The 144,179-nt window shown below is 46.6% G+C and overlaps 1 pseudogene; it reads left to right on the top strand.

The window, feature by feature from the left end:
• Positions 1 to 53,523: 53,523 nt before the first annotated feature.
• LOC148162280 (sodium channel protein type 10 subunit alpha-like) lies at positions 53,524 to 85,743 on the top strand (annotated as a pseudogene).
• Positions 85,744 to 144,179: the final 58,436 nt, after the last annotated feature.

Below are 144,179 nucleotides of genomic sequence, written 5' to 3' on the forward strand. Positions count from 1 at the left end.
GTATTTCTTTCCATGTATCTTGAGCTTTTGCCTCATTTTTATTTAACTTACTTTCTCCTCTTTAGCTTTTTTTTTTATTTTTTTATTGTTATGTTAATCACCATATATTACATCATTAGTTTTTGGTGCAGTGTTCCATGATTCATTGTTTGTTCATAACACCCAGTGCTCCATGCAGAACGTGCCCTCCTCAATACCCATCACCAGGCTAACCCATCCCCCTACCCCCTGCCCTCTAGAACCCTCAGTTTGTTTTTCAGAGTCCATCCTCTCTCATGGTTCGTCTCCCCCTCTGACATACTCCCCTTTTCTTCCTCTCCTGTTATCTTCTTCTTTTTCTTTTTTCTTAAAATATGTTGCGTTATTTGTTTCAGAAGTACAGATCTCTGATTCAACAGTCTTGCACAATTCACAGCGCTCACCGTAGCCCATACCCTCCCCAATGTCTATCACCCAGCCACCCCATCCCTCCCACCCCCAACCACTCCAGTAACACTCAGTTTGTTTCCTGAGATTAAGAATTCCTCATATCAGTGAGGTCATGTGATACATGTCTTTCTCTGATTGACTTATTTCACTCAGCATAACACCCTCCAGTTCCATCCACATCGTTGCAAATGGCAAGATCTCATTCCTTTTGATGGCTGCGTAATATTCCATTGTGTATATATACCACTTCTTCTTTATCCATTCATCTGTCGAAGGGCATCTTGGCTCTCTCCACAGTTTGGCTATTGTGGACATTGCTGCTGTAAACATTGGGGTACACGTAACCCTTCGGGTCCCTACATTTGTATCTTTGTGGTAAATACCCAGTAGTGCAATTGCTGGATCGAACAGTAGCTCTAATTTCAACTGTTTGAGGAACCTCCATACTGTTTTCCAGAGTGGTTGCACCAGCTTGCATTCCCACCAACAGTGTAGGAGGGTTCCCCTTTCTCCACATCCCCGCCAGCATCTGTCGTTCCCTGACTTGTTAATTTTAGCCATTCTGACGGGTGTGAGGTGGTATCTCATGGAGGTTTTCATTTGGATTTCCCTGATGCCGAGCGATGTTGAGCACTTTTTCATGTGCCTGTTGGCCATTTGGATGTCTTCTTTGGGGAAATGTCTGTTCATGTCTTCTGCCCATTTCTTGATTGGATTATTTGTTCTTTGGGTGTTGAGTTTGATAAGTTCTTTATAGATTTTGGATACTAGCCCTTTATCTGATATGTCATTTGCAAATATTTTCTCCCATTCTTTCGGTTGTCTTTTGGTTTTGTGGACTGTTTCCTTTGCTGTGCAAAAGCTTTTTATCATGATGAAACCCCAATAGTTCATTTTTGCCCTGGCTTCCCGTGCCTTTGGCGATGTTTCTAGGAAGAAGTTGTTGCGGCTAAGGTCGAAAAGGTTGCTACCTGTGTTCTCCTTTAGGATTTGGATGGACTCCTGTCTCACGTTTAGGTCTTTCAACCATTTGGAGTCTATTTTTGTGTGTGGTGTAAGGAAATGGTCCAGTTTCATTCTTCTGCATGTGGCTGTCCAATGTTCCCAACACCATTTGTTGAAGAGACTGTCTTTTTGCCATTGGACATTCTTTCCTGCTTTGTCAAAAATAAGTTGACCATAGAGTTGAGGGTCCATTTCTGGGCTCTCGATTCTGTTCCATTGATCTATGTGTCTGTTTTTGTGCCAGTACCATACTGTCTTGATGATGACAGCTTTGTAATAGAGCTGGAAGTCCGGAATTGTGATGCCGCCAGCTTTGCTTTTCTTTTTCAGTATTCCTCTGGCTATTCGGGGTCTCTTCTGGTTCCATACAAATTTTAGGATTCTTTGTTCCATTTCTTTGAAAAAAGTTGGTGGTATTTTGATGGGGATTGCATTGAATGTGTAGATTGCTCTAGGTAGCATTGACATCTTCACAATGTTGGTTCTCCCAATCCATGAGCGTGGAACGTTTTTCCTTTTCTTTGTGTCTTCTTCAATTTCTTTCATGAGTATTTTATAGTTTTCTGAGTACAGATCCTTTGCCTCTTTGGTTAGATTTATTCCTAGGGATCTTATGGTTTTGGGTGCAATTGTAAATGGGATAGACTCCTTGATTTGTCTCTCTTCTGTCTTGTTGTTGGTGTATAGGAATGCCACTGATTTCTGTGCATTGATTTTATATCCTGCTACTTGACTGAATTCCTGTATGAGTTCTAGCAGTTTTGGGGTGGAGTCTTTTGAGTTTTCCACATACAGTATCATATCATCTGCAAAGAGTGAGAGTTTGACTTCCTCTTTGCCGATTTGGATGCCTTTGATTTCTTTTTGTTGTCTGATTGCTGTGGCTAGGACTTCTAATACTATGTTGAATAGCAGTGGTGAGAGTGGACATCCCTGCCGCGTTCCTGACCTTAGGGGAAAAGCTCTCAGCCTTTCCCCATTGAGAATGATATTCGCTGTAGGTTTTTCATAGATGGCTTTTATGTTATTGAGGTATGTCCCCTCTATCCCTATACTCTGAGGAGTTTTGATCAAGAAAGGATGTTGTACTTTGTCAAATGCTTTTTCTGCATCTATTGAGAGGATCATATGATTCTTGCTCTTTCTTTTGTTAATGTATTGTATCCCGTTGATTGATTTGCGGATGTTGAACCAGCCTTGCAGCCCAGGAATAAATCCCACTTGGTCATGGTGAATAATCCTTTTAATGTACTGTTGGATCGTATTGGTTAGTATTTTGGTGAGAATTTTTGCATCCATGTTCATCAAGGATATTGGTCTGTAATTCTCTTTTTGGATGGGGTCTTTGTCTGGTTTTGGGATCAAGGTAATGCTGGCCTCATAAAATGAGTTTGGAAGTTTCCCTTCCATTTCTATTTTTTGGAACAGTTTCAGGAGAATAGGTGTTAATTCTTCTTGAAATGTCTGATAGAATTCCCCTGGGAAGCCATCTGGCCCTGGGCTTTTGTTTGTTGGAGATTTTTGATGACTGTTTCAATTTCCTTAGTGGTTATAGGTCTGTTCAGGTTTTCTATTTCTTCCTGGTTCAATTTTGGTAGTTGATACATCTCTAGGGATGCACCCATTTCTTCCAGGTTATCTAATTTGCTGGCATAGAGTTGCTCATAATATGTTCTTATAATTGTTTGTATTTCTTTGGTGTTGGTTGTGATCTCTCCTCTTTCATTCATGATTTTGTGGATTTGGGTCATTTCTCTTTTCTTTTTGATCAGTCTGGCCAGGGGTTTATCAATCTTGTTAATTCTTTCAAAGAACCAGCTCCTAGTTTCGTTGATCTGTTCTACTGTTCTTTTGGTTTCTAGTTCATTGATTTCTGCTCTGATCTTTATGATTTCTCTTCTCCTGCCGGGTTTAGGCTTTATTTGCTGTTCTTTCTCCAGCTCCTTTAGGTGTAGGGTTAGGTTGTGTATTTGAGACCTTTCTTGTTTCTTGAGAAAGGCTTGTATTGCTATATACTTTCCTCTCAGGACTGCCTTTGCTGTATCCCAAAGATTTTGAACAGTTGTGTTTTCATTTTCATTGGTTTCCATGAATTTTTTTTTAATTCTTCCTTAATTTCCGGGTTGACCCATTCATTCTTTAGTAGGATGCTCTTTAGCCTCCATGTATTTGAGTTCTTTCCGACGTTCCTCTTGGGGTTGAGTTCTAGTTTCAAAGCATTGTGGTCTGAAGATATGCAGGGAATGATCCCAATCTTTTGGTACCGATTGAGACCTGATTTGTGACCTAGGATGTGATCAATTCTGGAGAATGTTCCATGGGCACTAGAGAAGAATGTGTATTCCGTTGCTTTGGGATGGAATGTTCTGAATATGTCTGTGAAGTCCATTTGGTCCAGTGTGTCATTTAAAGTCTTTATTTCCTTGTTGATCTTTTGCTTAGATGATCTGTCCATTTCAGTCAGGGGGGTGTTAAAGTCCCCCACTATTATTGTATTGTTGTCAATGTGTTTCTTTGCTTTTGTTATTAATTGCCTTATATAATTGGCTGCTCCCATGTTCGGGGCATAGATATTTACAATTGTTAGATCTTCTTGTTGGATAGACCCTTTAAGTAGGATATAGTGTCCTTCCTCATCTCTTATTACAGTCTTTGTTTTAAAATCTAGTTTGTCTGATATAAGGATTGCCACCCCAGCTTTCTTTTGGTGTCCATTAGCATGGTAAATGGTTTTCCACCCCTCACTTTCAATCTGGGGGTGTCTTTGGGTCTAAAATGAGTCTCTTGCAGACAGCATATGGATGGGTCTTGTTTTTTAATCCAATCTGATAGCCTGTGTCTTTTGATTGGGGCATTGAGCCCATTTACATTCAGGGTAACTATTGAAAGGTATGAATTTAGTGCCATTGTATTACCTGTAAGGTGACTGTTAACTGTCTGTTGTCTGTGTTCGTTTCTGCTCTTTGCTGCTTTTAGGTTCTCTCTTTGCTTAGAGGACCCCTCTCAATATTTCTTGGAGGGCTGGTTTCGTGTTTGCAAATTCCTTTAGTTTTTGTTTGTTCTGGAAGCTTTTTATCTCTCCTTCTATTTTCAGTGATAGCCTAGCTGGATATAGTATTCTTGGCCGCATATTTTTCTCGTTTAGTGCTCTGAAGATATCTTGCCAGTCCTTTCTGGCCTGCCAGGTCTCTGTGGATAGGTCTGTTGCCAATCTAATGTTTCTACCATTGTAGGTTACATATCTCTTCTCCCGAGCTGCTTTCAGGATTTTCTCTTTGTCTCTGAGACTCGTAAGTTTTACTATTAGATGTCGGGGTGTTGACCTATTATTATTGATTTTGAGAGGGGTTCGCTGTGCCTCCTGGATTTTGATGCCTGTTTCCTCCCTCACATTAGGGAAGTTCTCTGCTATAATTTGCTCCAATATACCTTCTGCCCCTCTCTCTCTCTCTTCTTCTTCTGGGATCCCAATTATTCTAATGTTGTTTCGTCTTATCGTATCACTTATCTCTCGAATTCTGCCCTCGTGATCCTGTAGTTGTTTCTCTCTCTTTTTCTCAGCCTCTTTATTTTCCATCATTTGGTCTTCTATATCGCTGATTCTCTCTTCTGCCTCATTTATCCTAGCATTTAGTGCCCCCATTTTTGATTGCACCTCATCAATAGCCTTTTTGATTTCGATTTGGTTAGATTTTAGTTCTTTTATTTCTCCAGAAAGGGTTTCTCTAATAACTTCCACGCTTTTTTCAAGCCCAGCTAGTATCTTTAAAGTCATGATTCTGAACTCTAGGTCCGACATCGTACTAATGTCCGTATTGAGTAGGTCCCTGGCTGACGGTACTACCTCTTGTTCTTTTTGCCGAGGTGATTTCTTTCGTCTTGTCATTTTGTCCAGAGGAGAATAGATGAATGAGAGAACAAAATGCTAACAGGTTTACAACGTCCCCAGGAAATATACTGTATACAAATCAGAAAAGATCTGAAACCAGGGGAAAAGAAAGGGCAAGAAAGAAAAAAGAAAGAGAAAAAGAAAAAAAAAGGAAAAAAAGATAAAAAAAAACAAAACAATACAAAAAAAAGCAGAATATGATCAAATATGATCAGGCTAGTGCACAGATCAATGCCACACACTAGATTTTGGGCGTATTTTGGTCTGTTAGAAAAAAGTGCCTCCTAAAATTTTAAAGGAAGAAAGACATATATGTACAAAATAAGGGTTGATACAATGAAGGGATGGAAGATGACTGTAAAGATGAAAATTATAAAAGATTTTATAAAAGGACTTGGTAAGATAAGTTGTTTGAAAAAAGAAAGAAGATTTAAGAAAAAAAAGAAAAAAAAAGGAAAAAGGGAGAGAATGTGATCAGGCAGGAGACTAGAACAAAGCCATACAGTAGTGATTTAGGGTATATTTTGATCTGTTAGAAGAAACTGTACCTCAAAATTTTAAAGAGAGAACAACTTATATATATATATGCCAAAAATAAAGTAACTACTATGAAGGGATAAAATATGACTCTAAAAATGAAAAATAAAAAATGTTTTTTTTTTTTTTAAAAAAGGGATTGATAAGATGTTGGTTGAAAAAGGGAAAAAGAAAAATAAAAAAAAGAGTCAACAAAAATTAATTTGATGAAATAATGAATCATGGTAAAAAAAAAAAAAAAAAGCCATGAATCTATGTGCAGTATTCCCCTAGCGCTGGAGTTCTCCCATTCTCCTTGATCGATCAACTTGGTCTTGGTTTGCTGGCTGTTTGTGCTGATCTTCTGGGGGAGGGGCCTTTTGCTGTGGTTTCCAAATGTCTTTGCCGGAGGCGGAATTGCCCCGCCCTTGTCGGTCCCGGCTAAGGAAGCTGCTCCGGTTTGCTCTCAGGAGCTTTTGTTCCCTGCAAGCTCTCGGTACAGCTTTGGAGGACCAGGGCAGAAATGGTGGCCTCCCAATCTCCGCCCGGAGGAGCTGAGAACTCGGGGCCCCGCTCCTCAGTGTGCCCCCAGAGAAAAGCAGTCACTTCCGTGTCCCCGGTCTCCGGCCACACTCCGTGCTCACCCGGCCTGTGATCGAGCGTTGCTATCTCTGGCACCCGACCCCGCACGGAGTCTCCAAACCCAGCAGATCCCTGCAGTGCGTTCCCGCACCGCTCCTCCCTGGGAAGGAAGGGGAGTCTCCCCGGATCTGCCGCTTGTTGGGTCCCTGCTGGAGGAGCAGTGGCCCGACTGTTTCATAGATCACAGTTTATGGCAACCCCGAGCTGAGAGCCCGCATCTGCTCTGTCTCTGCAGCCGGCTTCCCCGCTCTGATATCTGGGAGCTCTGGCGCACTCACGCACCCCCGGTCTCTCTGTGACCCCAAGGGTCCTGAGACCACACTGTCCCGGGAGGATTCCACCCCCCGCTTAGCCACTGCAGCGACGTCCCTCCGCCGAGCCAACTTCTAAAAGGTCCGATTTTGTGCTCCGCGGCTCTATCACTTGCCAGAAGCGGCCGGCGGAGGCCCCTCCCCTGCCGTCTATCCTCCCGAATATCGCCTCGGATTCACTTCTCCGCACGCCCTACCTTCCAGTAAGTGGTCGCTTCCCTGTTCAGAGAGTTGTTGCTACTCTCCTGTTCGATCTCCTGTTGAGTTCGTAGGTGTTCAGAATGGTTTGATCCCTATTCAGCTGAATTCCTGAGACCAGACGAAATCTAGGTCTCCTACTCCTCCACCATCTTGCTCCGCCTCCTCTTTAGCTTTTGGATCACTTGAGAGACCCATATAAGTTTACAACATTAATAGCATATAATGCTTTGATATTTTGCAACTTGAAGCCAAGTTAAACATATGGCCATTTTAATGTTATTTCATTGAAGACCTTTTTCTTGGAATGCCTTTTATTCACTCTTAGGCAGAGCTAATTATAGATGGATTTTTTAGCTTGCACGTTAAGCACATTATCTGGTAAAACCAGAAAGAAGGGGTCAAATCTCTCCTACGGGAACAGACAATTCCTTTTTTTAAATTAACTATTGCTCCAGTGATATTAGTCAATTTGGGGGGCTTCCAAATGTCTTACTTATAACACATTTCTATTATCATAGGACTTAATCTGCATAATTAAATGTGTAAAATTAAACTGACAATCTCAATTTTTATGTTTATCATCAATTTAAGTTTTAAGAGAGAGAGTTTGCCTGTAGGATGCCCAACTATGTATAACATGCCCTGCAATCTGCCTTCTGTCCACCTGGATCACCAGCAACCTCTGCAACAAGTCATGGGCAATCCTTCATTGGGCACCTGCTGTATGTTTATTCCAGTGCCAAGTCCTCTGGAGGCTATGAAATTCAAAAAAATTGTGGTTATTGAGTTTAGCTAGATGGAAAAGATCATATGGGATAGTATGGAGGTGGTGAAGCCCAGTGTTTACAGGGTACTTTATGTAGGTAAGTAGCCTTCCTGAACTTCATCCAAACAGTGTCTATACCCTAGAGTTGTTTAGGGAGTTAAATAAGATAAAATATGATAATAAACTTAGTTCATTGTCTGAATCATGGAAGCCTTCTAGCTAGCTAGCTGCCGATATCTGATTCAGAAGTTAGTTTATTATTTTATTTTCTTATTGATAAGCACTTTTGATTAAATATTAGTTTCATTATCTTTCTTTTCCACTGAAGGTTTCCAGCCTTGTTTTTTCAACATTATCGACAAACAATTGTACAATTCATTGTATTACTTTAAGCTGTGCAACATACTGATGTATGTATGTATGGTGCAATGATCACCACAGTACGTTTACTTAAGATCCATCACTTCACATATTTATGACTTTTTTTCTGGTAGTGAAAACTTCTCAAGTCTACTTTCTTAACAGCTTTCAAATATATAATACAGTGTTATTGACTATAGTCACTATGCTGTACATTACATGCCCAGGACCCATTTATCTTATACCTGGAAGTTTGTGTCTTTTGACGACTTCACCCATTTTGGCCATCATCCCCCCCTTGCCCCTGGAAACCACCAATGTGTGCCCTGTGTCTATAAGTTTGGTGTTTTTTTTGGATTCCACCTAGAAGTAAGATCATATGGTATTTATCTCCATCTGAGTCATTTCACTTCGCATAGTGCCCTTAAGGTCCATCAATGTTGTTGCAAATGGCAGGGTTGACTTCCTTTTTTGTGGCTGAATAATATTCCTCTGTATACCTATACCACATCTTTATGCATTCATCTGCTGATGGACACTGGGTGTTCCCATGTCTTGGCTGCTGTTAATAATGCTGCAGTGGGTCACAGATGGTGTCATATGCACTGTCTTTGTCACCACAGGAGTGGTGGGGAGAGTAGCAGCAGGTGAGAAGGCAGCATGAGACCACTGGGGTGAGAAGCAGAGAAGCAACACCAACAGGGGGGATGTGAGGGGGAAGGAGAGCATCCAGGAGGACCGTGGGGCCGTGGGGGCCATGGGGCCCATGGGAAGCTCTCTGTGTCAGGTGATATAAGGGTTTTTTTTACCTGTGATACAGTAGCAGCGTGTCTTTCTGGAACACAAACCTATCATCTTTCTCAGGTCCTTTTCCTTTCTCATTTCTTGCCCTCGTGACTGCCATAACCATCTCTCTCACCACACTCCGGTACAACACTGGCTGGGCCTTGAGGAAGGAGGGATGAACAAAGCAGGTACACCCTGTGCTCATGGGGAAACTGCTCAGTGAGGAGACATTTTGAGCTGTGTTCTCAGTGCAGGGTGAGAGTAACTGGGGAGGGGATTTGGGGGGCAGAGTACAGGCTGACTCCTCATTGGGTCCCCAAAGGGGTGGAGATGCCACTGGATGGGAAAGATGGGGTGAGTCAGCACAGAGAGGGAAGAAGATCCAAGCAGAACCAACAGTATATGCAGAGAGCCAGTTATTATTCAGACTGGGGAAGAATATAATTCCTTATAGTTATGTTCCGGGATGAATGTAGGCAGATTCACAAAGGTTGAGAATATTTTGGGGAGGGAGGCCCTAAGAAAGTTTTATCCCCAGGTATTTTTAAAAAGCTGGCCAGAATTATCTTATGGGAGCACTTTCTATATCTTCTGTAGCTAAACATGTCAGATATGATCATTTAACAGCAAACTGATTTGTATAACTTTCAATGTTCTTAGACCAATGACGAGATTCTTGACCTTAAAGTATTGCAAATACATCACTACTTTTTTAAAGTCCCACATCCGTATCCCCAACACACACACACACACACACACACACACGCACGCACATATTTTTCCCAGTAGCCTCAAAATTTTATGAAAATTTCCTTCTCTTTTTCTTAAGATTTTATTTACTTGACAGAGAGAGACACAGTGAGAGAGGGAACACAAGCAGGGGGAGTGGGAGAGGGAGAAGCAGGCTCCCCGCCGAGCAGGGAGCCTGATGCAGGGTTTGATCCCAGGACCCTGGGATCATGACCTGAGCCGAAGGCAGACGCTCAACGACTGAGCCACCCAGGCATCCCTGAAAATTTGCTTCTCTTAAGCAATGTTTAATTTACAAATTGATTTGTACACATTTCTGCATTTTTTTTGCAGTGTGTAAGTTATTGTCTGAGGCTTTGAGACTCTCCAGATTCTGAAAAAGCAGGAGCAGCAAGGCTTTCAGGTCCATACGTCCAATTCTAAATAGCTGAGCCGTGTGTGGTTTCACTTAATCATGCTAAAGATTTTCTTTTAAGATTTTATTTAATTATTTGACAGAGAGAGAGAGAGCACAAGTAGGCAGAGCAGCAGGCAGAGGGAGAAGGAGAAGCAGACTCCCCACTGAGCGGGGAGCCCGATGTGGGGCTCGATCCCAGGACCCTGGGATCATGACCCGAGCCAAAGGCAGCTGCTTAACTGACTGAGCCACCCAGGTGCCCCCATGCTAAAGATTTAGAAAAATTAGACAAGAGCTAAAACTATCAGAAACCAAATGTGTATGACAGATTGAATTTTCTTTTTTTTTTCAGATTTTATTTATTTATTTGAGAGAGAGAGAGAGAAACAGCATGAGAGGGGAGAAGGTCAGAGGGAGAAGCAGGCTCCCCGCTGAGCCAGGAGCCTGATGTGGGACTCAATCCCAGGACTCTGGGATCATGACCTGAGCCGAAGGCAGTTGCTTAACCAACTGAGCCACCCAGGCACCCGACAGATTGAATTTTCTAAGTGAGGAATTTTTTCCCTTTCTTTGTGGTGCTAAGAAATTAAGCATCTTCTGTTTGATGTGTGCCTGGGCTGCCCGCCTCCATCCTCCAGGGGTCGATGCATGTGTCTGAGTAAAAGCAGAGGCACAGGGCTTTGGCTGGAGGCCCACAGCAGGCAGAGAGTGGCTGCACAAAGGAGGCCAGCTCCACCTCATCCTCACACATCCGGACAAGCCCAGCCCGCATCCTGAAGACAGCAATTATGTGCAGAAGATGCTAAATTGCTGCATATTTCCAAGCATTTGGAATCTTAATCCCTTCAGGAAGGAAGCTTTTTCTTAGTAGCCAAACCTAAATGGCAGAAATAATTCACATGTTCAGAGCACGTTGTGTTGTAAAGGGAAAGGAATTCTGAAAAAGTGATCTGAGTTTAGGTCTGAAAATGTAAGGGGTGTTGGGCAAGATTCCTTGGTGCCTTGGTCTCAGTCTCCTCAACCAAAGTGGGAGGGATGAGCCAGACAAGGCCATTCCAGGGGAAGGAAGTCTCAGAAGAGAGTTAGGTCTCTACAAATTCTGTGGTGGCCAGTATCTGCGGCCACTTGGCAAATGTTTCTAAGTAAAAAGCAAATGGGAATGCTTCCAAATTGCCAATCAGTGGTCCCCTGCCCCAATAAATAGGATTGCTGAAGTATGAAAAATCCAATGAATACTAGAAGTCTCTGGAAATAGCTGCCATCATAGGGCAGGGTGACACCACACCTGTTCACATTTATCCCTTCTCCCCACCTCACCTAGATGAGAACAGCTCCTACCACAAAACCTGGTGTTGCATAGGGACAGGAGAGCTGTTCAGTGGTGTCTCCTCCCACTCAGAGGGCAATGGGCTCACCCTAGGGGCATGACGCTAAGCAAGAGAGGGCATAAGTCCCACAAGGGGGTGTAGGATTGTGTGCCCTATGTCTGTACCAACCAACTAACAAAAGACCCACAGAACCAGATACTGTAGCACATTTAGAGACCTTGACAACAAACCACATGTTCCCATCTCAGTCTGTTAGAGCCAGACAAATGCTTCTCAACTATCAGAACTGACAAGCGATGGTCAGTTTGTACATGAAAATAATCGTAAAGTAGTTCTCAGGAAGGCAAAGATGCAGACGGTACACCACTACACCTCATTTCTGAGAGTTATGCCAAACCTACAGTAGGCTACCAGAAGATAAATCAAGATTAAGAACCTCCAGATGGAGAGTCCCGATACAGGATGAGGGGTAGGTAGTGATCATTAAGAATTAGAGATGAACAAAAGGAAAAGAAGTAACTATGACTACAAAATTGAATAACATTCAAGAATCAATTAATGTAATCCATCACATCAGTGGCCTACAGAAGAAAAATCACATGATCATTATCAATAGATGCAGATAAACTTTTGACAAAATTCAACACCCACTCATGATAAAACTCTCAGTAAACTAGGAATAGAAGGGAATTTCCTCAATTTGATAAAGAATATCTACAAAAACGACAGCTAATGCCATACTTAATAGTGAGAAAAAAATTTTTCCCACTAAAATTGGGAGCAAGGCAAGGATCTCCCCTCTAACAACTCCATTTCAACACTGTTCTGGAAGTCTGAGCTAATGCAATAAGGCAAAAAAAGAAAAAAAAAGAATAAAAGGTACATAGACTTCCTTTTATGGAGAGGAAATAAAATTGTCTTTGTTCATAGATGATACGATCGTTCACGTGGAAAATGCAAAAGAATTGACAAAAATCTCTTGGAAATAAGTGATTATAGCAAGGTTGCAGGGTGCAAGTTAATATACAAAAGTTAACTGCTTTCTTATGTACCAGCAATGAGCAAGTGGAATATGAAATTAAAAATGCAATATCATTTACATTAGTCCCCCCACCCGCCAGATGAAATACGTAGGTCTAAATCTAACAAAATATGTATGAAATCTATATGAGGAAAACAAATCTGATGAATGAATTCAAAGAACTGAAGAGATGGAGGGAGGTTCCATGTTAATTTATATGAAAGACTTGATATTATCAAGATATTGGTTCTCTCCAAATTGGCCTATAGGTTCAATGCAATCCCAATCAAAATCCCAGGAAGTAATTCTGTGCATATTGATAAACTGTTTTTAAGGTTTACATGGAAAGGCAAGAGACCCACAATAGTTAAGACAATATTGTTGGAGAAGATCAAGGTTGGAGGACAGGCACTACCTGACTTCAAGACTGGCTATAAACTACAGTAATGAAGACAGTGTGGTATTGGCAAAAGAATGGACAAATAGACCAATGGAACATAATAAAGAGGCCAGAAATAGACCCCCATAAATATAGTCAACTGATCTTTGCCAGAGGAACAAAAGCATTGCAATAGGGCGGAGAGTCTTTTCAACAAATGGCACTGGAACACCTGGATAGCCACATGCAAAAAAACAAAAACAAAAACAAACCCAAAGAGATGAACCATGAGAGACTATGGACTCTGAAAAACCAACTGAGGGTTCTAGAGGGGAGGGGGGTGAGGTGATGGGTTAGCCCAGTGATGGGTATTAAAGAGGGCACGTTCTGCATGGAGCACTGGGTGTTATATGCAAACAATGAATCATGGAACACTACATCAAAAACTAATGATGTAATGTATGGTGATTAACATAACATTAAAAAAAAACCCAAAAAACAAAACCCCAAAACAATTAGAAACAGACCTTACACCCCTCACAAAAATTAACGGAAAATAGACTACAAACCTTGCATTTAAATGTGAAATACAAAACTATAAAACTCCTAAAAGATAAGGTAGGAGGAAACCTACATGACCTTGGGTATGGAGATGACTGTTTCAACACAACAACAAAGACATGATCCATGAAAGAAATCATTGACAAGTTGGATTTTATTAAAACTAAAAACTTCTGCTTTCCAAAAAAACAAACAAACAAACAAAAAACAATGTCAAGAGAATGAGAAGACAAAGCACAGAATGGCAGAAAATATTTGCAAAGGATACTCTGATAAAGGACTACTATCCAAAACATACACAGACCTCTTAAAACTCAACAACAAAATAAACAACCCAATTAAAAACTGGGCCACAGACCTTAGCAGACACCTCACCAAAGAAGACATACATATGAAGTAATGTTCCACACCATATGCCATCAGGAAATGCAAATTAAAACAATGAGATACTACTATGCACCTATTAGAATGGCCCAAATCCAGAACATTGATACCATCAAATATGGCTGAGGATGTGGAACAACAGAAACCCTCACTCATTGCTGGTGGGAACACAAAATAGAGCAGCCGCTTTGGAAGACAGTTTAGTGTTTTCTTACAAAATTAAACATAGTCTTACCCTATGATCCAGAAATTGCACTCCTTGGTATTTACCCAAAGGAGCTGACAATTTATGTTCACACAAAAACCTGCACATGGATGTTATAGCAGCTTTATTCATAATTGCCCCAAATTGGAAGCAACCAAGATGTCCTTCAGGAGGTGAATGGATAAATAAATTGGTACATCCAAATAATGGAATATTATCCAACACTAAAAGCAAGTGAGCTAACAAGCCATGAAAAGACACAGAGGAATCTAAAATGCATATTTCTAAGTGAAAGAAGGTAATCTGAAAAAAAAAAACATACTGTATGATTCCAACTATGTGACATTCTGGAAAAGGCAAAACGATGCCGACAATAAGAAGATGAGTGGTTGTCAGACGTAGAGGGAAGGAAGGAATGAACAGGTGGAGCACAGAGGATTGTTAGGGAGGTGATAAAACTCTGTATGAATGCATAATGATGGACACATATCCTTATATATTTATTTTTCCTGATCAGGATTTGTTGTTGTTGTTTTGATCTATGGATTTATAATTTATAAATTGTTTATAATTTGTAGTAAATTTGGAAAAATCTCAACCATTATTTCTTTTTTTAAATTTATTTATTTGAGAGCGAGAATGAGATAGAGAGAGAGAGAGAGTATGAGAGAGGGGAGGGTCAGAAGGAGAAGCAGACTCCCTGCTGAGCAGGGAGCCCAATGAGGGACTCGATCCCAAGGACTCCAGGATCGTGACCTGAGCCGAAGGCAGTCACTTAACCAACTGAGCCACGCAGGTGCCCCTCAACCATTATTTCTTCGGATATTATTTTTTCTCCCCTCAGCTTTCCTTCTGATACTCATATGCTAGATGTATTGATATTGGACTCAAGTTTCTGAGGCTCTGTTCATTTGCTTTGGGTCTTTTTATCCTCGAGGCTTTAACTGGAGAATTTCTATGACTATGTCTTCAGGTTTATTAATCAAATTTCTGAAGTGCTGACTGATAATCCCATTAAGTAAAAATTTCCTCTTGGATGTTGTATTTTTTGTAGCAATAAATTCTATGTGTTTTTTTTTTTTTTAATTTCTTTGATCTCTCTTCTCATATTTTCTTTTAAATCCCTGAGCAGTGTGGGCATACTTGTGATAGTTACTTGAAAAGCTTTTCTCTTCTAATTCCATAATCTCTTTCATTTCCCTAATTCTATTGACTTATTTTTCTCCTGGCTTCCGACCATATATCTCTGCTTCTTAACATGTTTAGTAATTTTCGGTCAGTTGCTGGACATTGTGTATATGTTGTTGAGTGCTGGATTGTGTTCTCTTCTTTAAACAATGAAGATTGTTTTGTCAAGTATTCAAGTTGCTTGTGAATCCACCCAATCATTTTGAGGCTTGTTTATAATCTTTGTTAGGGTAGATCTCAGTGAGCCTTAACTCCCCTGATGTTCTATCCACTTTGGCTGGTCAGAACTCAAATATCCCCAACCCTGTGTGAATTCTGAGGATTGTTCTGCTTATAATTCTCCAGGATTTCTGCCTACCTCATGGAGCTTCACTGCACACACAAGCAGCTTAGTGTGGAGCAAAAAGCCTAAGGGGACATCTTTGAGATTTGTGGCTCTTTCTCTGTGTTGCTCCTTTCTCTCTGGCTCTCTGATCACTCATCCTTCTGGAACTCTGGTCTCTCACTCCTCAATGCACAAGACTGCCGGACCTTGCATGACAGTCCAGAAAGTGCCTCAAGTACAAATTTCAATAATCATAAGGTGCACTGTTCACTCTTATTCCCCTTTCTCAGAGATTACAGCTCTGAGCCCAATGTCTTTTTAGGAAAGTGTTTTTGTTTTTACATATCTGTCCAATTTTCTACCTGGAGGGGAAGTTTTTTTCTGGTTACTACCTCATGGCTGGGAGGAGAAATCCCTCACAGTCTTAAAGTTTGTGTTGATATTTTACCTTTTCCTAAAACCATTTTGGAAAAAAAAATTATGGGCTAGAACGTTTTATAAATGGTTTCTAGAAGAAAATATCCCTTATTTACTCCCAGCCCTCCTTTAGAGTTTGGCCTAACATTAGTCATCCTTTTCTGTATAAAACAATTCTTTATAAAATAATTCTTACCTGGTTCCATCTTCCTGGTGCCTTGGTTCTGAATACACAACAGGAGAAACAAAGTTACCTACATTTAGATATCCGGGATAATCATGGAAGTGGGCACATGTTACATACAATAAATATTAAGGGTGTTTTTGTTGTTGTTGTTGTTGTTTTTTGGCAGAGTAAGTACTCAGCTTTCAAAAGAAGCAAAAACTATGGTGCTAATAAAGGGAAATATTTTAAAAGGGGAAGAAATGTTTAAGAGTTAATAAGACTTAGTCCCCAAGTCAATATTGGATATTAGGGATGAGAGAAAGCCAAGCCTAGGCCATCTGGCACATTTTTGGCTCCTGAAAGTGTGTTCTCGGAGGTGCACACAAGAGGAATAGCAGGTTTCAGAGGAAGATAAACCATTGTTTCTCAGCCACACTAAATTGGGGGGCTCTTCTGACATGCAGGTGGAGATTCTCAGTCTACCGCTGGCTCTGTGGAAGCACCTGGGAGAACGGGGTGGAAGACAAGGGGTGGAAATAGAGGAATTTGTGACATAAAGGTAACAGCCGGCATGTGGGGGAGGGCGTCTGGGGAGAGGGAAGGGAGGAGGCCAGAGCAGAATGAAGATCTAGGGCAGACGTAGAAGTGTGTTTTTTAGTGGTTTATTGTCTTTTTAAGATAAGTATATGAAGCATGCTTATGTGCTGTGGCTACACACCATATACCCAGCAGGGTGGGTGGGATGAAGATTCAGAAGAGGGAAGGGACCATTGATGAAATGGGGTTTCCAATGAGAGGTGTGGTAAAATCCAGAGAGATAAGAATGAGCTCATGTTTAGACAAGAGGACAGACCCTTGTTCTTAGAGAAGGGGAAGGACTGCACCATAGGGCCCTCGCACGTCCCATGCAGACCATGGAGGCAGGGTTCATCGTCATCTGATCTGAGTCTTGGCAGAACGCCCGTGATCCTTCCAGGAATATGGCAAGTGAGGGGGCCTTGGAAGGGCTACTCCTGAGGCCATTCTTACCCACCTCCCTGCCTGGCACGAAGGAGGCTCCCTGTCTCGTGAGAGGCTGCCCTGGACAGTGTGTCATGTGCTTCCCTCTTCTGGTGGGACTAGGACATCCCCAGGCCGCTCTTGGGCACAGGCTGCAGCTATAAAGCCACTAAGGTATATTTTACAGTCGGCTCTCCTGTGATAGAGTGACCTTGGCTCATGACTGTTCCCTCGTTCCTCCAGTTTGGTGTCATCCCATGAGACTAGGAATGTGGGAGGCTAACACCAAGACAGTCTTGCTTCTGCTGTTCGTGTAAGTAATAAACCACTCAGAACCATTTCCTTGCTGGTCAAATCCATGCAAGTGTGGCTTCAGCCAACCTGTGGTCCAGTGGTCACTGCTGCTTGGGGACAGCTGTACGGCTTGACAGAAAGTAATGTGTGGAGACAGACATGTTTGGTGGAGAAAGGGGGGCAGGAAGCACTTGTACGGTTCACTCTGTCCCTGAGAAATAGGCAAGGGTTTCCGGGGGTTTTAGCAGAGCAAGCACTTAGGAGAGGAGGAAGTTTTGTGGAAACCGTGAGTGACAGAACTGATGGACGCTGGGTGGCACTGGGTGATGTGGGTGTCTGTGTCCTGCGGGAGGGTTCGCTGCCCGGGGAGCATGGGCCCGGCCACCTGGTGGGTGCTCTGAAAGCCTCTCATGGGAGGTAGAGCTGTCCCTTGCCAAATGACAGATGTCCTGGGAGAGGCAACATGGTGACTGTCCCACAAGGGGATGTCCCGTGTCCCTCACAGCCCCAAACTGGGCCTCACGCTCACTGACAGGTAGAGTGGAGGAGGGACTCTAGGGGCCTCTCAGCCCAGAGGGATAAAGCTTCTTTTAGAAATGAGGTCCTTTGTTCAAGCACTGTCTTTCTCAGAAGCTGTCCTACAGAAAAGACAAAAGTAGAGTGACTCCGGTAACATGAAGCGTGGGGTCCTGGAGATTAGGACTCCAGGGGTCTTGGCGGGAAACCCATCTACAGGTTTTGTGGAGACAGTTCAAAAGCCATAGGCTTGATGCAACCCCATCTTGGTGCAAATGAGGAAATGCAGGCCCTGAGCAGAGAGGGACACCCCACAAACCACATGAGTGACTAGCGACAAGATCAATACCGACCCAGGTTTTTGATCCTTTGACCAGTGCCTCTTTATCCTCACCGTGTTTGTTGGAAAATTATCCCATGCAGGTGGCAGGAAACATAGGACTGAGTGAGGTGTGCACGGAGAAGGATGGGGCAAGGGTCCCTCAAGGGGGGCACTGGGGTAGCTCTTCCTTTGCTTAGGCAACCATACTTGTCCTTCACTTAACAAACACTCACCAAGCACCTCTGTGTCTGCATGATAGTAGGCACAGGATATGGCAGTGAAGACCGTTTTGCCCGTGCAGAGCATACATCCTAGCAGGGGAGAGAGACCCCCAATAAGTCATGACAATTTTGAATGTAATAATACTTAGATTCATCTGTGGGGTGTGTGTATACAGTTGATATTTAGTTCTAGGGAGAAGAGCATGCCATTTGATTCTTATGACAACTTTGGGCTTACAGGTGAGGAATCAGGTGGTCACACAGTTTAAGTGACTTGCCAATATGTCACAGCTGGGTCACACAAGAACCCAGTTTTGTGGGGCTCCGAAACCCAGGCCCCGGGCCCCACCTGGCACGGCTCTGCCTCATTTCTGAACCTGTCCCACTTTTAGCTTCCATCTCCCACTCTGTGCAAACCCGCCATCCTCACCCTCCCCTTCCTCATGGGGGTTGAGGCCACAGAGGGAAAGCTGCCCCCGAGGGTGGCCCAGATCCCCCCAGAGTGACACAGAGCTCGGCACAGGGAGGGCACCTGAAGGCATGTGGGGAGCAAGGGCTGTCTTCCAATGGAGGTCGCGGCCTGGGGAGACTCTGTCAGGAGAGATGCTCATTTATTTCTCCTGTCTCTTCTTCGGCAAATTTTACTACCAAGGGTCTAGTTGGAAATTTTATGTTGGATTTGCTCACAGGTATTTCTGGAACATTGAGTATACGTGGAGAGTGAAATCCCTCCCTGGAGGGTGCCCAGGAGGACTTCTGCATTTATTGAAATCTCAACATCAGGGAGATCATTTCACTTCACGGGAGCAAACACCATGAACCAGGGAGATCTCTGCAACTGAGAGGTCACTTCAAGATCCTTGCCTCCTTCCTCTCATTTAGGAAAAAGGAGTGCTTGCTTATAGCTAGGACTATTTTGACCTGCTTATAAGTGGGTCATGGATTTTGAATTATGGTCCCTGAACCTGGAAGAGCGTGTGTGTCTGTCCCTTAGGTTCGCTGCATTTCTGTCCCATGAAATCTCTCCCTGCCATTCCACAGTGTGAGCAATAGTGTGTCACCGAAAGCTGGACACTCCAGCATCCCACAGATGTCAGTCCTCAGATAGGTTACCGGATCCAAGGTTAGTCAGAAATGCTTCACTCAAACCCAGTCCAATCATTCTGAATCTTCTCCAAAGATCATTTATCTTACGATCATCAGTATGTCAATGAAAGGGGGAAAGCGAACTCACTCTGTTTTACTTACTATGATTCATGTGTCCATTGTTCTAGAACCTGAGTCCTGTTTCATTTTGGCTTTCCCCTTGGCAAGAGCTTCCTCCCACATACTAGTTCTGTGTGGTCACTAGCACCCATTTCTCCTGAGCTGTCATAATGTTCAAGCCAGTCTTCATGTCCTTCCACGGGAGGGCTGGCCACTGGAACTTCCCAGGGCAGGCGAGAACTGTCTGACCTTAATGGGAAGCATGCCTTAGTGCTGAAGTCACGCCTTCCACAGCGGGGTTTACGTGGAGGGCTGTGGCCTGCAGCACCCAGCACTCAGTGAGCGAGAGTTGGGACGGATAGACTGACTGGGACCTGGCGAGGCCATGGGGCCAGGCAGATGTGGGAGCTGCCGCCCCGGGTACTGAGGAAACCTGTGGGACAGGAGGTGTTGTCTGGCTTCAGCACAGCCAATCAGACAGGACAGAGCGTGGAGTTCAAGTTCCAAATCCACTGCTAAGCAGACTGGAAATCCTGGGCCAGTGGCCTCCCTGCTGTGTCTCGGTTTCTTCATCCCTCCTGCGAGTCTTCCTCACAGATGTGGGGAAGGTCAAAGGGCATGACTCAGGTGAAATGCTGAGTGCAGGGCCTGGATATGCTCCATTTCCCTTTGATGAGCACCTACTGTGTGCCAGGCCTGGGAGATGCAGAGAAAGAGGGGACGGCCCCTCCCACCCGGAGCTCCCAGTCTAACCCAGTGGTTCCCGCTGGAGCTGGTCTCCCAGAGACACTGCGTAACACCCACGACAGTTTTGGCTGCCCTGGCTTGAAGCAAAGGGTGCTAAAGGCATCCAGCGGGAGAGGCCAGTGGTGTTGCCAAACATCCTACAACATGAAGCACAGGCCCCAACAACCACCAATCAGCTGGCCCCCAATGTCAGTGCTGCTGAGGTTGAGAAACTCTGTACTAACTGCAGAGGCACAGGTAAATGGACTGTTGAAATTCAGTGTGAGGAGGATTTTAGGAACGGTGTGGGCCAGGTGCAGAGGGAACTTCCCCTTGTTCACCGTGAGGCCGAGTATTGGGTGAATGTAGTGTGATGCCCACAAGGCCCCCAGGCCCCGCCCATTTGTCAGGGATGCCTGGAAGGGTCTGATCCCTGCTTAGCTTGACCAGAACTCCTGCCCTCCCCACCCCCAATATCAGCATCCAGGGGAAGTCCACTTAAAATGTGGTGGCTCAAACAATGAATCATGGAACACTACATCAAAAACTAATGATGTAATGTATGGTGATTAACATAACAATAAAAAATTTTAAAAAAATGTGGTGGCTGCCATGGGCCAGACACCATGCTCCGCACTTTGTCTGCATTGACTCGTGTAAACCTATGCAAGGCCTATGAGAAACATCCTAATTTCAATCTCCTTTTGAGAGCTTTAGTGGCCTGAAGCTTGTGGGCTTAACCACGATACCATGAGTGTGTCTGTAAGGGAACCCCAGGACCTCACCGACCAGGAGGTCTGCCAGCACCATGGATCAGGGAAAGGGTGCCCAAAGCCAGTGGAAAATTCTGGAAGCTCTGAGTCCTGGGAAGAATTCCTTCCTTTCACAGTAAAGACAGAAGACCTCATGGAGGGTCTTGAGGGTGGAGACCGAGCACAGCCCGGTCCTCTCTGCAGACCTGTGTCCCACCCAGCTCACAGCGTTTGGCTGAATGCAGGAGGGCTGCTGGGAGCTGGCTCAATGTCGCTCCTCTCAGTTCATCAGTAAATTCAACTCAAACTCAGTGAAGTCTCAGCTGTCCCTATGAGAAACACAGAATTGTTTTTAAAGACAAGCCATGTGGCAATCATGATCAGACTCCTTATCTGAAAAACATAAATCAAGAAGTTCATTATGTTTCTCTGAGAGAAAGCAGTGTGGAATCAGTGTAGGTAGCAGCCTGGAAACATTTAACATGAACTGCAATGAGGCAAGACCCTGGAAACGGTGACACTCGACTGGAAACACAGCAGAAGTGTGCCTACAACTCAGAACAATAGGGATCAGGAAAATGCATTCCATCTCCTGCTGGCAAGTCACACACACACACACACACACACACACACACACACACACACACACACACACACGGCTGGCAGTGCTGCCTATCTTGAGCCTGGTGGCAGCTATAGGAGTTTCTTCATTTGTAAAAAATGCATCAAGATGAATGAATGAATGCACTTGAAATTTATGCATTTTAGTGAATAAAAATTATGCCTCTGTATTTCTGTGAACACTGACAAAAATGTTTGCATACTTTGCAGTAAGTATGTTATGCTTTAAGTTTTACAAGGTTACAAAAAACAGCTGATAAGTGAGTCTTTGATAAAACAGCAAGGAGACAACAGACTTGCAGGAGGCCCCACAGGCACAATGTGCACCAGAAGATTGGTGGGCCAACCATGACCTTGAGAAGCACTGCAGGAAGACGTCATAACCAATAATTCACTTTGAAGTGTGTATGCAAGGTAGGAGCAAGGTAGGGGTTTGGGAGGTCCACTGACAATGATGACAGAGCCCTAAGTTTGAGAAAGGCCAAGAAAGATTACCATCAGGATTTTTTTGGGTGGATACAGGTGGCAAAACCCCAGATGGAGCTCACTGTATGGGGAGAAAGAGAGAAGGAACTGGACTTTTCTTACATTTGGAGCATTAGAGCAGTGGCTGGTTGTGGAAAGTTTGTGGTGTAAATCCAAAGTTACCTGGGGACTGAATAAGATCAGCGAAAATGTCCATTCCAAGCTCTGGAACAACCCTCTGCCTTCTAGAAATTCCATAACCTTCTGAAAAGGTTTGTCTTCCTGCCCCCCCATTTCTAAACTTAACAAAAAACCCAATAGGCATCATTTTTAGAACAGTTTAGATATACAGAAAAATTGAACTCACAGTACATAGAACTCCATATACCTCCCGGCAGTTTTCCTGCATACTATCTTACATTTTAATGCTCTATTTATTTCAATTGGTGAACCGATATTGATACATCATTATTAACTAAAGTCCAAAGACTCTATTCAGATTTTCTTAGTTTTTTTTTAAAGATTTTATTTATTTATTTGAGAGCGAGCGAGCGAGAGAGAGAGAGCATGAGCAGGGGGGAGAAGCAGAGGGAGAGGGAGAAGCAGATTCCCCGATGAGCAGGTAGCCTGATGCGGAGCTCAATCCCAGGACCCTGAGATCAGGATCTGAGCTGAAGGCAGACACTTCACTGACTGAGCCACCCAGGCGCCCCCAGATTTTCTTAGTTTTTACCAAATCTCCTTTTTCTGTTCTAGGACCTCCCCCAGGGTACCACATTGCATGTAGTCATCATGTCCCTAGGCTCAGTTGCTTGGCTAGGGCAATTTCTGACTTCCCTTGTCTTTGATGACCCTGACAATTTTGAGGAATAGTGGTCAGGTGTATTACAGGCTGCTTCTCCAGAGAAAATTGTCTTATGTTTTCCTCTGAATAGACTGGGATTACGGAAACAAGGCCACAGAGAAAAGTGTCATTTTCATCAAGAGTGAAAAAAATGCTCCACATTACTGGGCATCAGGGAAATACAAATCAAAACCACAGTGAGATACCACCTCACACCAGTTGGAATGGCTAAAATTAACAAGTCAGGAAACCACAGGTATTGGCGAGTATGGGGAGAAAGGCGAACCCTCGTGTACTGTTGGTGGGAATCAGCTGGTGCAGCCACTCTGGAAAACAGTATGGACATTCCTCAAAAACTTGAAAATAGAGCTACCCTATGACCCAGCAATTGCACTACTGGGTATTTACCCCAAAGATACAAAGGTAGTGAAACGAAGGGGCACCTGCACCCCAGTGTTTATAGCAGCAATGTCCACAATAGCCAAACTATAGAATGGATAAAGATGAATGGATAAAGAAGATATGGTGTATTTATACAATGGAATATTACACAGCCATCAAAAAGAATGAAATCTTGCCATTTGCAATGACGTGGATAGAACTAGAGGGTGTTATGCTAAGCGAAATAAGTCAATCAGAGAAAGACAATTATCATAGGATCTCACTGAAATGTGGAATTTAAGAAACAAAACAGAGGATCATAAGGGAAGAGAGGAAAAAGTAAAACAAGATGAAACCAGAGAGGAAGGTAAACCATAAGAGACTCTTAATCATAGGAAACAAACTGGGGGTTACTGGAGGTGAGGGAGGTGGGGGGAGGGGGTAACTAGGTGATGGACATTAAGGAGGGCATGTGATGTAAATGAGCACTGGGTGTTATATAAGACTAAAGAATCACAGGCCTGTATCTCTGAAACCAATAACACATTATATGTTAATTAATTGATTTTAAATAAAAAATGTTAAAAAAAAAAAAAACAAAGAGTGCAGGCTACCAACATGATTTGTGGGCAGTGATGATGACCTTGCTCTCCTGGCTAAAGTAGTGTTTGTCAGTTTCTCCACTGTGGAGTTTCTCTCTTTCCCCCCTTCCACACTGTCCTTTCTGGAAGGAATCTCCATGCACAGTGCACGCTTTAGGAGCAGGGAGTTATGCTCTCCCGCCCTTTCAGAGTGGGATATCTACAAATGTTATTTGGACTTCTGCACTGGTGATTTGTCTCTTCTTACACATTTATTATTTTTTTGAGGTATAATTGACATACAACATTATATTAGTTTTGATGTACAACACAATGATTTGATATTTGTATATATTGCTAAATGAGCATAGTAAGTCTCATTAATATTTGTCATTGTACATAGTTTCTGAATTTTTTCTTGTGCTGAGAACGTTCAAGATTTACTCTTTTAGCAACCTTCAAATATACACTATTATTATTATTATTATTATTATTATTATTATTATTATTTTAAGTAGGCTCCAATGTGGGGCTTGAACACATGACTCTTGAGATCAGGAACTGAGCTGAGATCAAGAGTTGGATGCTTAACCCACTGAGCCACCCAGGTGCCCCCAAATATATACTAAGTATTATTAACTATAGTCTCCATGATGTACATTTGACTCTTCTTACTCATTTATTAATTTCATCAGTCATTTATATCATTATGGACTCATGGATATTTATTTTATAGTTTGGGTTATAATCCATTCCTACATTATTTTGTTGCGCACGTTGCTCCTGCTTTGGCCACTGGGGGCTCTTTCAGGCTCCTGTGTCCCTTTGACATGCCCTCATCAATGTCTTCTTTCCTTCTTTCCTCCCTCCCTCCCTTCCCTCCTTCCTTCCCTCCCTCCCTCCCTCCCTCCCTCCCTCCCTCCCTTCATTCCTCCCTTCCTACCTTCTTCCCTCCCTTCCTCCCTTCCTTCCCTCCCTCCTTCCTCCCCCTTCCTCTCCTCTTTCTATAAACATTTCTATATGTAGCCATCTGTATGTATGTAAGGTTAAACACGAGCTCTTACTAACGTCTCTAACTGCAATTCAGTACCTCATGGGTCATTCTAGCCTCCTCCCCTTGCTGATCTGAAATTTCAACTCTACCAGTGAGAACCTGGCTCCCACCACCCACCGTCTCTTTACTCAGCCATTCAATTCCAGCACACACCTATGGCAGCAGCAAAATGGTTAGCCATATCCCCACGGGACTAAGTTTCATTGAGTAGGGTACAGTACCTACCTGCAGTGCCTCATGCCTTTAGTCTTACAGACTCCATTCATGCCCAAAGTTACTTAGGTCAGCACTTGTTCACCCATGCCTTCAATGAGGTTTTTCACCTATTCGTAGTAAGTTCTCTTCTCTTAGCTGTGAAAATTAATAAAAGGAAACCTCATTTGGAATGGCACTGGGAGGCTGCCAAGGGAAGCTCTCAGCCCTGCCACTCAGTTTCAACTGCAGACCCAACGGAAGAGACCCGTCTTGGAAGTGGATACTACTTTACTACCCTCCTCCCCTCTCCACAACAGCCCAGCCAATGAGAGACAGTGACAACCCAGCCAATGAGAAGCCACTAAACTTAGGACTCCCAGATTACTTCCAGGGACTTTTAGTTTATAATAGCCTTGTCAACCGCTGCCTTTTCTCTGTAAAAGAGCCTCCTCTTTGTTCTTGGGAGTTGCCTGTGGTTTTGCCGTGGCTTGCTTGTCCTGTATTATAATTCTCTTCTGTTCCCAAATAAGCCATTTTTTGCTGGTAAAATAACTGACAGTTCTGTTTTTAAGGTTCACAGTACCAAGGCTGCATTTTGGGTGAGGGGATTCTCCCAAGCTCCTAAACTAAAAAAAAATAAAAAATAAAAAAATAAAATAAAATAAAAAAATTGCATACATTAACATTCACTCTGTGTTGTAAAGTTTTATAGATTTTTACAAATGCATAATGTCATGTATCCACATTACAGCATTATGCAAAACACTTTCTCTGCCCTGAAAATCCCTTGAATTCCATTTACCCATCTGTTCCTGCCTCCTTCCTAACTCTTGTCAATCACTAAACTTTTTATTGTCACATACTTTTGTCTTTTCCAGAATGTCATAGAGTTGAACTTATACAGTGTGTAGCCTTTCCAGACTGGCTTTTTAAAATTTAGCAGTATCTATATAAAACTCCCCCCTGTCTTCTCATGGCTTGATAGCTCATTTCTTTGTATTGCTGAATAGTATCCCATTATATGGATGTACCAGTTTGTTTATCCATTCACCCACTGAAGAACATCTTGGTTGCTTCCAGTTTTTTGCAATTATAAATAAAGTTGATATAAACATCCATCTAGAGGTTTTTGTGTGTACATAAGTTTTCAGTTCACTTGGGTAAATACCAAGGAGTGCAATTGCTGGATCATATGGTAAGACTATGTTTAGCTTTGTAAGAAAGTGCCAAACTGCCTTCCAAGGTGCCTCTACCATTTTGCATTTCTGCCAATAACAAATGTGAGCTCCAGTTGCTCTGCATCTTCATCAGCATTTGGAATTGTTAGCTTTTTGGATTTTAGCCATTCTAACAAGTGTGTTGTGGTCTCTCATTATTGTTTTAATTTATAATGCCCTAATGACAAATGATGTGAGCATCTTTTTATATACTAATTTGCCGTCTGTATATTTTATTTCATGAGGTGTCTGCTCAGATCTTTTGTCTTCCTTTAAAGTGAGTTTTCTTATTTTTGAGTTTTAAGAGTTCTTGGATACAAGTCGTTTATCAGATATGTGTTTTGCAAATATTTTTCTCCCAATCTGTCTTCAGCAAAGCAGGAGTTTTTAAATTTTAATAAAGCCCAACATAAATTCTCTATCATGGATTGTGCTTTTGGTGTTATATCTAAAAACTCATCACCAAACCCAAGGTCACCCAGATTTTTCTCCTATGTCATAATCAAAAAATTATATAGTTTTGCATTTTACATAGAGCCTTATGATTCATCTTGAGCTAATTTTTGTGAAATGTGGTAGGTCTCTCTCTCTTTTTCTATTTCTCTCTCTCTCTCATCTATATCTAATGTATTTGCAGATAGGCATCCAACTGTTCCAGAACTCTTTGTTGAAAGGAATATGCTTCTTCCATTGAATTGCCTTTGCATCTTTGTCAGGGATCGGTTGACTATATTTGTGCAGGTCTATTTCTGGGCTCTCTGTTCCAGTGATCTATTTGTATGTTCTTTCACCCATATCACACTGTCTTGAATTACTGTAGCTTCATAGTAAATCTTGAGCATGGGTAATGTCAGCTCTCCAACTTTGTTCCTCTTCTTAGAGGAGTACTGTGTTGGTTATTCTGAGTCTTTCCATATAAACTTTAGAATCAGCCTGTTAACATCTACGAAATAACTTGTTGGGGATTTACTGGGATTGCACGGAATGTATAGATCAAATTGATAAGGACTGACATCTTAACAATATTAAGTCTTCCAATCAATGAATATGGAATATCTCTCCCTTGATTTCCTCTAAGTTTTGTAGTTTCTTCCATATAGGTCTTACACATGTTTTGTTAGGTCTCTATTTAAATATTTCATTTTTGTGCAAATGTAAATGGTAATTTACATCAATTTCAAATTCCACATGTTCACTGCTGGTATATAAAAAAAAGCAATTGATTTTTGTATATTAGCCTTTCCTGGGACCGTACCATAATCACTTCCCAGGAGGCTTTTGTTGCTGTTGGTGGTGGGGGTTTGTTCTTTGGGATACTTTGCATAGGTAATCATGTCATCTGTGGATTAAATTATGTCTTCCTTCCTACTCGGTATACCATTTATTTCTATTTCTAAGACCTAGGACTTCCAATACGATTGGAAAGGACATCCTCGTCTTATTCCTAGTCTTTGGGGTAAAGCATCCAGTTTCTCACCATCAAATATGTCATTATATATATATTATAGCTGTTGGATTTTTACAGATATTCTTTCTCATTCTTTATCAAGTTGAGGAAATTAACTTATATTTCTAGTTTGCTAAGAGCTTTTATCATGAATGGATGTTGGTTTTGTCTAACTTTTTTTCTGAAACAATATGATCTTATGATCATTCATCTTTAGCCTGTTGAGGTGGTGAATTATTTGAACTGATTTTTGAATGTTGAACCAGTTTGCCTATGTGGAGTAAATTCCACTTCACTGTGATGTGTAAGTCCTTTTATACATTGTTGGATTTGATTTACTAATATTTTGTTAAGGATTTTTGCATCTATGCATAAGAAATACTCTGGTTTTTCTTTCTTTTAGTTCTTCCTCTGCTTTTGGTATGAAGGTAATCATGGCCTCATAGAATGAATTGGAGTTGTTCCCTCTGCTTCTGTTTTCTGAGAGAGTTTTAAGAGAACTGGCAATATTTCTTCCTTAAATATTTGGTAGAATTCACCAGTAAAACCATCTGTGTCTGGTGTAGTCTTTTGTAAGATGATTATTTATTGATTCATTTTCTTTAATAGTTACAGGTCTATTCACACTATCTATTTCTTCTTGTGTGAGTTTTGGTAGTTTTCAAGGAAGTGATCCATTTCACCCTGGGTATCAAGTTTGTCGGTAGGGTTGCTTATAAGAATTCTTTATCCTTTTAATGTGTATGAGATCAGTAGAGAAGACCCCCTTTTCAAGTCTGATGTTGGTAATCTGTGTCTTCTTTCTTTGTTCTTGGTTAGCCTGGCTAAGGGCTTGTCAAATTTATTGGTCTTTTCAAAGAATCAGATTTGGGTTTTGTTGACTTTTCTCTATTGATGTCCTGTTTTCAATTTCATTGATTTCTGCTCTAATTGTTTTAAGTTCTTTTCTTCTGATTGCTTTGGACATAAAGACAAGACTTTCAGTTCTTGTATTTCTCTGAACTCAAGGCATTCTTTCTTACTGCATATTTTTTCATGATTTTTGTAAAGAACATGACCTGAACAACGTGGAATAAGAGGAAGCAGCAGATGTGTGGGCAGCTCCCTGGAGTTGCCATGAAACAACAACCAGATGCAACAGTGTGTTGGCATTTTGAAGAGTGGGGCTCCTTCCTGATCTCTGCTGCTTAGCCTTGCTAACATTGGAATTGGACAGTCGGAAGCACGGCTGAACACTGTGTGTGCCTCTAAAATACTCCTTCTTGTCAAGCAGTGTTTTCACAGGACCCCTCGGTCAGAGTGAGACCTCTCAGGATGTGGATCCTGCTGGAATAAGCCTCCCATAGCACGTCTCCATCCAGAGAAGGAGGGGAGTCCCAGTCTGTGAGCAGCAGAACCCACTCTTGGCCCCATCCCCTGCAGATCAGACCTGCTCAAGTATCCCTTGGCAGTCAGGGGTAACTGAAAATTGGACCCCTAGTTTTACAATCCCTGTTGTTTTGTTGGAGATGAACTGAGGTGTCAGTTTCTTCGTGATAGCAGGGTTGATTTGGAGGATAGCTTGAGAACCATGAAAGGAACCATTTTCCAAAATCTGAGTAAGGAACAACTGCCATTTTCCTCCTCAGCAGACCTTTTAAATATACAGGGTTGCCTGAATTCCTAAGGGGACTTCAAGGACAGATCAGGCCATGTTGGGCAGTGTGCATTGGGGTGGGGGTGGGGTTTACATTTACAGTCTCATCAGCGGATCCCAGTTAAGTGTTAAGAGTGTTAAGAGTTGTTCTGGAAACAAAGCCCTCTGGAGACTGCTGAGTCCCCATCAGAGAGCACAGGACCCAGCCTCCAAGTACAGGCTCCTTTGTTTGAAAGGTGCTCTCTGAGCAGCTCTGTAAGGACCACAGAACAGGCCCACAGCATCCCCTTCTGGTCTCAAGGCAAACACCTCCTCATGGGCCAAAGCCCTGAGAGCCCAGCTGGTTTCTGTCTGCTCAGTGTGGGGGCAGCCTTGATCCCCATGCGCTCAGCCCCTCCTAAATCAAATCCCCACTGCCTCAGACTCCTCCTCTGCAAACTCTGGGCTCAGGGCATTGTCCTCCATGAGTCCTAATGATTTCCCAGAGCTGTGCATGCTCTGACTGGGCTTCTTACTAACAAAATGGGGAAGGATTTTCACCTGGGCTCCTTTCCTCAGAAACTGAAGGGTCACAACATCCTTACCTCTTATTGAAGCTGCTCTCCCTCCACAAGCCTCCATGTGGTCAGGTGCCCCCCATGCTGACATGGATTAGAAGCCATTCTTGGAATAATGCTGGTCAGGGAGGCAGAATGGGAGACTAAGGGGCAGAGTGAGCATGGGCTCTGACCCCTTGTCCACAAGTAGCACGTGCTTCCTCTGAGGAGATTTTGTGATCAAAGCAAGACCACAGGTGATCCACAAGAGTTTGTAATCTGTCAGAGAAAGCAACGCCCTAGTGAGAAACAGCTATGCAGTCTGCACTCACTGCTGACACAGTGGACCCTGTCCACACCCACACAGGACAAGCATGTTCAACACAGCAATGGGTGTATTTATTAACAATAACTCAATGAACAATAGCCCCGTGATTGATCACAGGCCTAATTTTCAGAGTCAGGTTTATGGGTAAATTCAGGGCATCCCTACAAGCCTACCTGCCTGTTGAGGTCAGTATTCCACCTTTTGGGAGGCTCTCTGGAGCAGGATTTAAAGCATCTCCAGGAGGCTCTACCCCATGGGCCCTAGAGGCCCAGAGCCAACACCACTGTCTCCCCCACATTTGGGGGCCGAGGAGTGTGACCTCTCAAAGTCACCAGTTCTCCTCTCCCGCTGACCAGCTCAAGCTCATGGACCATCTGATTTAGGTTTTCCAGGTGTCTAACCATTGTGCTCTTGACATGCTCGACTTCTGTAGGTGTCCACAGAGCTCACTGTGTGACTTTCAGAGTAAGAGGTGACAGCCCCATAGGGAATGGGGGACAATCAGAGCACCCGGTAAGTGTCCTAAAAGGTATTTTATCTCTCAGCGACTTTGGCCTTGACCTTTTGTCCTGAGTGAGGTCCCTGGTTAGGACCCAATCTGAGTGCTCCCCGGTCGTGCTGAGGAGGCCTTGGCCTCTCCCGGGGAGACAGAAGATTTGCCACGTGTGTCCATAGCACCGCTGAGGACTCAGCTGACAGGAGACAGAGAGGGCCTGTGTCATGACAGGAACTGGCCAGGCCATGGAGATGTTGCCACCACTGTCCCCAGCATGGTTCTTGGCTTCAGGATCTTCACATTCATATCAGGTGCAGAAGGAGGTGTGGAAAGGAGCCCATGGAGGCTGAGTGCTGGTGGATCAGGGGCCTGATGTGTATCTGCTTCAGATCTATCCCATAAGGAGGGAGATACCTGAGCATAGGAGGAGAGAGAAGAAGAGTCCCCTGCTGCACCATGCCTGTCACCAGTGCAGAACCTGGGGAGAATGGGGAGGAGACGGGTCCAGGCCAAGGTGCAGCCAACTCTGAGCTCTTCACCCGGAGATCTACAGATCTGCTCGGACCCCCTCAGTGTCCCTCTCTGCCACCCACATCCCTGAGGCAGGGGCTCCTCATGCACATCCACCCCCCCACCACTGGAGAAGTCTGACAGCTCCAAGACCATCAGGAGGGGGCTCACAGGTGGACCTGTCTGAGGGTCACTCTCCTCCTACCCTCCACAGTGTAGGGGGGGATGCATAGGGAGGAGGATGCAGGGGAAGAAGCGCATGAATATCCTGACCTAGAACCTAATCTGAGCCCAGATCTGAGTCTGCAAAGGCCCTTGGGTGTCCCTGAGGGAGGTCTCACTCCCAGGGGGACTCAACTGCTGGGAACCTTCTTCTCAGGGAGGGCAGGGCAGGGGTGGTCACAGCTGTGTCCAGGCAGCCCTGAGCTCCCTGTCCCTCCACAGCTGGACCCAGACATCCTGTCTTACTTCCCAGTGCAAACTAAAGACATGGGTCCATTCTGACTCTCTAGTAAGACATGTCGAGATGGATGTCAACTGCACAAAAGTGCACATCGTGTGGTTCCCACTTATGACCACAAGTACTGTCTGTACAAAGTCAATCCATTAATTGTACTAGGATTTAAAACTTTTTTTAAAGATTTTATTTATTTATTTATTTGGCAGAGACAGAGATAGCGAGAGAGGGAACACAAGCAGCAGGAGTGGGAGAGGGAGAAGCAGGCTTCCCGCTGAGCAGGGAGCCCGAGGCGGGGCTCAATCCCCGGACCCTGGGATCATGACCTGAGCCGAAGGCAGATGCTGAATGACTGAGCCACCCAGGCGCCCCTAGAATTTAAAACTTTTATCTACAGGTATTATAAAGTAGAAGAAGTGTGAATTATGCCATAAATGGAATAATACTTCAAAACCTCTAAATATTATCATTTCTACAACAATAAACCCAGATGTCTTCCCACCATGAAACCCACTGCATGGAGTAACTCGCTGAAGAGAAGCTCAGTTGCAAAGTAATGTGGGTGCTGCCGTTTGCTTCCATGGCAGAGATGGTATGTAAGTGTGAGCTTTAAACCATCTTCATGCGCACAGACGTCAGTCCCCTGTAAGATGGGAGCCGGGGCTGCAGCCACATGTCACTCTCAGCCCTCAAGTGGCTGCATGGGGTACCTGGAGCCTGGGAAAGAGCGTCCAGTTCACAGCACCTTCACGTGTCCTCAGACGTGTGCAGACGGCACGGACAGACCCCATAGCTGACAGATCTGGCGACTGGATGGCAGAGCCACCTCTTGTTATGTGTGAAGCACACAACTCAGTGCCATTCACAAGGGGCTCAGGGCACTGACTGGGAAGGAAAAGAATTATTCTGGAACTTGACAGCTGCAGGTGCCAGGCAACAGGTGTCAGTGTCACACCTGGTCCCCTGCTGACCTTCACCGTGGGAGGAGCCTGCTGGTCAACCCCAGGACAATTAGAAATGCATAGCAGACAGGTGGAGAAAAATCAAATATTTGAGTTACTATTTCTGTGATGAGAAGGGTTATGTACACTTAAGTATCTTCTGAAATATTTGCTGTAATACAGTATAGAGAGACATGTTTGAAAATCCAATTTTAAATTGCATAACTGACTATTTTAGATATGTTGTCAATTAAAATCTTACTTAGTTGATGTGCATTATTTGGTTCCACACATATAAGTTTAATGTATTTCATTTTAATTACTATTTCAGGAATAAGGATGACTAATTCTGTAAAATAATTTACTCAGTTAAGAAAAACTAATATACAGAGTTTAAACTTTTGAAGCACTGAATTAGCTGACTATACAACTGGACCAATTACATGAAAGACCCTAAGTCTTTGATGTCATTGTTCAATTGTATGGGCTTGTAGATGTGATAAAATAACTACAGGTTGAACTTTAAAGATACAGAAAGAGTGTGTTGCCTCTATAATGGCCTTCAGTTCCTATGAGGACCTCTCTTGTGAGCACCACCACCACCACTAAGTATAAAAATAAAATATGTCTACGAACGCACAGAACTTTGGCTTTATACTAAAATTCAGCTGCTACAGAGGAGGCTTGCAATATCATTCTTATCCTCTCCCTTCTTTGTTAGTGACACAGGCCAAGTGGGACAGCAGACACACAGACTCTCACGTGCGCAGAGTGACATGTGACAGTGACCCCAGGGGAGGGGTGGGTGCAGTGGGCTGTGGGGCCGACACCCGAGCAAATCACTCTCCGTGGGCAGTGGAGACCTGGCAGGGAAGATGTCACACACACTAGACTGCGTGCATGACCAGACATCTTATGGCTACACGAGACTCACATCAGACAAGAGGAGCGTGCACGCGTGTGAGGAATCCATGGCAGGGAAGTAAATGGGAAAACAAGGAAGGAACATGTCAGACACGCTGAGGAGAGGGTCCCATAGGACCCATGTCTTCCTGTATCTGTGAGGGGAAGGACAGAGGGAATAAAACAGGAGTCTTGGCTGTCAGGTTTGGAGACTGCAAAGAAGAAGGGGCTCCCCTGAGTGAGGACAGGACAACAGAACCAGCAGGGAGAGGTGACAATCAATGTGTGTGGAGGACACAGGGCAGGTGCCATCATGGCAGTGAATCCCTGTGGTCACAGCTGAGAGTCCAGCTCCTCCCAGGCGGAAGGTGGTCGTAAATGCTCATCCCCTTCAGGGCCCTTAGGAGGGATTAGCTGGCACCCAGAAATATCTCAGCAGAGCCTGGTGTGTGCCTGAGAGCCCTGTGGCTGGATCCTGTGGAGAAAGGGAGGGAGACAAGGAGAGGTCCCCCAGGCCGCTCTGGGACCCATGCAGAGAAGCACTCTTTTAACAAGTGTGGATTCATTCATTCTCCCCAGTCCTGTGGATCCGGGAGCTGATGCCCAAAGACCTCACCCCTCAGCTCCATCCCTCCCGTTCCTCTCCCCAGGTCTGGGGGTCTGTCCGTGGCAGCAAAGGCCAGCCCAGGGGTCCTGGGGCACAGAAGCAGGGACTGCATGGTGGTCTTGGGAAAGGAGGACATGGGGTCTCTGGAGAGGGGGCTCCAGAGACTCCAGACCTCAAGGAACAGGATCTGGAAGGATAGATGATATTGTGTGAGTCATTGATTAGGGCTCTCTTCCTCCTTCTCCTTTGTGATGCAAAGTGAGGCCAAGTGTAGTAAAATAGATACATATGCTCTGCCTTTATTTTACAGGAAATACATTCCCACCCATTGGAGAGGCCCTGGGGGTTCCCTGGCTCCACTGGATGGTTTGTTTGATTTTAAAATGAGAGGAAAAACCAAACAGAAAGAAACAACAACAATCACACAAGGTGTGAGCACCTTTGAGCCGAGCTGCCAGGGCTTTTTACATACCTGACCCAGAGACCGCATTTTATGTTAAAAGCAGGGCATTCAGACAATGTGGGTTCTGAACTCCAGACTCACTGCCAGTTCCAGGCAAACAAACACTGCTTTGGCGTGAAATCTCTGTTATGGAGGGGAGGCTCCTCAGAAAAGTTCATCTCTTTAATTGGCTTTCTCATTTGGAGGCAAAAAGCACAGCCTGGGGGCTGGGATAAGCAAACATATGCATCTAGAGGGGGCCTGGCTGGCTCAGTCCCTGGAGCATTTGACTCTTCATCTCAGGGTTGACAACCCACGCTGGGTGTTGACATTACTTAAAAATAAAATCTTAAAAGAGAATATACATACATGTGTAATGATTCCTAAAACATAGTATGATGTTGTGTGCTGCCATCTGGATGGATTTCATCTTCTGTTCCACACGTCTTACAAGGGAAAATATCTTAGTGATGTGAATATGTATTAGTATTAATAGACATTCTGTTTTACATTTTAGAGGCTCCTCGGGCACCGTGTGTAAGGAAAGGACAGAGTTCCATCGGGGCCCCATCTCATGCCCGAATCCCCGGGAATGTGTTCTACTGCTGTCACCAGTGAAGGGATTAAGCACCTCTGGACACGTGTCACCGCTTGGACCCTTGGGCCCCAGGACTTTGTCACCCCCCTCATGTGTCTCTGTCACTGTGCTTAGCGCCACTGACATACACCTGACAGGAAGCCCCACAGAAGCTTCTCGATGAAAAGGACCAGAGAGAAGGGCCCAAGGGTTTCCGTCTCACTTCCTCGTTGTCTGAGACGCTGTGAGGAGCGGTAGCTGCGCCCACTGCCGAGAACTACAGCTCAGTGATAGTCCGCCTCGGCCTCAGCCTGCAGCCCCGAGACGCGCAGAAGCCCCGCCTTGGCCGAGGCGTCTTTGGAGCCCGAGAAGCGGCCGGGGACCCCGGAGCCCTGGTGTTTCTCGGAGTCTGAGGAGAACCTCAGCAGATCCCGGGGAGGGCTCCCTGGCCGCTGCTGGATCCAGTAGCTGTCAGAGCCGCCCACACCGATGTCCCTGCTCAGGGTGCAGGTGAGTCCCTCAGTTGCTTCCAGAGCTGCAGAGAGGGAGGGCGGCCGGGTCAGCACGGGCCGAGAGAGGTGAGCGCAGACACAGGTCTCATGGGCAGGGACAAGTGTAAAGTTTCTCAGACTCTGTGACTGAGGAGCTGACACCAGCTGTAGGGCTGTCTTGTGTCCCTGAGGCCTGTCCCTACGGTGCCATGAGAAAGCAAAACAAGAAGGACAGGAATCCAGGCCATGGTGACACAGACCCAGGTCCCCACAGTGGGCTGGGCTGCCCCAGGCCTCCTTTTCTCCTCCACCCTCTGCCCCAGGAGGGGCTGTCCATGCAAACGGAGTCCACCCAGTGACTGCCCAGCCCCTCCCTGAGCCCTGGTGCTGGAGCTCAGCTCACAGACACACAGAGGAGGATGGGGGTTGGCCTCACCCCTGGGGAGAGCCCTGGGAGGACGCACCTGCTGACAGGACCACACAGGTCCCTGCTCTGGGGAGTCTGCCAGACAGGAGAAGACACAGCAGCTGAGCCGCCTCAGGGAACACAAGACCCAGGCTCCTGTCCCAGGCTTCATTGAGTGAAACTCCCTCCTGAGCCTCCGCGGAGGGTCAGCCACCGTCTGGGCCCACAGCACCCCCTGCTGGTCACAGGGCGCACACCTCACAAGGCCCAAAGCCCCGAGAGCCCAGCTGGTTTCTGCAGGTCACCACGTCCCTGTCTCTATTTATACATCCACGTTCTGATTTCTAGTACAGGTTTCTTCTGCAATCTGACAGTTGAACATTCTTATTTTAACATGGCATAATGTGAAGGAGTATTTGCAATCAATTTACATGATTTTTTTTTTAATCCCACACCTAAAAAATAACCTCTCTTTGGCTTTTCTGACACGTTAGGAAACATATTTCTAGCCGATGCAGAAAGTAAATGGAGCTAAAGCACAGACGCTCACAGAGAGTTCAAACATCTGGCAGCTCGATGCTACGATGGTAAGTGAAGTTCTTTTTTTTTTTTCCATTATGATCAGATAGCCACCCTAGAGTACATCATAAGTTTTTGTTGTAGTGTTAGACAATTCATTAGTTGTGTATAACACCCAGCGCTCATCCCAACACGTGCCCTCCTTAATACCTATCACCCAGTCACCCCCTACCCCCCACCCCTCTCCCCTCTCTCCTCTATAAGTGAACATTTTCAGGGGAAAATTAACCATACTAACATCAAATTAGGAGATTTATCCAAAGATCACACACACACAAAATGAAGAAAAAAACAAAAGCACGTGCTTCATACTCTGAAGTAAGAATGACACTTTCCCCTGAAGACATTTGTGTGAACATTTGTGTGAACGTTATAAAAAACCCTTTCCCTGTGCAGTTGCTAGGGAACAGAAAGAATGAGAAGGGTGGTTGTGGATGTGATGATGGATTTAGGAACAGCATACAATTCCCAGAGTAATAGATGAACGAGAAGCCACAAATTTGGAGTTCGTCCCATTATTCAATTAAAAAGGTGATTGCTCATTTCTGAATTGTTAGTAAATTGTTTAATGAAATTTTCATGATCATTTTTTTCCCTTTATAATCATCTGTGTTCAGAGACTTAAGCAACATCAGACATATATTCATATTAAATTCAGTGATATTTATTAAACAAAGTTATTCCTGAAAAAGTAGTTAATGTGTAACTATATGTATGAAATTTTGAGATGAAGAGGACCTGAAAATTAAGGGGAAACAGAACAATTAGAAAGGATAATTGAAACATCTGAAGATGTATGTATCTGTTCTCATCCATCACTACAAAATGATGAAGCAAATGAGGAGAAACAGAACAGTCATAAATACCATCTATGGGTATTGTTCATAAGGAAGCTGCATGTATTGCGTAGTTCATCGAGGATGAGCAGGGACACCATGGTTTCCACAAGGATTCCTGACCACTAGAAGGAGCCCTGAGACAACCCTGCTGATTGTCCCGGTCATTCTCATGGGTCCGCATTACTGAATTACCGTCCCTGAGGACTGTCTAGGGGCAAGTAGGAGCCAGCGCTGAATGGGAGAAGTGGGAAGCTGGATGAGGGAGAACCAGGGCACCAGGAGCCCCTCACAGTGAGAAGGACAGACAGCAGCTGTCCAGATGTTCCATGGTGATGCTGCTTGATGCAGCCAAGTGCTGCCCTTGGGCTGTGCTTTCAATCCCTGAAGGACATGCCCATGCACCCCTCCTGCCCTGGGCTAAGGTAGCAGCGAGTCCCAAGGCAATGTGTGCAGTGACCCCCCCTTCCCCCCACCCCACTTTCTGAGGGCTCAGGGGCTCTCTCGCTAACCGGGGCAGCTGACATACTGTGCATATTACTTACCTCACATCTGCTGTCCCTGCAGGTTCATGCCCTCAAAATCTTTCCACTAGTGTCCTCATGGAATGCCTTTCTATGGATTGAGATTTGTGAAGGGCAGAGGAATCCTGGCCATGCTGAAGCCCCCAGACTCTGCTTGCAGAGGACAAGTATTTGGAAATCTGACACTCCCACCCATAGGTGTCACTGATCCTATGACCATTTGCCCTCATAGGCCAGGTATCTTCATACGAATCTGTCCCTGTGTTTGACTGTCCATCTATGCCTGCCTGGACGTAGGCCAGGATGACAACTCATGGTGATGGAGGATGAAATTTGATGCAGGGGTGTGAGTCAGTGCTGAGTACTCATGTGGTTTCTGGGGACCCAACATGCAGAAAGTCTCACTTCACTGAGGACACTGCTTGGTCAGTTATGCAACACTCAGTAGAGTATTTTCCTCGTTGGCTTAGCCAGAGCCCTGTCCCTTCTGGACAAGCTCAGCCGTGCCCCCTGCTGAACTCAGAGTCCCCCTGACACCACCCAGCTCTCCTGGACCATCCTGATGTCAGATGGATTTTTCTGATGGTACTACCCAGGTGCATAGAATGGGTAGGTCTCCTACACCATGATTGGGACTGTGACATTAATTTTTTTTTTCCAGGTCACTAATGAACTCCAGAAAGCCAAGCACAGAATGTATTGCACAGTGATTATGTTACCAGATATTCAGAATTACCTGGCATTTGGATTTCTTCAGCCCTGTACTGGAGCCATCACCAATCCATGACCAGCTTGAACTGGTCCTTAAGATTAAGGTTTTATCTTCCCCAGAGTTCCCCCATGTTCATAACTGGAATTGATTGTCCATGTGTTCCTCTTATAGGGTGTCTCATTGTGCTGTTGTTCTTGTTGGTGTAAGGGTGTCCTGTTAGGTTGCCCCAGCCCACATTGTACAGGACTTGACATTTGATGTCTGTATTCGTCATGAGACTATAACATTGTTGGGAAAAGCGTCTTCTGCTCATTCATACCTCTCTTGGTTTCCATTTGCCCTGTAAACCTGGAAATTCCTCATTTTCTTCTGCTTCTCTGATATAGTGAACGTATTTTTAGTGGAGTTGTGTAATTGTGCTTAGTAAGACAATTGGTATAAGAAAGTCATTGCTATAGTGGAACCTCCTCTGAATTAGAGGTCCTCCTTCCACTTCTGAACTGCAGGACCCTCGTGAGCTGTTACTCACCAGCACAGGGTCTGATCAAGTTTGTTGAGAGCTCCATGGACCATCACTTAGAAAAACAAGACTATCTAGAAATTTTCCTATAATAAAAGTTTATCTGATAATGGGATTTGGGTTCATAGGATCTAGACCTGCAATAAGAGATTTATTTAACATCATCCCAACCAAAGAACCTGAGAGCGAAAGTATGTGAATTCTCGATTAAACAGGGAGAAGTGAGCATGTCTGAGGGCCCTGTCCTCAAAGGGGAGGGGTCATCTCCTGCCCCAGGGCATTCCCATGATCCCCAGGGCACCATTGGACGAGACAGAGAAACACAGACCAGCCAGTTTCAGAGTCAGGAAATGATCAGCTAATCCTGGGACAGGACCATGGGACATGTAGGGAGCTTGGCAGAGGGGACTTGGGTCTCTCAGGCCACAGTCCCATATTATTGCTTTCCTTACCATCCCCACCCAACAATTGTGGGGGATACTTTTGCTTCTTGAGACAAAGTGAGTTTGCTTGGACTGGGACACAGTAAGAAAGGTTATTTTCTTTTTTTAAAAAAGATTTTCTTTATTTAAGAGACAGAAAGAGAGAGAGCATGATGGGGGGTGCAGAGGGAGAGGGAGAGGCAGACTCGCCACTGAGCAGAGAGCCTGATGCTGGGCTCGATCCCAGGGCTCCGGGATCATGACCTAAGCCCAAGGCAGATGCTTAACTGGCTGAGCCATCCAGGCGCCCTGAAAGCAAGTTATTTTCATGGAGCCCATAAGACAGACAAGAGTCGAGTATGTGGAGTTCTCTGGTTTCTGAAGCATAAGCTACACCAGAGAAGTAGAGCTGCTGTTGGTCACAGGCAAAGATGGGGGAAGATGGGTCAGAGCATTTAATTGGGGGGGGGGGTAGATGTTTTTCTTACTTCCCTGTGGAAGGGTAGCTCTTGGTGGCACAGGGGCTGTGCTCAGCTCTGTGATGCTGGGAGTCAGTCTCATCCTCAGGCTGCAGGCCAGGGGTGAACAAGGAGGTCATGATGATAAGCCAGGAGCAGGAATGTTGGCCTGGGATTCCTGAAGACCCATCACTGGTGTCCTAGGTCACAGACTCAGGGGCTTTGCCTGGGACACCTTGCTCCCAGCCATCATGATAACCTCCAAAGTGTCTGCTGCACTCCGTGTGACCAAGGTGACTCATCATTGGGACGCTACTGAGAGCTTCAGAGGGAGTGTTGTTGCACATATCAGGGGGTTTTTGATACTTCACAACCCTGTCTGACACCCTGCGTGCATAAAAGCTCCTACAGGGCAGAAAAGGAGAGGAGGACACACATCACTTCCCATGGGCTCTGGAAACCCACCCATGGGAGCTCATGAGGGGTGAGCGGTATCACCTGTGGGGAGGTCACATATGGGACTCAGCGGTTTCCTAGGAATGCTGGATTCTCTCCCCTTCACCCTCCCCAGCCCCTGAAATAGGTTTGCTGGCTTCCGGTAGCAAAAGTCCCCCATGCCTAACCCCCGTGTCCTTGACATGACAGTGGAAGACACAGGCAGCACAGCAGTGAGCCAGGCCAGCTCTGAGCCCTGACCTCCCCCAGGCCTGCATTTGCCATCTTCCTGCCTCATTTCAGGAGCACAGTCTACCTCCGCCAGCCTCTCAGATGGGACTGGGACGGAGGGTCTCTCCGGGGGCTTCGGGAGCAGAAGCCATGTCTACAGGACTGTCCACCTGCTGGGATGGTGCCTCGCTCTGACCAAGAAAGCTAGTAGCCATTGCTCGTTTCTTTCACTGGGTATAAGTTCAGTTTTTGCTGTGATTTTGTTTGTTTCTTATTTGATTTGTTTCCTTCATTCTTGTCTAAGACTAAAGTTTCATTGACGGGAACTTGACAGAGAAGGATTCTAGCTCCTGGCAGAGGCTCCTGGACAAGGTCCTGTGGGTGTCCCCACAGCTGCTCCATCCACCCAATCCTGGGTCCCACTCACAGCAGCCATAACTCAGAGCAGGTCAGGGATTTTTTCTACTTCCCCTTCGGCCTGTGTCACTGTGAGAAGCACCACCGTCTCCAACAAGACAGTGATAGTCCGCCTCGGCCTCAGCCTGCAGCCCCGAGATGCTCAGAAGCCCTGCATTGGCCGAGGCGTCTTTGGAGCCCGAGAAGCAGCTGGAGACCCCGGAGCCCTGGTGCTTATCGGAGTCTGAGGAGAACCTCAGCAGACACCAGGGAGGGCTCCCTGGCCGCTGCTGGATCCAGTACGTGCAGTAGCCGCCAACACTGATGTCCCTGCTCAGGGTGCAGGTGAGTCTGGCCGCCGTTCCCGGAGATGCCGAGAGGGAGGGCGGCCGTGTCAGCACGGGCTGGGACAGGGAGGCTGCAGACACACACACTCATGGGTGATGGGGCATTTCCACTGGGAGCTTCTCAGTCTTAGGGGCTGATAATATCTGGGAAGATCCCAAGAAGTCAGATGATGTCCCTACCTGAGCAGAGAGAGAGGAACAGGAAGAGGAGAGGAGTCCAAGCCATGATGACACAGCCCTTGGTCCCCACAGTGGAACTGGGCTGTCCCAGGCTTGCCTTATCCTCCCTACTGTCCCCATGCAAATGAGGGTGCTCTTTATGCAAATTTGCACCCCCTTTCAGACTCGCTCAGACTCCACCTGATCAGTGAATCAGGATCCTGAGAGGGGACTGAGGGCAAGGCCTGCTCTGAGTGGGACCCAGGAGGGGGTGGAGGGAGCAGCTGTGGGAAGCCCCATGCTGGGTCTGGTTTAAAGAACATGGATACATGTCTGTGATTTGAGACGCTTATAACATAGAGAGGAAAGTCGTGAAGAAATAAACACTCCTGTGGAAATGAGAATGCCTACAAAACATAACTCAGAGAGAAGAGTGAGATTATCCCCCCCCTTGGGACATTCTGGGAGCTCCTCTTCTGAGGGGACTTTCAAGCATGTCTCAGGAGAGGGGTGACCGTGTTCTCCATATGAGCTCATAGAAGAGAAAATCAAAACAGGGTGTGAAGATGCTCAAACCGTGAAGGGACACCGCAATTTCACAGAGTGACGAAACGATCTGGTGACAGTGTGCACAGGGGAATAGAGGACGGACACAGCAGGGCAGGACTGAAGAGCCTACGTGGTCAAGGAAGAGCAACTGAGGCAGGGAAAGAGGAGACGCGGACGCAGGCGGCTGTGCTCCCAGGAGACACGCAGGCTGTGGAGCAGAAGGAACGCGGGGAGAGAAGGAGGAAGAGTAGAGTGGGAACTGGGGGTTTCTGCTCCGACTGCCCCGTCCGACGGCACTGCTGTTCACTGCAGCGGAGCATGAGGTAAGGAGATGCTTCTCTGTTCATAAAAGCGTTGAAGATCTGAGAAATAAGTAGAAACCCTGAAGTTCAAACTCAGAAATGGTGGACCCTGACCTTGAGTGGCAGCAAGCAGGGACCGCGGCCTGCGTCTGGTGTCCAGGTGTGGTGAGCAGTCCCTGGTGCGGGTGTGGACATGAGGGAGGGACAGGAGGCTGGGACAGAAACCTGGACACCACCCACGTGTCCAGAACGGGTGAGAGGAGTCCTGCAAGCAAAGTCGCTCAGTCCAGGCTGGCTCCCATAGCAGACCCTTCAGCATTCCTGCAGCGTGTGTGTTAGCGACGTCCTACCTGCTGCTCAGGATACCGAGTGGTGAGCTGGGTGAGCTGTCTTTCTCATACACATGTTCAGGGAGGACTGAGGACAGTGAAGATGTGGTTGGTGGTGATGATTGTAGACCTTTAAACTCAAGGGTGAGCTCAGGACAGGTCCTGAGGATGCATGAGTGTGGAGCATCCAAGGTCAGGCTGAAATGCCTTGGACAGTGAGCATCATGAAGAAGTGGGGATGGAGAAGAACCCAAACTTCTCACCCTACCTGCACATCCCCAGGACCTCTAGCCACAAGGAGGCAGAGTTGCAGGCTCTCTCTCATCCCCTCAGCCTTTGGGAGGAAGAGCACTGCCTTCTGGTCACTGCCCCCTACCTCCACTTCCTCTTCCTGGTGTCTGTCATGAGGAGTGGACTGGGAGGACCCACGTGAGCTCTGAGCTTCCCGGGGTCAAGGCAGCTGGGCCCTGGGCCCAGACTCAAGCAGACACTGCATTCCCAGCTGCCCTCACCCCATGGACCCCAGGAACAGGTTCCACAGTGCCGCTGCTAACCCCAGCTCTCGTCCCCCCTGACTGAGATGAGGGGACAGGAGACCAGAGCAGAGATCCCCCTGCTTCCAGCACTGTGGGTCCCTTGCCCACTCTCCATGGAGGATGGGCCACATTTGGACCATCCTTAGACTGGAGCCCCATGGCCACACTCAGAATTTCCTGCTGTGGCTCCTCACGGAGGACTGTCTCTAACTGTCCCCACTTCTCCAGTGCTTCTCCACTAACAGGGTGCAGTGAGGTGTCAGAACCCATCTCCAGTGCAAGGAGCAAAAGGACAAAGGCCCCAGTGCCTCTGCCCCCATGACTCTCAAATTGGTACCCAAGAAAGCTGGTCTGTCTCTGTCTTTCTGTGTGTCTCTGTCTCTGTCTCCCACCCCCAGCTCCTTCCTCTGTCAGCTGAGGCTCTATCCACATTCCTGGTGGGGAGGGCATGGGCTCACTCTTTCTCAACCCATGACCTTGATCTGTGGCCCCAGGTGTGCTGTGTAATTTCCAGGTCTTGTAAGTAACAAACCTGTATTTTTCAAAGATTCCTGTGGTTCTAGCTGAAGGATAACTTGTAGTCATAATAAGAACCACAAAGGTGGGTCCACCACTGCATCGGTTACGGAGTGGATGAGACCTGCACAAAACAGGAACTTCTGATCCTGGAGGAAGAATGCTGGCTCCCACCGTCTGTGACCACTGACTTCATTGTTCAATTCAGGCATGGCTCAGAAACATCACAATTATTGATCACCCACGCCATCAGACACAAGTCCATCAAATGGAGAAAGGGTCTCATGTACAGTTTCCCATACAGGCTCCCCTTCTTTTCAAAATCCTCAGGTCATCAGCCCTTTGCCCCACCCTTTCAGTGAGGTGGCTTCCTACCTTTTTAGAGCAGCGAATGGGATGATGTCACATTGTGCACTCCGTCATGGACCCCAGACTTCCTAGATGACTTTATGTGCACGCACTAAGGTGTTGTCACTGTGCTATAGAGTTTACTGAGCTGTGACAACACAGCAGTGTGGTGCGGCTGCTTCACAGTGTCCTGTGTAAGAGCGACACCACCATAAATCCTGTTCTTGCATATCCATCCTCCTGCTGCTTCCTCCACCTGCTCTCCACCACTGACTAGATTTGTGCCTCTTCTAAAATGTAGTTCAATTATAGTTATATTAAATGTGGCACTTTACATGTCCTTCTTTCTGAGCGCCTGGGTGGCTCAGTTGGTTAGGCGACTGCCTTCCACTCAGGTCATGGAGTCCCAGGATCGATTCTCGCAGGGGGCTCCCTGCTCAGCGGGGAGTCTGCTTCTCCCTCTGACCCTCCCCCCACCTCATGCTCTCTCTCTCTATCTCGTTCTCTCTCTCAAGTAAATAAATAAAATCTTTTTAAAAATGTTCTCCTTTCTGAAGAAATATGTATTTAAACTTCATGTATACTACTGTGACTTCATAGGTCATTTATTTTTGTCTGCTTTTGTTTTGTGGTTTTTTTTCCTTCCAAGTTTTTATTTAAAGTCTAGTTAACATATCTGGTAAAATTGGTTTCAGGTATAGAATTTAGTGATTCGTCATTTACATAGTGCTGATCACAACAAGTGCCCTCCTTAACACCCATCACCCCTTTAGCCCAACCCCACCCACCTCCCTCCATCAACCCTCGGCTTATTCTCTATAGTTAAGAGACTCTTATGGTTTGCTTCCCTCTCTCTCTCTTTTTTTTTTCCTCCTTCCCATATGATCACTTGTTTTGTTTCTTAAGTTCCACTTAGGAGTGAAATCATACAGAATTTGTCTTTCTCTGACTGACTTATTTTGCTTAGTATAATACATGTTATCTCCTTCCACATTGTTGCAAATGGAAAGATTTCATTCTTTTTGATGGCTGAGCAATAATCTACTATATATATATATATATGTATATATATATATATATATATGCCACATCTTCTTTATCCATTCATCAGTCATTGGACATTTGGGCTCTTTCCATAGTTAGGCTATTGTGGATAATGCTGCTATAAACATTGGGTGCATGTACCCCTTTGAACCAGTATTTGCATATCCTTTGTGTAAATACCTAGCAGTGCAATTGCTGGATCATGGGGTAGAAAGCTGACTAATATCCCAGTGTACAAATGTATAACCTCTTGGAGGACATGTTTGTCACATCAAGTCTTAGGGATTATTAAAAACCTGGTATAAACATCCATGTGCAGTTCTGATTGCTTTCGCATACGGTGATTATGAACAAATCTTCTATAACTATCACATGCAGGATCTTCTCTACAGAAATATTGTTTCGGTTTCACCTTTTCTAATTTGTAGTTTGGCACATTTCCCATATTCCCCACAAGTATCTGTGTCCGTCAGAAAAACATATATATACTTCATTTTGCCTGAGTGTCACTGCGATTGCCATGTCTGTGTGGATTCCCATATGTACAATATGAAATTTGATTGATTTTCTCCTATTAATCTGTCTCATGTCAATTTGATTCTTAGTCCAGATAGAAGGATCTTGAAATGGACAGGACATTCCTGCTTCCTGACAGTAGTACAGGAGACACAACAGGAAGGAAGGACTGATGTTTTTCATGTACACGTGTTTAGTATTGTTGGTGTTCTCCAGACCCTGGGGGATGAGCATTCGGGCTCCATTCCCTCACCCAGGTGAGCTCCCGGGACCCCCGTGCTGGCTCAAGAAACAGCCTAATCTGTGTGTCACTCCTCCCTCCTCAAGGACACGTCTCCCCACAGAGGAGTCTCCCCTACAGGAGCCTCCGCAGAAGCTTCTCAGTAGAAGAGACTCAGAGACAAGGCCTGTGCGCCGAGGAGTTTTTGTCTCACGTCCTCTTTGTCTGAGACACTGTGAATAATGAGAGCTATGTTCTGTAGCACAGTAACGGGCAGCGTCGTCCTCAGCCTGCAGCCCAGAGATGAGCTCCTGCATTGGCCGAGGCATCTCTGGATCCAGAGAAGCGGTTGGGGACCCCAGGGCCTTGGTACTTAAATGAATTGTAGTACAAGAGATGCTGGGAAGGGCTCCCTGGCTTCTGCTGGTGCCAGTTTGTGTGGTAGCTGCCAACACTGAAGCCGCTGCTCAGGGTGCAGGTGACTGTCTGTTGTTCCAGGAGCTGCAGAGAGGGAGGGTGGCTGGGTCAGCACGGGCTGGGACAGGGAGCCTGAAAACACACACACTCATGGGTGATGGGGCAGGGACCAGGGTAAGGGTTCTCAGTGTCGGAGCCAGAGGGTCTGATGGAGCCTGGGAACTGGGACCTGAATCCCAGCTTCAACTCACTTCACCTCTACACAGGGTGGCAACATTTTCAACTGTGCTTGTGTGCCAACCTGGGGAATGGGTCCCAGCAGAATTCCAAGGGAGATATAAGCAACGGGCCAAAGGCACCTCTCGACTCGCTCTTGTTTCGTGAAGCTAGATCGTCTGCCCCGTATGTGCGTGTAGTCCTAAGTGCCCTCCACCTAACATCACGGAACAAAACTGTAGAGACCCCGTGCCTCAGCAAAGAGCGCCCTTCCTGAGCGCGAACTACATCTGTTGTGTGTTTGTGAAAGCGTGAAAAAAGACATAAATGTAACTCTGACTGAGAAACAGACCTGTAAGGAAGGTTGTCCTCGTCTCACCTCATGTTATAGGGTGTTAGCACTGCTGTACCCTGTGTGCCTGGGTGCCTAGGTACCAGGCCACTAACATGAAGAATCAAGGCTGTAGAGTTACTGGCTTTAGCTAACATTGTGGTTCCTGAAGCGGGAGGAAATGCACAGTGTACGTCTGTGAGACACGGGGGAAAGGTTTCCACACGTGAAATCGAGGGAGAAAGAGGGTCGCACAGGAAGCAGCTGTCTATTCACCTCTTGTTTCATGAGGCTAATAGCGTATCCCCGTGTGTGCGTGCAGGCCTAAAACCAGCCACTTAACTCAAAGAAACAAAGGGTAGAGAATTCGTGCTTCACCTTAAAAAGTCTTTGCGGAGATTGGAAGCCTTTTGTTGTGTGCGTGCGTGAGACCACTGCAAGTGAGTCCCAAACTTAAATCCTAGGGGATTCAGGCTGCGGCAGAAGGCAGAACACGCCTCCCCACTTATTTCATGAAGCTAGCACTGCGACCCCACTTTTGCATGCAAGTCTAATTGCTACCGTACTAACGCTGAGAAACAGCACTGTAGAGGGACCGTGTTTTAGATAGCATCGCTGTTCCAGAGGGGGGAAACACTTAACAGCGTGTGTGCGTGAGAGCCAGGGAAAAGATCACTGGGCGAGAGAAAGGGCTCTGTGCAGAGACACCTCTCGAATCAGCTCTAGTTTCAGGAAGCTAGCACGCCTACTGCATGTGTGCGTGGAGGCCTAAGTTCCAGGCGCCTCCTTTGAAGGAACAACACTGTAGAGAACCCGCGCTTTAGCTACCGCCGAAGTCTCAGTGGGAGGAAGCAGTATACTGTGTACTGTGGGTGAGAGCCTGGGGGAAGGATTCCCTACGAAAGCCCGAGGAAGAAAAAGGCGGTGCCGAAGACACCTCTCGACTCAGCTCTTGTTTCTGAGGCTAGTACCGTTGTCCTGTGTGTGCGTGCAGGCTGAATCTCAACGACCTATCTCGAAGGAACCATACAGTAGAGACTCCAAGCTTCAGCTAAAATAGTTGTTCCCCGAGGGTGGACGCATTTTATTGTGGGAATGCGTGAGAGCACTGAGAGTGAGTCCAAAACCATATTCTGCGTGAGAGTCAGGCCACGGCAGAAGGCAGAGCAAGACTCGCCAATTGTTTCCTGAACCTGCCACCGCGGCCCCACATTGGCATGGAATGGGTCCCAGCAGAATTGCAAGGGAGAAATAAGCATGGGCCCAAGGCACCTCTCGACTGAACTCTTGTTTCCTGAAGCTAGGTCGTCTGCACCTTGTGTGTGCGTAGTCCTAAGTGCCATCCACCTAACGCAAAGGAACAAAACTGTAGAGATCCCCTTCCTCAGCAAAGAGCGCCCCCCTGAGTGCGAATTTAATCTGTTCTGGTTTTTGAAAGCATGAGAAATGGGACGTAAACGTAACCCTCACTGAGAAAAAGACCTGTAAAGAAGGTTGCTCTCGACTCACTTCATGTTATACTGGGTTAGCACAGCTCTATCCTGTGTGCCTGGATGCCTAATACCAGGCCAATAGGCCGAAGTATCAATGCTGTAGAGTTACTAAATTTAGCTAACATTGTGGTTCCTGAAGCGGGAGGAAATTCACAGTGTACGTCTGGGAGACCCGGGGAAAGGGTCCCATACGTGAAGTCGAAGGAAAAACAGGGTCACGCCGGAAGCAGCTGTCAACTCAGCTCCTGTATCAGGAGGCTAATAGCGTTGCCCCTATGTGTGTGTAGGCCTAACACAAGGCAACTAAACTGAAGAAAAAACTGTAGAGGAACCGTGCTTCCACTTAAAGCCTTTGATGAGATTAGAAGCCCTTGGTTGTGTAAGTGCGTGAGACCCCTGCAAGTGAGTCCCAAACCGAAATCAAAGAGGATTCAGGACACGGCAGAAGGCAGAACACAGCTCCCCGCTTGTTTCAGGAAGCCAAGCCTGTGGCCCCACATTGCCCAGGAAGCCTAACTGCTGGCCTACTAAATAAAGAAAGAGCAGTGGAGAGGGACCGGGTTTTGGCGAGAGCATCGCTATACCGGGCGGTGAAAGCACTTGCGGTGCGTGTCCTTGACAGACTGGGAAAAGATCCCTTCAATCGCTGGGCGAGAGAAACGGCTTCGTGCAGAGGCACCTCTCGAATCAGCTCTAGTTTCAACGAAGCCAGCGCTCCTCCCGCCTGGGTCCTTGGAGGCCCGTGCCCGAAGCGCCTCCTTGGAAGCAACAACGCTGAGGGGAAACCGTGCTTTTGCTCCCGCCGATCACTGGGTGGGAGTAAGTCATGAACCGTGCACTGTGGCTGGGTGCCCGGGGAACGGCCTCCCTACGTAAAGCCGAGGGAGACAAAGACCGGAGGCTGAGACGCCTCTCGACTCAGCTCTCGTTTCTGGGGCTAGTACCGTTGCCCTGTGTGTGCGGGTAGCCCGAAAGCCAACCACATACCTCGGAGGAACCACACAGTAGGAAGTCCGTGCTTCTGCGAAAATCTCCGTTCCTTAGGGTGGAATCTCTCTTCTGTGTGCGTGCGAGAGAGCCCTCCCGGGGAGTCCAACACCGTCCCCTAGGTGAGACTCGGGCCAAGGCAGAAGGCAGAACATGACTTCCCCTGGTTTCAGCAAGCCAGCCCTACGGCCCAACTTCTGCAGACAAGTCTAGTGGCTGGCGTGCAGCTCGAAGCAGCACCGGGAAGAGAAACCGTGCTTCAGCTACCGCCGACCTACCCGGGAAACAAAGCCGCGAACGGTGTACCGTCGGTGAGAGCCTGGGGAACGGGTCCCATTTCGTACAAGCGAGGGAGAGAAGCAGGCCGGTGCAGAAGGCACCTCTCGGCTCGGCTCTTGCTACCTGAGGCTAACGCCACCGCTCCAGAGTGGTTTGGAAGGCTCAGAGCGCAGCACTGCATCGGCAGGAACGAACCTGTAAGGAAGCCCAGCTTCCACTCCCGTCGCCTCTGCCCAGTGTGGCCCCCTATTCAACTGTGCTTGTGTGCCAACCTGGGGAGTGGGTCGCAGCCGAATTCCAAGGGAGAAAGACCCGCTGCGTCCAAGGCAACTCTCGACTCAACTCCTCTTTCGCGGAGCAGAGCCGTCCGCCCGCTGGGTGCGTTTCATCCTAAGTGCCATCCACCAAGCGCAGAGGAAGAAAACGGTTCCGCTTGGCGACGAAGCGCCTTGCCCAAGAACGCCCTTCCCGAGCGCAAACCTCATCTGCTGTGTGTGTGTTTGTGGAAGCAGGAGAAATGGGACCTAGACGTTATCCTGACTGAGAAAGAGGCCTGCAAGCAAGGCTGCTCTCGACTCCCTTCTTGGGTGAGGAGGTGAGCCCTGCTGTACCCTGTGTGCCTGGATGCCTAGGTACCCGGCAACTACCGCAAAGAATCCAAGCTGTGGAGTTACCGCACGGCAGCTAGCATTGCTGTTCATGGAGCTGGAGGAATAGGACAGTGTTCGTGTAGGAGAAAACGGGGAACCGATCCCATCCGTGAAACCGAGTGAGAAAGAGAAGCGTGCAGAAGGCAGCTCTCACTCACCTCGTGCTTGTTACATGAGGTTGGGCGTGTGGCCCCGTGTGTGCTTGGCCGGGCAGGCATAAACACAGGCACCTCACTCGAGAATGCAACGCTGTAGAGAACCCGTCCTTCCTCTCCCATCGCCCTTCTTCCGACTGGAGGCCTCTGGCCGTGAGTGTGCGTGCGAGTCCTGCAAGGGCCTATGAAACCATATTCTGAGTGAGATTCAGGACGGGGCAGAAGAAGGCAGAAGACGGCTCCCCTCTTCTTTCAGGAAGCCAGGCCTCGGTCCCACATTTCCCAGGAAGCCTAAGTGCTGGCGTACTAACTTAGAAAGAGCAGTGGAGAGGGACCAGCTTTTGGAGAGAGCATCGCTATACCGGGCGGTGAAAGCACTTGCGGTGCGTCTCCTTGAGAGACTGGGAAAAGATCCCTTCAATCGTTGGGCAAGAGAAACGGCTTCGTGCAGGGGTACCTCTCGAATCAGCTCTAGTTTCAATGAAAGCAGCGTTAGTCCCGCCAGGGTGCGAGGAGGCCCGAGCCGCAGGGGGCTCCCTGGAAGGCACAACGCTGTGGGGAAACCGTGCTTTAGCTCCCGCCGTTCACTGGGTGAGAGGATGCCGTGTACCGTGCACTGTGGCTGGGAGCCCGGGGAACGGCCTCCCTATGTAATGCCGAGGGAGACAAAGGCCAGAGCCGGGGACGCCTCTCGACTCAGCTCTCGTTTCTGGGGCTAATACCGTTGCCCCGTGTGTGCGGGCAGGCCGAAAGCCAAACACCTACCTCCGAGGAACCACACTGTAGGGAGTCATGCTTCAGCCAAAATCGCCGTTGCTGAGGGTGGAAGCTTTCTGCTGTGTGCGTACGAGAGAGCCCTGCCGCGGAGTCCAACAGCGTCCTCTGGGTGAGACTCGGGCCGAGGCAGAAGGCAGACACGACTCTGCACTGGTTTCAGCAAGCTAGCCCTGCGGCCCCACTTCTGCAGACAAGTCCAATGGCTAACGTGCAGCTCGAAGCAGGGAAGAGAAACCGTGCTTCAGCTACAGCCGACATCCCCGGGGGAGAAAGCGGCGTACGGTGTACCCTGGGTGAGAGCCTGGGGAACGGGTCCCATTTCGTACAAGCGAGGGAGAGAAGCAGGCCGGTGCGAAGGCACCTCTCAGCTCGGCTCTTGATACCTGAGGCTAATGCCACCGCTCCAGAGTGGTTTGGAAGGCTCAGAGCGCAGCACTGCCTCGGCAGGAACGAGCCTGTAAGGAAGCCCAGCTTCCACTCCCGTCGCCTCTGCCCAGGGTGGCCCCCTATTCAACTGTGCTTGTGTGCCAACCTGGGGAGTGGGTCGCAGCCGAATTCCAAGGGAGAAAGACCCGCTGGGTCCAAGGCAACTCTCGACTCAACTCCTCTTTCGCGGAGCAGAGCCGTCCGCCCGCTGGGTGCGTTTGGTCCTAAGTGCCATCCACCAAGCGCAGAGGAAGAAAACGGTTCCGCTTGCGGACCCACCGCCTCGCCCAAGAACGCCCTTCCCAAGGGCAAACCTCAACTGCTGTGTGTTTGTTTGTGGAAGCAGGAGAAATGGGAACTAGACGTTACGCTCACTGAGAAAGTGGCCTGCAAGCAAGGCTCCTCCTGACTCCCTTCTTGCGTGAGGAGGTGAGCCCTGCTGTACGCTGTGTGTCTGGATGCCTAGGTACCCGGCAACTACTGCAAAGAATCCAAGCTGTGCAGTTACCGCACGGCAGCTAGCATTGTTGTTCTTGGAGCTGGAGGAATCGGGCAGTGTTCGTGTAGGAGAGACCGGGGAACCGATCCCATCCGTGAAACCGAGTGAGAAAGAGAAGCGTTCAGAAGGCAGCTCTCACAAACCTTTTGTTTGTTTCAGGAGGTTGGGCCTGTGTTCCCGTGTGTGCTTGGCCTGGCAGGCATACAGGCAGGCACCTCACTCGAGAAGACAACGCTGTAGAGAACCTGTCCTTCCTCTCCCGTCGCCCTCCTTCAGACTGGACGCCTCTGGCCGTGAGTGTGCGTGCGAGTCCTGCAAGGGCCTATGAAAGCATATTCTGAGTGCGACTCAGGACTTGGCAGAGGAAGGCAGAAGACGGCTCCCCTCTTGTTTCAGGAAGCCAGGCCTCGGCCCCACATTGCCCAGGAAGCCTAACTGCTGGCGTACTAACTCAAGAAAGAGCAGTGGAGAGGGACAGGGTTTTGGAGAGAGCATCGCTATACCGGGCTTGAAAGCACTTGCAGTGAGTGTCCTTGAGAGACTGGGAAAAGATCGCTTCAATCGATGGGCGAGAGAAACGGCTTCATGCAGGGGCAACTCTCCAATGAGCTCTAGTTTCAATGATAGCAGCGTTAGTCCCGCCTGGGTGCGTGGAGGCCCGAGCCGCAGGGGGCTCCCTGGAAGGAACAACGCTGTGGGGAAACCGTGTTTTAGGTCCCGCCGATCACTGGGTAAAAGGATGCCGTGTACCGTGCACTCTGGCTGGGAACCCGGGGAACGGCCTCCCTACGTAAAGCCGAGCGAGACAAAGGCCGGAGCCGGAGACGCCTCTCAACTCAGCTCTCGTTTCTGGGGCTAGTACCGTTGCCCCGTGTGTGCGGGCAGGCCGAAAGTCAAATACCTACCTCGTAGGAACCACAGTGTAGGAAGGCCGTGCTTCGGCGAAGAACGCCTTGCTGAGGGTGGAAGCTTTCTGCTGTGTGCATGCGAGAGAGCCCTGCCGGGGAGTCCAACACCGTCCACTGGGTGAGACTCGGGCCGAGGCAGAAGCAGAACACGACTCCCCACTGGTTTCAGCAAGCCAGCCCTGTGACCCCACTTCTGAAGGCAAGTCCAAATGCTAGCGTGCAGCTCGAAGCAGCACCGGGAAGAGAAACCGTGCTTTAGCTACCGCCGACCTCCCCGGGGGAAAATGAAGTGTCCGGTGTACCGTCGGTGAGAGCCTGGGGAACGTGTCCCATTTCGTACAAGCGAGGGAGAGAAGCAGGCCAGTGCGGAAGGCACTTCGCGGCTCGGCTCTTGCTACCTGAGGCTAACGCCACCGCTCCAGAGGGGTTTGGAAGGCTCAGAGCGCAGCACTGCCTCGGCAGGAACGAGGCTGTAAGGAAGACCAGCTTCCTCTCCCGTCGCCTCTGCCCAGGGTGGCCCCCTTTCCAACTGTGCTTGTGTGCCAACCTGGGGAGTGGGTCGCAGCCGAATTCCAAGGGAGAAAGACCCGCTGCGTCCAAGGCAACTCTCGACTCAACTCCTCTTTCGCGGAGCAGAGCCGTCCGCCCGCTGGGTGCGTTTCATCCTAAGTGCCATCCACCAAGCGCAGAGGAAGAAAACGGTTCCGCTTCGGGACCAAGCGCCTCGGCCAAAAACGCCCTTCCCGAGCGCAAACCTCATCTGCTGTGTGTGTGTTTGTGGAAGCAGGAGAAATGGGACCTAGACGTTACCCTGACTGAGAAAGAGGCCTGCAAGCAAGGCTGCTGTCGACTCCCCTCCTGGGTGAGGAGGTGAGCCCTGCTGTGCCATGTGTGCCTGGATGCCTAGGTACCGGGCACTACCGGAAAGAATCCACGCTTAGAGTTACCGCAGGTTAGCCTGCATTGCTGCTCTTGAAGCTGAAGGAATCGGACAGTGTTCGTGTAGGAGAGACCGGGGAACGGGTCCCACCCGTGAAACCGAGTGAGAAACAGCAGCGTGCGGAAGGCATCTCTCACTCACCTCTTGTTTGTTTCATGAGTTTGGGCGTGTGACCCCGTCTGTGCTTAGCCTGGCAGGCGTAAAGGCAGGGACCTCACTCGAGAAGACAACGCTGTTGAGAACCCCTCCTTCCTCTCCCGTCGCCTTTCTTCAGACTGGAGGCCTCTGGCAGGGAGTGAGCGTGCGAGTCCTGCAAGGGCCTCTGAAACAACATTCTGAGTGAGACTCAGGACGGGGCAGAAGAAGGCAGAAGATGGTTCCCCTCTTGTTTCAGGAAGCCAGGCCTCGGCCCCACGTTGCCCAGGAAGCCTAACTGCTGGCGTACTAACTCAAGAAAGAGCAGTGGAGAGGGACCGGGTTTTGGAGAGAGCATCCCTATACCGGGCGGTCAAAGCACTTGCCGTGCGTGTCCTTGAGAGACTGGGAAAAGATCCCTTCAATAGTTGCGCGAGAGAAACGGCTTCGTGCTTGGGCAACCCTCGAATCAGCTCTAGTTTCAACGAAAGCAGCGTTAGTCCCGCCTGGGTGCATGGAGGCCCGAGCCGCAGGGGGCTCCCTGGAAGGAACAATGCTGTCGGGAAACCATGCTTTAGCTCCTGCCATTCACTGGGTGGGAGGATGCCGTGTACCGTGCACTGTGGCTGGGAGCCCGGGGAACGGCCTCCCTATGTAAAGCCGAGCGAGACAAAGGCCGGAGCCCGGGACGCCTCTCGACTCAGCTCTCGTTTCTGGGGCTAATACCGTTGCCCTGTGTGTGCGGGCAGGCCGAAAGCGAAACACCTACCTCGGAGGAACCACACTGTAGGTAGTCCGTGCTTCAGCGAAAATCGCCGTTGCTGAGGGTGGAAGCTTTCTGCTGTGTGCTTGCGAGAGAGCCCTGCCGCGGAGTCCAACACCGTCCTCTGGGTGAGACTCGGGCCGCGGCAGAAGGCAGAACACGACTCCGCACTGGTTTCAGCAAGCTAGCCCTGCTGCCCCACTTCTGCAGACAAGTCCAATGGCTAGCGTGCAGCTCGAAGCAGCACAGGGAAGAGAAACCGTGCTTCAGGTACCAACGACCTCCCCGGGGGAGAAAGCGGCGTACAGTGTACCATCGGTGAGAGCCTGGGGAACGGGTCCCATTTCGTACAAGCGAGGGAGAGAAGCAGGCCGGTGCGGAAGGCACCTCTCGGCTCGGCTCTTCCTACCTGAAGCTAACGCCACCGCTCCAGAGTGGTTTGGAAGGCTCAGAGCGCAGCACTGCCTCGGCAGGAACGAGCATGAAAGGAAGCCCAGCTTCCACTCCCGTCGCCTCTGCCCAGGGTGGACCCCTATTCAACTGTGCTTGTGTGCCAAACTTCGGAGTGGGTCGCAGCCGAATTCCAAGGGAGAAAGACCCTTGCGTCCAAGGGTACTCTCGACTCAACTCCTCTTTCGCGGAGCAGAGCCGTCCGCCCGCTGGGTGCGGTTCATCCTAAGTGCCATCCACCAAGCACAGAGGAAGAAAACGGTTCCGCTTGGGGACCAAGCGCCTCGGCCAAAAACGCCTTTCCCGAGCGCAAACCTCATCTGCTGTGTGTGTGTTTGTGGAAGCAGGAGAAATGGGACCTAGACGTTACCCTGACTGGGAAAGAGGCCTGCAAGCAAGGCTGCTGTCGACTCCCCTCCTGGGTGAGGAGGTGAGCCCTGCTGTACCCTGTGTGCCTGGATGCCTAGGTACCGAGCACTACCGGAAAGAATCCGCGCTGTAGTGTTACCACAGGGTAGCCTGCATTGCTTCTCTTGAAGCTGAAGGAATCGGACAGTGTTCGTGTAGGAGTCCCACGGTCTCCTTCATCCTCTCCACTGCTCTTTCTTGAGTTAGTACGCCAGCAGTTAGGCTTCCTGGGCAATGTGGGGCCACATGCCTGGCTTCCTGAAACAAGAGGGGAGCCGTCTTCTGCCTTCTTCTGACCCCTCCTGAGTCTCACTCAGAATGTGGTTTCAGAGGCCCTTGCAGGACTCGCACGCTCACTCCCTGCCAGAGGCCTTCATTCTGAAGAAAGGCGACGGGAGAGGAAGGACGGGTTCTCTACAGCGTTGTCTTCTTGAGTGAGGTGCCTGCATTTACGCCTGCCAGCCTAAGCACAGACGGGGTCACACGCCCAGACTCATGAAACAAACAAGAGGTGAGTGAGAACTGCCTTCCACACGCTCCTGTTTTCAGACGGTTTCACGGGTGGGACCGTGAACGTCGAGCGTGCAGCTCGAATCCGCACCGGGAAGAGAAACCGTGCTTCAGCTACCGCCGACCTACCCGGGGGAGAAAGCCGCGTACGGTGTACCGTCGGTGAGAGCCTGGGGAACGGGTCCCATTTCGTACAAGCGGGGGAGAGAAGCAGGACGGTGCGGAAGGCTCCTCTAGGCTCGGCTCTTGCTACCTGAGTCTAACGCCACTGTTCCAGAGTGGTTTGGAAGGCTCATTGCGCAGCACTGGCTCGGCAGGAACGAGCCTGTAAGGAAGCCCAGCTTCCACTTCCGTCGCCTCTGCCCAGGGTGGCCCCCTATTCAACTGTGCTTGTGTGCCATCCTGGGGAGTGTGTCGCAGCCGAATTCCAAGGGAGAAAGGCCCGCTGCGTCCAAGGCAACTCTCGACTCAACTCCTCTTTCGCGGAGCAGAGCCGTCTGCCCGCTGGGTGCTTTTCATCCTAAGTGCCATCCACCAAGCGCAGAGGAAAACGGTTCCGCTTGGGGACCCAGCGCCTCGGCCAAGAAAGCCCTTCCCGAGCGCAAACCTCATCTGCTGTGTGTTTGTTTGTGGAAGCAGGAGAAATGGGACCTAGACGTTACCCTGACTGAGAAAGAGGCCTGCAAGCAAGGCTGCTCTCGACTCCCTTCTTGGGTGAGGAGGTGAGCCCTGCTGTACCCTGTTTGCCTGGATGCCTAGGTACCCGGCAACTACCGCAAAGAATCCAGGCTGTGGAGTTCCCGCACGGCATCTAGCATTGCTGTACTTGGAGCTGGAGGAATAAGACGGTGTTCGTGTAGGAGAGACCGGGGTACCGATCCCATCCGTGAAACCGAGTGAGAAAGAGAACCGTGAAGAAGGCAGCTCTCACAAACCTTTTGTTTGTTTCATGAGGCGGGGCCTGTGTTCCCGTGTGTGCTTGGCTTGCAGGCGTAAAGGCAGGCACCTCACTCGAGAAGACAACGCTGTAGAGAACCCGTCCTTCCTCTCCCGTCGCCTTTCTTCAGACTGGAGGCCTCTGGCCGTGAGTGTGCGTGCGAGTCCTGCAAGGGCCTATGAAACCATATTCTGACTGCGACTGAGGACGGGGCAGAAGAAGGCAGAAGACGGCTCCCCTCTTGTTTCAGGAAGCCAGGCCTCGGCCCACGTTGCCCAGGAAGCCTAACTGCTGGCGTACTAACTCAAGAGAGCAGTGGAGAGGGACAGGGTTTTGGAGAGAGCATCGCTATACCGGGCGGTGAAAGCACTTGCGGTGCGTGTCCTTGAGAGACTGGGAGAAGATCCCTTCAATAGATGCACGAGAGAAACGGCTTCGTGCTTGGGCAACTCTCGAATCAGCTCTAGTTTCAACGATAGCAGCGTTAGTCCCGCCAGGGTGCGTGGAGGCCCGTGCCGTAGGGGGCTCCCTGGAAGGAACAACGCTGTGGAGAAACCGTGCTTTAGCTCCCGCCGATCACTGGGTGGGAGAAAGTCATGAACCGTGCACTGTGGCAAGGCCCCGGGGAACGGCCTCCCTACGTAAAGCCGAGGGAGACAAAGGCCGGAGACGGAGACGCCCCTCGACTCAGCTCTCGTTTCTGGGGCTAGTGCCGTGGCGTGTGTGTGCGGCTAGGCCGAAAGCCCACCACCTACCTCCGAGGAACCACACTGTAGGAAGTCCGTGCTTCTGCGAAAATCTCCGTTCCTGAGGGTGGAATCTTTCTGCTGTGTGCGTGCGAGAGAGCCCTCCCAGGGAGTCCAACACCGTCCTCTGGGTGAGACTCGGGCCGAGGCAGAAGGCAGAACATGACTCCCCACTGGTTTCACTAAGCCAGCCCTGTGGCCCAACTTCTGCAGGCAAGTCTAGTGGCTAGCATGCAGCTCGAAGCAGCACTGGGAAGAGAAACCGTGCTTCAGCTACCGCCAACTTACCCGGGGGAGAAAGCCGCGTACGGTGTACCTTCGGAGAGAGCCTGGGGAACGGGTCCCATTTAGTACAAGCGAGGGAGAGAAGCAGGACGGTGCGGAAGGCTCCTCTAGGCTCGGCTCTTGCTACCTGAGGCTAACGCCACCGCTCCAGAGTGGTTTGGAAGGCTCAGAGCGCAGCACTGGCTCGGCAGGAATGAGCCTGTAAGGAAGCCCAGCTTCCACTCCCGTCGCCTCTGCCCAGGGTGGCCCCCTATTCAACTGTGCTTGTGTGCCAACCTGGGGAGTGCGTCGCAGCCGAATTCCAAGGGAGAAAGACCCTTGCGTCCAAGGCAACTCTCGACTCAACTCCTCTTTCACGGAGCAGAGCCGTCCTCCCGCTGGGTGCGTTTCATCCTAAGTGCCATCCACCAAGCGCAGAGGAAGAAAACGGTTCCGCTTGGCGACCCAGCGCCTCGCCCAAGAACGCCCTTTCCGAGCGCAAACCTCAACTGCTGTGTGTTTGTTTGTGGAAGCAGGAGAAATGGGAACTAGACGTTACCCTGACTGAGAAAGAGGCCTGCAAGCAAGGCAGCTCCTAACTCCCTTCTTGGGTGAGGAGGTGAGCCCTGCTGTACCCTGTGTGCCTGGATGCTTAGGTACCCGGCAACTACCGCAAAGAATCCAAACTGTGGAGTTACCGCCCGGCAGCTAGCATTGTTCTTCTTGGAGCTGGAGGAATCGGGCAGTGTTCGTGTAGGAGAGACCGGGGAACCGATCCCATCCGTGAAACCGAGTGAGAAAGAGAAGCTTTCAGAAGGCAGCTCTCACAAACCTTTTGTTTGTTTCAGGAGGTTGGGCGTGTGTTCCCGTGTGTGCTTGGCCTGGCAGGCGTAAAGGCAGGCACTTCACTCGAGAAGACAACGCTGTAGAGAACCTGTCCTTCCTCTCCCGTCGCCCTTCTTCAGACTGGAGGCCTCTGGCCGTGAGTGTGCGTGCGAGTCCTGCAAGGTCCTATGAAAGCATATTCTGAGTGCGACTCAGGACTTGGCAGAGGAAGGCAGAAGACGGCTCCCCTCTTGTTTCAGGAAGCCAGGCCTTGGCCCCACATTGCCCAGGAAGCCTAACTGCTGGCGTACTAACTCAAGAAAGAGCAGTGGAGAGGGACAGGGTTTTGGAGAGAGCATCGCTATACTGGGCTTGAAAGCACTTGCGGTGAGTGTCCTTGAGAGACTGGGAAAAGATCGCTTCAATCCTTGGGCGAGAGAAATGGCTTCGTGCAGGGGCAACTCTCCAATGAGCTCTAGTTTCAATGATAGCAGCGTTAGTCACGCCTGGGTGCGTGGAGGCCCGAGCCGCAGGGGGCTCCCTGGAAGGAACAACGCTGTGGGGAAACCGTGTTTTAGGTCCCGCCGATCACTGGGTAAAAGGATGCCGTGTACCGTGCACTGTGGCTGGGAGCCCGGGGAACGGCCTCCCTACGTAAAGCCGAGCGAGACAAAGGCCGGAGCCGGAGACGCCTCTCGACTCAGCTCTCGTTTCTGGGGCTAGTACCGTTGCCCCGTGTGTGCGGGCAGGCCGAAAGCCAAACACCTACCTCGGAGGAACCACAGTGTAAGAAGTCCGTGCTTCGGCGAAAATCACCTTGCTGAGGGTGGAAGCTTTCTGCTGTGTGCATGCGAGAGAGCCCTGCCGGGGAGTCCAACACCGTCCTCTGGGTGAGCCTCGGGCCGAGGCAGAAGCAGAACACGACTCCCCACTGGTTTCAGCAAGCCAGCCCTGCGGCCCCACTTCTGAAGGCAAGTCCAAATGCTAGCGTGCAGCTCGAAGCAGCCCCGGGAAGAGAAACCGTGCTTTAGCTACCGCCGACCTCCCCGGGGGAGAAAGAGGTGTCCGGTGTACCGTCGGTGAGAGCCTGGGGAACGTGTCCCATTTCGTACAAGCGAGGGAGAGAAGCAGGCCAGTGCGGAAGGCACCTCGCGGCTCGGCTCTTGCTACCTGAGGCTAACGCCAGCGCTCCAGAGGGGTTTGGAAGGCTCAGAGCGCAGCACTGCCTCGGGAGGAACGAGCCTGTAAGGAAGCCCAGCTTCCACACCCGTCGCCTCTGCCCAGGGTGGCCCCCTTTCCAACTGTGCTTGTGTGCCAACCTGGGGAGTGCGTCGCCGCCGAATTCCAAGGGAGAAAGACCCGCTGCGTCCAAGGCAACTCTCGACTCAACTCCTCTTTCGCGGAGCAGAGCCGTCCGCCCGCTGGGTGCGTTTCATCCTAAGTGCCATCCACCAAGCGCAGAGGAAGAAAACGGTTCCGCTTGGGGACGTAGCGCCTCGGCCAAAAACGCCCTTCCCGAGCGCAAACCTCATCTGCTGTGTGTGTGTTTGTGGAAGCAGGAGAAATGGGACCTAGACGTTACCCTGACTGAGAAAGAGGCCTGCAAGTAAGGCTGCTGTCGACTCCCCTCCTGGGTGAGGGGGTGAGCCCTGCTGTACCATGTGTGCCTGGATGCCTAGGTACCGGGCACTACCGGAAAGAATCCACGCTGTAGAGTTACCGTAGGGTAGCCTGTATTGCTGCTCTTGAAGCTGAAGGAATCAGACAGTGTTCATGTAGGAGAGACCCGGGAACGGATCCCACCCGTGAAACCGACTGAGAAACCGGAGCGTGCGGAAGGCATCTCTCACGCACCTCTTGTTTGTTTCCTGAGTCTGGGCGTGTGGCCCCGTCTGTGCTTAGCCTGGCAGGTGTAAAGGCAGGCACCTCACTCGAGAAGACAACGCTGTAGAGAACCCGTCCTTCCTCTCCCGTCGCCTTTCTTCAGACTGGAGGCCTCCGGCAGGGAGGGAGCGTGCGAGTCCTGCAAGGGCCTCTGAAACCACATTCTGAGTGAGACTCAGGAGGGGTCAGAAGAAGGCAGAAGACGGCTCCCCTCTTGTTTTAGGAAGCCAGGCCTGTGGCCCCACATTGCCCAGGAAGCCTAACTGCTGGCGTACTAAGTCAAGAAAGAGCAGTGGAGAGGAACCGGCTTTTGGCGAGAGCATTGCTATCCCGGGCGGTGAAAGCACTTGCGGTGCGTGTCCTTGAGAGACTGGGAAAAGATCCCTTCAATCGCTGGGCGAGAGAAACGGCTTCGTGCAGAGGCACCTCTCGAATCAGCTCTAGTTTCAACGAAGCCAGCGCTCCTTCCGCCTGGGTCCTTGGAGGCCCGTGGCCGAAGCGCCTGCTTGGAAGGAACAACGCTGTGGGGAAACCATGCTTTAGCTCCTGCCGATCACTGGGTGGGAGTTAGTCATGAACCGTGCACTGTGGCTGGGAGACCGGGGAACGGCCTCCCTACATAAAGCCGAGGAAGACAAAGGCCGGAGGCTGAGACGCCTCTCGACTCCGCTCTCGTTTCTGGGGCTAGTACCGTTGCCCCGTGTGTGCGGGTAGGCCGAAAGCCAAGCACCTACCTCGGAGGAACCACACTGTAGGAAGTCCGTGCTTCTGCGAAAATCTCCGTTCCTGAGGGTGGAATCTTTCTGCTGTGTGCGTGCGAGAGAGCCCTCCCCGGGAGTCCAACACCGTCCTCTGGGTGAGACTCGGGCTGAGGCAGAAGGTAGAACATGACTCCCCACTGGTTTCAGCAAGCCAGCCCTGCGGCCCAACTTCTGCAGACAAGTCTAGTGGCTAGCATGCAGCTCGAAGCAGCACCCGGAAGAGAAACCGTGCTTCAGCTACCGCCGACCTACCCGCGGGAGAAAGCCGCGTACGGTGTACCGTCAGTGAGAGCCTGGGGAATGGGTCCCATTTCGTACAAGCGAGGGAGAGAAGCAGGACGGTGCGGAAGGCTCCTCTAGGATCGGCTCTTGCTACCTGAGGCTAACGCCACCGCTCCAGAGTGGTTTGGAAGGCTCAGAGCGCAGCACTGCCTCGGCAGGAACGAGCCTGTAAGGAAGCCCAGCTTCCACTCCCGTCGCCTCTGTCCAGGGTGGCCCCCTATTCAACTGTGCTTGTGTGCCATCCTGGGGAGTGTGTCGCAGCCGAATTCCAAGGGAGAAAGACCCGCTGCGTCCAAGACAACTCTCGACTCAACTCCTCTTTCGCGGAGCAGAGCCGTCCGCCCGCTGGGTGCTTTTCATCCTAAGTGCCATCCACCAAGCGCAGAGGAAGAAAACGGTTCCGCTTGGGGACCCAGCGCCTCGGCCAAGAAAGCCCTTCCCGAGCGCAAACCTCATCTGCTGTGTGTTTGTTTGTGGAAGCAGGAGAAATGGGACCTAGACGTTACCCTGACTGAGAAAGAGGCCTGCAAGCAAGGCTGCTCTCGACTCCCTTCTTGGGTGAGGAGTTGAGCCCTGCTGTACCCTGTGTGCCTGGATGCCTAGGTATACACCCTGCAACTACTGCAAAGAATCCAAACTGTGGAGTTACCGCACAGTAGCTAGCATTGCTGTTCCTGGAGCTGGAGGAATAGGACAGTGTTCGTGTAGGAGAGAACGGGGAACCGATCCCATCCGTGAAACCGAGTGAGAAAGAGAAGCGTGCAGACGGCAGCTCTCACTCACCTCGTGTTTGTTACATGAGGTTGGGAGTGTGGCCCCGTGTGTGCTTGGCCTGGCAGGCATAAAGACAGGCACCTCACTCGAGAAAACCACGCTGTAGAGAACCCGTCCTTCCTCTCCCGTCGCCCTTCTTCAGCCTGGAGGCCTCTGGCCGTGAGTGTGCGTGCGAGTCCTGCCACGGCCTTTGAAACCATATTCTGACTGCGACTGAGGATGGGGCAGAAGAAGGCAGAAGACGGCTCCCCTCTTGTTTCAGGAAGCCAGGCCTCGGCCTCACATTTCCCAGGAAGCCTAACTGCTGGCGTACTAATTCAAGAAAGAGCAGTGGAGAGGGACAGGGTTTTGGAGAGAGCATCGCTATACCGGGTGGTGAAAGCACTTGCGGTGCGTGTCCTTGAGAGACTGGGAAAAGATCCCTTCAATCGTTGGGCGAGAGAAACGGCTTTGTGCAGGGGCAACTCTCGAATCAGCTCTAGTTTCAACGAACGCAGCGTTTGTCCCGCCTGGGTGCGTGGAGGCCCGAGCCGCAGGGGGCTCCCTGGAACGAACAACGCTGTGGGGAAACCGTGCTTTAGCTCCCGCCGTTCACTGGGTGGGAGGATGCCGTGTACCGTGCACTGTGGCTGGGAGCCCGGGGAACGGCCTCCCTACGTACAGCCGAGGGAGACAAAGGCCAGAGCTGGGGACGCCTCTCGACTCAGCTCTCGTTTCTGGGGCTAGTACCGTTGCCCCCTGTGTGCGGGCAGGCCGAAAGTCAACCACCTACCTCGGAGGAAACACACTGTAGGGAGTCCGTGCTTCGGCGAAAATCGCCGTTGCTGAGGGTGGAAGCTTTCTGCTGTGTGCGTGCGAGAGAGCCCTGTCGGGGAGTCCAACACCGTCCTCTGGGTGAGACTCGGGCCGAGGCAGGAGGCAGAACACGACTCCCCACTGTTTTCAGCAAGCCAGCCGTTCGGCCCCACTTCTGCCAACTCAGCTTTCATTTCTGCCCTTAGAGACTCTATGTTGCCATTAATTGATTTCTCCATTTAGCCATTGTCTTCACAATGGCTAGCCTGAATTCCATCTCCAACATCTTGGTTATATCTGCACCCATTTGTAAATCTGCAGCATAAGTCATAATCTCTGAGTCTTTTCTATTTGGGGGGTTTCTCCTCCTAGTCATTCTGTTGATGGGTGGTTGAGGGAATGTATAGAGTCCAATTTATTGACCAGAACCCAAGCAAGATGCACCTGTTTTCTAGGGACCTTAGGGTTGCTGGCCTCTTGTTTTCCCAGCCTTCTTCTGTGGGAGTGGCCTGCTGTGCAGTTACTCAGGCAACCCTGTTTGAGGGGAGTTGCCCTGCCCCCCTGTGGTGGGAGATGGGATCAGTGGAACCAGTTTTGCGGGCTTTTGTTCCCTGAGGGATTTCCCTGGTGGCTTTGCAGGTCTCTTCTGTGAGTCAGTGCAGAAAAGACCATTTCCAACCCCCTGCCTCAGAGCAGAGAGATCGCAGTCTGTTCTTCAGTGAGCTCTCCAGGCCACACTGTCTCCGTTTCTGTCCATGCTGCTATAAACTGCAGCGGCCTGGGTTGTCACCCCTTTGCAGCGCTCCCGGTCCTGCCTCCAGGTCAGTGCCCGTCTGTGCCCTTTGTGCTTCTAAAACCGCCAGCCACTCCCAGTTCGCACTCGTGACCCCACCACTCTGGGTTTCCACCCTGGGGCCTGCCCTAAAGTCCTTTCCCCGCCGCTACCGGTCTGTGAGTCTGTGCCCTGTCCCCAGCAAGTGAGGCTGTTGCTCACCAGCGGTGTAGGATCCCCCCGGCCCGGCACCCTCTTGCTGCCATTTATGCTCTGATATCTGCCTGCAGAATCACAGCTCCCCGCTTCGTACCTTGAAACCAACGGCCTGCAATATTCTGTTTGTAGGGATCCAGATCCTCTTACATCTCAGGCTGATTTCGTGGATACTCAGAGTGGTCTGGTAGATATCCAGCTCAATTCTGGGGACCAGTTGAAATAGGGTCCCCTACTTCTCCGTCATCTTTCCTCCAACCGGCTTTTTGTATCTTTGCCTTTTCTTTGTAACTAAGCCATTAGTTCCATGAGTGGAACTTACTTTGGGATTCTTGGGGGACTTCAGATAGCCAAGGTTGCTACCGCTCTGACCTCTGGACAAGTAATAATGGTCATGGCTAACATCTATTGAGCCAAGCACTTCATGCCAAGTGTTATACAAGCATTCACCTATTTAGTCATCAAAAGCACTGAATAAAGTAGATTTTGCCTTCTCAATTTTGCAGGTGGGAAAAATGGAGACCAGGTTAAATTTATTTGCATAAAGCCACATAGCTTGTAAGGAATGGAGTCGAGAGTTAAACAGACATGGTTAGAGAAACTCTGGGCTCATGTCTTACAAGCATGTGTGTATGGATGCATGTACGTATGCTGCAGAGATTAGGTCCTTAGCTCTGGCAGACTATGAGGGTGCAAGATGTCTTCAAACTGAGAAGCAGTCAGCTGAGGATGGGCACAGGTGTCCAGATGGGACCCTCGCTCACTAGCAGGAGCAGCTGCAGCAAGTCGGGAGGTGTGAGGGCCACCTGGCTGCCACCTGGCAGCCAGGAGCCCAGGCTCTGGAATGTCCTCTGAGGACCTGGCTTCCCACGTGGGTGAGAAGTGGAAAGATGAGACTGCTGCCCAGGCCCCTGCAGAGGTAGGTATGTGAGCTTTCAGGAGAGGCTGAACAGCCTGCCAGACGCTGACTGGTGGGATGGTAGGGGCTGGCAGATGGGGTGGCTCGGGAAGTGGTATTTCAGACTGCAGTTGCCCACATAACCTCATGTCTCATCGTGAGCTTCAAGTCCATCCTAACCTCTGGGCTGGTCAGCACGATTTCAGTGGAAGGAAGGGGCGTTCAGCAGGATGGGGGGTAGGGGTTGATGAGGATGAGATCCTCCACCTCTCTGAGTCTCCTTGTCTTCATCTCTGAAACTGAATGGTAATGCCTACCTGGTAGGATTCTTTTGAAGCTTAAACGAGATGCTGCTTGTCAAGAGTTTTGTTCCTGCCTAAGATGGAATAAGTGCCCAGAAAGTGACGGCCAAGAAACAAGAGAACAAAAGACAATGCGCAGAGAAAGTGTGTTTCTGAGCCAGCAGGTGAAAGTCAGAGTCGCTCGGGGGTGAGGAGGTCTTCCCTGTGACTCCCCCCACCCCCACTCTCTTTTGTCCACACCCTTTTTTCCAGCCCAAAACATTCTGGTGCTCTGGAGAGGCAGTCTGTGTGAGTACTGTCCTGACAGCCTTACACAGACTGGGCAGGAAGCAAAACTGGGGTTTAGGAGTGTCTCACAAGAGCTAAAAGGAAACTTCGTGGTTTTATGACAAATCTTGAAGAAAACACACTACAGGGAAGAGGCATCTAGAAAGATTTAGCATTGTTAATACCATGGCATTAAATTCAGGAATTGAACTTGACACCTGGCCTCTGAGTGCTGACGCTGTGACAGGCACCGGGCTGGGCAAAGATAAGGAAGACATCATTCATGCCCCAAGTTATCACGTCCTTCAGCTTGAGGAATGTCAGCCACTGGCTGTGTGCCCCTGGGCAGGGTCGACCACAGCAGTTGAGAGGAGAGGGTGGGCTGAGATGGGGTTGGGGGACCCTGGGGTGAACAGAAACCCCTTGGTTCCTGCTGGACGAGGATTGCCACCCTCTACACGTTTCCTTCTCATGTTTCCTTCAGAGCATTCTCAGGATTCCCCTGGCTAGTTGTCTCTACTCAGTTTTCAGTACACATCTGCTGGGTACTGGTTTGGTTTTGGTTTGGTTTGGTTTGGTTATTTTTTGTCCATGACCCTGGCCAGGCAGAGAAGGGCCTGACAGTGACAGATAGGGACCCATCCCACCATTTGGGTCCATTAGCTGAGCTATCAGGTTTACTAATATGAGAGCAGCTTCAACTCCTAATTGAATTCATCTGGAGACATTACAGGGCTGGAGCTGCCAGGAGGGCAACAGGGCCCCTGCCCCATTGCTTCGCGATTAAACACTCAAGTCCAGTAAATGCTGCGAGTCTTTATCTGTGTAATTATGCTGTCTTGGGCCCTTGCCAGCACTCCATCGGGGGCCTGGAGGTTTAAAGCCTCCCACTGTTAAAACTCTGGGGCTCCATAGAGAGCATCACTGTCTGGGCCTCAGGTGGTGAGGCACCAAACACACAACGATCCCTGTGGGGGGGGATCCAGCCCGACGGGCTCTCCCTGCATCTCGGAGCCCAGGGCGAGAGTAAGGAAACAAGCCTATAAAGAATCCAAGCTTCAACTCATGTAGCATCTCACATGCCACAGGGTGGCAACATTTTCAACTGTGTTTGTGTGCCAACCTGGGGAATTGGTCCCAGCAGAATTCCAAGGGAGAAATAGCATGGGCCCAAGGCATCTCTCAACTCAACTCTTGTTTCGTGAAGCTAGGTCGTCTGCCCCATGTGTGCGTGTCGTCCTAAGTGCCATCCACTTACCCAAAGGAAAAAATCTGTAGAGACCCCGTGCCTCAGCAAAGAGCGCCCTTCCTGAGCACGAAATTCATCTGCTGTGTATTTCTGTGAAAGCATGAGAAATGGGACGTAAATGTAACTCTGACTGAAAAACAGACCTGTAATGAAGGCTGCTTTCGAATCACCTCATATTTTAGAGGGTTAGCACTGCTGTGCCCTGCATGCCTAGATGCCTAGGTACCAGGCCACTAACACAAAGAATCAATGCTGCAGAGTTACTGGCTTTAGCTAACATTGCGGCTCTTGAAGCAGGAGGAAATGTACAGTGTACATCTGTGAGAGATAGGGGAAAGGGTCCCATACGGGAAATCGAGGGAGAAACTGGGTCATGCAGGAGGCAGGTGTCAACTCACCTCTTGTTTCATGAGGCTAATACCGTTGCCCCGTGTATGCGTGCAGGCCTAAAACCACCCACCTAACTCGAAGAGAAAAACTGTAGAGAATCCGTGCTTCACCTTAAAAAGCCTTTCCTGGGATCGGAAGCATTTTGTTGTGTGCAGGCATGAGAGCACTGCAAGTGAGTCCCAAACCTAAATCCGACTGAGGCTCATGCCACGGCAGAAGGCAGAACACGACTCCCCACTTGTTTCATGAAGCTAGCACTGCGGCCCCGCTTTTGCAGGGAACTCTAATTGCTAGCATACTAACTCAAAGCAACAACAATGCAGAGAAACCGTGCTTTAACTACTGTCGACCTCTCTGAGGGAGGATGCAGTTTACGGGGTACCGTGTGTGAGAGCCTGGGGAACGGGTTCCATACCAAAGGCGAATGAGAAAAGGTCAGTGCAGAAGGCACATCTGGACTCAGCTCTTGCTACCTAAAGCTAACACTACTGCTCCATGTGTGCTTGGAACGCTCAGTGCTCAACAGTGACTTGGAAGAAACAAGCCTGTAAAGAATCCAAGCTTCAACTCACGTCACCTCTCCACAGGGTGGCAACATTTTCAACTGTGCTTGTGTGCCAACCTGGGGAATGGGTCCCAGCAGAACTCTGAGGGAGAAATAACCATACGCCCAAGGCACCTCTCGACTCAACTCTTGTTTCCTGAAGCTAGGTCGTCTGCCCCATGTGTATGTGTAGTCCTAAGTGCCATCCACCTAACACATAGGAACAAAACATTAGAGACCCCGAGCCTCAGCAAAGAGCATCCTTCCTGAGAGCGAACTACAGCTGCTGTGTGTTTTTGTGAAAGCATGAGAAATGGGACGTAAATGTAACTCTGACTGAGAAACAGACCAGTGAGGAAGGCTGCTCTTGACTCACCTCATGTTTTAGGGGGTTAGCACTGCTGTACCCTGTGTGCCTAGATGCCTAGGTACCAGGCCACTAACACAAAGAGTCAATGCTGTAGAGTTACTGGCTTTAGCTCACATTTGGTTCCTGAAGCGGGAGGAAATGTACACTGTACGTCTGTGAGACACCGGGGAAAGGGTCCCATACGTGAAATCGAGGGAGAAACAGGGTCGCGCAGGAGGCAGCTGTCAACTCACCTCTTGCTTCATGAGGCTAATACCGTTGCCCCGTGTGTGCGTGCAGGCCTAAAGCCAGCCACCTAACTCGGAGAAACAAACTGAAGAGAATCCGTGCTTCACCTTAAAAAGCCTTTGCTGAGATTGAAAGTATTTTGTTGTGTGCATGCGTGAGACCAAGGCAAGTGAGTCCCAAACCTAAATCCAAGGGGGCTCAGGCCGCAGCAGAAGACAGAACACAACTCCCCTCTTGTTTCAGGAAGCTAGCACTGCGGCCCCACTCTTGCGTGCAAGTCTAATTGCTAGCGTACCTACTCTGCGAAACAGCACTGTAGAGGGACCATGTTTTAGATTCCATCACTGTTCCAGAGGGTGGAAACGCGTTCAGTGTGTGTGCGTGAGAGCCTGGGACACGATCCCATAAATCACTGGGCGAGAGAAACACCTTCATGCAGAGGCACCTCTCAAATCAGCTCTAGTTTCACGAGGCTAGCACTCCTCCTGCATGTGCGTGCGGACCTAAGTTCCAGGCACCTCCCTCAAAGGAACAACACTGTAGAGAAACGGTGCTTTAGCTACCACTGATGTCTCGATGGGAGGAAGCAGTATACTGTGTACTGTGGGTGAGAGCCTGGGGGACGGCTTCCCTACGAAAACCCGAGGGAGAAAAAGGCCGGTGCCGAAGACACCTCTCGACTCAGCTCTTTTGTCTGAGGCTAGTACCGTTGTCCCGTGTGTGCGTGCAGGCCCAAAGCCAACCACCTAACTCGAAGGAACCACACAGTAGAGAATCCGAGCTTCAGCTAAAATAGCTGTTCTTGAGGGTGGAAGCATTTTGCTGTGGGCATGCATGAGAGCACTGCAAGTGAGTCCAAAACCATTTTCTGAGTGAGACTCAGGCCACAGCAGAAGGCAGAACAAGACTCCCCAGTTGTTTCATGAAGCTACCACTGCGGCCGCACTTTGGCATGGATGTCTAATTGCTAGCGTTCTAACTCGAAGCAACAACAGTGTAGAGAAACCGTTCTTTAGCTACCTTCGACCTCCCTGAGGGAGGAAGCCATTTCCAGGGTACCGTGGTTGAGAGCCCTGGGAACGGGTTCCATACGTAAAAGTGAGGGAGAAATACGCCAGTGCTGAAGGCACCTCTCGACTGAGCTCTTGCTACCTGAAGCTAACACTACTGCTCCATGTGTGTTTGGAACACTCAGTGCTCTTCACTGACTTGGAAGAATCCCACCTTCAACTCACGTCGCCTCTCCACAGGGTGGCAACATTTTCAACTGTGCTTGTGTGCTAACCTGGGGAATGGGTCCCAGCAGAATTCCAAGGGAGAAATAAGCATGGGCCCAAGGCACCTCTCGACTGAACTCTTGTTTCCTGAAGCTAGGTCGTCTGCACCCTGTGTGTGCGTAGTCCTAACTGCCATCCACTTAACACAAAGGAACAAAACTGTAGAGACCCCCTGCCTCAGCAAAGAGCGCCCACCTGAGCGCGAACTTCATCTGTTGTGTGTTTTTGTGAAAGCATGAGAAATGCGACCTCAACGTTACTCTGAGCGTGAAACAGGCCTCTAAGGAGGCTGCCCTCGACCAACCTGCTGTTTTAGGATGTTAGCACTGCTGTACCCTCTGTGTCTGGATGCCTAGGTGCCAGGATACTAAGTCAAAGAATCAAATCTGTAGAGTTACTGAACTTTAGCAGCTAACATTGCTGTTCTTGAAACTGGAAGAATTTCGTGTTCGTGTACGAGAGACCGGGGAAAGGGTCCCATACGTGAAATCGAGTGAGAAACTGGATCGTGCAGAAGGCAGCTCTCACTCACCTCTTGTTTCATGAGGCTAGTCGCGTGGCCTGGTGTGTGCATGCAGGCGTAAAGCCAGCCACCTCACTCGAAAAGACAACACTGTAGAGAACCCGTTCTTCAGCTTAAATAGTCTTTCCTGAGAGTGGAAGCACTTTGTCCTGAGCGTGCATGAGAGCACTGCAAGGGAGTCCGGAGCCATATTCTGAGTGAGACTCAAGGCGTCACCTCCACCTTGGCTTCACTGTCTTCCTCACGATAGAATGTTCCCAAGCCAGGTCCTTGAATTACTGGGGGGACAAGGGGCTGCTAATTTGTCCCCCTCTCCTACTGAAAATTAGGTTTTGCTTTCCTCCATCACAGACTCAAAGAAGACATCCTATCTTCAAAAACAAAAATGGACTTTAAAAATTCACTTGTACCTTCACAAACACTAGGAACTTATGATTGAAATCATTTGAAATTTGTTTTATTTTATCTCTAGGTTGCTGCTTTACAAATAAGCAAGTTTGTGAATATGGATTTCGATTTTCACTGATTCTTGACCGAGGCATACTTTGAACTATATTTTTAAAAAGCCCTTTTAAAATAGCATTAAAGGAGAATAATTAAGGTTCTAGAAGTCTGTATGTCCCAGCACAACACACACACTCAACACCCCTAAGAGAGCGTGTGTGTACTGTAAGTTCATCCATCCCCTCAATCCCGGGAAAAGATCCTAAAACCTGCCCAGAATGTTTAGGGAGAAGATCTAAACCCATCTTCAGCTGTCCAGTGCCTCTCAGTCTTCTGAGTTATTGTCTTAATTAACCGACTTCTCTTGCTACCTCCAAAGGCCACTGGCTCATGAAGCAGACTAAGTGAGTGTAGACAGAAGTGGGATCCAGCATGAAGGTTTCCAGATCCTTTTGCATTTCCCCCCAGGTGGTGGTAGATGCCCTGGTGGGTGCCATCCCATCCATCATGAATGTCCTCCTCGTCTACCTCATCTTCAGCATCATTGGTGTGATCTTCTTTGAGGGGAAGTTTGGGCAGTGTATCTAGAAAACCAATGGATACTTTTCTCTTGTGCCTCTGTCTATTGTGAATATAATATCTGACTATAAAGATCAGAAGCACGGTGGCAGCTTCTTCTAGGTCAATGTGAAAGTCAACTTTGATAATGTTGCGATCGGTTACCTAACACTTCTGCAGGTGGTAAGTCTGGAGATTAACCATGTCTCTTCCTTTGGCTACTTGATAATGTGGATGGTCTGGTGTCTTCCAGAAGTTGCTTTGTAGAGACTTTGCAAGGGCTAGCAATCAGTGTGAGCTGAAGTCACTACTTATTCCTACAGACTAGCATGAGGCTAAAAGCAATGTCACAGTGGTACAGTTAGACAAGTGTGGGCTGGCAGCACAGAATAAAGGGATGACCCTGCAGTGCAATTGTATCAGGTGATGATTTAGAATTCACTATTTGTACAAAATAGACACGATATAGCCCCCTGTTCAGTCCTCTACTGCAGATCCTCTCCTAGACAGTAACAATTGTATTCCAGGTCTATTATAATGATAGAAAGTGTTGGTGGTGATGACAGGCAAACACATTCACACACCCATTCTTTCATCCATACCTTGCCCTCATCCAATCAGGTGTTGATGCAATTGCTGATACATTTGTCACGCACTTACCCACACCTTCCTACATCCCACTGTTTGTTCATGATTGGTTCAACAAATACTCCCTGAGTAGCTGTGGTGGGCCAGGTGCTGTGCTTCGCCCTTGCAGGTATAGAGGACTGCCTCCAGGGGGCCCGTGATATGAGAAAAACAGACAAGTGAATCAAAACGGAGTTCGGTGTAGATAATGCGCAGACACTGAGTGGCCTCTGCTCCTTGTTTCCAGGCAACCTCTAAAGGCTGGATGGACACCGTGTATGCAGCTTTGGATGCCCGAGATGTGAGTCCAGCCTGCCGTGCCTTCTGCCTTCCCCTCGGTGCATTCCACTCACATCAGTCTATTTGAAATGGGCTGAAGGTGGCTTTGGTACCAGATAAGGCAGTCCCCCAACAGCCTGGTCTTATCCCTCCCTGGAGCAGTGTCCAGCTGGCCCTCTATTGAATGTTGAAGCCAACCTCACCTTTTCCCTTACAGGCACACTCCCTGGGCTTTTCAAGTTCTCCCGCTCACCATTGAGGAAAATGTCAGATAACCTCTCCAGGATTGTGTGTAAGGACACTCCCTGGGCAGAGGCAGGAGCAGGGTGGTGGCTACAACAAGGGTATTATCATGGTAGCCGGGGGGAGGAGATGGACGCTGCTGAGGACAGACCCTTTGCTGCTGTGGCAGAGCTGATGCCCTGCCCCAATTCCCTTGGCCCACCTCTTGAGGTCACTCTGGTGCTGTGCTTCTGATTCTCTGAGACTTGACTTTCTTCAGGGTCAGAGTTTGCTCAGCAGCCCCTCCCCTAAGGGCAGGGGATTGAATGTTCATAGGGACAACCCTCACAGGTGAGTCTCGGGAGTCTGCAGATAAATGCTCCAGCTTCCCAATCCCTTAGAGGTACAATTCTGAGGTGCATTCTACACAGTTCATTGGAGAACCCCAACAGGATGGAACACCAGTTGCCCCCCAGTGATGGGCTGCTTATCAACACCCCCTTTGGCTTTTCTCCTGCTTACCTTCCCCCTCCCTCAGTCCTGCTTCCTGACTCCCGAACAAACCACCCTCCCACACCCAGGTTCTTGTCTCAGGGATGAACACAAACATACACCCACCTGCTCCCCATGCCTCACCTTGTCTGTTCACAGGTGAACTTGCAGCCCAAGTGGGGAGACAAGGTGTACATGTACTTATACTTCATTATCTTCATCATTTTTGGTGGCTTCTTCACATTCAGTCTCTTTGTTGGGGTCATAATTGACAACTACAATCAACAGAAAAAAAAAAAAGATAAGTGGGGCTCAGGTGTTCCCGTGAATCTTCCACTCCCTGTCCCCTGACTTCATGACTAAAGAAAACACTATTCCTAGCCCTCGTGTCTCACCAGGAGCCCAGTTTTGGCCTTTAACACCAATACCCACCTTTGCACCCTGATTGCAGCCCTTACCCCTGCCTGGTGTCGTGGGGCTGCTGCTGGAAGAGCTGCATTTCTCTGTGTCAACAATATCCCTGCTTCTGTCTGGGTCCCCTTCCACTCTCCCAGAGTGCCCAGGTCTTCCCAGCTGGAACCAGGTGTGCGGGGTGTGTCTCAGGGGACCCTTGGGAAACATCAACAGGGAAAGAAAGGGCTCCAGCACTTGCTGCCTCTGTCTGGAGCTCTGACCCCCAGAAGCACCAAGTCAGGAGGCCTCAGCAAGGGCCAGAGCTCCAGTATTGGCAGAATCCCAACCCTCCTTGGGATGGGGAGAAAGACCTATGCCTCCATGGATGCTGACTCTGATGAATAGGAACCGAATCCTAGATAACCTCTCACGTTTACATTAAAATGTTAGGGCATTAAAGGTGTAAAATGCTTTCTTGTTACCCTCTATTAATCCTTTCATTTAACACCCTCCATTCCTCTGAGGTAGATGAAGCACCCCTTTAGACTAATGTAGGCTGAAATCCAGAGGAAAAAACAGGGTCCTATGGATAAGTCACATGGATAAGGGCCCAGCATTGGTTTTGGCATCATACAAACCTGGGCTTGCATTCCCAACTCAACCACTTGCTAGGTGGCTGACCCTGGCAATTTCTAAAAACTCTCTGCACCTCAGCTTTCTCATCCATTCAGTGGAGTTAATAATACCTACTCATAGGATTCTGGTGAGAGGAAAGTAAAAGCCTGTTCAAGAAGGACCTAGTTTAGAGGTGCCTGGGGGGCTCAGCTGGTTAAGTGTCTGACTTCAGCTCAGGTCATGATCCTGGGGTCCTGGGATCAAGCTGCCACCTTGGGCTCCCCACTCGGTGGAGAGTCTGCTTCTCCCTCTCCCTCTGCCCCTCCCCCCTGCTTGTGTGCTCTCTCTCTCTCTCTCTTTCTCTCACTCGTTTTCCCTCTCTCAAATAAATAAAATATTTTAAAAAATAAAAGAAGCAACTAGTTTAAGACTGAGCTATTATACTAATATAATTCAAAATAAATGTCAAATGGCATGGGTCTTCCCACCTATAGGAAGTCCTTGGCCAGAGTTCTGGGCATAAGAAGTGGGCAGCCCTTTTCTGCCCCAGAGGGACTCAGCAAGACAGCTGTGAAGTGCTGGTCAATGTCATCAGCACCCTAGAGGGCTTTGAGACCATTCAAGCAATCCCTTCTCCCATTTTATAGATGAGGCAACTGAGTACGACCTTGCCAGGGAGTTGGCCATGTTAGGTGATAGAATGAGATAAACCAGGGTTGAAGTTGGGTGGGGGTATTATATTTGCTGACTCCTTGCTCAGGATTTTCAGTGTTGCCCTACCCAGTGCTCCCAAACCTCTGCCCCTGCCCCACTGAGATGTCTCTCCCTGGAAGCTCTCTGTATCCACAGATTTTCTTAAAATCTCCTCTCAAATCCCAGAGATCTCAGCCCATTTCCCGAGCATTTGCAGTGATCTCAGTTATACAAACATGCTATGGAAATGCGAAGAATTCACATTATGCCAGGGAGTGAAAGGTGGGGGGTTGAATGAAGGAGGTCTAGAGGGTCCTCAAAAAAAACCCAAAGCTAAAGGAGGAAGGCATTTTTGATGTTGGAAGTTCTGGCATTGTAATAGCAGAGGGCAATGCAAATCGGATCAAGAGTTCTCCAAAGACCCTTGGATAAGGCAGTAACTGTCCTTAGCTCCTCCTCTCCAGGAAGAGGTTAACGGTTTGGATCTCAAGGTCTTTGCTGCAGAAGGAGGCCCTGAGGGAAGCTCTTGTCCCTGGCAGGAACTATGATTCCAGAAGCCCAGTGGTTTTGACTAAAATGATCAGGCTGGTTGCAAGGCTCCGATTTAAAATGATATTTACCTTCTCCTTAGGTTCCACTCCCAAGTTCTTCCCACCCTCTGCCCATGCAGTACCTCTGGGTTCCTGCAGGAGAGAAATAAACAGGCTTTGTGCCAGAGACTCAGGCAGGGAGTCAGAGCTGGGGCTCATTCCCACCCACTCTGTCACTGGTTGTGGCACCTGGGCTGGACACTGCTTGATTCTGTCCTTGACATGTCTTTCTTCAGAGAAGGGAGAAGGTAGAGATGTTCTTCTTCTCCAGCATGCTCTGATTTTGGTACTCCAGGGGGTTCTTGTTGCTTTAAAAACAGTGGTGTGTTTTATCCTCTCCTGTACTTAGGGGGCCAGGACATCTTCATGACAGAGGGGCAAAAGAAGTACTACAATGCCATGAAGAAGCTGGGCTCCAAGAAGCCCCAGAAGCCCATCCCATGACCTCTGGTGAGCCCCAGAGCTTCCCTGAAGCAGAATGTGTCTGGAAATCCAACCGATAGCTTATTCCAATGGTGGGTAAGGGTTGGCCAGCACTCTGTGAAGGGGGAAATCTAGATTGAATTTGGGGATGATGTAATGAGAGTTCCCAGTCCCAAGGAATGAGAAGTCTAAAAGAAGGAACTTTGGTCTTCCAAATATCTCCCACAGGTACTCCAAATAGACCTGTTTAGGGAAGTACTGAGTTCTGCAAACAGTTTAGGGTTCAATCACAGGATTGGGAGCAGGTTAGGCTAAATGATACTAAATGTGGTAAGAGCCCTGAAATGAAGCATTTGTGTGGTTATGCATCATGATCTAGGTTGCAGGCTCACCCTAAATTCCACCCCATGCCTACAGTAGACAGATGGGAAATGGCCAAAACCCAGGCCCCTGGGATCCTGGTCCCCATCACGGTCATGGTAAATAGGAGCCAAAAGTTATCCCATTGTTGTGTTTAAAGATTGACCAAAACTTTAAGAAAAAAGAAAAAGAAGAAGATAACAGGAGAGGAAGAAAAGGGGAGTATGTCAGAGGGGGAGACGAACCATGAGAGATGATGAACTCTGAAAAACAAACTGAGGGTTCTAGAGGGGAGGGGGGTAGGGGGATGGGTTAGCCTGGTGATGGGTATTGAGGAGGGCACGTTCTGCATGGAGCACTGGGTGTTATGAACAGACAATGAATCATGGAACACTGCACCAAAAACTAATGATGTAATATATGGTGATTAACATAACAATAAAAAAAAAAGATTGACCAAAACTTAGAGCTATACTCCACTTCAATTCCTTTATTCACAAAAACCCTAAGAGACATGGCCTTTTATTCCCCGATGAAATGCAACACTCAAACCATACATATTATCACCTCAGTTCTTCTCAGTCCTCCACCAGAAGATAGAAAATGTCAAACCTCTAGTTGGCTTCCGTTGAGAGTGGATGAACAGGTTTGAGAGTGGGAGTATTGTTATGTAGGAAATGTACAATGAAACTTCTTCCAAGAATTTCTGAGCCATCAGAATGGAACTGGCATCTTGTCCGTTTACATAACCTTTCTGTGGTTAAGATGCAGTATCTGTGAAGAAAACTACAGGTGCTTATGCCATTAGACTCCCCCCCACCACCACCACCACCACCATCAGGGCAAAGCCTAAGGACCTGCAACAAAGGAGAGGAACTTTCCCTAGAATTAAGGAGACATATATTCTATTGGCCAAGGCATTAGGATTTCTAAATCAAGGCATGGGGTTTGTATAAGTTACTAAAAACATCATAAGCACATAGTCTTGAAAACATTTATGGGAGAAAAAAAATGCTATGACCTTTGGATATACTTTCCTTGGAAACAGTGGTCATAAATGTATCCCTATGGTCAATTCTGATAAGAAGTGTTATAATGAGGGGTGATAGGATGTTCAGACCTCTGTAGGGGCAGAGATTTCCTTCCAAATCCCCCATCAAATCAAGATATCTGGGGTTGAGTGAGCCTTAAGCCTCAGGGAGTACCCCTCTGTCAGCCAGTCCAATGGGCAGGAACAAGCTCAGAATTAAAAGATGTAGGTAAATGGGCTAAGCCCAACCAATCAGCATCAAGTCAGAGGAGGAGGAGCCTGAGACTTACAGAGAAACAAGCAGCTGAGTCCCTGCTGGCCTTCACTTGGTGGCTGGACTGATGCTCAATCTACACTTGAACCAGATGGTAAGGAGTCTGTGCTAGGGACATCCCTTGGCAAAATCATGACAATTGTTAGTACCTTGTCCTACACACTGCTCAGTCTCTCTATAACATCTCAGATTCTCCCCTTTTATCAACTAATCCCACAGGCCACCATAGCTTCCTCCTCTCAAGGAGGACAATTTCACTGGGATAGGATGAGCTGCATTTCAAAAAGGGACCCTGGAGAGGACACTATCTTAATACAAAGGTAGGAACCTAATGTTGAAATTCCAGGCACTACAGTCAGAGTGGAAGCCAATGGTTGGGCAGGAAGACCTATGACAAAATCACCATTTCTCCTAATCAAGCCATAACCAAGACCTTCCAAGGTTGGCAATGGGGGAGGCTCGCCACATGGATAAGGGAAGTGAGACCTCACAGCCCAACTGTGTTTCTGAGATTCATCATCCCTTTGGATGGGAAGGGGGTGAATTACTAATTAACTATCGATACTGTCCTAGCTTTAGTGGAGGAATGTGGCTCTCTCCTTAATACTCTGTTCCAAGCATAGCCCTTTGTTCCCCTTATCATAGCCGAGGCAAGTCTGGAACATTTAACCAAGACTTTGAAGTCTTAGGGGTTCCAAAGGGGAAATCAGCAGAGCGGGGGCCCAAGCAGTAACGGCATTTGGCTGATCTCCAGGGTCCACAAGTCTTGGCCCATCCTTGCTCCTGGCCAGCATCCATATGGCAGACAACATCTTGGCACCCACCACCCAGTGGGACAAGCCTGATCATCTGGCTTCCTCAAAGTCCAGAGCCAAGAAAGAAACACAAGCAAAAAGAGAAATCCCCACTCCTACCTAAGATTCACCTTCCCAGATCCAGCTCTCTTTTCATTAGATTATTGGCCCTGGAATGCTCATCTTCTTCCCTTAGCAGTCCCAACAGGTTAAGCTGGTCACATAAGCTGAGCATTGATACAGGAGTTCTGATCCCAGGTGCATGGGTGCCATTTCACAGCAGGGTCAACCTGGGATACACACACACACACACACACACACACACACACACACACACACACACTCACACTCCTCCTCACCACTGGCAAAGCTGAAGTTCTAAATTGTATGCTTCTTCCATAGGAAAGACTACAGCTTCCACAAGACTGGGAAATTTTATTCTATAACATTCCCTGCTATAGAAATTACTAAAAGCAGGTTTCACATACTTCACTTTATAGGAAAATAGGCTCTAGGATATCACATCATCACTTCATCATCTCTGAGAGCACTGAGAGTTGCAAAGAAGTGAACCCTGCCCACAGGTTAAGCCAAGAGCAGCCAGCAACCTGCTCCATTCCCCAGCATCCAAATATCCAGGGCAAACTCAATGCCTACAACTTAGTGATGTTGTCACCTGCTCTGTTTAATTAGAAGTTGTGTGGTCATAAATGGCCCTTTATTTTTTCACCATGTTCAGTGATGAAATGGAAGTTATTAGTGGCTCTTCAATCCCTCTCCCACTCCAGAAAAGACACGGGCCAGCAGTTATGCCCAGAGCCAGACCCACTTGGGTCTGATTCTTTGCTCTAACCCACAGGGTAGCAACCTCTACCCAACAGAAACAGAAAGCAAGACCCAGCCTCTGTCACAGCCCTTCTCCCCCATGTCTGCTTTGCAGGTCCTGTGAGCTCCCTGATGAGACTCATGACAGGGTCCTCTCTGCCTCCACTCATGCAGAGTCCGGCACATAGTATACATTCAGTAAGTGCCTGTTGTATAGAGTGGCCTTCTAATTTTATTTGAGGTGTGAGTAATTCAGAGCTGTCCATTCTGTCATCCATTCATTAATCTATTTATTGAGCATCTACTGCATGCCATTGGGGATACTCGGCAGACACTGGGGATAGAGCAGTGAGCAACACATACAAAGTTCCTGCCCTTGAAGAGACTATAATCCTGTGACATAGGAAAAAAAATGGGTGTTATACGCAAACAATGAATCATGGAACACTACATCAAAAAGTAATGATGTACTTAATGGTGACTAACATAACATAATTAAAAAATATATTTAAAAAATTAGTGAAAATCGCACATGTACCAATTCACAGGGTGCAGAGATTCCTAAGAGAGAAGGAATGGGGTGAAGAGCAAAGGGTGCCTAGGACTGAGCCTTGAGGTACTCTAACATCTAAGGGTTGCATAAAGAAGACTCAAAACAGAATATCCAGAAAGGCAAGAAAAGAACCAGGGAAGTAAGGCATGACGGAGACTAAGAAAGGAGAGTTTCAAGGTGGCAGGTGTGGCAAGCAATGCCAAACAAGTGTCCTTGGATTTACATTCTGGATGTCATTGGTGATCTTAACGAGAACCATCTCAGTGGCAGGATGGGGACAAAAGCCATTTGGAGGTGAAGTGGGGAGTGAGGGGGAACAGTGATTGCACAACATGCCTTCAAGAATTTGGCTGTGAAAGTGGGGGGAAAAGTAGTGTGGTAGCTGGAGGGAGATGTAAGGTTCAGGAAGATTTTTTTTTTCTTTAAGCTAGGAACAGCTAGGTCATGAGAGATTTAGCTAAGGAACCAAGAGGTAGTAGCCAAGAGTGGAAGTCAGGCCAAAAGCCTCACTCCTCAGTAATGAAGCCGAAGGACCAGGAGGTTGGTAAGTGGCAGCAATGAAGAAGAGATGAAGGTAAACTACCTAGATGACACAAGCTTCAAAGGAGGAAGGGTTTTGCAAGATTCAGGAGGAGCAAAGGTCTGGAAGTTACAGTGGGAAACAAGAAGGACTCCAGGCCTACCCTCTTGCCCTGGAGTACTTGGGGTGGGGGAGAATGAGCAGCCACTGAATTTGCAGTTCTTGAACTCATCCTCTGCAGGCACTATGGGAACACAATGTTAAATAAGACATGGCCAGGGCGCCTGGGTGGCTCAGTCGGTTAAGCGACTGCCTTCCACTCAGGTCATGATCCTGGGGTCCTGGGATCGAGCCCCACGTCTGGCTTCCTGCTTGGTGGAGAACCTACTTCTCCCTCTCCCTCTGCCTACTTGTGCTCTCTGTCTCTCTGTCAAATAAATAAATAAAATCTTTAAATAAATAAATAAGACATGGCCCCATCCTCAAGGAGCTCGCTATCTAGTAGAGAAGAAGCGAAGCACACAGGAAATGCTAGAACTCAAGGCGGACTACGAAGCCTGTGAGAGGAGAGAGGAAATAGGCAATGTGGTGTGATGTGATAGGTGATTAGGGAGATCTCCCTGGAAGGGGCTTAAGAAAAATGGATCACTCAGGACTATTGGGATTTAGATAGCCAGGAGATGGGATGGGAACAGCTCGAAAATGGTGCACCAGTGAGACAAAAGTGCCTGGTGACTTCAAGGGGGTGGGAAAGGCAACAAGGACTTGAATTGAGGCATTGAAGAAGAATCAACTAAGAATAAGATTTTGGAAGGAGTAAGGACAGGACTTGGCTTCTGTTTGGATGTGGTGTGAGGAAGACAACAGACAGATTTTAGAAAGCCATCTATGGAGAATGCAGCCTCTCCAGATGCCTCTTGTATGTTGGCCAGAAAGGCCCTGATGGACCATCTCTTGTTTTCTCAGAACAAGTACCAGGGCTTTGTCTTTGACATTGTGCCAGACAAGCTTTCGACATTGTCATAATGGTCCTCATCTGCCTCAACATGATCACCATGATGGTGGAGACTGATGAACAGAGCGAAGAAAAGACAAAAATCCTTAACAAAATCAATCAGTTCTTCATGGGTAAGTGTGTCATGAAGATGTTTGCCTTGCAGCATCACTACTTCACCAAAGGCTGGAATGTGTTTAACTTGATTGTCATGGTCCTCTCGATTGGGAGTAAGTGGGCTTACAGGTGGTGGGGAAGCCCAGACTCTGCTTGGGGTTGTTTGGGCTGTTTTTTTGTTTTGTTTTGTTTTGTTTTGTTTTGTTTTGTTTTGTTTCCAAAACCAAGAGGACAACAAACGTTTTTAATATACATTACATGTTAGAGGAGCCCAGTATTTGCTGCTTTCCAAAAGCGGCAGATTTAAAATGCCCCTGTCCTCTCTGTGAAATGGAGAGTTTCCATTGGCATTTTCCATGCTGTCACAAAGTGTTTTTAGGCACCTACTGTGTGCATAGCCCATTGCCTGAACTTTGGGGCTGATGGGGACAGTCAGGCACTTCTCCAGAGAATATAAGATGATGGAACTTCCAGAGGGCCTTCTCTTGATGGTCTTCAAAGAGGAGAATGGGTGGTACGATGTGAGGTGAGTCATTAAATACTTTCTGGAAAAGGAGATGGTTGCCAGAAGAGTGAGCAAAGACTATGAGTGTTCAGAGGAGATTCTTAAGTCAAAGATCTGCAGTTAAATCATTATATAACTGTCCACTTAGGGAATGTGAGTGATAGACAAGTCAAAGATCAATGCCAAGAGATCAATGCTCTTAGGGCCTAGTCTGGGTGTTTGAATGATAGGCCCAGTATTTGGGGGCCAACGAGTGTTCAGAGAAAACGCATAAGGTCAGAAACGCAAGTGGGGAATGGAGCCACCACAGTTGAGTGCTTGCTGACTTCTGAGGACTGGGCTGGGCTCCTTGGGAGCCTTCACAATGGCTCCCTGAAGGAGTGTTATTATCTTCATTTTATACATTTAAAATTGAGCCTTACAGATTAAGAAAGTTATGCAAAGTCATACAGTCTGTAAAGGGTAGAGCTGAATTTAGACCAGGCTAATGTCCTTCTAATGAACTAGCTGCCTCCTACCAACAACCAAGAGAATGTCCTTAGCCTTCTTGTGGTTGAGGCACAGTTTAGCCTTACAAAGGCCAAATGACAGTGCACCAGGTTTACTTTGCATTACAAATATATCCTGACCTGTTATATCATGACCTGCTTAATTTTCATGTCAGAACATTGCTGTAGATTTAATTTTCCATTGATTTACCATCAAGAGCTAACAGCATCTAAATACAACTTGGCAGCACTTCATCCATCTCCCCACCCTGGTGCTGAAACACAGCCTTGGGTTGTGTTTATTTGTTTGGGAGCTTTACGTTTATTTTTGTTTTCTGTTTTGTTTTGTTTTCCTGTTGCTGCTGGTTTTTTGTGGGAGGTTTGTTTTGTTCGTTTGCTTTCCAAGTGAGAAACTCTAAAGGTCACTTTCAGTTTACAGTAGAGAAGAGAGCTTGCTTATGTGACTTCCCTTAACAACACTATAGAAATAAAATATACTCAAAGTACTCCATTCTATGATGGGGACACCTTAACTACCAGTGCCTATGACCTGCACAGCAACACCATCCACTGGTTAGAAATCAGTCATAGAGACAGCTGGAAAACAAGTGAAAGAACCCACCTCTTCCTCCTTCTGCCCTCCCCCTCTCATTTTCTTCCTTCCCACTTGCAAGACATGGATTGAGTATCTAATTGCTACAAGTATGAAGACTCATACTACCTTGAAGTATTATGTAGACTGGCTGGCTGGCTGGCAGAATCTTAGTAGGTTATATAGACACATACCCCACGCTGTGGAAAAATATCCCAGTTAAACTTGCTTTAGGAGAGGGGCTTTCATAAAGATTTTATAATACAATATTATAACTACTTCCCAAATCTCTTCCTGTTTCCTTCCTCCTTCCAGCACAATACTGTGACCACCCATATTCATATGACAAAAGGCAGGTAGGGGAAGAGCGTCAAGGGAACCCTGGCAAGGAGAGAGAGCTTGCCACTACACTCACCATTTGTCCTGAGAGATTTTGAATCCTGTCTGACCTAAAGGCTTCATCTAATCTTTTGCGGTCCCAATAGACATCCACGGCCCCAAGATCAAGCTTCACAAATTTTCAAGTTAGATATCATATAGGGAGACTTTTACATTCTTCATCTTTCCAACTCTGTTCATAGTTGGGGGGTGGGAGGGCCATAACTGACACTAAACAAACCCATCTCCAGGCCCTAACATAGAGTTCAAACACAGCCGGAGATGAAAGAAACAAATAAAAGCCATTATGCAGACAGCTGGCCATTCAAAACCTGTCTACTTTAGCTGTCAGCAAGTTGCCCGACTCTTCAGACCACCTTATAATTAACACCAGGCTCTGTACAATGATCCACAGGACCATGTACAGGAACTGAGTCAATCTTCACAATGGGAGATGGGGAGATGAATCACAGGGGATCCTGGCCTTCACAGAGCACAGGACCAGGAAAAGGTGGACGAAAAGGCCTGTCCCAAGGCTGAATTCTCAGGGAAGAGTAGGGCCTGTGTCATAGAGAGAACCACACAAAGGCTGTGTATGTGTGGAAAAATGTGTAGTCGCTTCCAGTTAACCTAGGCTGCGGAAGATAGGGCTTTGACCATGGAGGCTGACTAAGAAGAAGACATTCCGGGTAGAGAGAAAGAAAGATAAGAACAGGGTGGGAAGCGTGGGTCTTACTTGAGAGAGAAAAACTTATGCAATGAGCACGTGCTGAGCCCCTACTTTATGCCAGCCACTGTGCAAGGTTCAGAAGGCCCAGAGTCCTTGAATACAAATACTCACATGGAGATCCATACAGAGCAGAGATGGGACAGGGATTGCAGCCAGCTTTGTCAGGGCTCATGCTTGCAAGTACTGATTAGATCATTCCCCCCTCTTCTAAAGGCCTGTATTTTCTGCGATTCTTACCTCACTTGAAAATTACTTCTCCCAGTGCTCTTCCGAGTCATCCACCTGGCCCAGATTGGTCACATCCTCAGGCTGATACAAGCAGCCAAGGGAATCCGCACACTGCTCTTTGCCCTCATGATGCCCCTGCCTGCTCTCTTCAACATAGGACTGCTGCTCTTCCTTGTCATGTTCATCTACTCCATCTTCGGCATAGTCAGCTTCCCCCATGTAAGCGGGGAGGCTGGCATCAACAACACGTTCAACTTCCCAGACCTTCGCCAACAGCATGCTGTGCCTCTTCCAGACCACCACACCAGCTGGCTGGGATGGGCTCCTCAGCCCTATCTTCAACACAGGATCCCCTTTCTGTGACTCCAATCTGCCCAACAGCAATGGCTCCTGGGGGAACTGTGGGAACCCAGCCATGGGCATCCTTTTCTTCACCACGTACATCATCATCTCCTTCCTCATCGTGGACAACATGTACACTGCCATGATTCTGGAGAACTTCAATGTGGCCACGCAGGGGGGTAGCGAACCTTTGAGTGAGGATGACTTTGACATGTTCTATGAGACCTGGGAAAAGTTTGACCCAGAGGCCACTCAGTTTATTACATTTTCTCCCCTCTCAGACTTTGCAGACACCCTTTCAGGGCCCTGCAAATCCCAAAACCCAGTCGGAATATATTAATCCAGATGGACCTACCCTTGGTCCCTGGAGATAAGATTCACTGGACATTCTTTTTGCCTTCACTAGAAATGTTCTCAGAGAATCTGGGGAGTTGGATTCTCTGAAGGCAAATATGGAAGAGAAGTTTATGGCAACTAATGTTTCAAAAACATCCTATGAACCAATAGCAACCACCCTGCAGTGGAAGCAGGAAGATATTTCAGCTACTGTCATTCAAAAGGCCTATCAGAGCTATGTGTTACACCACTCCATGACAATCTCCAACCCCCCCAGGTGTGCCCAGGGCTGAGGAGGAGGCTGTGTCACCCCTAGGTGAAGGCTTTATTGTATTCATGGCAAATGAAAATTGCACACTCCCAGACAAATCTGAAACTGCATCTACCACATCTTTCCCACCATCCTACGACAGTGTCACTAGAGGCCTTAGTGATCGAGTCAACATGAGCACATCTAGTTCAGTGCAGAATGAATTATGAAGCTGTCAGTAAGAAAGCAACTGCCCTTGGGCCCTAGGGAAGACACTCCAGCATGGACCTAACCAGTCCTGATGTGACCTTCAGCTCTGTGATAACTCTTTCCCACTAAAGGTGGCACCCAGTTACCACCTCATCAATGCATGCCACCAGTCACAGTGTCAGAACTGGGCAGAGAATGCATTTGGTGCCCACCTTTGGAGAAGCCCTCAAAACCAATAGGAGTCAGAAGCCAAGAGCATCTACACTGTGACAACCATTTGAATTTCATTATCAGGTGATGTATTCTCTTACTTGCCAGAAAATGTCCTTGGTCCTTTTATTTTAATTGTGACCAGAGCTTCCATTTACTCTGATAAACTTCTCAGGACCAGAACTTCCAAAGATATATTGGCAAGGATGTTGTTGAAGGTCCAAGTTAGTCCTCTGTGAAACACCACACTGAAGTTGACAATGTTATTTAGGATTCTGCATGACTGCATGTTGAGAGCTGCCAGACAATTGCTCTTGCCCAAGGTAACACCTGTGGTCTATGTCATGAAAGGCCTTTGAGATAGCCATTAAAATTAATATTTGTAAAGGTATATCAAGACCAATGTAACATCTTAAAGAATCATTTTTAAAAGTTATGTGATACTGACATGTGTCATAGATCACTTCTTCATTTTCAGGGTTCCTGATATTATTTTGCAGTTTGAGCTTGAATCTAGATGAAGCAGGAAGGAGCACTGTCCTGAGAGTTTGTTTTAATCCTAAGTATTCCACCAACTGCCATGCTGCCTGCACCACACTCTTTCCCTTCTGAACCTCAGTTTCCCCACTTGTAAGAGTGGTGGGAGGTGGGAGACAAAATGGACACTCTCTATAGTCCTTCCATTTCTTGCTTTAGAACAACTCGTTGGTGCTCTGCACCAATTTAGATAAGGAAAACACTCCTGAAGTTACAATGGCCAGACTTTTCTGCTGTGTAGCTAAAGAGGTAGCTTTTGGATACATTCCAGAACGTGTTCCACATCTCATAGTCAGGCTTTAAGAAGGACGGTTTTCACATTCTCCTTGGGCCAAGATTCCAAAATTAGTATCATCAAAAGAAAAGGGACATTATGAAAAAGATTATCTGAAAGATAAAATGTATCTCAATATTTTCTTAAATACATCCTGCAAATGGTATTAAGTACCCATCATATGGCAGGCACACTCTAAGCACAAGAGATAATGGAAACTAAGCCCCAAATGATTAATTGGATTTATGCAGTGAGTGGAGAAAGAGTTGTCAGAAAAGAATATTCAGGCCAAAGAATGTGGTGGGTCTTAAGATGAAGGAGAACAAGGAGTTTGTGTGACAACATAGGACGTAAAGAATCATAATGACAGCCATGATCTTCTGTCAGCCCTTGGGACATTTCCTGCCACAATAACAAGGATCAGGTCAATTTGTTGACATATATTTGATCACTTCATAAGATTCCCCATTTGTATAATTACAAACCCTAGTGACTAGTCCACCATACATGCCTCATGGGTACAGATTTTCTGAGGTCTTGATCTCCTTTCTCTGTCATTGTTGGCCCATCAGAGGCTGAAAGGCTGTCAAGGTGTTTGTTGGGGTTTGTCAGCACCCAAAGATGTAGGTTAATAAGACAATGATGGAACAGCTGAGGGCTGGGCTGTCCCAGTACAAGTCAGATGTTCTACAGGTGTGTGGTTTGTATCTTAAGGATGAGTTCAACAAAATGGCTCTTCTCATGGGTTCCACTGAACAAAGGAACACAGATATCAATGGTGTTGCTTCTTCAACATCAAAATCCCATGCAGTCAATGAAAATGCCATCTAAGACAGCTGGATGGACAGAGAGGTTGGGGACTGGCTTATTTTTACGCTATGTGTAAATGTACCCAATCATCACACTAGTTTTATTAAGTAGATGATATTATTCTCAAAGAGATTCTTGATACATTTTTTTGTCCCAGGATGTAAGTTGAATTGTGCACCACCCCCCGCCCCCACCAAGATAAAGTTCTATTGAAGTTCTAACCCATGGTAATAATAGTCACATGCAAATGGGACCTTATTTGGAAATAGAGTGCAGATGAATCAATCAAATTAAAACACAGTCATACGGGATTTAAGTGGATTAAATGGGCCCTAATCCAATGATAAACGTCTTTAAAACATGAGGCAAATTTGGACATAAACACACAGGGAGAAGAATGCCATGTGCAAACACACACAGAGTGAGAAGGCAGCTTTGTGAAGACAGAGGCAGAAATTGGAATGATGCGGTTGCAAGCCGAGGAATGCCAAGTATTGCTGGCAAGTAAGAACGACTAGAAAAGGGCAAAGAAGGATTCTTCTCTGGAACCTTTGGAGACAGCATAGCCCTATCAATACACTGATTTCAGACTCTGGCCTCCAGAACCAGGATAGAATACATTCCTATTATTTTAAGCCACCTACTTTGTAGTACTTTGTTACAGCAGCTAGCAAGCTAACACACTCCACATTTATTTCCATACAGATGCATTTCCCAAATTATGATGGCAACCACTGGAAAAGTAATGCAATATGCACAGCTTGCATTGCCCAGAGTTTTCAGAAATTTATTTAGTGCAAATGCAGGCTTAGCCCTTGAAAATTTCACTAGATCTAGTTTCAAAGTTCAGCTGGTGGTCCAATTACAAGAGAGGAGCAAATCTGAGATGTCCAGGGCAGATGGAGAGTCAGAGCTAGCTTCTCAGCCTCACCCATAGGAAATGGCACTGGAATCTCTCTGACCCAGATTATGAGTATACCTAAATGCTGAAGGGAAACAAGAGGCAGAACAGTGGTCTGACTGTATAAATATTTGGAACCTGCAGGATCCTTAAAATGTCTCTACCATAAACACTACCCTGACTCTTTTTTGTTAAGATTTTATTTGTTTATTTGACAGAGAGCACAAGCAGGGGGAGTGGCATGAAATACCTTATCCTTCTAATGGGTTTGGGGCATGAAAATTTCCCAAGGACACCCCACTCCAGCTCAGGAAGCTGAGGAGGCCACGTCCTGTAAGGGTTACTGCCACGGCCCGGACTGTGGTTCTCAGGTGCCTCACTGAAGGCCCTGGTCAGATGAAGGGATTCTGCAACTGTGGGGGGACACATAACAACAGTGTCTCAGGGTGACGCTTGTCTCCCATAACAGCGCTCGTCTCCCCTTTGGTTTTAGGGGAAGGTTGTCAGATTGTGGTGACCCAGGAGCCATCACTGGCAGTGTCTCTAAGAGGGATGGTCATACTCACTTGTGGTCCTAGGCTTGGGTAAGTCTCTACCAGTAACTGCCCTGGCTGGTACTAGCAGACCCCAGGCTGGTTTCCCCACCCCCTTGTCTACCGGATAAAGAACCATCCCTCTGAGGTCCCTGATCACTTCCCTGGATCCATCTCTGGGAACAAAACCACCCTTATCATCACTGGGGCTCAGCCTGAGGATGAGGCCAACTATCACTGTGCTACGTGGGTAGTGGTGTGCATGGAGTGATTCAAATCTATGGGAGAGTGCAGCCAGAACTTCTCATGGGCTCAGAATGGCTCAGCCCTTAGAGGCAGGAGAGAATGTGACAGGGGGGATAGTCAATACCACCATGGGAAGTGAGACTCCCTGGCCCCATTTTCCTGTCCAGTGGTCCATGACCATGTGCCCCATTCCATCTCTCCCAGGGTGTGTCCATCTCTCTAGTGTGATCCTCCAAGACTGGGATTCCTCTCTCATTGCTTAGATTGATGGGGAGGGGGCTCAGATCCAAAATATATCCCCAAACAGTGAGACTCAGTTACCTCACTGCTCCTTGTGAGATGCTCCTTATTCAAGTGCATCAACAAACATGCCTTCAGAAGTATATTGCAATATGGGCCTCAAGAAGCAAGAAACGTCTCATATACACAAGCAGGGGGGAGGGGCAGAGGGAGAGGGAGAAGCAGACTCTCCACCGAGTGGGGAGCCCAAGGTGGCAGCTTGATCCCAGGACCCCAGGATCATGACCTGAGCTGAAGTCAGACACTTAACCAACTGAGCCCCCCAGGCACCTCTAAACTAGGTCCTTCTTGAACAGGCTTTTACTTTCCTCTCACCAGAATCCTATGATCCTCTCAATAGATGCAGAAAAAGCATTTGACAAAGTACAGCATCCTTTCTTGATCAAAACTCTTCAGAGTATAGGGATAGAGGGGACATACCTCAATATCATAAAAGCCATCTATGAAAAACCTACAGTGCATATCATTCTCAATGGGGAAAAGCCGAGAGCTTTTCCCCTAAGGTCAGGAACGCGGCAGGGATGTCCACTCTCACCACTGCTATTCAACATAGTATTAGAAGTCCTAGCCACAGCAATCAGACAACAAAAAGAAATCAAAGGCATCCAAATTGGCAAAGAGGAAGTCAAACTCTCACTCTTTGCAGATGATATGATACTGTATGTGGAAAACCCAAAAGACTCCACCCCAAAACTGCTAGAACTCATACAGGAATTCAGTCAAGTAGCAGGCTATGAAATCAATGCACAGAAATCAGTGGCATTCCTATACACCAACAAGACAGAAGAGAGAGAAATGAAGGAGTCGATCCCATTTACAATTGCACCCAAAACCATAAGATCCCTAGGAATCAATTTAACCAAAGAGGCAAAGGATCTGTACTCAGAAAACTATAAAATACTCATGAAAGAAAAGAAGACACAAAGAAATGGGAAAACGTTCCATCCTCATGGATTGGAAGAACAAACATTGTGAAGATGTCAATGGTGCTTGGAGCAATCTACACATTCAATGCAATCCCCATCAAAATGCCATCCACTTTTTTCAAAGAAAGGGAACAAAGAATCCTAAAATTTGTATGGAACCAGAAGAGACCCCGAATAGCCAGAGGAATATTGAAAAAGTAAAGCAAAGCTGGCAGCATCACAATTCCGGACTTCCAGCTCTATTACAAAGCTGTCATCATCAAGACAGTATGGCACAAAAACAGACACGTAGATCAATGGAACAGAATCGAGAGCCCACAAATGGACCCTCAACTCTATGGTCAACTCATCTTCGACAAAGCAGGAAAGAATGTCCAATGGCAAAAAGACAGTCTCTTCAACAAATGGTGTTGGGAACATTGGACAGCCACATGCAGAAGAATGAAACTGGACCATTTCCTTACACCACACACAAAAATAGACTCCAAATGTTTGAAAGACCTAAACGTGAGACAGGAGTCCATCAGAATCCTAAAGGAGAACACAGGTAGCAACCTCTTCGACCTCAGCCGCAGCAACTTCTTCCTAGAAACATCGCCAAAGGCAAGGGAAGCAAGGGCAAAAATGAACTATTGGGATTTCATCAAGATAAAAAGCTTTTGCACAGCAAAAGAAACAGTCCACAAAACCAAAAGACAACCGACAGAATGGGAGAAAATATTTGCAAATGACATATCAGATAAAGGGCTAGTATCCAAAATCTATAAAGAACTTATCAACCTCAACACCCAAAGAACAAATAATCCAATCAAGAAATGGGCAGAAGACACGAACAGACATTTTTCCAAAGAAGACATCCAAATGGCCAACAGACACATGAAAAAGTGTTCAACATTGCTCGGCATCAGGGAAATCCAAATGAAAACCTCCATGAGATACCACCTCACACCCGTCAGAATGGCTAAAATTAACAAGTCAGGAAACGACAGATGCTGGCGGGGATGTGGAGAAAGGGGAACCCTCCTACACTGTTGGTGGGAATGCAAGCTGGTGCAGCCACTCTGGAACACAGTATGGAGGTTCCTCAAACAGTTGAAAATAGAGCTATCATACGGTCCAACAATTGCACTACTGGGTATTTACCCCAAAGATACAAATGGAGGGATCCGAAGGGGTACGTGCACCCCAATGTGTACAGCAGCAATGTCCACAATAGCCAAACTGTGGAAAGAGCCAAGATGTCCATCGACAGATGAATGGATAAGGAAGAGGTGGTATATATACACAATGGAATATTATGCAGCCATCAAAAGGAATGAGATCTTGCCATTTGCAACGACATGGATGGAACTGGAGGGTGTTATGCTGAGTGAAATAAGTGAATCAGAGAAAGACATGTATCATATGACCTCACTGATATGAGGAATTCTTAATCTCAGGAAACAAACTGAGGGTTGCTGGAGTGGTGGGGGGTGGGAGGGATGGGGTGGCTGGGTGATAGACATTGGGTAGGGTATTTGCTATGGTGAGCGCTGTGAATTCTGCAAGAGTGTTGAATCACAGATCTGTACTTCTGAAACAAATAATGCAACATATGTTAAGAAAAAAGAAAAAGAACAAGATAGCAGGAGGGGAAGAATGAAGGGGAGTAAGTTGGAGGGGGGAGACGATGGACCCTGAAAAACAAACTGAGGGTTCTAGAGGGGAGGGGGGTTGGGGGATGGGTTAGCCTGGTGATGGGTATTAAAGAGGTCACATTTTGCATGGAGCACTGGGTGTTATGCACAAACAATGAATCATGGAACACTACATCAAGAACTAATGATGTAATGTATGGTGATTAACATAACAATAAAAAATTTTTTAAAAAGATGTATTCAGGTGCTAGATGTTACTGAGAATAAAAATAAAGCGTTCATCAGTGTCTGCCCGCAACAGCTCTTGACACCCTGGGTTCTGAATATTAACTTTTCCTAGCGTTTCAGTTCTTGTTAAAATAGCATTTCCTGCTTCATCTCCACCTTGAACCTGAGGTTTGTGCAGAGATTCATCTTAGCCGACATTCAGAACTCCTTTTAGAGGCAAGAGATCTTGAAACTATTTGAATTCAACTGTTGGAAACCTTCAAAGAAACAAAAAAGAAAGTTCAGTGCATTCTACTTTGCAGGAGAGAGAGGAAAAGCATGAGGAACAGAATTTACCCCAAGGATTCATTAAAAGACGGCAATGCCTTCAGCAGGATGTTCCCTCCTTAGGCAGCTACCTGCACAGTGCTGGGATGCCCGTCCCCCTAATTCCTTTGGGCTCACTCCAGAAACATGGTTGTTTTATAAAGCTTCAGTGACCTTTTCCTTATACAAATTAAGGCAAAGAAGTGAACTAAAATATTTAAATGAGAAAGTTGAAAAGGAGAGTTTTCTGGGTAGCTCCACTTTTCCAGAAGATTCTATCCATCCAGATTGTGCTGTCACCTGTGTGTCCCCACACACCATGGTTTCAAGGTAAAGTCTGGCCTCACAGTTTCATGGTCAGCTCAGCGCCATGAGTCTAAGGAAGTGGAACAGAATGCTTTTGGGTTCCTTATTGAACTGGTTATCTTTGGTGCTGTGACTGATGGTTCCTTACTGGAACAGGTACAGAGGAAAGCTGACTCCCAGGAACTAGCCCCCTTAGATTGCCCTTCAGATGACACCATCCCGACAAAACGCCATAAAGACGGGTATTTCCCGAGAGCCGGGAAGCATGGTTTGCTCTTTGTGATCAAGCTGGTTCTGGTGGGTCACCTCATGCTAAGTATCAGATATTAAAGTACCCGGTTTTGTCAATACCTGTACCATTTAAAGAAATTCTCAGAAAAGAAGGACACATGGAACATCTCAGGAAATTCATTAATTCACCTCAAATCTTCCTCCTTCCATTCCTATGTAATGGTGAGAGCCAATTGCTAAAAATCAAACAAATGGACATGTTGAAGATATCAACCAGTAGGAGACAACTTCGGGGGGAACTTTTAAATAAAATGTATTCAGATGTGTTTGAATTATGCATTGGTGAAGACATTCAGAATTTCCATGACTGTAGCAACAATGATTACTCTTTGTTCTTAAGGGCAACACAGATTTCCAAGATTTTGTTTTGTTTTGTTTGTTTTTCCTACAAAGCTAGGCTTTGCAAGACAAACATGCTTATCCTTTAGAGACATGGGATTTAAAAATCTCTAAATAAAATGCCAACTTCATGAAGAACTTGTGAGTGTATTTTTATTTTTCCTGATTTTGTGATCTTTCCCATTGCTGTGGAAAGAATGCCTGAGGTTGCTGCATTTCTGGGGATGAAAAATCCTAAGCGACTCTCCTACTCAGGAAACTTGGGGTGTGGGCAACCTCTCTTACTTGAATGAAAAGAAGTTCCAGTTTTGAATCCTGGGTCTGCAGTTAACTAGCTGTAGGCTTTAGGGAAGTCATTGTCTTCGCCTGTAAAATGCTAGAAAGGAACACCTGTCTCATGGGGTTCTGGCACTGTGAAATCCAACGATGCAAATTCTTTCTTTCAACTGTGGCCACACCGCATGTAGGATCCTACAGAACCCTAAAATCTCTTTGAATCAGAAAGTAAAGAAGAAGAGGAAAATAAAAGATCACCCTTCTCCTGCCCGCCATATGGCCAATGACCAATAAGTGATATGCTTGATGCTGAAAGATGTGAACCAGGCTTCAGGGTTCGGATGGGCCCTTTGGACAATAATCCTTCATCAATGGATGTGTATTCATCCATCAGAGGTGCATCCTGCCTGGTTGTCTCTCTGTGATGCTAGCAGGCATCGATGATCATTGCTACAGCTGTTATTTCATGAGGGAGTGATGCGGTCATAGTCTTTTTCTATAATTTCTTTACTTAGTTAGCTGGAGTATCTCCATAAAAAGAAACTTCCCCTCGGTTACTATGAAAAAGCAGGGTAGATGCTTGATTTTTTTCCCTTCTTTCGTAGTTTGCAAAGTAATGCATTGATCTGCTAGCCTCCTCAGAAGCTGACTGATGAGCTTTTAAAGGTGTCATCATAAACTCGTAGATGCAAATATTCCTGGTGGGTTCCAATCCATTGCAGCTTTCCCTTGATCGATGATCCAGTTGTCTCATCTTTGGGCAGTGGGAGCCTCTCCTGGCCCCTTTTGACCCCACACAAGTGGTCTTGAGATCTTCCTTGCTTCTGGCTGCCAGAAGACATTCCAGGCTCATCCTGTACATTTCCCTCTCCACACCTGGACTCGGCCATTTCCCCAAGTAATCCTGGTTTCTTTCAGTGGGAAATGGTGTTGGGAGATCAATGTGCCCTTGGAGCACCCAGTGCTGCTGGATGGTCTTTGTGTCTAGGATTTTCAGCAGTGCCCCTAATTTTCTATGTTGTTGTTGTTTTTAAAGATGAAATGCATCATGAATCCATTCTGTTATTTCCAATTTAAGTTCAGGACCAATCCAGGTTTATTTAAGCAGACTGATCTTAGGTTCCTGTTTGCTAGTATTATATTTAGGGCATTTGCATCGATACTCACAAGTGAGGTTGGTCTCTGGTTTGCTCTTTGGAGTATTCTTTTTTTTTTAAGATTTTATTTATTTTCTGACAGAGAGAGAGAGAGACAGCGAGAGAGGGAACACAAGCAGGGGGAGTGGGAGAGGGAGAAGCAGGCTTCCTGTGGAGCAAGGAGCCTGACGCAGGGCTCGATCCCAGGACCCTGGGATCATGACCTGCCCCAGCCGAAGGCAGATGCTTAACGACTGAGCCACCCAGGAGCCCCTGGAGTATTCTTTATCAGGTTTGGAAATTAATGTTATGCTTGCTTAATGGAAAGACTTCAGAAGTTTTCTTTATTGCTTAGGACCTAGGCTAATTTATGTGGCAGTGGGATTATCTAATCTCCAAAGCTTTGGTAGAATTCTCCCTTGAAACCATGTTTTGGCAATGCTTCTTGAGGGGGACACCTTAATTGCCCTGCTTCTTCCATACAGATGACCCCCTGCCATCTGCCCTGGTTCCGTGTGGGTCTGTCCCAGCCAGCGTCTTCTCAGGCACACGGCGCCTGGAGGGGGTCGTTGGGCATCCTGCTCGGGTGGAGAGCCACCATAAGGCAGGCAGGGAAAGAGGGCCAGGAGACCCTGCGATCCGTCTGCTTTTCAGGTTGCTTTCCAGAAGCAGGGTTTTTATGCCAAGAAGAAGAAAGGGCAACAGTGGGATTTAGGGGGAAACTTTCAGAAGTTGACTTCTCAGAATGTTGACTTGCTCATCGAGGCTTTTCAGTATATTTGACAGCTATGGAGAGCCATCCATGAAGACAAATGGGGACAGTCCATTTCAGAGAGCTTGGCACATTGAGCTTCTGATTTCTCTGAGGAGGACTCCCTTCTTTGTGAGGTTTCTAACAATGTCTGCTTAGCAGCCTTCGCCCTCACCAGGCAGGAGAATAGGTTGCTTCCGACATTATTGGCCCTGCCCCTCAGCAACCATCCCACTGACCTCTCATTTGTGCTTTAGGCTCCACTGTTTGAGATCTATTTGTTTTATTCATTCTGTTGTCCAGTGCCAGAGAGAAGTGACCCTGAGAGAGGGACTCAGTCACTCACCTGGATGGGACTGACCCGATCAGCTGCCCCTTCATGACAGGGGACTATGAATGGTCTCACTTGGGTTGGGGGGACATACCACAATGCACCAAGAAGCTGCAGAGAGGGGCCTGAATAGTTGGAAACACTCCTGCAAGGAGAGATGGGCCCAGGGAGTGTCTTTCTCCAAGGCTAACAGCACTGACCCATGCCGCATGCACATGTGAAGGGTGCCATGGGCCCAGGAACACTGTGGCGGGGGGAGGGAACACCAGCCACCAAGTCTGCGGAGAGCTGCTCCTTCAACTGCAAGTTGCTCTGACCAAACTCATAGTCTCAGCTCTTGCAAACATGCAAATTTCTGTCAAGGGAAACAAGGTTTACTTCTTACTAAAATATCTGTAGAAGAACCAAGTTCAAATAATTATTCCAGACCCCACTTCCCTTTCACTCTGCTTCACACACACACACACACACACACACACACACACACACACGTGCCCGTGCATCGTGTGTTAAGCTTTCTGAAAGTCGAACTGAAAATAAAGCCTCAGAGGAGATGGAAAACTGGTATTTTTTTATTATGTTATGTTAATCTCCATACATTACATCATTAGTTTTTGATGTAGTGTTCCATGATTCATTGTTTGCGTATAACACCCAGCGCTCCATTCAGTACGTGCCCTCTTTAATACCCATCACCAGGCTAACCCATCCCCCCTACCCCCTCCCCTCTAAAAACCTCAGGAAAACTGGTATTTTTTAAGTCAAATCCATGAAGACAAAGGAAGGAAGAGAAAAACTTAAAGATTTAAAAGAGCAAATCTCAATGGCAGGCTATTGAAAGATCTTTCCACTTCTCCACTCCCACCCAGGGACGCACAGCTTTAGAGTAAGGGAGAGAGGTATCCGTGAGCTTATGCATGGTATTGCACACAACCAAACACGAGAAATTGGGAAAAAAAGTGGAGAGTTGCAAAAGCACTTTAAAAAGTATATATACAAATACAAAAAAGATTAAAGAGCCATACATCAAAATGTAAGATGTCATTTGTAAGTAGTGAAATGATGGATATTTTCTTTATTATATATATTTTTTTTCTTTTTTAATTTTTTTATTAACATATAATGTATTATTTGTTTCAGGGGTACAGGTCTGTGATTCATCAGTCTTACACATTGCACAGCGCTCACCATAGTACATACCCTCTCCAATGTTCATCACCCAGCCACCCCATCCCTCCCACTCCCCACCACTCCAGCAACCTTCAGTTTGTTTCCTGAGATTAAGAATCTCTTATGGTCTGTCTCCATCTCTGGTTTAGTCTTGTTTCATTTTTCCCTCCCTTCCCCTTTGATCCTCTGTCTTGTTCTCAAAATCCTCGTATCAGTGAGATCATATGATACTTATCTTTCTCTGATTGACTTATTTCGCTTAGCATAATACCCTCTAGTTCCATCCACATCCTTGCGAATGGCAAGATTTCACTTTTTTTTTTTTTTTGATGGCTGCTCTTTACTATACATATATATTTCATCATATTACCCGAAACCCAAATGAATGGGTTTTTAAAAGAAGAACCATTCTCTGGCCTCGCTAGACCAAGCAGCACCGGCAGGCACCCTGCCCCAGCTGGCCCTCCAACCCCTCCAGGGCAGAGCGGGGAGGGGGACTGTTCCCACCTTTGCTAGCTGGAACACACACCACACAGTCCCACCCCTCACCCAAAGTTGACAAAGCCTTGCAAGCCAGAGGGGAGAGCACTTTGAAATGATTTAAAAAATACTTTATGCAGGTGAGATTCACATAACATAAAATTAAACCATTTTTAAAGCGAGCCATTTAGTGGCATTAAATCCATTCACACTGTTGTGAAACCACCACCTCTGTCTCCTTCCAGAATGTTTCCATCTCTCCAAAGTAAAGCCCATTAACCATTAAGCAGTTTCTCCTCCTTCTCCCCCCCCCCCGCCCCCTGCAGCCCCTGGCAACCACCAATCTACCTTGGGTTGCTAAGATTTCTTTTTAAGGGAACATTTTTACTTTCCTTTTGTAAAGCAATTTTGGAAACTAACCATAACTCTGTTTTGACCTCTGTAGAGGCAAATATTCTGCTGTCGTCCAAGGGTAATGGCATGTCTGGGCAACCTTTCCCAGGTGCAGCCCCCCTGGCGGTGGCTGGATTTCTGGCTGTCAGAACCTAGAGTCCAGAAGCCGGCCCCAGCCTCAGCATTCCTTGGAAGAGAAGCACAGCGCTATCTCGCTATCTTGGGTAGGCCCAGGGCAGGGGCATTGCTGTTTTCTCTTGCAGAAAACCTTCTCTTTCTTGGCTTTGCAGTGTTAAGTGGTGAGTTCAGCATAAAAATGACTCCTGAGAAAGCAGGCCTGTTTCAGACCCAGGGTGTGATTGACCTACTTCAAGCCCAGGAAGCTGACAGCCCTGAGGGCTCTGTCCTACCTCCCCAGAAGGGCCCCAACAGGGACCCCTTCACTTCAGACAGGTTCCAATGGGCCTAAAAACCCCATCTAGGAAGCAGTACATGTGAAGGATTGTTCTGAACCAACTCATGACTTTGAAGGTGAAATTCCCAACAAGCTTAAACTTCCACTTCAGGCAGGAGCACTTCTGATAATTTAAAGTAAGTTTGCTGGAGTGGGAGGGATGGGGTGGCTGGGTGATAGACATTGGGGACGGTATGTGCGACGGTGAGCACTGTGAATTGTGTAAGACTGTTGAATAACAGACCTGCACCTCTGAAACAAATAATACATTGTATTTTTTTTTAAAAAAAAAGATAGTAGGAAGGGAAACATGAAGGGGGGGAATCAGAGGGGGAGAGGAGCCATGAGAGACTATGGACTCAGAAAAAAACTGAGGGTTCTAGAGGGGAAGGGGGTGGGGGGATGGGTTAGCCTGGTGATGGGTATTAAAGAGGGCACGTACTGAATGGAGCGCTGGGTGTTATACGCAAACAATGAATCATGGAACATCAAAAACTAATGATGTAATGTATGGTGATTAACATAACATAATAAAATAAAATTTAAAAAAATAAAAAAATAAAGTAATGGCTCTTTAACATTTGCAGGGGCCTTTGGAAGGAGGAAAGCTTAACTACCTCATCGGGGCAATTGAGGGAAGGAAGGTGATGGGGAAGGAAGAGGCAGGTGGAGGGAGGCATGACTGGCAGCCCACTTGCAAAGCATTAGCCTGACCATCTCCTGGGCTGGGCACACAGAGGGGTACCCGGGCTCCCGCCCGCATGTCCCTGACATCACTGCAGCCCCACTACATCCTAGAGGCAGGCAAGCACTCTATTACCCCCGTTTCAGGAATAAGACACCAAGTCTTGGTGTGTTTCCAAGATGCCCTCTCCCCAAGCTCCAGAATAACCTGCCTAGTGAGTGGTGAATCCTGGCTGGAATCCACCCATGCTCAGCATCTCAGTTCAGCTCACCGGTCCTTCTACTGCACCTTGGTTGACAGTTTCAAAATGCTTTCTGATACCAAGCACCCTATGTCGTCTCCCATGTCCGCCTCTCCCCTATTTCTCTCTCCCAACTCGGGCTGTCCCCGGGCCACCATCTTGGCCGGACTTAGCTGTTGCTGAGGACAAAATGCACCTGTTGGATTTTCCTTTCAGGTTTCTAGGGGAGAATAAGAGAGTGTCAGAAGAGAAGGGGAGGACTTCAGATGGCTCAGAACTCGGCTGGACGCTCACCTCTCTGGGGTCATCAGGAGGCTCAGTCGCCCAGACTCCTGCTTTGAGTTTGCCTCACAGAGGTAAGGCATAATCAGCACAGACATGGCAAATGCAGAAAGATCACAAAGCAGAAAATCAAAGTGATTTATGAATGGTGGGTAACCCTTTGGGGAATGCTCTCCTGGTCCTGTTCCTGGGCATACATATGTACCCGCCTTTACATTTTCTGAAAACGGGAGAATATATTTTGCATCTTGTCCTGGTGACTCCTGTTTTCACTGTGGGCTAGATTCTGAGCGGTAACAACTAGTTTATCATCCGGATTGATCTGATCCTTTGTGTTCGGACATTCTGGTTGTTTTCATTTGTGCCCCTGAAAGGAGCACAAACGCCCATTTAGGGTTTTTCCAACCCTATTTGTACCAAGCTCCTCTACTTACGTGTGTCAAAAATTCTTTGTGCACTCATCCTTCCTTTTCATCTGCAGTGCTATGTTCTGGGGCTTGATCCAAAATGTTATTATTGAGTTCCAGAACATAAGCAACTTCTGCAAGAACAACTGCAATATTTTCATTATTTTTAAATGAATATTCCAATGGTACTCATTGAAACTCATGTTTTTTGAAAACTGCTTTTATTGATCTCCATAAGTTTTGAAAATACATATTTTCCATGCCTTTGAACTCTCAGTTTTGATGACATTTATTCATTCAACTATGAATATATTTAAGTAATGTTTAAGGGAATATGCATGTGTGTGTTTGTGTAGAACAATACTTGAGAACCCATATTTAAAAACGTCTCCTAATTTCTTTCCTACAGGTACAATGGCTTGGTAGAAGAGTCTCTGCTCACAATCTTTTCCCTCAAGGGTTTAAAAATTTGATAGTTTTTAAATTTCAGGCATTTTGTCATATAATGAAAAAGTCTCAGGGGGGCCTGATTTTTTTTTCCTTTTAAAAAAACCAACACTTTCTAATCAAAGCAAAGGAAATACTTGGTTTTAGAGGTCAAACAAGACTTTTCCTGTCCTTTGCCATCTCTCTTGAAGTACCCAGAAGAAGGCCTTTGTAATTCTTGGAGCTGTTTCTAAATACATGCTTACAGTCTTGATCTCTTGCTGTGGAAAGAACACACTCCCTCCCAGGCCCTGCAGCACCTCACACCGAGTCTTTGCACAATTTTTGGTCAAATCAGTATTTGATGTTTGTTCTTATGCTAATGAAAATATTTTTCACAGTGAAGGCACTTATACCCAAAGCATACGTTCTTTTTTTTTTCCCCTGGAACAACCTTTTTCCTTTCCTTGATGCCCCCTCACCCCCGTTAAAATCTGTTGTTCTATGCACCTATTTTAAATTCAACCTTAAACCTTGCTACAGACTCTAAAACCCCTTTGATTTGGTCACTCACATTCTGTAATTTCTTTTGTCTTGGTGGTGTTCCCGTGCCCTCTCACCCCCTGCCCAGTCTGGTCCTCCTGCGGCCTCAACACAGCGCTCACTGAGGGACATCTCTTCACCATCCCCTGCCGTGTTCCCTTAGCCTTGCTACACTGTGGGCTTCCCTGCTTTGCCGATTTGATATCTTCCTCCTTTTGGTTTAATCCCTTCATTCCATGGAAGATATTCTTCAATAAGACCCCGAGGAAGGGTACATGGGAAGTCACGTTCTGATTACCTTGAAATGTTGGCGCATTTCTTTATTCTGTTCTCACGTGTGATCAAAAGTGAGGTTGGGAGTCCTCACACTTTCTCGTGCTCCTGGCGTTGCTGTCAAGAAGTCTAGGCCACTCTGGGTTTCAACCTCATCCAGCAATCAGTTCCTTCTCTCTGAAAACATTCTGGGCTTTTCTTTACCCCCAGTGAAACATCTCAAGGATTCTCAGGGTATGAGGCTTCCTTCAGTCACTGCGCCAGGCACTGGGCCCCTTCCACTGGGAAATTCATATTCTTTAGCTGTAGGAAAGGTTTTGAAGGATTTATTTGATAATCACGTCCTCCCTCTCTCCTTTGCTCTCTCCTGCAATTCCAGTTAGATGGTCTTGGGCTGCTTTTCTAACACTCTTGGCTTTTCCCCCTCTTATTTTTCAACCTATATTTCCACTTTCTGGTGGATTTCCCCAACGTCAAATATCCCCTTTGGAAAGTTATGCTAGCACGTTTCCATTCCCTGTTTTCGGCATCACCTCCCGTTTCATGGGTGCCAAATCTCTTACCTCTCCGAGGGCCTCCGTTTTCTTTATCTGCCTGTTGCTTTATGTGTTTCTTCTGAGTTCTTTTAAAAAAACTTTTTATTGATTTTGGTTTCTGTCTCTCATATTCAATGCTTCACTCAAATGAAGGGCCCATCTTGGCTGTCCATTCACTTGAAAGGCCGTATGGGTGGTGGGCTTGCTGGCCAGCAGGCCCCACCATGGGCTGACTGGGGATGGGGTCTGACTCTCCTCCTACATGAGTGCATGTGGGTCTTTCCTTTTGTGCCATCCGGTTTCTAATGAGGGGAATCCTCTGATGTCGTATCAGTGTCCTTGGAACTCCATGACAAAGGCAAGTAGGGGATCTTACCATGCAGTGTGTGGAATGACACCCTGCCCCAACTTCATTCAAAACCATCACTGAAAATGAGCTGACATTGATTGTGTGTGGCTCCAGAAACACAGAGATAACTGAAGATTGGCTCCTCTGGGATGGTGTTTCTCTAATTTCATGATGGGTAGGAATCAACAAGGGAACTTGTTCAGTAAGAGTTCCCAGGGGCCACCAGCAGAAACTCTGATGGAGAAGGACTGAGAGAGTCTCCCAGCCTGCAGCTTTAGTGGGCACTGAGGGGCTTGATGTGTGGTCTACACCCATGCCTTGACCCTGACCTAGTCACGGAGACATAAGTGATCACATGACAGGGGGGATGGCACAGGTATGGAGAGGCCACGCCTGAAGGACGAGCCTCTGCCCATGGAAGGTCAGAGTGGGCTCTGGAGAGGAGGTGGGTACAGACGGTGTGAAGAGCAGGGGGGCTCAGTCAGGGAGACAGAGCCGGAAATGCTTCTTGCTCCAGGGAGAACAGAGCGCACACGTGGGCCTGTGTGTATCACATCAGCTGGCTGGGGGTTCCAAGGAGATGACAGGGGGCCATGATTTGGGTGGGCTTATCAAGGTCCTTATGAGTTAGTGTGAGTCAGGGGCAGAAAGCAGGACTCAAGCCAGTAAAGACTAGGGTGGAGAGGGCAGAGTAAGGGAGCCTGAGGGGACGTCCCGGTGCCCAAGAAACCCCTGGATTCCTGGGTGCTGCTGCACCCCCGGGGCTGACTGGAGCCTGGTAGGAGCTGGGCGGTGGAGGAGGGGCTCCTGGCCTTAGCTGTGGAGGAAGACACAGCCTCGAAGTGGGGAAGGTGCAAGGGAAGAAACACCCTGACTAATTTGCCCCTCCCAACTCTTGCCTTTGGATCCAGGGATCTGGGAGGTGCAGTCAGCAACAGGTGGTGGGCAGACTGACAGGGCAGGGGCATGAGCTGGAGAATGGCGTACCCTGTGCACCCTTTACCGTCCAGAATCCATCTCGCCCTTGTTCAGATGGAGAAACGTCCACCCCCCTCCTGGGGGGACACGGAGTCTCCTCAGCTGCAGGGTCAGTCACTCCCTGCTTGTCCTCAGCATCTGCACCACTGGTACCCTTCCTGCAGGATGGAGACGGAGGAGAGGATGAAAGAAAGAGAACGTAACAGAAACCGCGTGCAGCTCTCCGGTCCCCACCCCTGCGGCTGGCCTCCCGCCGACCCTGATAGTCCTAACTTCCGTCCAGGGCCTGCGATAGGTGGCCTCATAGGGCAAGGCGACTCTGCAGGTGGGATTACCTTCAGGAGCCCCAGGTGGGTTGAGAGCCTGGATCACACAGGTGGCCCGATGTCACCACAGGGTCCCTAAAAGTGGAGTGAGCACCACTGAAGAAGGGTCAGGGAGACTTGACGGGAGAAGGGTCCAAGGCCATGCTGTTCCTCCTGAGGTCCGCAGGCCGAGGGGCTGGTGGCCCGCCAGAGACCTCGGTCCCACAGCCAGGAATGTGCAGGAGGCCGACCTGCCCCTGGAGCCTGCAGAGGGAACCGGGCTACAGCCCGATTTGGCCTGTGGCCTCCAGGCGTGGGGGAGGGCCTGTAAATCAGGAGACTTGGTACAGCCCCCGCAGGAAGCAAGTGCACTTGGTTGCTCCAGCAGATGCCTCTGAGGGCACAGGCAGCAGAGCCCTCAAAGCCAGTCTGGGTCTCCGCTCAGGTGTCATGCTGCCAATGACAACTTTCCAAGGAGCCCTTCTGCACTTCTGTGAGCTCCCAGGACACCTTCTTAGATGAGGAGCAAGTCCTCGGTGAGGGGGCAGGAGGTCTGACCTGCCCATGGCTCCAAGCCCTCCCCTCTGTCCTGTGGGCACCTAGCCCAGCTCTGCCAGGTGACGGTGGCAGGTGGCTCCAGGGAAGCCTGGGTTTCCGCAGAGATTGCACACAGCTGTGCCCTGTGGGGGCCGCGCGAGCAGGAGTCTGGGGGGAATCCTGACCATCTCCCCAATCTGTATTGCCCAGGATTGCAGGAGATGCCCGTAGTGCTCCCATCACCCACCTTGATTGTTCCTTTGGTCTTCCCAGTTGAATGGGATCTAAAGTAATCAAAATGTACTTGACAAAGCCCTCAAACAGCCCAATGAAATGGCCTGGGCTTAGCACCTTCTTCAGCCTCAACCCAGCACCCTTCGTGCTCCGCACACCCTCGCCCTTCGCAGCCAGAGTGATTCGGTCCCCCTCCCTGTCCTGCCTACAGAGAGACGGCCAAGCCCTGGGTCTTTGTTAGTGCAGAGGAACAGAATTAGTGAATTAAACCGTGTTCATTTCCTCACCTTTAGAAACCGGGGTGAATGTGCGAGAGACAAAGCAGATACTCAGATGATCTCTCCCCGCCCACCACCGAGGGTCTCAGTTCAGTCACATTTTTCAAGAAGGACTTCCTTGCTGCAGAAGCCATGTGGGGCTTGGGGGTGACACACGGAAACGCAGGTGAGCCGGTCGGGGTCCTCAGTCTGTTGGGCATCTCCCTCCTGACCCCACGCTGCCGTCCTAGTGAATTTGCTGGGACCCAGAGGATGCCTTCCCCCAGCAAGCCAAGTTCAATGTGTTCCTGAGACATGCGTCTGAAAGAAACCCAGAGGCAGCTCAGCATCCTCCAGCCTCACAAACAGATTCATCTGGGCTTCTTTTCTGTGTTTACTGAGGCTGGGGAAGGAATCACACACTTTTATAAGATTTCCAATAGCAAAGGTCAAAACAAAAGAGAACAGTTTCCACTTTTGGTCAGAACTCGCAGACACAGAAGGCAGCTGTCCCTAGGAGTCAGTGGGCTGAGGGCCAACACTTGTCCCCGAGGTCCCTGGGCTTCTTGAGTGTGGGTGGGCAAAATTCTTCTCTCCCAGTGTTCCTGCACTTCTTTGTCACCTTTTCCTTTGCTCACCTGCCTCCCCCTCAGCTAGACCAGGAACACCTCAGGGGCAGGGCTCTCTTTGGACTGTTCACCTCCACACCCACACTTCAGCAGGGGGCCTGCCCCAGAGTGGGTGGACCTCCACCACGAATGTAAGTTGAATGGACTTGAAGGTGTCAGAGACACATAAGAGCCAATGGGGACAGACCCAGAGATGCATGACAGCCCATAGGGACAGACCTGGAGACGCATGACAGCCAGTGGGGACAGGCCCGGAGACGCATGACAGCCAGTAGGGACATACCCGGAGACGCATGACAGCCAGTGGGGGCAGACCTGGAGACGCATGACAGCCAGTGGGGGCAGGCCCAGGGATGCATGACAGCCAGTAGGGGCAGACCCGCAGATGCATGACAGCCAGTGGGGGCAGGCCCGGAGATGCATGACAGCCAGTGAGGACAGACCCGGAGATGCATGACAGCCAGTGGGAATAGGCCCAGAGATGCATGACAGCCAATGGAGGCAGACCCAGAGACACACTAGAGCCAATGAAGACAGACCTTCTGTAAAACTCATGGAAAAGGAATTTGAAAGAGAAATGTCCTGTCTGTATTGGCAGGGGTAAGGAGAGGGTCTTGACTCTGCTTCATCTTTAGAATTGGTTTGGCTGGGTTTTCCAGGACAGACCATCAGCGTGAGAACCCATCCCTACTCTTCATGAGTGTCTGTGGAATCTGTATGGTCACACCGGGAGGGCACCGATACAGAAGTGTGGTCCAGGTGAGGTCCCAGCTGGGAGTGAAGAAGCAAGGAGAACACTCACTTCTGGCTCAGAGAGACCCTGTTCTCCACTCTCGATGCAAATGCTTCACAATTAATACCCATTAAGTTTCACACATAAAAAAGCCTCCAGAAAAGTGTGTGTTTCTGAGTGTCATTTGATTTAATACTTCATTATAAATGGCATTTTATTATACACAGGGTACTTTGATCTGGTAACCAGCCTGCACTCAGGCAACACAATCAATATTAAAGTATTTGTTGATGAATAGAGTTTATTTTTAGCTGAAAAGATGGCCAAGTAGGAGGCCACATGGAGGAGATCAAGGTTGCATGGGAACTACCTCATCAGACTAGTGGGGAAAATGGTTATGAATGCTAATAGGAGTCCCATGCACGCCTTGGAGATGTGGGGCTCTCCCTGGAAGGATTTGTTGGAGAATAAAGCTCTTTGGTCCTAATAATTTGGAAAAAACAAATGTGTCCTTCCATCTCCCAGCCTTCAGCCAGCTCAGCTGGAATCTCCCTGAGCATTTGCCAAATCTCTTCACCCTCCTCTCTGGGGCTCTGAATCTTCCTTTTCTGGATTCCTTGTCATGCAGAGTTCTTCCCATTGTAGCCAAGGCGCCTTCCAGGAGAGGACCCAGGCTTGGGGTCAGGAGGGGGCGTGCTCCTGGGTTGTGGAGGGGCGGAGTTCTCACTTCAGTGATGCCCTCCTCCACCAAGCCAGCTTGGTTGTTGTATTGTAGAAGTTTCAGCTTTGGGTCCCTTTCAGGTGGCCCTTGGCACGGAAGCCTGTGAGCCTCCCCCGGCCCCCACTGCAGGCGGAGGCATGGCATAGTGCCAGGGAGCCCAGCCATGGCATCCTGGGGGTGCCGCATACACTCATGCAATGCAACAGCCCCACCCCGGGGGCAATGGAGTCCACAGGATGAGAGTTCAAGGGACACGATGCTCCATGCTTCTAGGAGGCTGGGAGAGAGCGACAAGGTGGCAAGGCCTCCGAGATAGGGCGGGGCTCCTCTTGGGTTCTCTGACTTGGTTCCTAGCTTAGTTTCTTTCCACAGAAGCAGTAATAAGAGATCCAGATGGCCCGGCCCCCTCCTGACACAGCAGCTGGTGCACAGAGAGCCCCAGCGACTTTTTATCCTTGCCATGGGGACGTGGAGGACAAGGGGGAGGATGGAGACCCCCATCCCTCTGCACACCCACATCCAGATAGCTTGAGTACTGTGACTGGTGCTTTCTTTCCCTGAAGATTATAACAGTTTAATGTGAACTTCAGAAATGCTGGTGTCCTGACCCTCTGTCAGGTGGCTCTGGCCCCAGGCCGGGTGAAAGCAGGGGTTGGAAGAGCAAGGGCAGTGCTTATGTGTGATGGAGGGGCTCCGGGCAGCCCCTGGGCGGTGGGTCTGCTGAAGGCAACAGGGCCAGTAGCCAGGAGGTTTCCCGTGCCTGTACAGGATTATAATCTCTCTGCCTTCAAGTCTGTCTTCACACTTGGAAAGGCACATCCTTCTTCATTACTCTACGTAGTCATGACTTTAGCTCATCCTCATCCTTGTCAATTTGAGGGACAACTTGAAAATTTCCAGGAGGAAAACATTCTTTGAGGGATGGCTGGGTGGCTCAGTCAGTGAAGCCTCTGCCTTCAGCTCGGGTCATGATCTCAGGGCCCTGGGATCGAGTCCCACTTCAGGCTCCCTGCTCAGTGGGGAGTCTGCTTCTCCTCCCTCTGTTGCTCCCCCTGCTTGTGCTCCTCTCTTTCTCTTAAATAAATAAATAAAATCTTAAAAAAAAAAGAAAACATGCTTTGAGATTTTGGTGGAAGTGCATTTAATGTATAAATTAATAAATTAAATAAATCTAATGTATAAATTAAGAAACTGAAATCAAGGTATTCCTCTACATGGCCAGAGTTGGGAGAAACGTTGCCAGCTGTCTGGAGAAGGTCCCTGTAGCTGTTTTTCACTTGGTCCAGGCTCCAATCCAGCCTCACATACTGCGTTTAGGGGCCACTCTTTAATCTCTGTAAATGGAGAGCAGCTCCCGACCCCCACTCCCTTTTTGGGTTTTGTGACCCTTTTGAAGAATCCAATCAAGTTGTCCTGCAGCATGTCCTCCCACCATCTTCTCATAAATGGCAGAATTTCCTTTTTTCTCATGGATAAATAATATTCCATTTTATATGTATATATCACATCTTTTTTATCCATTTGTCCATCAGTGGACACTTAGGACTTAGGTGGTTTCCAAATCTTGTCTACTGTGAATAATGCTGCAACAACCACGGGAATGCAGATATCTTTTTGAGATACTGATTTGATTTGTTCAGAATGTACACCCAGAAGTGGAATTGCTGGGCCATATGTGTTTTCCACAGTGGCCGCACCAATTTACATTCCCACCAACAGTGCCCAAAGGTTCCCTTTGCTCTGAAGTGTTTGCTCACCAAGACTTACCTGTTGTCCTTTTGATAAAAGCCAACTAGCAGGTGTGAATTGTGGTTTTGATTTACATTGCCCTGAGGATTGCTGAGTGCTGTCGCCCACCTTTTCAGGTAACTCTTGGCCATGTGTATGTCTTCTTTGGGAAAAAAAAAATGTTTATTCGGGTCCTCTGTCCATTTTTCAATTGGATTACTTGCTTTTTTTGTATTGAGTTGTATGAGTTCCTAATACATTTTACATATTAACGCCTTATCAGATGTGTAGTCTGTAAATATTTTCTCCTATTCTGCAGGTTGCCTTTTTATTTCATTGATCATTTCCTTTGCTGTGCAGAAGACTTCTTATAATTTTCTTTAGTTTTCCTGCTTCATCTTGTTTTGTTACCATAGGGATGCTTCCCTCATAAAGGAGATAGTCTTCCCTCCTCTTCTAGGATTTGGAGCATATTAGTAAAAAGAGAAGCTTCCGTATTTCATTTTTTTAAAGAAAATTGTCCACCATATATAAGATTTCAAATAGATTAGTCCAAAATCGTTCATTTATTTTTGTACTTTGATCACTACTTAGCAGTGATTCTTCTTCTTCTTCATTTCTGATATTTATTCATGCCTTTTTTCTTGGTTAATCAAGAAAAGAATTTGTATTTTTTATCAATCATTTGTAAAGAATCAGCTTTTGAGGTTTTTGTTTCTCCGTATTACTTCTTGATTTACTGTTTCCATAATTGTGAATTTGTTATTTTCTTATTTTGTTTTTCCTTCGTCTTACATTGATTTTCATATTTAAATTCTCATATTGGATTGTTAGCTCATTAATTTAAAATTTCTCTCATTTTCTAACATATGTATATTCATATCATAAATTCCCTATATCCTTTCATCCACTTCCCACAGATTCTTGAGTAGTTCCTTTTTTGTCATTCAGTTCTCAGTATTTATAATCTCCATTACAATTTCTTCCAGATCCATGAGTTATTTAAAAGTGCTATTTAGTTTCCAAACATATGGGTGTATTTTAGCAGACTTTAAAATTTTATTTATAAAATCATTGTGGAGTGCATGTTTTCAAATCATTGGAATTTTTCAATACTTCCTTTATGATCCATTATGTATGTACTCAAATTTTAAAAACACATTTTATGAGTTTGAAAAGAATGCATAGTCTGAATCTGTGGAAATCTCGGAGCTCCCTCTCTTCTGTCTCCACCCCCATTGCCACCCCCATCCCCACCATTTTATATGTAAAATATAGAAAAGCCATCCCTATCCGGATCCCCATCTCTGTCCCCATCCCCATCTCCATCCCCATCCCCATTTCCAGCCCCATTCCCTCCCCGTCTCCATCTCCATCCATATCCCCATCTCCATCCTGATCCCCATCTTCATTCCCATTTCCATCCCCATATCTGCCTCTGTCACCATCCACATCTCCATCTCCACCCCCATCCACTTCCCAACTCCATCCCCATCCCTTTCTCCATCCTCATTCCCTTCTCCAACCCCATCCCCATCTGCATCCCCAGCCCATCTCCATCCCCATCCCATCTCCATCTCCATCTCTATCGCTCATCTCCATCTCTATCTATATCCCATATAGCAATTAGAGTGTTTCAATCTTTTTTATTCTTGCTGATATTTGGGAAGCTAGATTTATCTGTTAGTAAGAGAAGTGTGTTAGAATATTTTACTTTGATTATGGATTTGCCAACTTGTTATGGTTCTGTCAGTTCTTGCTTTGTATGTGGTAAGGCTGACCTGTCTGATGTGTGTGTATTGAAGATTATTCATCTCCCAGAGAGCTCTTGCTTTTATCCTTAAAAATGATCATTTTATCCCTAATAATACTTTCTGTCTTAATGTCTCTTTTGTCTCATATTTATAAAGCCAGTCAAGCTTTCCTTGTTCAGCGATTGCCTATCTTTCTCATCTCTTTATTTACATCCTGTGTTTCCTTGCATTTGGGGTGTTTGGGGTTTTTCTCTCATGCACTGTATGTAGCTGAATATTTTGTAACTAGTATGTGCAATAAACACAATTTATGCGGTAGTGAGGGCAGGACTTTAGTTTTGTTCCCTGTCTCTTTAAAGTGAGTTTATTGGTGGTCAGGGCTTGGGTGGTCCCATACTCACCTCTGACTTCTGGTGTGCCGCCTCAAACACATCTCAATTCAGAAATCAAGTAAGTGCAGCTGAGCTGTTCATTGAAATGGTTATATTCATTTACCACTCTGTCCCCCCCCCCCCATGAGCTTTGTGGTTGTGGAGTTGACAGCCCTCACAGAGGTGCCGACTTCGGCCAAGCTAGAGTCCTTGGAGAGAAGAGAGGAGTGTATGTGTGTGGGGGGGTGCTTCCTCCTTGCAGGTCCAGCAGAGGTTTTAAACAGCTCTTGTGGGGCACTTTCTGGTTCTTCGGAGCTGTTCTTGCCCTCACTGGCAACCCTGTGCAGGAACTCTGGGGTCTGCTCCTCTGCTGGGATCTCAGAGGGCCACTCTCCTGTGGCTTCTGCTGCTGAAGGTCCTCTAGACACTTTGGGTGGTCCTCCCGGGCAGGGCCTCACATGTCTGTTATGTGTGTGTGTGTGTGTGTGTGTGTGTGTACACGCATGTGCATACTTAGTTCTGTTTCTTGTCTGTCTCTTGCCCCCGTCTCCCGCCCTGGTTCCTCCCCTTTTGTATGCCCGGCATCTGGTTCAGGAGGGCTACTTGTGTCTAACCACCTCTGGTTTCGTGAGCCTTCCCACACCTGGGAAAGTACCTGGCCACTCCTCTGTTTGGGCGGGAGGAAGTTATCAGTCTAGAGCAAGCCCTCAACATCAAACCTATACAGCTTCTCCAAGAACCACAGCTGAGCCTGTTCTCTTGGGGTGAGAAAGGTGTCACCCCTCCCACCCTTCCCTCCTGGGAGGGTCTCAGCTATAAAAACCCCTTCCACCACAGGCATGTTACACAAATCTATGTTGTCCCCACAAATCTATATTTTCACCATATTCTTGAGTGTGTGAGTTCACAGCCAGTGGACTGGTTCTCAACTGTTTCCTTTGTGAATCTGATACTTCATTTAGGATTTTCACATCCCTTTATCTTGGTGTCTAGTCAAAACTTCAATTTTAGGATCTATTCTGTTTTTTTTTAAATCTGTGCTTTCATTTATATATTTTTTAAGATTTTATTTATTTGTTTAACAGAGAGAGACACAGCGAGAGAGGGAACACAAGCAGGGGGAGTGGGAGAGGGAGAAGCAGGCTTCCCGTGGAGCAGGGAGCCCGATGCGGGGCTCGATCCCAGGACCCTGGGATCACAACCTGAGCTGAAGGCAGACGCTCAATGACTGAGCTACCCAGGCTCCCAAAAAATCTGTGTTTTTAGAAAGATGATTTAATTAATTTACATTTATTGAGTTTACTGACACATTTGGACTTATTTCTAGCATCAGTTTTTTCAACATTATTTTCCTTAGTTGTTTTTCTCTTTCCTGACTTTGTTAGATTGAAAGTTTTATCTTCCCGTTACATGCTCTTTTGAAAGTTAAACATTTTGTATCTGTTCTTTTAGTGGTCGCCTATAATTTTTTATAACTCTTTAGTGATTTAACTTATTTTTCAAATGCATTTGGTAATTAACTCTAAGCTCCCTTTATAAAGAAGACAAGAATCCAGGGACACAATAACTTCCCTCTGAACTTTCTACTTCCTATTTTCCACGTTCTTATTTAGAATTTTAGTTCCTGGCATTTTTCAAATAGATATGTTTTTCACTATTATTATTATTGTTATTATTGTACTTTATAATAAAGACCCAATTTGGACTTTTTACTGTATTATCTAAAGTTTAATATCTAATTGACCAGACTATTTTACTTCTTTCTTTGCTCACTATGTTTTATGATACTCCTTTATTGTTTTGGGGGCTCATTTTGTTGTTGTTAAAGTTCACTCGGCATTCAAGGGTCTATGGCAATGAATGTCAGACTTATCTGCACATTAGAAAAATCCCAAAGCCCAGGCCCCACCCCAGCTCAACTAATCATAATCTCTGGGAATGGGACACAGACATCAGCATTTATGAAGCTTCCAAGGTGATTCCAATATAAAAAACTCAATCCTTCTCATCTCTCAGTGAACTTCTTCAATTTGGGGACTCATATTTCCTCAGTTATAAAATAATTCTATTCTGTTATCTGCCTAAGTATCCGCACTTGCCCATTTTCTCCTTCAGGAACTCCTATTAGATGAATCTCGGATTCCATCAACCTTCATGTCTCTGAACTTATTTTTCATCTCTCTGTGCTACATTCTGAGTGATATCCTTAGCCCCATGTTCTAATTCATTGGTTCCCTCCTCTGTTATATCTAGTATAAAATTTTTTTAAAAAGATTTTATTTATTTATTTGACAGAGAGAGACACAGTGAGAGAGGGAACACAAACGGGGAGTGGGAGACGGAGGAGCAGGCTTCCTGCTGAGCAGGGAGCCTGATGCGGGGCTGGATCCCAGGACCCTGGGTTCATGACCTGAGCCAAAGGCAGACCCTTAAGGACTGAGCCACCCAGGCGCCCTCTAGTATACAATTTAAGCCATCTTTTGACTTTTTTTTGTTTATTTCAATGGCTGTTTTTCAGTTTCCAGATTTCCAAATGGATTTTCTTAAACTTGAAATGTCTGTTCTCACTTAATGGTTGTCACTCCTTCTATTTCCATAAAGTCTAACAATTGAACGTCAAAGTTCTTTTCAACTTGCTTCATTTCCCCTCTGTTTCATTAGGTATGAGTTCTCCCATGATTTTGTTCTATTAATTGTGTCCTATGGCAATAGGTTTTGTCAAGTGTTTTATACTTTTTATTTGTAAATTCACCTTGTCTGGGAGTTTTCCCCCAAGCAAATTTGTGTGCAAATGTAAATTATAAAATTAGAAAACCCCAAACATCTGAGAAAGATAGAGGTTAGTATCTAATATCCTTATTAAGAGAGGGACTCATGCAAGTAATAAAGGCAAGAACAAAGTTTTCAAGAAATTCAAAACAGGGTCATAAGCAGACCTTCTATTACAAAAAAATGTTTAATAAACTACCCAAGTAGTCAATGTCCCTGGTAGTCAAGAAATGCAAATTAAATTAAGATAGCAATTAGTTCTATTTTCATCCATTGAATTACAACAAAGTGAAGAGAGGGTAATAGCTAGTGCCATTGAAGGTTTTAGGAGACAGAAACTTATTCACTGTTGGTGGGAGTTTAACTTGTCAGGGAAGCAATTTAACCATGTCATAACAATGCTTACTCACCCTCTCACTCATTCACTGAGAACTTTACTTACTCTGCATCAAGCCAGGTGCAGAGCTAAATATATTACAATCATGAGACATATCTATCAAGACCAAAAATTCCTTCTGTCTTGGTGACTTTTGTAAATACCCAACAACAGGAGGACGGTTAAATAAATTAGGATACATTTTGCTTCCAGAGTTTTCTTGACAGGAGGAAAACTGAATACAAAATTTTTAGAGCAAGACAAGTTGGGCTCAACAATGCAAGAACACACATAGAACATCATCTGGACGGAAATATAAACACACGTCAGGAGCAATTTCTTTTGGTCAGATTGAGGGTGATTGTTTTTATGTCTCTGTACTTTTACGTATTTTCTGAATTTTCTACAATGTGACACAATTAGTTTACCCAGTTTAAAAATGTTAAGCGATGGAAAGCAGGCATTTAGGCAGAAATGTTTTACAGATAGGTAACTTTTTTTTTTTTTTTTGCATGCTGAAGCCCATCTCTTGAATGGAAACAGCTGAATGTTCTCCTATCCCTGCTTCTACCTGCTGTTACCTTCCCATCAGTCTGTGCTATGTAGTTTTCTGACTCTCCTTCTTGTCAGTCACATCTATTAATAATCAATCTTCTATTTCTTCAGGCAGCAGTTTCCTTTGGGAAGTTCTGCCTGTTAGGAAGTTTTGCTTTAAATTGAACTTCAGATATATATTTGGTGGTATTGGATATTGATTTTGTTGTAAAACTGTCTTTGAGGGCTCCCTGGCTCTGGATAGCAATGCATACTGTCCCATTCATGTCTGAAATGCACTGCCGATGTTCAATAGTATGCCAACAGGTGCCATCAGCCTCCAGGGGACATTGGGCAATGTCTGGAGACATTGATGATCATAACAACCGGGAAGGGGGTGTGCTACTGACATCTGGTGGGTGGAGGTCAGGGATGCTGCTCAACATCTTAACGGTGCTCAGAACAGGCACACACTGAACAAGCTATTTGTCCCACAATGTCAAAAGTGCCAAGATTGACAGACCCTGTATTATAAAAGAATTTAAAAGTTTTTTCTTTACAAAACCCATAGGTTTTTAGAATTGTTTTTCATTTTTTTGGTACCAAAAAAAATACTATTAATGCCTTTTAGGTCAATACATCACCCTTAAATATTTTTTAAAGGTTTTATTTATTTATTCACGAGAGACAGAATGAGAGAGAGAGAGAAAGAGGCAGAAGGAGAAGCAGGCTCCCCACGGAGCAGGGAGCCTGATGTGGGACTTGATCCCAGGACCCTGGGATCATCACCTGAGCTGAAGGCAGACGCTTAACCGACTGAGCCACTCAGGTGCCCTAAATATTTATTTTTTGCAAGTGATTTTTTAAGTTTCAAAATGTCCCTTATTAGTAAGAAAAAAATAGCATTGAATAACTTACTAATCACTACCGACCCTCTGATAACTAGAGGGATTATAGGCTTTCAGGACACAAGGCATGAAATGGCATGCTTGGGAAGTTATTTTGGGTATCTATCAGATCTCCCTAGAAATGATGGTCTTCAGACTCTGGAGTGAAGCTCTAGGAGCCTGACTGCCAACCCTGAGATGTCCTTCAGTGATACCTCACTCTCACTGTTTGGCCAACCCTGCAAAGGATCATCAGAATGGGTCCAAGCATGCTCATGCAGAAGATCCTCCTGCAAGGGCAAAGTGAAGACAGATGTTCTGTCTTTGTTCAAAACACTAACACATGAGAACCTGCCTAATTTATGTCATTTTGCATTTCCATTAGCAACACCTTCTGCATGAAACCATTAGCGGGTTGGAGGCATTTTAGGGAGGGCTCCTTGGCTCAGTTCCAGAGGTCAGGGAGATGGCCTGGCCGCATGCAGTGCCCTTGGGAAACTGGACCCTCAGGGCAGGCACTAACTAGCTGTGTGGCATTGAGAAAGTCGCTTCAACTCCCTCTGTCTCAATTTATCTGTAACACAAAGAGATTATATGAGAGCATCCTCTGGTTCCTTCATTCTTCTAAAATGCTAGGGTTTTAGAGGGTTACCTCAAAAAGACAAGACAAACACTGCCAATTAACAGTGCAGTGTATTCTATAAATTATTCTTTCACCACTGTTTCCTCTTCAACTCTGGAAATGGATTCAATTTTCTTTTCACAGAGTTTCTTTAACAAAAGCAACCTGCCTCACTGGTTAATACGAGTTTACCTGGGACGATTTTAGAAGGAAAACAAGTTCAAAACATTGTTTGAGAGGAAATGAAACCAGAAGTTAGTTGCATATGGATGTTTAAAATAAATTTATAAGCTAAAATGTATGACAAATTTCTCTTCTAGCCGGTGTTTCTTCAAAAAAAAAAAAAAAGATACTTCAAAATAAAAGAGTTTAGGATCTTCACATCTGGTTGCTGTATTTTCGTTTAATTAATAACTGTCTTTGACCATGTTTCATCTGGTAAAGCAACCTAACCGGGAAATAATCAGGAAAGCCTTACCCAACGTATTGCCAATAAATCAGAACACGGCAACTGAAGACATCTGAGTTCGGTTGACCCTTGATCTTTTCATGGACCATTAGGAATAATTTCCATAGGGTTCTTGCAGGTGGAGGAACAAACTGGAAATGCTGAAGATTTGAGTCCAACCAAGAAGGCAGAGCAGGGAATTGGTTATGCTTTGACCAACTTGAACTGTCCCCCCACCCCCCTCCCAGCTGGAATCAAGTTCAAATCCAGCATCATATGGAAATCTACAGAGCCAACTTTCCTGACTTCAGAGGTTCTTTCCAACACAAACTTCAGCTCTAATGATGTGGTGCTAAGTCTGTGGACCAGTGTTTAGGTTCCTTGGGACTGCTCTGGGGCAGTGTGGCAGGCAGGATTCTAAGATAGTCCCCAAATCTCACCCTGGTGTGCACACCCTGTGCAATGTGTGTATGCATATGTGAATATAATGGATCTCACTCTGTGACTAGATTGTTAAATGATGGAGCTGACATTAAGAGGGAGAGATTGCCATGCAGACCTGACCCAGGCATGTGACCCTTGACATTTGGGGCCAGAAATCAGAGACAGATGAATTGAGGCATGAGAGGGATTGCACATGAGGGACAGTCTCCTTGCCCAAGGGCATCACATGGCGAAGGGTGTGGGATGCCCCTTTGAGGGAAGAGTAGCCCCAGGCTGACAACCAGGAAGGAAGTGGGGCTGCCATTCTACAGCCAGAAGGAACTGCATTCTGCCAACAACCTGAACGAGCTTGGAAGTGAATTCTTCCCCAGTCGAGCCTCCAGATGAGAACACAGCCCAGCAGCCACCTGGATTTCAGCTTTGGAGACCCCGTGAAGAGACCCCAGTCACACCGTGCCTGGGCTTCTCATCTACGGGACTGTGAGGTAATAAACAGGAGTGTTTTAAGCTGATGAATTACTGGTAATCTGTTATGCAGCCATAAAACCGAATGTAGCAGGATTCACATAGGCTGAAGTAATGTAAGTGGGGATGGCAGTGATAATAGGAAGATGCCCTGTCCACACACAAATAACACCCCTTTACAAGGTGTGAGCATCTGCAGGGTGAGAGGCTCCTGACAGCATGTATCCTGCCTGTGCAGCCTAGTTTGAACCCACTCTTCATTGTAAAGGGTTCTGCATTCTGTTGTTTTCTGCTTTGCAATGACTTCGTGGCATCTGACCACATCACATTACTTAGGGACCGCAGTCCAATCATCTGTATAAGAGTAATGAAATTAGATGCTCTCTAAAGTCAGAGAGGCGCCTATGATCTGTTATGGTTTGGTGATTGTTTACACCCCACTTTCCCAAGTTGTTCGTGAGTCTACGCCCAAGCACCTGGAGCAAGAGGTGTGGGTAGCTCACTGCTTTTTGGACCACAGTGATGTCGGCCTATTCAGTGCTCATTCATTCCACGTGTGGTGACTGTGCATAGAGCAGAAGCTGATTATCATCCTATACAAAGAATCAAGATGAATTATGGTATGAAGGGAGAGAGAGAGTGAATCCGGAACTAAGGCCAGGAGCCAGTGTGGGTGAGGAGGACTGGCATGAGGAAAGCAATTTAGAAGAGCCACACAGGGCAGGACTCCATCCACAGGCCAGGATATTATGATGCCTTTAAAATGGCATTCTGAGAATATGCACACTGCGTGCTGAGGGAAAGAAGCAGGATCTGAAGAAGTACATATGGGAGAATCAGCAGAAATCATGCAAGCTGAGTCTATGAATCCAGTCAGCTCTTCCTCAGCAAGTGCTCCTTCCACAGTGGAGGAAGCAGCAGGGCTGTGGGACCCGGCCCCTCCCACAGGTACACTGCACGTCAGAAACCTCACTGGGCAGCACTAGTGGGTCAGACAAGACACGAGTCACCTAATGGTTCCGGTACTGGCCGTGTGGGTAGTGTTCTTTCTGTTTGTGCGTGTGTGTTTTTCCAGTCCTTTTATGTGGTAAAATAGGCCTAACATAAAATTGACTGTCTTAACTATTGAGTGTACAGTTCACTGATATTAAGAGCATTCACATTGTTGAGCAGCCACCACCCCCAGCCATGCCCAGAACTCTTTAAATCCTGCAAAACTGAGACTCTACGGCCAACAACTTCCCCTTGCCTTCCCCAGCCCTTGGCACCACCATACTCGATGGCCCTCTGAGGGTGACTGCTCTACGAACCTCACACTGGAATCATATGGTGTTTGTCCTTCTCTGATTGGCTTATTTCACATAGTATAATATCCTCAAGTTATCCATGCTGTAGCATGAGTCAGAGTTTCCAGTCCTTTTTTTCTTTTTTAAGATTTTATTTATTTATTTGAGAAAGAGAGAGAGAGAGAGCACGAGCGGGGGAGGGAGGGGCAGAGGGAGAAGCAGGCTCCCCACTGAGCAGGGAGCCTGATGTGGGACTTGGTCTCAGGACCCTGGAATCACGACCTGAGCCAAAGGCAGACGCTTCACCGACTGAGCCACCCAGGCTCCTCCCAAATCCAACCTCTTGAAAATAATATATACATACATACACACATAATTGATTAACCAGTAAATAAATATTTGATTAAAGAGGAAATGGCCATTCCAAATGCAGACTACTAAAACAGTAATTACAATGACAACACTACATATCCGAGTGTATAGAACATGTCCAAACTGTACTCAGAAAAAAACCCGTCTTAAAATATTTTGTTCATTCTTGTTGTCATTTTTATTAATAGCTACTTTTGATAGCGTGTTGACTATATTTTAAGCAGTGATAAGGACTGTATATGCATTATCTGATTTAATTACTCTCTGAATCTTACCAGATAGATGTTAAGTAATTAGTATCCCAGAGTGCCCCCAGAGTTTCCTGTCTTTTAAAGACTGAATAATACTCCATTGTGCGTATACACCACATTTTGCTTATTCACTTGGGTTGCTTCCAAAGTGCACAAATCCTATGTATATAGTTCAGAGCTCTGGGGCGTCTGTGTTTGATCCCCCAGCGGCTCTCAGGTGCCTTCCAGAGGCTTCCCCTCCTGCCCTTGGCCTCCCGCTCCCGGGGACAGGCCCCCAGTTCAGTTTCCCTGCAGCCATCGGGACCCTCGGCAGATGCGTTCAAGGAACAGAGAGACAGAGAGGGAGAGTGGGGGGGGCGGTCAGAGAGAGGGACGCAGAGGGGAGTCAGAGAGCAAGGGAGACAGGAAGGGGGTCAGAGAGGGAGGGAGGCAGGGGGGAGGAGAGAGAGGGGGGAAAGGGAGGGGGTCAGAGAGACCCTAGGCATGGGGGAGCCAGAAGTCCAAGCACCAGCCTTTAAAGGTGAGTCCAACTCTAACAGCTGGCTGCTTCTATGCGGTGGGTTTCCCGCGGCTCATCTGGGAGCACTTGGCAGAGCCGCGGACCGCGTGTCTTCCTCTGTCGTGAGAGACCAGGGGCCAAGGTTCCCTGCGGTTGTTGCGGTCAAAGCTCTCCCACCGGACCTTTCCTGAGGACTGAGGACAGGGCTTTTTGATCAGGAGATGCGTTGCGTTCGTTTGTTACACTTCCGTGGGGAGAGAACTAGGGGAGGTAACCTCTGCTCTTCTGGCCCCTGCCCCCCACCTCAGCCCCCCCATTCTCCCAGAGCTGAGGATCCCAGCCCTCCCCTGCCCGGCATGCCACACACACACACACACACACACACACACACACACACACTGCACACATGCACGCTGTTCACACACGTGCTGAGCACACATGCTGTGTGCACAACACATGTTGCACACACACACGCTGCCCACATCCCACACACCACACACTGCACACACACGTGCTGAACACACACTGAACACTACACGCACACGTTGCACACACATGCACGCTGCCCACATACCACACACTACATACTGCACACGCACATGTTGCACATGCACGTTGTATACACGCACGCTGCTCACACACTGCATACGCACATGCTAAGCACACATGCTGTGCACACAATACGTGTTGCACACACACCACACACTGCACACATGCACGCTGCCCACATACCGCACACTACATACTGCACACACACGTTGCACACGCACGTTGTTCACACACTGCGTACACACATGCTGAGCACAACACATGCTGAGCACACATGCTGTGTGCACACCACACACCACATGCTGCACACACACCACACACTACACACTGCACACATGCATGCTGCACACACACTACACTGCACACTACATACTGCACACACACACATGCTGAGCACACATGCTGTGCGCACACCACACACCACATGCTGCACACACACTACACACTACACACTGCACACACTACACTGCACACTGCATTCTGCACACACACATGCTGCATACTGCACACACACGCACACCGCACTCTGCATGCACACATGCACGCTGCACACATGCACACTGCATGCTGCACACTGCACACACACACACACCGCACTCTGCACACACACACCACACACTGCATGGGCTCGGTCCAGTCTTTTTTCACTCTCTGTCCTAGAGCTTTTGTGCCTGTGTGTGCCTCTCTCTACTCGGTATTTATCAAGAGTTTTTTGGCTCCTTATTACGCATCTTGATCCTCTCTCGTGACTCCCTCAGTTCTCACGGCTCCATCCAGATTGTGAACTTTCTGGGGTCTGAGCTGTGGGCTTCTTTTTCTATTAGGAGTGCCTTCTTGCCCAGCCAGATTGGCGTTTGCTTCTGGGGCAGGGGAGGGATCTCAGGTGCTGCTGAGCTGCTCACCCACATCTCCCCAACTCCCTCTTTCCATCCCCGATACCCTCTTCTGTCCTCTACGTTCCCCCCACAACAGATTGTTAGGGTTATTTGCTTGTGGTTGGTTTTCATTTTGTAAGGTGTAAGATATTCTGGTGAGGACATGCTAAGGCCCCAAGGCATGAGGTCCAGTGTGGGCTGAAACCCATGTAGTCACACCTCCATAACTAGTACCTCGAACCCCAAACAGACCTCCATGTGCTGGCAGTGATGGCTGATCAACCGGGCCCTCGCGTGTTAGCGTCCGTGTGGTAGCTGAGAAGACAAAACCCCAAACCTGGGGCATCTCTAAGTCAACCAGCCAGCTGAACTCTGCAGGGTTGCTCTCCTTGAGCCTGGAGAGTACTGCGAAAGCCCTCACCAGAGGTCTTGTGTGAGACGGCACCTTTTATACGTTAGGGAGCTCACAGATTCTAGTGTCCAAAGGATTAAAGTGTTGGCCTGTGGCTCAGAAACAGTTCTGGGAAGAAAGCTATTTCTACTTTTGGACACACATTCCACTTCCTCCATCATCTGTTGGAACCTGAGCACAACCTGAAGAGGACACGTCTTGGCTCCATTCTGTGAGGAGTCTTTGAGTAACCAAACAACAACGAGTTGCCCTGGATGGTCTACGCAACACGGCATGGCCAGCTGGCGAAGAAACATTCACGTCAGCAGAAATGCTGGTTCTGCTGAGCTTGGATTTTTAAAAACCTGACTCCTACTCCATTGACTTGTGTGTGTGAACCACAGCGGAGCTGGCGTTGCGACTTTGTTTCTCCTTTGTCTCTCCTCTAGAACAAGAATGGCCCCGTGAATCACACCGCTGCGTCTTGGTCATTTGGGAGGGTAAACATTTGGGATTTTGTCGGTTGGCTTTTTTCTTTGATGTTGAATGGACGACAAAAAAATATAACAAAGAAAGAAACATATTCTTAACTCAGACACATACAGTCTCAAACTTTAAAGATTATTCTAGAACCAGAAAACAAAAATTGCTTAACTCTTATAATAGATGCATTTGAGGTAAATTAAAAAAACTTAATCCAAGCCTCTTTTCCCTGAAGACTGAAGAAAACCAGCTGTTTCGTCAGGTTTGCTCTGGAGTGCCATGAGGCTGAGGCTGAGGCCCCTGGTGCAACTCCATGCCATACACCGACTCGAACAAAAGAAACAGAGATTAAGAACCGCTCTCGAGTTGCCCAAGACGCCTGCCCCAAGCGGAGTGGGGCAGTGGTCCCTGGGCAGGAATGAGGTCCCATTGTCTGTAGTCATACTTGGAGGGACAAGCAGTTTTTTGATTGTCCAGACCGCCCCTGGAGATGAATGCCATCACCATGTGAAAGGCACAGCCCTTCTGGTGCGGGCGTTTGCCAAGGTGCTGGAGGGTACTCTTCCTACCTCTCTGACCACGGGGAAGATGCGCCTGGGATCTGTCCCTAAGGCAGATCGCTGGATTTGGGGGCTGATGCTACACACTTCACTGGTGAATATTAATATCGTATTTCATTAAAATAATTAGATTTTTTTTTCTTTTTTGTGTGTGTCAGAGCCACGTTTTGACAAATTGTATTTTCCTAGGAAGTTCTCGCTACTTTGAGGTTTTCAAATTTATTTACATTTAGTTTTGCAAAGTGGTTTCTTGTTTTTTTAAAAAATTCTTTTATTTCAATGGCTATCAACCTTGTCATTTCTTATTTTGTGTGTTTGTGTTTTCCTCTTTTTATGATTGGTTTGGCTTGTGGCTTGCCTTATTTTTTTTCTTCTTTTTTTCAAATAACAGGCATTTAAACTTATTTATTAGTTGCATTGTTTTTATTTTTCCAATGAATTAATTTTGGCCTTTACCTTTGTTTTCTTCTTTCTGCTTTCTTTTAAATTACTTCCTTTTCCTCTTTCTGGTATATTGAGTGGAATATTTCCTTTTACTATTTCATCTTCGAGTGATTGAGTTAAGCATAAATTATAAACTTATTTCACTGTGGCTTTTCCATTATCATCATTCTTTTAAGAAATTCTACAATTTAGGTCTGTTTTTAGCCTTTGACCTTAGAGTTTTTAATTGACAGGTTTTTCTAATTGTCTTGAGGAAAGGGCTTTTTGTTATTAATTTTGAGTTTTGTTTCATTGTGAACAGAAAATACTGTTTGCATTAATTCTATTTTCTGGGATTTCCTGAGCTTTGCTTTGCAGCTTGGAAGACAGTGGGTTCTCAAGAATGTTTTGAGTACACATCCTGTCTTTGCTAGGAGATCAGGGTTTTGTGTGCACCTTATTGGGTTTACCATTTAGGTTTTCTGTTTCCATTTTGGTCTGTCGGTGTTCACTGAACCCATCTTTAGCTGAGAGCAGCATACTGATGCTAACTTTCCTGGTTAGCCTGTCTTTCTCGTCACCTCTTCTGTCATTACTGTTATGAGTGCTGATGCATCATTTAGAACGTAGGTATTATTTCATCTCTAGTCCCTGTTATAGCTTTTAGCGCTAGAAACTGTCCTTTTAATTCACTCTGCTGACTGAACTCAGAACTCTCTGCTCCAGTCATATTATTTAGTGTATATTAACCCTGTAAAATATGTTATAGCTGCTGCCCCTCTTTTACCATGTTGCCTGTTTTATAGTTTTATCTTTTTCTTATTCATTTAGTATTTAGGGACATTTGTATTTTTATATAGTTTTGTAGAATTTAAATATTTATATTCTCATAACATTTGTATTTATGCATTTCATCCCTTCATATAATGTCCTTAGTCCTCCCCTCCTTTATTTATTTAAGCTTCTACTACTTGGGTTGCCAGTCTGAATTGTACCTTTTGACCCTCAGCCATTACCACTTATTACCTGTAAGTTGATCAATCAATGTATTCTATTTTTGTCTTTACCTTCCCAGTTTCCCCCTTTGTCAAAGCATATGAACATTTCCATACTGCTTTCATTCATACTCCCACTGCTTTTTGTTGGTGGTGGTCTTGGTTCCATACGGTGTCTATAAGTCTGGGGATAGAGATAATATACTTCTGGTTTTAGAGATGGAAGATGTTCTTTAAAACACTGTATACATTTTTCTGTGTTTCCTGATGTTACAGAAATCTTGTGCAATTCACTACATTCCATGCTTGCTGAAGTTCTGGTCCATCTTCTCTCTTTCCTCCCTCTGGAAACTGAGTCACACCTTAGGTCTTTTTATCAAGTGCCTTGTTATCTGTGTGTCTCTGGTTGTCAGTCTGGATATTTCTTTCTCTTCTTAACTTCTCTAATTCTCTCTTCATCTGTGTCTAACCTTCCATTCAATTCATCCATTTTGTCCCTGTGTTGTGTTTTTATTATGTTATGTTAATCACCATACAGTACATCATTAGTTTTTGATGTGGTGATTCACAATTCATTGTTTTCGTGTAACATCCAGTGCTCCATGCGGTACGTGCCCTCCTTAATACGCATCACTGGGCTAACCATCCACCCACGCCCCTCCCCTCTAAAACCCTCAGTTTGTTTCTCAGAGTCCATAGTCTCTCATGGTTCATCTCTCCCTCCAATTTCCCCCCCTTCATTTCTCCCTTCCTTCTCCTAATGTCCTCCATGCTATTCCTTATATTCTACAAATAAGTGAAACCATATGATAATTGACTTTCTCTGCTTGACTTATCTCACTTAGCATAATTTCCTCCAGTCCCATTCATGTTGATGCAAAAGTTGGGTATTCATCCTTTCTGATGGCTGAGTAGAATAGCACTCAGCCACCATTTCCATTTTTAAAAGTTTCTAAGTTCTTTGAAAAAATCTCCATCTTCTCTTTTATTCACATAAACATATCAGTGATCATATTTTAAAGTCTGTCTCATAATTTCACTATCCGAACCCCTTCAGGTCCATTTGTTTTCCTTGATTTGGTCTATTCTTTTCTTTTTCCTCTTCTTTTTTTCCCTTATCATCTCATAAGTCTAGTTATTTATTTATTTTTACTGAGTTCCAGATAGGGTGTATGAAAAACTGTGGAGGTAATTGAGGTATGGAATGACATTGTTGTTTCTCCAGAGGGAGTTTATATTTGTTCCTGAAAGGTGGGTAGAGGCATTCATAATCCCAGATGACCTTAACTGATCAGGATTTGAGAGGAAGCTGGGTGCTGTCCTTCCAAGAATCATCTCTTTCTGGTTTACTCCTCAGATATTCCCCCAAACTCTCTTAGTCCTCTTATCTCAGCTTCTCAAACTTTTTTTCTGGAATAGATATATGGCCCTGGGGAAATCTGGGCTTTCTGAGTTTCTTTCTTTTCCTAGAGCTTTGCCTTACGTTTCTTCACATGATTAGCTGTCTAATGTCTTCCAGCAGATTTTTTTGGGTTTGTTTTTTTTTTTTTGGTCCAGCTTTTCCAGTTTTTCCTCAGCTGAAGGGTTGGCAGGAATTACTTATTTTATCATTCCTGGAAAAGGAATTTTTGGATAACTTCCTTACTATTTGGCATTTTCCAGATTTTGTTTATAGTAAACATGTATTTATTTCATAATTACAAACTATTAAGGGATTAAAAATACCAGATAGATGTAGAGGAATATATCAAGGGACTGTGAATGAGGACCCCTGCTCACTGCACTCTGTATTTCATTAAAGAGATAAAGTTGTTGATATGGGGGCAGATTAGCCCCCACTCTATGGGGTTCTCTACACATTAGCTTTGCAAGAAAAAAACAGAATAACCAGGAGACTACAAACAATGAAGGAATGTATACTTGGCTGTCCTGTCCACCACATGTCTGTACTGCAGCCCTAATATATATCAGGAATCCAAAGACTTTTTGAAGATCAGGCCAGTGTTTGTAAACAGGAAAATTCCAATATGGACGGTGGAGTCACCTGGACTGTTTTCTTCAAATAAACATTATCAGTATTTCTTTCCATGTATCTTGAGCTTTTGCCTCATTTTTATTTAACTTACTTTCTCCTCTTTAGCTTTTTTTTTTATTTTTTTATTGTTATGTTAATCACCATATATTACATCATTAGTTTTTGGTGCAGTGTTCCATGATTCATTGTTTGTTCATAACACCCAGTGCTCCATGCAGAACGTGCCCTCCTCAATACCCATCACCAGGCTAACCCATCCCCCTACCCCCTGCCCTCTAGAACCCTCAGTTTGTTTTTCAGAGTCCATCCTCTCTCATGGTTCGTCTCCCCCTCTGACATACTCCCCTTTTCTTCCTCTCCTGTTATCTTCTTCTTTTTCTTTTTTCTTAAAATATGTTGCGTTATTTGTTTCAGAAGTACAGATCTCTGATTCAACAGTCTTGCACAATTCACAGCGCTCACCGTAGCCCATACCCTCCCCAATGTCTATCACCCAGCCACCCCATCCCTCCCACCCCCAACCACTCCAGTAACACTCAGTTTGTTTCCTGAGATTAAGAATTCCTCATATCAGTGAGGTCATGTGATACATGTCTTTCTCTGATTGACTTATTTCACTCAGCATAACACCCTCCAGTTCCATCCACATCGTTGCAAATGGCAAGATCTCATTCCTTTTGATGGCTGCGTAATATTCCATTGTGTATATATACCACTTCTTCTTTATCCATTCATCTGTCGAAGGGCATCTTGGCTCTTTCCACAGTTTGGCTATTGTGGACATTGCTGCTGTAAACATTGGGGTACACGTAACCCTTCGGGTCCCTACATTTGTATCTTTGTGGTAAATACCCAGTAGTGCAATTGCTGGATCGAACAGTAGCTCTAATTTCAACTGTTTGAGGAACCTCCATACTGTTTTCCAGAGGGGTTGCACCAGCTTGCATTCCCACCAACAGTGTAGGAGGGTTCCCCTTTCTCCACATCCCCGCCAGCATCTGTCGTTCCCTGACTTGTTAATTTTAGCCATTCTGACGGGTGTGAGGTGGTATCTCATGGAGGTTTTCATTTGGATTTCCCTGATGCCGAGCGATGTTGAGCACTTTTTCATGTGCCTGTTGGCCATTTGGATGTCTTCTTTGGGGAAATGTCTGTTCATGTCTTCTGCCCATTTCTTGATTGGATTATTTGTTCTTTGGGTGTTGAGTTTGATAAGTTCTTTATAGATTTTGGATACTAGCCCTTTATCTGATATGTCATTTGCAAATATTTTCTCCCATTCTTTCGGTTGTCTTTTGGTTTTGTGGACTGTTTCCTTTGCTGTGCAAAAGCTTTTTATCATGATGAAACCCCAATAGTTCATTTTTGCCCTGGCTTCCCGTGCCTTTGGCGATGTTTCTAGGAAGAAGTTGCTGCGGCTAAGGTCGAAAAGGTTGCTACCTGTGTTCTCCTTTAGGATTTGGATGGACTCCTGTCTCACGTTTAGGTCTTTCAACCATTTGGAGTCTATTTTTGTGTGTGGTGTAAGGAAATGGTCCAGTTTCATTCTTCTGCATGTGGCTGTCCAATGTTCCCAACACCATTTGTTGAAGAGACTGTCTTTTTGCCATTGGACATTCTTTCCTGCTTTGTCAAAAATAAGTTGACCATAGAGTTGAGGGTCCATTTCTGGGCTCTCGATTCTGTTCCATTGATCTATGTGTCTGTTTTTGTGCCAGTACCATACTGTCTTGATGATGACAGCTTTGTAATAGAGCTGGAAGTCCGGAATTGTGATGCCGCCAGCTTTGCTTTTCTTTTTCAGTATTCCTCTGGCTATTCGGGGTCTCTTCTGGTTCCATACAAATTTTAGGATTCTTTGTTCCATTTCTTTGAAAAAAGTTGGTGGTATTTTGATGGGGATTGCATTGAATGTGTAGATTGCTCTAGGTAGCATTGACATCTTCACAATGTTGGTTCTCCCAATCCATGAGCATGGAACGTTTTTCCTTTTCTTTGTGTCTTCTTCAATTTCTTTCATGAGTATTTTATAGTTTTCTGAGTACAGATCCTTTGCCTCTTTGGTTAGATTTATTCCTAGGGATCTTATGGTTTTGGGTGCAATTGTAAATGGGATAGACTCCTTGATTTGTCTCTCTTCTGTCTTGTTGTTGGTGTATAGGAATGCCACTGATTTCTGTGCATTGATTTTATATCCTGCTGCTTGACTGAATTCCTGTATGAGTTCTAGCAGTTTTGGGGTGGAGTCTTTTGAGTTTTCCACATACAGTATCATATCATCTGCAAAGAGTGAGAGTTTGACTTCCTCTTTGCCGATTTGGATGCCTTTGATTTCTTTTTGTTGTCTGATTGCTGTGGCTAGGACTTCTAATACTATGTTGAATAGCAGTGGTGAGAGTGGACATCCCTGCCGCGTTCCTGACCTTAGGGGAAAAGCTCTCAGCCTTTCCCCATTGAGAATGATATTCGCTGTAGGTTTTTCATAGATGGCTTTTATGTTATTGAGGTATGTCCCCTCTATCCCTATACTCTGAAGAGTTTTGATCAAGAAAGGATGTTGTACTTTGTCAAATGCTTTTTCTGCATCTATTGAGAGGATCATATGATTCTTGCTCTTTCTTTTGTTAATGTATTGTATCCCGTTGATTGATTTGCGGATGTTGAACCAGCCTTGCAGCCCAGGAATAAATCCCACTTGCTCATGGTGAATAATCCTTTTAATGTACTGTTGGATCGTATTGGTTAGTATTTTGGTGAGAATTTTTGCATCCATGTTCATCAAGGATATTGGTCTGTAATTCTCTTTTTGGATGGGGTCTTTGTCTGGTTTTGGGATCAAGGTAATGCTGGCCTCATAAAATGAGTTTGGAAGTTTCCCTTCCATTTCTATTTTTTGGAACAGTTTCAGGAGAATAGGTATTAATTCTTCTTGAAATGTCTGATAGAATTCCCCTGGGAAGCCATCTGGCCCTGGGCTTTTGTTTGTTGGAGATTTTTGATGACTGTTTCAATTTCCTTAGTGGTTATAGGTCTGTTCAGGTTTTCTATTTCTTCCTGGTTCAATTTTGGTAGTTGATACATCTCTAGGGATGCACCCATTTCTTCCAGGTTATCTAATTTGCTGGCATAGAGTTGCTCATAATATGTTCTTATAATTGTTTGTATTTCTTTGGTGTTGGTTGTGATCTCTCCTCTTTCATTCATGATTTTGTGGATTTGGGTCATTTCTCTTTTCTTTTTGATCAGTCTGGCCAGGGGTTTATCAATCTTGTTAATTCTTTCAAAGAACCAGCTCCTAGTTTCGTTGATCTGTTCTACTGTTCTTTTGGTTTCTAGTTCATTGATTTCTGCTCTGATCTTTATGATTTCTCTTCTCCTGCCGGGTTTAGGCTTTATTTGCTGTTCTTTCTCCAGCTCCTTTAGGTGTAGGGTTAGGTTGTGTATTTGAGACCTTTCTTGTTTCTTGAGAAAGGCTTGTATTGCTATATACTTTCCTCTCAGGACTGCCTTTGCTGTATCCCAAAGATTTTGAACAGTTGTGTTTTCATTTTCATTGGTTTCCATGAATTTTTTTTTAATTCTTCCTTAATTTCCGGGTTGACCCATTCATTCTTTAGTAGGATGCTCTTTAGCCTCCATGTATTTGAGTTCTTTCCGACGTTCCTCTTGTGGTTGAGTTCTAGTTTCAAAGCATTGTGGTCTGAAAATATGCAGGGAATGATCCCAATCTTTTGGTACCGATTGAGACCTGATTTGTGACCTAGGATGTGATCAATTCTGGAGAATGTTCCATGGGCACTAGAGAAGAATGTGTCTTCCGTTGCTTTGGGATGGAATGTTCTGAATATGTCTGTGAAGTCCATTTGGTCCAGTGTGTCATTTAAAGTCTTTATTTCCTTGTTGATCTTTTGCTTAGATGATCTGTCCATTTCAGTCAGGGGGGTGTTAAAGTCCCCCACTATTATTGTATTGTTGTCAATGTGTTTCTTTGCTTTTGTTATTAATTGCCTTATATAATTGGCTGCTCCCATGTTCGGGGCATAGATATTTACAATTGTTAGATCTTCTTGTTGGATAGACCCTTTAAGTAGGATATAGTGTCCTTCCTCATCTCTTATTACAGTCTTTGTTTTAAAATCTAGTTTGTCTGATATAAGGATTGCCACCCCAGCTTTCTTTTGGTGTCCATTAGCATGGTAAATGGTTTTCCACCCCTCACTTTCAATCTGGGGGTGTCTTTGGGTCTAAAATGAGTCTCTTGCAGACAGCATATGGATGGGTCTTGTTTTTTAATCCAATCTGATAGCCTGTGTCTTTTGATTGGGGCATTGAGCCCATTTACATTCAGGGTAACTATTGAAAGGTATGAATTTAGTGCCATTGTATTACCTGTAAGGTGACTGTTAACTGTCTGTTGTCTGTGTTCGTTTCTGCTCTTTGCTGCTTTTAGGTTCTCTCTTTGCTTAGAGGACCCCTCTCAATATTTCTTGGAGGGCTGGTTTCGTGTTTGCAAATTCCTTTAGTTTTTGTTTCTTCTGGAAGCTTTTTATCTCTCCTTCTATTTTCAGTGATAGCCTAGCTGGATATAGTATTCTTGGCCGCATATTTTTCTCGTTTAGTGCTCTGAAGATATCTTGCCAGTCCTTTCTGGCCTGCCAGGTCTCTGTGGATAGGTCTGTTGCCAATCTAATGTTTCTACCATTGTAGGTTACATATCTCTTCTCCCGAGCTGCTTTCAGGATTTTCTCTTTGTCTCTGAGACTCGTAAGTTTTACTATTAGATGTCGGGGTGTTGACCTATTATTATTGATTTTGAGAGGGGTTCGCTGTGCCTCCTGGATTTTGATGCCTGTTTCCTCCCTCACATTAGGGAAGTTCTCTGCTATAATTTGCTCCAATATACCTTCTGCCCCTCTCTCTCTCTCTTCTTCTTCTGGGATCCCAATTATTCTAATGTTGTTTCGTCTTATCGTATCACTTATCTCTCGAATTCTGCCCTCGTGATCCTGTAGTTGTTTCTCTCTCTTTTTCTCAGCCTCTTTATTTTCCATCATTTGGTCTTCTATATCGCTGATTCTCTCTTCTGCCTCATTTATCCTAGCATTTAGTGCCCCCATTTTTGATTGCACCTCATCAATAGCCTTTTTGATTTCGATTTGGTTAGATTTTAGTTCTTTTATTTCTCCAGAAAGGGTTTCTCTAATAACTTCCACGCTTTTTTCAAGCCCAGCTAGTATCTTTAAAGTCATGATTCTGAACTCTAGGTCCGACATCGTACTAATGTCCGTATTGAGTAGGTCCCTGGCTGACGGTACTACCTCTTGTTCTTTTTGCCGAGGTGATTTCTTTCGTCTTGTCATTTTGTCCAGAGGAGAATAGATGAATGAGAGAACAAAATGCTAACAGGTTTACAACGTCCCCAGGAAATATACTGTATACAAATCAGAAAAGATCTGAAACCAGGGGAAAAGAAAGGGCAAGAAAGAAAAAAGAAAGAGAAAAAGAAAAAAAAAGGAAAAAAAGATAAAAAAAAACAAAACAATACAAAAAAAAGCAGAATATGATCAAATATGATCAGGCTAGTGCACAGATCAATGGCACACACTAGATTTTGGGCGTATTTTGGTCTGTTAGAAAAAAGTGCCTCCTAAAATTTTAAAGGAAGAAAGACATATATGTACAAAATAAGGGTTGATACAATGAAGGGATGGAAGATGACTGTAAAGATGAAAATTATAAAAGATTTTATAAAAGGACTTGGTAAGATAAGTTGTTTGAAAAAAGAAAGAAGATTTAAGAAAAAAAAGAAAAAAAAAGGAAAAAGGGAGAGAATGTGATCAGGCAGGAGACTAGAACAAAGCCATACAGTAGTGATTTAGGGTATATTTTGATCTGTTAGAAGAAACTGTACCTCAAAATTTTAAAGAGAGAACAACTTATATATATATATGCCAAAAATAAAGTAACTACTATGAAGGGATAAAATATGACTCTAAAAATGAAAAATAAAAAATGTTTTTTTTTTTTTAAAAAGGGATTGATAAGATGTTGGTTGAAAAAGGGAAAAAGAAAAATAAAAAAAAGAGTCAACAAAAATTAATTTGATGAAATAATGAATCATGGTAAAAAAAAAAAAAAAAGCCATGAATCTATGTGCAGTATTCCCCTAGCGCTGGAGTTCTCCCATTCTCCTTGATCGATCAACTTGGTCTTGGTTTGCTGGCTGTTTGTGCTGATCTTCTGGGGGAGGGGCCTTTTGCTGTGGTTTCCAAATGTCTTTGCTGGAGGCGGAATTGCCCCGCCCTTGTCGGTCCCGGCTAAGGAAGCTGCTCCGGTTTGCTCTCAGGAGCTTTTGTTCCCTGCAAGCTCTCGGTACAGCTTTGGAGGACCAGGGCAGAAATGGTGGCCTCCCAATCTCCGCCCGGAGGAGCTGAGAACTCGGGGCCCCGCTCCTCAGTGTGCCCCCAGAGAAAAGCAGTCACTTCCGTGTCCCCGGTCTCCGGCCACACTCCGTGCTCACCCGGCCTGTGATCGAGCGTTGCTATCTCTGGCACCCGACCCCGCACGGAGTCTCCAAACCCAGCAGATCCCTGCAGTGCGTTCCCGCACCGCTCCTCCCTGGGAAGGAAGGGGAGTCTCCCCGGATCTGCCGCTTGTTGGGTCCCTGCTGGAGGAGCAGTGGCCCGACTGTTTCATAGATCACAGTTTATGGCAACCCCGAGCTGAGAGCCCGCATCTGCTCTGTCTCTGCAGCCGGCTTCCCCGCTCTGATATCTGGGAGCTCTGGCGCACTCACGCACCCCCGGTCTCTCTGTGACCCCAAGGGTCCTGAGACCACACTGTCCCGGGAGGATTCCACCCCCCGCTTAGCCACTGCAGCGACGTCCCTCCGCCGAGCCAACTTCTAAAAGGTCCGATTTTGTGCTCCGCGGCTCTATCACTTGCCAGAAGCGGCCGGCGGAGGCCCCTCCCCTGCCGTCTATCCTCCCGAATATCGCCTCGGATTCACTTCTCCGCACGCCCTACCTTCCAGTAAGTGGTCGCTTCCCTGTTCAGAGAGTTGTTGCTACTCTCCTGTTCGATCTCCTGTTGAGTTCGTAGGTGTTCAGAATGGTTTGATCCCTATTCAGCTGAATTCCTGAGACCAGACGAAATCTAGGTCTCCTACTCCTCCACCATCTTGCTCCGCCTCCTCTTTAGCTTTTGGATCACTTGAGAGACCCATATAAGTTTACAACATTAATAGCATATAATGCTTTGATATTTTGCAACTTGAAGCCAAGTTAAACATATGGCCATTTTAATGTTATTTCATTGAAGACCTTTTTCTTGGAATGCCTTTTATTCACTCTTAGGCAGAGGTAATTATAGATGGATTTTTTAGCTTGCACGTTAAGCACATTATCTGGTAAAACCAGAAAGAAGGGGTCAAATCTCTCCTACGGGAACAGACAATTCCTTTTTTTAAATTAACTATTGCTCCAGTGATATTAGTCAATTTGGGGGGCTTCCAAATGTCTTACTTATAACACATTTCTATTATCATAGGACTTAATCTGCATAATTAAATGTGTAAAATTAAACTGACAATCTCAATTTTTATGTTTATCATCAATTTAAGTTTTAAGAGAGAGAGTTTGCCTGTAGGATGCCCAACTATGTATAACATGCCCTGCAATCTGCCTTCTGTCCACCTGGATCACCAGCAACCTCTGCAACAAGTCATGGGCAATCCTTCATTGGGCACCTGCTGTATGTTTATTCCAGTGCCAAGTCCTCTGGAGGCTATGAAATTCAAAAAAATTGTGGTTATTGAGTTTAGCTAGATGGAAAAGATCATATGGGATAGTATGGAGGTGGTGAAGCCCAGTGTTTACAGGGTACTTTATGTAGGTAAGTAGCCTTCCTGAACTTCATCCAAACAGTGTCTATACCCTAGAGTTGTTTAGGGAGTTAAATAAGATAAAATATGATAATAAACTTAGTTCATTGTCTGAATCATGGAAGCCTTCTAGCTAGCTAGCTGCCGATATCTGATTCAGAAGTTAGTTTATTATTTTATTTTCTTATTGATAAGCACTTTTGATTAAATATTAGTTTCATTATCTTTCTTTTCCACTGAAGGTTTCCAGCCTTGTTTTTTCAACATTATCGACAAACAATTGTACAATTCATTGTATTACTTTAAGCTGTGCAACATACTGATGTATGTATGTATGGTGCAATGATCACCACAGTACGTTTACTTAAGATCCATCACTTCACATATTTATGACTTTTTTTCTGGTAGTGAAAACTTCTCAAGTCTACTTTCTTAACAGCTTTCAAATATATAATACAGTGTTATTGACTATAGTCACTATGCTGTACATTACATGCCCAGGACCCATTTATCTTATACCTGGAAGTTTGTGTCTTTTGACGACTTCACCCATTTTGGCCATCATCCCCCCCTTGCCCCTGGAAACCACCAATGTGTGCCCTGTGTCTATAAGTTTGGTGTTTTTTTTGGATTCCACCTAGAAGTAAGATCATATGGTATTTATCTCCATCTGAGTCATTTCACTTCGCATAGTGCCCTTAAGGTCCATCAATGTTGTTGCAAATGGCAGGGTTGACTTCCTTTTTTGTGGCTGAATAATATTCCTCTGTATACCTATACCACATCTTTATGCATTCATCTGCTGATGGACACTGGGTGTTCCCATGTCTTGGCTGCTGTTAATAATGCTGCAGTGGGTCACAGATGGTGTCATATGCACTGTCTTTGTCACCACAGGAGTGGTGGGGAGAGTAGCAGCAGGTGAGAAGGCAGCATGAGACCACTGGGGTGAGAAGCAGAGAAGCAACACCAACAGGGGGGATGTGAGGGGGAAGGAGAGCATCCAGGAGGACCGTGGGGCCGTGGGGGCCATGGGGCCCATGGGAAGCTCTCTGTGTCAGGTGATATAAGGGTTTTTTTTACCTGTGATACAGTAGCAGCGTGTCTTTCTGGAACACAAACCTATCATCTTTCTCAGGTCCTTTTCCTTTCTCATTTCTTGCCCTCGTGACTGCCATAACCATCTCTCTCACCACACTCCGGTACAACACTGGCTGGGCCTTGAGGAAGGAGGGATGAACAAAGCAGGTACACCCTGTGCTCATGGGGAAACTGCTCAGTGAGGAGACATTTTGAGCTGTGTTCTCAGTGCAGGGTGAGAGTAACTGGGGAGGGGATTTGGGGGGCAGAGTACAGGCTGACTCCTCATTGGGTCCCCAAAGGGGTGGAGATGCCACTGGATGGGAAAGATGGGGTGAGTCAGCACAGAGAGGGAAGAAGATCCAAGCAGAACCAACAGTATATGCAGAGAGCCAGTTATTATTCAGACTGGGGAAGAATATAATTCCTTATAGTTATGTTCCGGGATGAATGTAGGCAGATTCACAAAGGTTGAGAATATTTTGGGGAGGGAGGCCCTAAGAAAGTTTTATCCCCAGGTATTTTTAAAAAGCTGGCCAGAATTATTTTATGGGAGCACTTTCTATATCTTCTGTAGCTAAACATGTCAGATATGATCATTTAACAGCAAACTGATTTGTATAACTTTCAATGTTCTTAGACCAATGACGAGATTCTTGACCTTAAAGTATTGCAAATACATCACTACTTTTTTAAAGTCCCACATCCGTATCCCCAACACACACACACACACACACACACACGCACATATTTTTCCCAGTAGCCTCAAAATTTTATGAAAATTTCCTTCTCTTTTTCTTAAGATTTTATTTACTTGACAGAGAGAGACACAGTGAGAGAGGGAACACAAGCAGGGGGAGTGGGAGAGGGAGAAGCAGGCTCCCCGCCGAGCAGGGAGCCTGATGCAGGGTTTGATCCCAGGACCCTGGGATCATGACCTGAGCCGAAGGCAGACGCTCAACGACTGAGCCACCCAGGCATCCCTGAAAATTTGCTTCTCTTAAGCAATGTTTAATTTACAAATTGATTTGTACACATTTCTGCATTTTTTTTGCAGTGTGTAAGTTATTGTCTGAGGCTTTGAGACTCTCCAGATTCTGAAAAAGCAGGAGCAGCAAGGCTTTCAGGTCCATACGTCCAATTCTAAATAGCTGAGCCGTGTGTGGTTTCACTTAATCATGCTAAAGATTTTCTTTTAAGATTTTATTTAATTATTTGACAGAGAGAGAGAGAGAGAGCACAAGTAGGCAGAGCAGCAGGCAGAGGGAGAAGGAGAAGCAGACTCCCCACCGAGCGGGGAGCCCGATGTGGGGCTCGATCCCAGGACCCTGGGATCATGACCCGAGCCAAAGGCAGCTGCTTAACTGACTGAGCCACCCAGGTGCCCCCATGCTAAAGATTTAGAAAAATTAGACAAGAGCTAAAACTATCAGAAACCAAATGTGTATGACAGATTGAATTTTCTTTTTTTTTTCAGATTTTATTTATTTATTTGAGAGAGAGAGAGAGAAACAGCATGAGAGGGGAGAAGGTCAGAGGGAGAAGCAGGCTCCCCGCTGAGCCAGGAGCCTGATGTGGGACTCAATCCCAGGACTCTGGGATCATGACCTGAGCCGAAGGCAGTTGCTTAACCAACTGAGCCACCCAGGCACCCGACAGATTGAATTTTCTAAGTGAGGAATTTTTTCCCTTTCTTTGTGGTGCTAAGAAATTAAGCATCTTCTGTTTGATGTGTGCCTGGGCTGCCCGCCTCCATCCTCCAGGGGTCGATGCATGTGTCTGAGTAAAAGCAGAGGCACAGGGCTTTGGCTGGAGGCCCACAGCAGGCAGAGAGTGGCTGCACAAAGGAGGCCAGCTCCACCTCATCCTCACACATCCGGACAAGCCCAGCCCGCATCCTGAAGACAGCAATTATGTGCAGAAGATGCTAAATTGCTGCATATTTCCAAGCATTTGGAATCTTAATCCCTTCAGGAAGGAAGCTTTTTCTTAGTAGCCAAACCTAAATGGCAGAAATAATTCACATGTTCAGAGCACGTTGTGTTGTAAAGGGAAAGGAATTCTGAAAAAGTGATCTGAGTTTAGGTCTGAAAATGTAAGGGGTGTTGGGCAAGATTCCTTGGTGCCTTGGTCTCAGTCTCCTCAACCAAAGTGGGAGGGATGAGCCAGACAAGGCCATTCCAGGGGAAGGAAGTCTCAGAAGAGAGTTAGGTCTCTACAAATTCTGTGGTGGCCAGTATCTGCGGCCACTTGGCAAATGTTTCTAAGTAAAAAGCAAATGGGAATGCTTCCAAATTGCCAATCAGTGGTCCCCTGCCCCAATAAATAGGATTGCTGAAGTATGAAAAATCCAATGAATACTAGAAGTCTCTGGAAATAGCTGCCATCATAGGGCAGGGTGACACCACACCTGTTCACATTTATCCCTTCTCCCCACCTCACCTAGATGAGAACAGCTCCTACCACAAAACCTGGTGTTGCATAGGGACAGGAGAGCTGTTCAGTGGTGTCTCCTCCCACTCAGAGGGCAATGGGCTCACCCTAGGGGCATGACGCTAAGCAAGAGAGGGCATAAGTCCCACAAGGGGGTGTAGGATTGTGTGCCCTATGTCTGTACCAACCAACTAACAAAAGACCCACAGAACCAGATACTGTAGCACATTTAGAGACCTTGACAACAAACCACATGTTCCCATCTCAGTCTGTTAGAGCCAGACAAATGCTTCTCAACTATCAGAACTGACAAGCGATGGTCAGTTTGTACATGAAAATAATCGTAAAGTAGTTCTCAGGAAGGCAAAGATGCAGACAGTACACCACTACACCTCATTTCTGAGAGTTATGCCAAACCTACAGTAGGCTACCAGAAGATAAATCAAGATTAAGAACCTCCAGATGGAGAGTCCCGATACAGGATGAGGGGTAGGTAGTGATCATTAAGAATTAGAGATGAACAAAAGGAAAAGAAGTAACTATGACTACAAAATTGAATAACATTCAAGAATCAATTAATGTAATCCATCACATCAGTGGCCTACAGAAGAAAAATCACATGATCATTATCAATAGATGCAGATAAACTTTTGACAAAATTCAACACCCACTCATGATAAAACTCTCAGTAAACTAGGAATAGAAGGGAATTTCCTCAATTTGATAAAGAATATCTACAAAAACGACAGCTAATGCCATACTTAATAGTGAGAAAAAAATTTTTCCCACTAAAATTGGGAGCAAGGCAAGGATCTCCCCTCTAACAACTCCATTTCAACACTGTTCTGGAAGTCTGAGCTAATGCAATAAGGCAAAAAAAGAAAAAAAAAGAATAAAAGGTACATAGACTTCCTTTTATGGAGAGGAAATAAAATTGTCTTTGTTCATAGATGATACGATCGTTCACGTGGAAAATGCAAAAGAATTGACAAAAATCTCTTGGAAATAAGTGATTATAGCAAGGTTGCAGGGTGCAAGTTAATATACAAAAGTTAACTGCTTTCTTATGTACCAGCAATGAGCAAGTGGAATATGAAATTAAAAATGCAATATCATTTACATTAGTCCCCCCACCCGCCAGATGAAATACGTAGGTCTAAATCTAACAAAATATGTATGAAATCTATATGAGGAAAACAAATCTGATGAATGAATTCAAAGAACTGAAGAGATGGAGGGAGGTTCCATGTTAATTTATATGAAAGACTTGATATTATCAAGATATTGGTTCTCTCCAAATTGGCCTATAGGTTCAATGCAATCCCAATCAAAATCCCAGGAAGTAATTCTGTGCATATTGATAAACTGTTTTTAAGGTTTACATGGAAAGGCAAGAGACCCACAATAGTTAAGACAATATTGTTGGAGAAGATCAAGGTTGGAGGACAGGCACTACCTGACTTCAAGACTGGCTATAAACTACAGTAATGAAGACAGTGTGGTATTGGCAAAAGAATGGACAAATAGACCAATGGAACATAATAAAGAGGCCAGAAATAGACCCCCATAAATATAGTCAACTGATCTTTGCCAGAGGAACAAAAGCATTGCAATAGGGCGGAGAGTCTTTTCAACAAATGGCACTGGAACACCTGGATAGCCACATGCAAAAAAACAAAAACAAAAACAAACCCAAAGAGATGAACCATGAGAGACTATGGACTCTGAAAAACCAACTGAGGGTTCTAGAGGGGAGGGGGGTGAGGTGATGGGTTAGCCCAGTGATGGGTATTAAAGAGGGCACGTTCTGCATGGAGCACTGGGTGTTATATGCAAACAATGAATCATGGAACACTACATCAAAAACTAATGATGTAATGTATGGTGATTAACATAACATTAAAAAAAAACCCAAAAAACAAAACCCCAAAACAATTAGAAACAGACCTTACACCCCTCACAAAAATTAACGGAAAATAGACTACAAACCTTGCATTTAAATGTGAAATACAAAACTATAAAACTCCTAAAAGATAAGGTAGGAGGAAACCTACATGACCTTGGGTATGGAGATGACTGTTTCAACACAACAACAAAGACATGATCCATGAAAGAAATCATTGACAAGTTGGATTTTATTAAAACTAAAAACTTCTGCTTTCCAAAAAAACAAACAAACAAACAAAAAACAATGTCAAGAGAATGAGAAGACAAAGCACAGAATGGCAGAAAATATTTGCAAAGGATACTCTGATAAAGGACTACTATCCAAAACATACACAGACCTCTTAAAACTCAACAACAAAATAAACAACCCAATTAAAAACTGGGCCACAGACCTTAGCAGACACCTCACCAAAGAAGACATACATATGAAGTAATGTTCCACACCATATGCCATCAGGAAATGCAAATTAAAACAATGAGATACTACTATGCACCTATTAGAATGGCCCAAATCCAGAACATTGATACCATCAAATATGGCTGAGGATGTGGAACAACAGAAACCCTCACTCATTGCTGGTGGGAACACAAAATAGAGCAGCCGCTTTGGAAGACAGTTTAGTGTTTTCTTACAAAATTAAACATAGTCTTACCCTATGATCCAGAAATTGCACTCCTTGGTATTTACCCAAAGGAGCTGACAATTTATGTTCACACAAAAACCTGCACATGGATGTTATAGCAGCTTTATTCATAATTGCCCCAAATTGGAAGCAACCAAGATGTCCTTCAGGAGGTGAATGGATAAATAAATTGGTACATCCAAATAATGGAATATTATCCAACACTAAAAGCAAGTGAGCTAACAAGCCATGAAAAGACACAGAGGAATCTAAAATGCATATTTCTAAGTGAAAGAAGGTAATCTGAAAAAAAAAAAACATACTGTATGATTCCAACTATGTGACATTCTGGAAAAGGCAAAACGATGCCGACAATAAGAAGATGAGTGGTTGTCAGACGTAGAGGGAAGGAAGGAATGAACAGGTGGAGCACAGAGGATTGTTAGGGAGGTGATAAAACTCTGTATGAATGCATAATGATGGACACATATCCTTATATATTTATTTTTCCTGATCAGGATTTGTTGTTGTTGTTTTGATCTATGGATTTATAATTTATAAATTGTTTATAATTTGTAGTAAATTTGGAAAAATCTCAACCATTATTTCTTTTTTTAAATTTATTTATTTGAGAGCGAGAATGAGATAGAGAGAGAGAGAGAGTATGAGAGAGGGGAGGGTCAGAAGGAGAAGCAGACTCCCTGCTGAGCAGGGAGCCCAATGAGGGACTCGATCCCAAGGACTCCAGGATCGTGACCTGAGCCGATGGCAGTCACTTAACCAACTGAGCCACGCAGGTGCCCCTCAACCATTATTTCTTCGGATATTATTTTTTCTCCCCTCAGCTTTCCTTCTGATACTCATATGCTAGATGTATTGATATTTGACTCAAGTTTCTGAGGCTCTGTTCATTTGCTTTGGGTCTTTTTATCCTCGAGGCTTTAACTGGAGAATTTCTATGACTATGTCTTCAGGTTTATTAATCAAATTTCTGAAGTGCTGACTGATAATCCCATTAAGTAAAAATTTCCTCTTGGATGTTGTATTTTTTGTAGCAATAAATTCTATGTGTTTTTTTTTTTTAATTTCTTTGATCTCTCTTCTCATATTTTCTTTTAAATCCCTGAGCAGTGTGGGCATACTTGTGATAGTTACTTGAAAAGCTTTTCTCTTCTAATTCCATAATCTCTTTCATTTCCCTAATTCTATTGACTTATTTTTCTCCTGGCTTCCGACCATATATCTCTGCTTCTTAACATGTTTAGTAATTTTCGGTCAGTTGCTGGACATTGTGTATATGTTGTTGAGTGCTGGATTGTGTTCTCTTCTTTAAACAATGAAGATTGTTTTGTCAAGTATTCAAGTTGCTTGTGAATCCACCCAATCATTTTGAGGCTTGTTTATAATCTTTGTTAGGGTAGATCTCAGTGAGCCTTAACTCCCCTGATGTTCTATCCACTTTGGCTGGTCAGAACTCAAATATCCCCAACCCTGTGTGAATTCTGAGGATTGTTCTGCTTATAATTCTCCAGGATTTCTGCCTACCTCATGGAGCTTCACTGCACACACAAGCAGCTTAGTGTGGAGCAAAAAGCCTAAGGGGACATCTTTGAGATTTGTGGCTCTTTCTCTGTGTTGCTCCTTTCTCTCTGGCTCTCTGATCACTCATCCTTCTGGAACTCTGGTCTCTCACTCCTCAATGCACAAGACTGCCGGACCTTGCATGACAGTCCAGAAAGTGCCTCAAGTACAAATTTCAATAATCATAAGGTGCACTGTTCACTCTTATTCCCCTTTCTCAGAGATTACAGCTCTGAGCCCAATGTCTTTTTAGGAAAGTGTTTTTGTTTTTACATATCTGTCCAATTTTCTACCTGGAGGGGAAGTTTTTTTCTGGTTACTACCTCATGGCTGGGAGGAGAAATCCCTCACAGTCTTAAAGTTTGTGTTGATATTTTACCTTTTCCTAAAACCATTTTGGAAAAAAAAATTATGGGCTAGAACGTTTTATAAATGGTTTCTAGAAGAAAATATCCCTTATTTACTCCCAGCCCTCCTTTAGAGTTTGGCCTAACATTAGTCATCCTTTTCTGTATAAAACAATTCTTTATAAAATAATTCTTACCTGGTTCCATCTTCCTGGTGCCTTGGTTCTGAATACACAACAGGAGAAACAAAGTTACCTACATTTAGATATCCGGGATAATCATGGAAGTGGGCACATGTTACATACAATAAATATTAAGGGTGTTTTTGTTGTTGTTGTTGTTGTTTTTTGGCAGAGTAAGTACTCAGCTTTCAAAAGAAGCAAAAACTATGGTGCTAATAAAGGGAAATATTTTAAAAGGGGAAGAAATGTTTAAGAGTTAATAAGACTTAGTCCCCAAGTCAATATTGGATATTAGGGATGAGAGAAAGCCAAGCCTAGGCCATCTGGCACATTTTTGGCTCCTGAAAGTGTGTTCTCGGAGGTGCACACAAGAGGAATAGCAGGTTTCAGAGGAAGATAAACCATTGTTTCTCAGCCACACTAAATTGGGGGGCTCTTCTGACATGCAGGTGGAGATTCTCAGTCCACCGCTGGCTCTGTGGAAGCACCTGGGAGAACGGGGTGGAAGACAAGGGGTGGAAATAGAGGAATTTGTGACATAAAGGTAACAGCCGGCATGTGGGGGAGGGCGTCTGGGGAGAGGGAAGGGAGGAGGCCAGAGCAGAATGAAGATCTAGGGCAGACGTAGAAGTGTGTTTTTTAGTGGTTTATTGTCTTTTTAAGATAAGTATATGAAGCATGCTTATGTGCTGTGGCTACACACCATATACCCAGCAGGGTGGGTGGGATGAAGATTCAGAAGAGGGAAGGGACCATTGATGAAATGGGGTTTCCAATGAGAGGTGTGGTAAAATCCAGAGAGATAAGAATGAGCTCATGTTTAGACAAGAGGACAGACCCTTGTTCTTAGAGAAGGGGAAGGACTGCACCATAGGGCCCTCGCACGTCCCATGCAGACCATGGAGGCAGGGTTCATCGTCATCTGATCTGAGTCTTGGCAGAACGCCCGTGATCCTTCCAGGAATATGGCAAGTGAGGGGGCCTTGGAAGGGCTACTCCTGAGGCCATTCTTACCCACCTCCCTGCCTGGCACGAAGGAGGCTCCCTGTCTCGTGAGAGGCTGCCCTGGACAGTGTGTCATGTGCTTCCCTCTTCTGGTGGGACTAGGACATCCCCAGGCCGCTCTTGGGCACAGGCTGCAGCTATAAAGCCACTAAGGTATATTTTACAGTCGGCTCTCCTGTGATAGAGTGACCTTGGCTCATGACTGTTCCCTCGTTCCTCCAGTTTGGTGTCATCCCATGAGACTAGGAATGTGGGAGGCTAACACCAAGACAGTCTTGCTTCTGCTGTTCGTGTAAGTAATAAACCACTCAGAACCATTTCCTTGCTGGTCAAATCCATGCAAGTGTGGCTTCAGCCAACCTGTGGTCCAGTGGTCACTGCTGCTTGGGGACAGCTGTACGGCTTGACAGAAAGTAATGTGTGGAGACAGACATGTTTGGTGGAGAAAGGGGGGCAGGAAGCACTTGTACGGTTCACTCTGTCCCTGAGAAATAGGCAAGGGTTTCCGGGGGTTTTAGCAGAGCAAGCACTTAGGAGAGGAGGAAGTTTTGTGGAAACCGTGAGTGACAGAACTGATGGACGCTGGGTGGCACTGGGTGATGTGGGTGTCTGTGTCCTGCGGGAGGGTTCGCTGCCCGGGGAGCATGGGCCCGGCCACCTGGTGGGTGCTCTGAAAGCCTCTCATGGGAGGTAGAGCTGTCCCTTGCCAAATGACAGATGTCCTGGGAGAGGCAACATGGTGACTGTCCCACAAGGGGATGTCCCGTGTCCCTCACAGCCCCAAACTGGGCCTCACGCTCACTGATAGGTAGAGTGGAGGAGGGACTCTAGGGGCCTCTCAGCCCAGAGGGATAAAGCTTCTTTTAGAAATGAGGTCCTTTGTTCAAGCACTGTCTTTCTCAGAAGCTGTCCTACAGAAAAGACAAAAGTAGAGTGACTCCGGTAACATGAAGCGTGGGGTCCTGGAGATTAGGACTCCAGGGGTCTTGGCGGGAAACCCATCTACAGGTTTTGTGGAGACAGTTCAAAAGCCATAGGCTTGATGCAACCCCATCTTGGTGCAAATGAGGAAATGCAGGCCCTGAGCAGAGAGGGACACCCCACAAACCACATGAGTGACTAGCGACAAGATCAATACCGACCCAGGTTTTTGATCCTTTGACCAGTGCCTCTTTATCCTCACCGTGTTTGTTGGAAAATTATCCCATGCAGGTGGCAGGAAACATAGGACTGAGTGAGGTGTGCACGGAGAAGGATGGGGCAAGGGTCCCTCAAGGGGGGCACTGGGGTAGCTCTTCCTTTGCTTAGGCAACCATACTTGTCCT

Source organism: Eumetopias jubatus, unplaced genomic scaffold, assembly GCF_037043125.1.
Source record: "Eumetopias jubatus isolate StellerSeaLion01/CBP00866 unplaced genomic scaffold, mEumJub1_p1.0 scaffold_16, whole genome shotgun sequence".
Classification (NCBI taxonomy): domain Eukaryota; kingdom Metazoa; phylum Chordata; class Mammalia; order Carnivora; family Otariidae; genus Eumetopias; species Eumetopias jubatus.